This window comes from Lampetra fluviatilis, chromosome 53 (assembly GCF_964198595.1).
Source record: "Lampetra fluviatilis chromosome 53, kcLamFluv1.1, whole genome shotgun sequence".
NCBI lineage: Eukaryota > Metazoa > Chordata > Hyperoartia > Petromyzontiformes > Petromyzontidae > Lampetra > Lampetra fluviatilis.
Genome location: NC_136327.1, coordinates 3,505,862 through 3,650,040, shown reverse-complemented (window position 1 = coordinate 3,650,040; position 144,179 = coordinate 3,505,862). Strand labels below are relative to the sequence as shown.

Below are 144,179 nucleotides of genomic sequence, written 5' to 3'. Positions count from 1 at the left end.
GATGAGGACCACCCTATGGCGTGCAGGTCGTGGGGGTAATGTTACCATACTTTACCACGCTGGTCTGTTCGGGTTTGTGAAGGCGGGGAGAATATACGTTGCGTAGCAGTACAGTACAACAATTAATTTTCTTCTGCCCTGCCCTCTGCTAACAACTTAGCCGCAGTGTTAGACAATGAAGACAAATCTTGCACATGAGTGAAATCTGCAACATTTTCCAAATTCACGATCTGTAATGTTACCAGGAATTGAAACATGCATTTAGATTTTTGCAGATGATTTTGCTGCTGTAAATTTCCACATGATAAGCCACATTTTTTGAGCTATTATTTGTGGCGAGGTCGCTTCTGAAAAACAAGTTAACACCTCAGTGGGCTTTACCTGGTAAGATAAAGTGTTTGTTTACTTTTCCTATACTTTGCACTCCTATCGTGTTTTTGTATCGTTTGTTGCTGTTACATTTTACCCACCCATACTGGAGCATCTGTGGGAAAGAGCTTGATAGCTCATCGGATTCCTCCAGCATAAAATACAGATTCTGATTACGAATTGGCATGTGTTCGGGGTGACAGGAATTGACTTGTACAGAGATCTGTGGGTTTCATGTTGAACTTTATTGCTGTATACCGCACGGGTTTGATAGAGCTAGGGCTAATTGAGAGATATTGTCCGTAGTTGTTCTAAAATAAAAAAGTGGCAGCACGACTTACTCACCAAATAATGAATAACGTTAACGATGGAATTAACACATTCCTGCGGAGGGAGCTGGTAGGAACGTTGGGTTGCTCGGTCAATGGCCAGGGTCAACGGCGGCGTGGTGTATTCCGCAAACATGGCCGACTGTGAGGGCGGGCACAAGCCGGCGTGAGTAGGTTAAACGTTGAGTTTTATAAGGGCACCACGGGGTGACCAGCCCCTCCCCACCCAGCCCCACCCCTCCCTCCTTCCCACCCCCCACCCAACCCCACCCTCCCTACCCAGCCCCTCCCCACCCTCCCCTCTCCACCCAGCCCCACCCCTCCCATTTTTAATGCACGACGGACGGACACAATAATCCCTTATGGGCTGGTGTAACCAGGAGGTTCCTACCATTATGACTTCATGTAAACGTAATGCAATCACTTACTCCGGAAAATGTTTTACAAATCACTAATTTCGTGGGTGACAGCTATTAAAAAAAAATAGATTACCTTTCAATATTATCGTGAACTATTTCATGAATGTTATTTGAGCATGAAACTAAATATTTGACAAATATAAAGACGAGCAACGATAACTACGATACGATTAAATGTCAATGGGGAAAAAATGGATGATACGATTATGGTGGATATTATATCGTACGCAATATCGTCATATCGCCATATCGCGATAACTTTCGGAGTAAATACAGTGGAACCTCGGTATACAACCGCTTTGGAATACGTCGAATTTGGTATACGTCGTGTTTTTTTTTGTCTTGGGATACGACGTCTTATTCTTAGGTTTTTTCGGTAAAGTCACGTAGGTAAAAAAATTAAAGTAATAAAAGCCTCCGAAACGTCGTGATTTTTATTTTACTTTTATTAATTTTTATTTTTTACCTACGTGACTTTATCGAATAAACCTAAGAATATGAATCCTTGCAGTCACGAAAGCTTCAAATCTAGAAATACGACGTCTTGCTTGGGATACGACGTCTTGCTTGGGATACGACGCATTTTCTGGAACTTGTGTGCCCCGTTCACGATTGAGGTGACGTGGGGGAGAGGGGCGGGGCACGTGGGAGGGAGGGGCGGGGGGCGTGGGTGGGAGGGGCGGGGCACGTGGGGGGCTGCCCCTATGGAGGGTGGAGCCCCGGGTCGAGGCGCGCGCGACGTGCGGGATTGAGGCACGCCACGTGACCAGCGCAGGTGGCAGCAGTGCGGTCACGTGGCTTCTGTAGGCATTTTAGTATTTAGTGTATAAATTCTAGATTTGAAGCTTTCGTGACTGCAAGGATTCATACTCTTAGGTTTTTTGGGGTAAAGTCACGTAGGTAAAAACAATTCTAATAATAAAATAAGAATAAATTAAAATAACTAAATTTAGTTAGTTATTTTCATTTATTATTATTGTATTATTATTATTTTAGTTATTGTCATGTTTTGTTAAATAACTAAATTTAGTTATTTCCATTTATTATGTTTTTACCTACGTGACTTTACCGAAAAAAACCTAAGCGTATAGTGTCTAAATTATTTTATACAACCCCATTAATGTATAATATGCCATATAAAATCTAATTTATTTTCCTCTGGAATAGATTATTTCCTTTATTTCTTATGGGAAAATTTCGTTTGGTATACGAAATTTTCAGTACGAATTAACGACGTATACCGAAGTTACACTGTAACTTTTAAAATATTAATTTTTTTTAAAAAATATTTTACAATTCTGGAAGAGTGTTGCCAACTTTGGAAGCATCTTCCGGAAGACTCTGGTCGCGTTTGCATTGTGTGGACGTCATCATTTGGAACGAGCCAACTTACCGCTTTGAATAGGGGGGTCACAGACGTGACATTTACATCTTAAACAGCAATACAATAACAGAGCGACCGTGAATATCAGATATATTTGATAGTAGATGTATAAACATATATTATTTGAGTAAATATGATTGCAATTATGTTATCGAAGTCAAAGTATAAAATTGATAGTTTTACCATCACCCCTTCGCTGGGAGTGGTAGCTCCCAAGTGCAAATGGCTGACGTCTCAAGCCCGGCTAAAGGACACGTAGAGACTTTTCGGAACATAACGGCTCCCACCCTAAACTTCCATGAACAATTCCCGCTCCCCCTTTAAACTCTGAGTTAGGATTTAACTCGCGAGAACCGGTAAGTGGGTGTTTTGGTTTAACATTTAAAAAAAAAAAATCCGGTGTTTTGTGACCCCGTGTGGTGACACCGCAGGTTGTCGTTGATCCCCGCCGGGGAAGGCGCTTACTTCTCGGTATGCAATCCAGGCCACTCAGGCCCTCCCCGGCGTCTCGGGCCTAGTCTGTTATAAGAAACAAACAATTAAACACGCTTTGTGGAACTGTTTAGACAGTAATACACAGGCACCAGTCGTAAGAAAAAGGCCGAAATACATTCGTCAGTAACAGAGGTGTTATGAAAAAGGGCCATTGCCCGAACCGTCGCCTATTATGCACTACAGTATTTACTTTTAAGGGCAGTGTTATTGGTAAATATGTCGCGTTTTTTTCTCTCGTAATATTACCCGTCTTTGTGTTTGTCCTCATGCTTTGTGTTTCGGGCTGTTCCACGCGAGTTGAAGCCTTTGGTTAAACAAGGTAACAAAACTACGGGTAAAGTTACTTTTGATGCATCTTTAGCTGTCAACCCACACGGTTTACCCCGTATTCTTGTACAGATAAATTGAGTTTTCGCGTCCATACGGCGTACAGCCGTTTCAATACGGGCAACAACATGTTTTAGTGACGTAATTTTGTCTATTTGTTTGTGTTTCTCCCTTGTGATGGGACTTTGTAGGATGAACGTTGAGATTTATAAGGACACGGCGTGGCCAATAAGATCTGAATTGATTGATCTGATAAGGGGTTGACAGGTTTGTAGTGGTGAGTGTACTAGTGGTGAGTGTGGTGGTGAGTGTAGTGGTGGTGAGTGTACTAGTGGTGACTAGTGGTGAGTGGTGGTGAGTGTAGTGGTGGTGAGTGTAGTGGTGAGTGTAATAGTGGTGAGTGTACTGGTGGCGAGTGTAGTGGTGAGTGTACTGGTCGTGAGTGTAGTGGTGAGTGTACTAGTGGTGAGTACTAGTGGTGAGTGTACTGGTCAGTGTGGTGGTGAGTGTAGTGGTGAGTGTACTGGTGGTCAGTGTACTAGTGGTGAGTGTAGTGGTGAGTGTACTAGTGGTGAGTGTAGTGGTGAGTGTACTGGTCGTGAGTGTAGTGGTGAGTGTACTGGTGGTGAGTGTAGTAGTGGTGAGTGTACTGGTGGTGAGTGTAGTGGTGGTGAGTAGTGGTGAGTGTACTGGTGGTCAGTGTACTAGTGATGAGTGTAGTGGTGAGTGTACTAGTGAGTGTACTGGTGAGTGTACTAGTGGTGCTTGTCTATTTGTGTGTTTCTCCCTTGTGATGGGACTTCGTAGGATAAACGTTGAGATTTATAAGGACACGGGGTGACCAATACGTTCAGAATTGGCCTGCAATAAGGTGGCCAACCAATAATGGGTTGACAGGGACTAGTTAAGAGTGCTGCATTGGGGCAACCGTATCCGACATACGGCACGGGTTGGTTTTTATCATCAAAAGTAACTCCAATTTAGAAAACTCTGTCTTGACGATGGCGTTAAAATAATCAAATTTACGTGTAAATTCACCGAGCCTGGCGCTCGACAAAATTGGTTAAGTGTGCGTGCATTCACGGGTGTGCCGTCGTTCACAAAGCATTGTCGTGTGGACATACAGGTACCGTGTGACCGGGGGGGTGACACGTTGACCCCATGAGTCTCGCCAGATGTGGGGGGGGGGGGGGGGAAGCCAAGCGGGGTTGGACCTGGCGAGTGCTTGGATAGGTGACCACCTCGCGTGCCAGATTTGTGGTCGGCGGATTTGTGACTGTGCAACGTTTAAATTTCGATTTAAAGCTTTCGTGACTGCAGGGATTCATCTTCTTGGTTCTTTCGGTAAAGTCACGTATTACTTCCCTTCTACGTGACTTTACCGAAAGAACCAAGAAGATGTGCAACGTGTGTTGGGTGGCAGAGAGCAGTGGGGCAAAATCCATTGTGGAGTACTGTACAATGTTGCTATGCTCCCACGTCTACGTTATCCTCCTTCAACCAAGCCACACAGACGAGTGTGGTGAAGTATGGTCAAATCACGACCCAGCAATGGATGAACACAATGGCTCTTTACTGTTTATATTTTAAAAAAAATACATAGACTCTTTGGTTCTTTAGGTGAAGTCATGTAGTTAAAAATAAAATGAAACAAATCACGACGTTTCGATCGCAACACAAGCGGTTGTCATCAGGCAAAAATGCTGTAGTTAGAATTTGGTGAGACTAAATGGCGCAGACATGTTTTAAGGTGTGTGACAGCTTCACATGATGCCACATCCACACATTCTGTCAGTAAAGTCACTTAGAAGGGAAATAATAAAATAATACAAAGAAACCAATAAAATACAATTCTCACAATACAATTCTCTGTATTTTATTATGTTTTATTTTTATTATTTTATTATTTCCCTTCTACGTGACTTTACCGAAAGAACCAAGAAGATGAATCCCTGCAGTCACGAAAGCTTTAAATCGAAACATTCTGTCAGCTGTAGGAGACACGTGTATTGGAATATTACAGTCCACTCCCACCGCATTGGAGTAGTTTCTTCTTTTTCTTGGTTATTTTGGTAAAGTCACGTAGAAGGGAAATAATAAAATAATAAAAATACAACAAAATAGGATACAATTCTCACGACGTTTCGGCCACAATGCAAGCAGCCGTCCTCAGGTGAAGAACAGGGCTGTCGGAAAGACAGCGTCCTAATGAACGCTGCTAAGCTTGGCAGCGTATTTTTAAGCTGTCTCAAAGGCGTAGGGGATTATGGCCTTCCTCTTTAGCGCTGTCCACGATATTTACATCACGATTGTTGCATTAGATACTCCTTAGTTGTATCCATTTGTTAAAATTGCTTACGTAGTTTAATTCACTGCCTTGCCTGGCTTCATGTACCTCTTTTTCACAGTCAAAACATTCAATTGTATTAGTATAGACGCGTGGGAGCACAGAAGTATGGTACAACAGTGGATTTAGCTGAACTGCCCTCTGCTACCCACCACGAGGCCCTACAACCTATAACACCTGACATGCGTGGTGGTCACCCATCCGAGCAATGTCCAGGCCCATACCTGATGAGCTTATGAGATCTGATGATATATGGCACATTCTGGGTGGTTTGGTCATAATCCGGAAATCGTGCATTTGCATTACTCTAGTACTGTACCCACTATAATCACCCAGGAATGTCTGTCCTTAATGCTCGTGACGTCGCTCCACATCGAACAGCTCCCCTCATTAATAATCATGAGCAGGTGACGTCACTCCACATCGATCAGCTCCCCTCATTAATAATCATGAGCAGGTTACGTCCTCCACACGGACCTCCCTCCGCCCTCATTAATAATCATGAGCAGGTGACGTCACTCCACATCGAACAGCCCCCCTCATTACTCGTTGGTTCTTTCGGTAAAGTCACGTAGGAGGGAAATAATAAAATAATAAAAAATAAACATAATAAAATACAATTCTCACGACGTTTCGGCCACAACGCAAGCAGCCGTATAAAATAAAATAAATCACGACGTTTTGGGCGCAACACAAGCGTCCTAAATCAGGTGGGAAAGCATGGTCTGCTGCTGAGGCAGACTGTTTAAAAAGGTTTGAAATGGGTGTAGCCCAAGGGTCATTTAAAAGTGGCCAGGGCTAGTGATGTTAATGTGAGAAATTAGCATGTAACTGTATTAGCCCCCTCATTAATATTAATTAGCGGGTGACGTCCTCCACATGGGGGGCCGAGGTGCCTCCTCCCCCCCTCCTCGGCGTCAACTTACAACCCTCACTACAAAGGCAGAAATCGCAACGCTGTTGAGACGTCAAAGTAAAAAGGACGTCATGATGAACAAGGGCTTATAACATTAAAATGAAATAGGTCTGTTTCACCGCGCCCTTACAAATTGCGCACGCATTAATGCAATGAATATCACGTCGCGATCTGCGTTTCGATTGCAAGTTTCAGATTTACTGCAATACACCCGTCCTTGGATGGGCAAAAGGCTAGTATTGTTATACATGTCAAAAGTTATATCATCTGCCTTAACAGATGAATGTGGGGTGCCGCTCATCTCCATGAATGGGCCTTAACCATTGGTGGAGATCTATATGGCGGGCGCGATTCCCTATTCTTAAGGCAACTGTCGTTGACTTCCCAGAGTGATACTTCCTATTTTATTTTCTACCTATTTTGTCAACTCCAGAGGAATTGTGGTGAATATCACGTGTCTATTAATAACAAAAATTGGGGTGGTGCTTTCATCTGATCTTGGGTAGAAATTCACACTTCTCTGGCAGGGGGGACAGTCTAGATTTGAAACTTTCGTGACTGCAAGGATTCATACTCTTAGGTTTTTTCGGTAAAGTCACGTAGGTAAAAAAATAAAAAAATAAAAGTAATAAAAGTAATAATTATTTTATTTCTATTTTATTTCTACTATTACTTTTATTAATTTAAATTTAAATGTTTTACCTACGTGACTTTACCGAAAAACCTAAGAGTAGGGGACAGCCTATCTATCGAACCAGCGGTAAATATTTTATGCACCTTGGCAGGATGATGGGCTAAGTAGAGTCCAACTAGGATTTGACCTCATGACCTGATTTGCAAGTGCAGCTCTCTATCCGCTGTGCTACTGGTGTGCATGTGTGGGAGAGTGGCCGTGTCGTGGTTTGCCTCCTACTGGCAGACTCGTGCCAATTTGCAGGCTGTTGCACCGCACAGGGACAGCTGCCTTGTCACTGGGGGTTCCCTTCGATAGATTGCAGCAAGGCATCGTAATTGTTGAGATGTGATATCTGTCTGCTTATATGTCTGTCTATGTTTCTGGTTCTGTGTTTAATCTCTCTCTCAAATTTAGCATTCTCAGGGAGAACGTAATCAACCAGATAGGGTGTTGACTGTTATGTTATCCGACTCTCTGTTGTATTACATTACATTTCTAAGTATACTAGATTTGTGTTCCTATTTAATTTATACCTGACGATGATTGCTTGTGTTGCAATCGAAACGTCGTATGCTAGTATTAATTTAATTTATTATTTTATCTTTATACGTGACTTTACCGAAAGAACCAAAGAATAATTCCTGCAGTCACGAAAGCTCCAAATTAAGTTTGATCTAAGAAGCTTTGAGATGTGGAGGCATTTAAGCAAGCAACCCTATAAATGCAAACTGATGAGTGATACCTGAACTGGTTAATGGGACCCAGTTATTAAGCTCTCTGTGCGGCAATCTGTGGGCAGATAATACAGTAATGAATTGCATTGTACAGTGTTCCTAGCAAGCGGTCTTAAAAGAATACACACGTTTTTAAGTTTTACGGAGAACACCCTTCGGGTCATTGAGTCACTTTGGTGGGGTGACTCGTTACATGTCTCATGCCTTCTGCCGGGGTGGGGAATCTTTTCCGTCGCCGAGGGCTGAATAGAATTTTCAAACATATTTTGCGGGCCGTACATTATACAGTGACAGACGTCACGCAGTGCACTGAATGTTTCCAAGTCAAACATTCGCCTTCTCGTACCCTTTTAGTGTTGCTGAGATGCTGGTAGTGATGGATCAAGATTGCTTGTGGGCTGTTTCAAACCTCTAGGCCAAATGTGATCACTTGTCATATCAGGCTCAATGGGCCGTAACTTTCCCAGCCTTGCCTACTGCGTCATCTCGCCTGTGTTCTCTTCCCTGCCCACCCGTGCTGTCGCCAGGGCTTCTGTGCGATCGCTCGCGATGCCCGGCCGCCTCTACGGTGCCGTCGCTCCGTTCCCCAACCCCGTCGACGACCCCAGCAACTCGTACATCTTCTCCGGCAGCCGCGGCGCTGGCAAAGGCGACAGACGCGACGTCACTTCCTCCTCCTCCTCCTCGCCACCGCTCGGCACGCTCTCGTCGGACGAAGACGACGAGTCCACGGCCCTCATCGCCGCCACCGCCGATGCCGGCGTCACCGCCGCCATCGCCGCGGAAACCTCCGGCGCCGCTGTCGCCACGGAAACCGGCGCCACCGACGCCATCGAGCTGCGGGTGCGAGCCACTCGCGACGGCGCGAGGATGACGGGCGAGCGGCCGCCGCTTGCGGACGTCGTTTTCCTGGAGCGCGAAGTGCGGGAAGGCGACTCGCTTGTCACGTTTGCCCTGCAGTATGGATGCTCGGTGAGTCCCGCTCGACCCGTACGGAGGACGTGTCCCGGACTCGAGCGCAGCCGTGCAGTGGACGGGCCAGTGGTTGCAAGTGCTAATGGACGTAATTGGCTGTGATGGAGTGGCGGCGCAGTGGTTAAAGCACTGCGCTTACAAACCTAGCGTCAGGAGTTTGATTAACGGGCACGTCGAACATTGGTGGTGACTTTTTCTTTTCAGGAGTGTCCCGCATTGGCATATTTGGCCAATTCCATTAATTAACATTGATGCACATCGGGGGAAATATGGGGGGAGGTATGGGGGGGGGGATATGGGGAGGGAGGAAACCCCCCACACACACACACACCACATGTGGCGATAACACTCAAAGCTCCGAGGCTGTGACCCGGCCTGTCAGACACAAGTTTTGAAGATTCTGTACTTCTCTCTCTTTCTTTGGCCAGGCCACAATGACCAGCATGGTAGAGTACGGTCAAACATCATTCCCCATGACTGACACGGTGTAGGAAAGCCTAAACCCGCCTGTGAGTTGATTAAACGGCGGTAAATAATTCTTTATGATTACACACATCTGTATGGACTGCGCTGAATATTTTCCGTGAGGTTGTTTGCCGTAGTTAAGCATTATGCATGTAGGTCTTATAGAAACATGACGAGGAAGGCACAGTGGGCATTGACTTTATTGAATTGATCAAAGTTCAGGGTTTCACCTTGGGGGCTGCCATGTGAAATTATTTTCTGGGCACGGTACAGACGAGTCGGTCGCAAATGTCCCATAAGCAAGTGCATCAATTTCGTGGAATTTATAAACGCTGACTTGTGACCTTTACTTTGACCTCAAGGACATCGCAAGTTATGCTTCTCGTAATAGGACACACGGTGTCTTGGCTGCCTCTCACGAGTCTGCTAAATGCCGCCTTGTGGTGTGATCACACATTGATAAGCCGAGCTCTTCGTTAATTTTCGCAAGACAAAAAACGTGAGAAATTTGTCAAAATTTTAATTGGGTTGCCCATGTGTCAATATTTCCAAAGTTGGACATTTGTTTGCAAAGGAGGTTTAATCATTAACCCTCTGTAGTCGTACACATTAAGTTGTCAGCTCAAGGTAAATAATTGTCAGGGTTAGAATCAAACTGTGCTCTTTGATATCATTTACAACCGCTAAATGTTGATGAAAAGTGATGCCTGCAAAGTTCATTTGAGCTGAGTGTAATTGTGCCTTCCGCCCCTCCCAAATCCCCCTTAATGTCGCCTTTAACACAGATGTTGCTATGTGCACTGTTAGTCTGTCGTACGGATGTGCTCATCTCTCAACTTCATGAACCACGCGTACCACACAGGAGGTGTCTTCTCAACGCCTTGTGGTGGAACGCTGTGAAATGGGATAGGCGTAGCTTTGTTAAAATCAAGCCTTCACTGGTAGAAAGTGCAGCAACTTAAGGGTGCAACTGCGGTACAGTGGTTAGTTCACTGTTTTGTGAAACTGGCGACCCAACGTTTGATTCGGTGACAAGTTGTGTCCAACCCAGGGGTTCGGCATTTTTTCGAATTCGGTACAAAACTCGATATTTCAAGAGCCGCAATGCACGTGAAATACGTACGACACACACCACACGTCACGAAGCAGTTCGTAAAGAGTCGCACGCGGCTCCGGAGAAGCAGATTGCCGACCCCCTGGTCTAACCGGTCTTGGTCCTCCCCTGAAAAAAACCCGTGCCGTCCAATGTGGTTAACTGTGGTCAGACAACACCCATTACTGGAAGCGTTGCCTTCACCCAGCAGTGGATTGACAAAAAGGGCTGGACATATTATCGTTATTTTTACTGGTAGGAACCCACTGGTTCCACCAGCCCACAGGGGATTATTGTGTCCGTCCGTCGTGCAGGGAGGGGATGGGTGGGGAGGGAGGGGCTGGGTGGGGAGGGGAGGTTGGGGAGGGGCTGGGTGGGGAGGGTGGGGAGGGGCTGGGTTGGAAGGGTGGGGAGGGGCTGGGTGGGGAGTGTGGGGCTGGGTGGGGGGGGGCTGCGTGGGGGGTGGGGAGGGGCTGGGTGGGGAGGGTGGGGAGGGGCTGGGTGGTGAGGGTGGGGGTGGGTGGGGCTGGGTGGGGAGGGGCTGGTCACCCCGTGGTGCCCTTATAAAACTCAACGTTTAACCTACTCACGCCAGCTTGTGCCCGCCCTCACAATCGGGTATATTTGCGGAATACACCACGCCGCCTGACCGAGCAACCCAACGTTCCTACCAGCTCCCTCCGCAGGAATGTGTTATTTTCACAATTACCCAAAGCCATTGTCTCCTGCTCGGTTAGAGCCCTGAGTCCTCAGTCAACATTCCACATTCCATCGGTAATTGTCATTCTCTTCATAGAACAGTGATTGTTGACTCGACACAATATTGTTCTCATTTGATTGCACTCCTGCTAGGCATAATGTGCTGAGTCAACTCTTGACTGAGATTTGAACTTGTCACCTTGCCAAGCACAGCACCAATAACAGTAATTCGCCCTTTATTTATCCAGGAAAATGTGGAAGGGAACCGGAGTGACCAGAGAAAACTCCGCGTATGACGGGATAACACTCAACGCTTTGCACATGTTAGATTTCACTCGCCGAGGATGGTAACCTTGGCCGGGAATCGAACTCTAGCTGCCTTGACAAAATAATTTGCATATCAATATGAATTTAGCATATTTATGGGAAATGCAGGTATGTATGAATATGCTCAATTCATCTTGATATGCAAATTATTGTGTCAAGGCGCCCTTTCCCCCCCTTCCAACCCAGCTTATATATATGCTCCAAGCACGTGTGCTGTATCATTCAGACGCTGTCGCCTCGACAGACATGGATTTCACCTGCGGACGGCTGCTTGCGTTGTGGCCGAAACGTCGTGAGAATTATTTTATGTTTTATTTTTATTATTTTATTACTTCCCTTCTACGTGACTTTACCAAAAGAACCAAGAAGATGAATCCCTGCAGTCACGAAAGCTTTACATCGAAATCTAGCTGCCTTCTTCATAGCGCAGTGGGCTCACCACTGTGCCACCGCTCCACTTTTACAGGATGACACACTTATGAAAGTTTATCATATGAGCGTGCCGCGAAAGTGAGATGTTAACTACCTCGTCTGGTATACAGGAGGTTGTCGCTTCGATCCTGACCCCTGACACCTGTATATTTGGAGTTTGTATTTTCTCCCGGTGGTCACGTGGATTTTCCTCCCCATCGTCTGGTTTAGAGTATTTGTCTGCTTTAAATGTCCACGTGATAAGCTATAATTTACGATAGCAAGGTCACTTCTGAAAAAGAGCTGCATAGCATGTTGTGCCTTACCTGGTGAAGTAACAAAACAAATACTCACGGGCACCTCTCGCCCTCTTGTGTCCCCCCTGCTCCCTCCCCGTGTGGTCTTCTTGCTCCCCTCCACCCTCCGCCGTGGAGGTGTCTGACATCAAGCGCGCCAACAACCTGATGAGCGAGCAGGGCATGTATGCGTTGCGCTCCGTGCGCATCCCTGTGCGACGCCACGGGCTGCTCACCGACGCTGTCGAGGAGGCGAGGAGGAGACCGCTACCACCACCCTCATCATCATCAACCACCTCATCCTTGCCCACCACCGCCGGCGCCTCCGTAGCCACCGGCGGTTCCAGCTTGCCGACAGCGCGGCTTGCGGGCGCAGCGGCGCCGCCGCCGTCGCCGATGGCGTCACCGGCAGAGGTGGCGGCGACGGCGGCGGCGGTGGCGTTCCTGCGCGTCATGGACCGCGACATCGCGAACATCGCGCGACGAACCGACGTGTCGAAGGCCTCGCTCGAAGAGGTGACGCAAGCGCTCACCGAGAAGCGCTTTCACCCGCTGGGTCCTCGGCAGCACTTGCACCAGCTCGAGTTTCGTCAGGATAGTCATCAGCAGCAGCAGCAGCAGCTCGAAGGTTCCTCGCATCACCGCCGACGGAAGGATTTGTGTGACGGCGCCGACTGTGGCATCCGCTGGTGGAGCGCGGTGGCCGTGATGCTGCTCGTGGGGGTGGCCATGCCGCTGGTCTACTACGCTTTCCACGCCGTGCGTGCACGACTCGACAGCCCGGCCCCGCTCGCCGGAGAGGACGATCCAGCTGCGGCCGCTGCAGCGGCGGCGGCAGCTGCGGCAGAGGCGGGTGGGATTCCAGGGAAGGGTGGACGGCAACTGCAGCGACAGCAACACGAAGGACAGCAACATCAGGTGCGAAGGTTGGTGTCCAGGTTTCATCGGGCGCCCATCGAACTGAGGTCGACGCCGGACGGGACATTGCCGACGGTGGCATCGAAGCAGATTCCTGCGGCGAGTGGGTGAGGGGTGAGGAGGGAAATCGGAAGTTTGTGACAATTAGCGGAGTGCAAGGGACAGATGTACCATGCACACGTGCGTGCACAACATACCCGTATGGACACAGAGGCACCCACCCGCTCACGTGCACACTCACGTACACACACAAGCATATAAATGCACATGAATGCACATACATAATACAGTACACAAATATGCACACAGATGAACCCAGGCAAACAAAAGACGATGACACAGATCCCTGTGCCGTTATTGAGCACCTATTAAAGCTGACACGGAGCATAATGGGATGGCCAGCGCCACGCCAGGCCGCATTTATCTCTGCAGTGCTGATGTTTACAGATTGGGTCAACTGAGTGGAGGCCAAGACAAGTTGAGTTGCCACAAAAGTTGTGCATGACCGGGAATTGGATCCAGGTCACTAGGATTATCGCGCGTTAACAAACAAATGCAAACACACTCATGCACTGCCAGGTTCAGACGCACGACGATTGCTTATCTCTGAAAACCTCACCAAGTCTCAAGGTGCTTTGTCAGCGCCGGGTAGCGCTGTGGTTGGAGCACTCGATTCACAATCAGAAGGTCACGCGTTAAAATTCTGGTTGTGGGGTCAATGAAACATCTGTGGGAAGTCAATAATGGCCATCCTATGGCTAGACCGGCCCTCGCAATGTGACCCACACGCGAGTTAACTTTGACCTTTGAGTGTAAGGAGAGCTGGTTTACCACACTGGGTGTTTGCATTTACATACGCCCACGTACACATGTACACAAACACAAGCTTGATTGTTTTTTATATAAAAGGAGACATAGCAACACTTGAACGCCTCTAGTTACATATTTAGCTTACTACGGGAACATGTAGATGAATGGACATGATGTACGCTTAGTAATGTTCCTGTTAGCGAAGGCGTACGTGACATTTGAGATATCTCAAGGAGGAAAACAAAAAAACAATTGCATCTTTCAGCTGCCGTGCAGCCAAAAAATATATACAAATGGTCTGGTGTAGCTTTATTTTTGTCTCGCGGGGGATAAAATAAATACTATTTTTCAGCGGAACTATCTCTTTTTAGACGAGTAATTCTGGTCAGAGAATGTTTTGGATAATATATGCAGAGATCAGATGGGCAATGAGTCGTGGGTAATGTTGCTTGGCATTTGTCCTTTCAGCCTATGATTTGTTGAAAGCAAGGCAGGTTTTTTTTCTTCGTCGAGAATGTTTTGATTTTGAACCATTTGATTTTAACTCATCTTTGTCACAGATTGCCAACTGTTTACAAGACATTTAACATTTCCAACATACATGAAGCATGCTCTTCGAGTCACAGCTTTCTTGTAGTTTAATTTTAACACGTTTTAAGGCTCCAGTTCAGTAGTCCAGTGTTATTTATAAAATTCAACGTTTAACCTACTCACGCTGGCTTGTGCCCGCCCTCACAGTCGGGCATATTTGCGGAATACACCACGCCGCCGTTGACCCTGCAGGCCATTGACCGAGCAACCCAACGTTCCTACCAGCTCCCTCCGCAGGAACGTGTTTTAACGTTTTCAAATCTGGCTTCATCTTAAAGTACTTAAAGCCTAAATGGATGATCCAAAGCTCGACTCTGGGACCCGGGGAACACTTTGTGTCAACCGAACAACGGCTGGCAGGGTCTGTGGCATTAGTGGCGATGGCGCCGATGACATCTCGACCTTGAATGCAGCCGAGTGGTTGAAGCGTTTATCGTTGACTCCATAGCACCCGAGTATCTGGTTCGTATTCCTACTGCTGCAGCCAGCCGGGAATACTGAGGGTAACTACCAAAGCATTCAAAGTTTCATGGTGAAGTGGACATGAAAGACCCCTTAGGTGTCACTCTCACGAGCAGGGAATTGAAAGGTTGCAAATCCGAAGCGTCGCCCGCAAAAGTGAAACGTAAGACCGAATAACTCTTGCTGAAATGACGATGGGAACCCAGGTTTCTTTCTCGAGAGGAAGTGGATCTCTGTATGCCCTCTTGTGGTTAAATGTATACAACTGCTTTTCCTTTTTCATAGAGAACAACTCTTTTTTTTCTCATTTTAAAAAGACTACATTTATTGGTAGTAGAGGCTTCGATCATCATCTCAAACGATTAAAATTTTGATCAAGGACATTGTTTTCAAAGTTTCGTAACTTTATTTTAGGTTGTTTCATAACACTTCGATTTCGATCGACTTAAATAACATTGCCAGTGCTGCCTCTTTTTTAAAAAATATATTGTGCGACGGTCACAAGCACAGCTTGCCTGTAGCCTTAGGTTCATGTTACCTTAGCTGTCAGTTCCGAACCAACGTAGTGACTGAAAAAGTCAGACGCCCGTAAACAAAATGGTACGTCCGGATACCAACAGCATGCACAGGTGAATGCTGGTCGAACGTTAGACTGTACCATTATCCTTCAGAGGCGTTTCATCTTTGAACCATACCATCCTCAGGTCCTCTGCGTGAATATAACACGTAACACAATTTAAACGTTGACGTCATCGAAGCAGCGGATGTCATTCTGGAGAAGGTTGCAAGCTCAAGTTCTGGTAGAGGGGTCGATCGAGCTCATTGTCCCTCTGCGGTCGATACAGTGTCATTTAAGGTAAAATATAAGCGACTGCGTCAGTGGTGCTTGCATATGAGCGTCAGTCATAAAAAGGGAAGGGATGGGGTGGTGATTATTTGTGATTTGTGCTTTGCCCTATGCCGAAACTGGCTCTTGCCACGGGAGTGTGGAAATTTCCAGCACCGGCTTGGTGCAGCCAATCAAGACGAGCACTGCTACGTGCCCGATTGGAGCAGGGCGGCACCGACTTACCTTGAGCTAATTCGCCAAACAACTTGCGGCTTAACAACAGGCTTAACGTTGTGAGTTATGGCCTCCTCTTGGCCTGGTCTTAACCCTACGATCAATCGATCTGAGGCGAGGCCACAGTATGTTTTAGCGTTTTTTCTATCCCGAGCGATGGGCTTAACCCCGTTGTAAAGTAACACCAGCTGATCAGCCAAGTATTTCTTCCACGCGGCATTTGAAATTCAATGGTCTGAGTTTATGACTGTGTTGAGTTTAGAAAGCCGTTCAATGGCGTCGGGGGGGCGGGGTCACCAGATGGATTCATCCTGCAAAAGTGGTGTGAGTCATGGATTGCACTTCAACACAGTCAAGATTGATAATTGGTTTTTTACCCTTCTATCTGGCAACAAAACTGACACCTTTTTACAAGGAGTCATGTTTGCATAGACCGCAATACCTGCAGTCATAATACAAACAAAAGACATAACTCTGATAATGTGTACTGTCCTTGAAGTTGATTGGTCCACACCCGAGACAGCTTTCCTTTGTCTCGGGTGTGGACCAATCAACTTCAAGGACAGTGCACATTATCATAGTTATGTCTTTTGTTTGTATTATGACTGCAGGTATTGCGGTCTATGCAAACATGACTCCTTGTAAAAAGGTGTCAGTTTTGTTGCCAGATAGAAGGGTAAAAAACCAATTATCATATTTTTACTGGCAAATGAGGTTCCTATAGTGTACAGTCAAGATTAGTCAGCACCTTGCACACTTATGGAGGAGGTTGTCGCACCTCCCGAGTGTCATTCTAATGGCTTCTTCTTCTTCCGTACAGCTGATGTAGATGCAGAGAAACAACTTCAACTTCACATTCAGGTGCTCAAGCCAGATAACCGCGTCAAGAGCTGCGAAAGTGTATTGCTGTGATGCCTCAATATTTGTCGATCCGGCATCGCGTCGTTATAGGTTCTGGAAGACCACAGTCTGCTCTGGTTGACCACAGTCGCACATTGGAGAGTTTAACATTTTCTATTTGGGCATCAGGTATCCGCGTCTGCCATTTGTTTGTGCGGTGGATGCGGCTTGGGGGGTGGACCATGAGCTGAACACAGCCCAGTGTGTTTGCAATCTCCGATTGCCAAGGTTGGCTCTGTAGGGTGCGAAAGAAGTTCAACATTCATACATCTTCTTGGTTCTTTCGGTAAAGTCACGTAGAATGGAAATAATAAAAATAAAACATTAAATAATTCTCACGACGTTTCGGCCACAACGCAAGCAGCCGTCCTCAGGTGGAGAACAGGTCTGTCGAGGAGACAGAGTCTTGCGTTGTGGCCGAAACGTCGTGAGAATTATTTTATTATGTTTTATTTTTATTATTTTATTATTTCCATTCTACGTGACTTTACCGAAAGAACCAAGAAGATGAATCCATGCAGTCACGAAAGCTTTAAATCGAAACATTCATACAGATGAGGAGAATCCAGCCTACTGCAATAAGTGACTTGTTAATGGACATCGCAAGCTGACCATCTTATTTCGCCACCAGCTATCCAAGCCGACACGAGCATGGAGGCATTTGTCGAGAAAGGCAGTTTTCAAAAACCTCCCCCCTACCTACGCCTGAGCCATCGGTGATGAGACTGTGACGAAAATGATGATGTCTCTTGGAGTGTCACGCATTTTCAGGTTGTACCGACCCCTGTGCCTTTCTGGCGGGCAGCAGTCTTAGCTGTGCGTCACGGTCAGATTTACGCCCCCCCGTCCACACACCACCACCCACCGTGACGCTAGGCAGCGCAACTTTCTGTTCCGTTCTCACAAACGTGTCATGACTCGGGCCCGTTTTAGCCTCAACGAGCACGTGACCTTGGAAAGAACAGCTGGCCCAATTGCTTGAGCGTGTCACGGTAACCAAATAGCTAAAAGCGAGGTCTGCTAATCCCTTATTATCACTCTGCTCTCGGTGTGTAATCAGGTTACGGTCACAAAGCATGTCCTGCTCGATAACGTTTTTATTTTACTATTATGGTTACTGTTCCTTTTAAAGATGTTTTTTAAATATTCCAAAATGTTTCGATGGGGTGAAATGATTGTATCAGCAACATGGGGGTGTGTGCGGAACACACAGCATGGCAGATCACGATCCACGGCCTGTAACAATGCTAGTGCTGGTATGGCGCATGTACAGCCCTTTGGCAATCCACTGCTGGATGGAGGCTTCATCGCGGATCGTGAGCGTGACTTGATGAGACTTTACACTGTTGATTGCGGGTTGTTTACTGTGTGGAGCACAGAAGTACGGTACTGCACTGTCGTCTTGTGCTCACCACCACAGCCTACGACGACGACGACCTGCTGTGCATGGTAGCTGCTGAGCTTCCGAGAGTGCGACGAGATCAGGCGCACCGAGTGATTTGGTCATTGGCAATATTTGGTCAGCTGAGGTTAATGCTAAACTAATACACGAATGTACAGATGCTGTGGTGGTGAAGAAAAATAATCAAGTAATCGGATCACGTAATTCATAATTCCAAATACGGGACTACGTTCTAAAACTTAAAGTATTCCGTAATCACACCGATTTCTTTAAGAGAAAAGCAACGCTCAAAACGGCCAACACCAGTGACGATTATCTGAACCGGTACTGGACCTCTCCTAGGTCGACTCGACCTCAAATGAGTACCTGGTGCGGTGTGTCAAATCTTCGCCACTGGGGAGACAAAAGACGTGGTGCTGGCCACCTACACCACCCATGTCCCGTGCCGGCCTTGATAGGTGCTCGCTAACAGCTCTTCTAAGAGTTTTGTCAAAGCTATATGGGAGACCTTTGTCTTTGTGTTATAACAAGTATGGAGTGGTGTTCATCTCTGTTTGCGGCCCCTTAAGCCAGAGGTGTAAATTCCACATTCCTGTTGGCTTCTCCCAATACAGCTTGTGAGATAATGACGTTTGTGTGTCAGTATCATGGGTTCCGATGTCTCGGTTCGAACCTCTAGTACCAGTTCACGAATTAACGAGCACTAGATTAGCACGCAAGCCAGCGGATCCGAAATGCAAGTCGTCATAATTTATGGCTCCAAGTGTGGTTTACGAGGATGCGAGCTGTAGGTTTAGTCCGACCGAAAAAAAAACCCCGATTAGCACGGTTGGCTTCCGTACGGTGAAAAATAAGTTCAACCTACACACGTACATACAAAGCAAACTCATTTTCAGAAAACGACTTTGCCCAAATCTCCCTTCAGAGTTTCTCAACGAGAACGTTTTTTTAAAAAATGTGTCTGTACACGGTTGGTGCACGGCGTCTTCTTGTGTACGGTTTTGCGTTGCGCGTTTATACGATTCATGTTTATTGTTTATCGGCTTCTTTTTTTCCTCTCTGATGAATCAGGTACTCTAAACCTCGTGCGTACTTATTATTTCAGGCTTGTCGCATTAGGCTTTTTTTTTTCGCGAATAACGTGCGTATTTACGTGTCTCACCAACGTCGTATTTATTTATAAGGGAATAAAACACGGAAGACAAAAATTCAGCTGACGTCTTTTGGCCGAGACTGCAATACAAACCTCAAATCTGTACAGTGCTGCTCTTGTTCTTTACCGCTTCTCCGCCAATATTCTTAGAATGCTGCTTCCCACGGGGTTTTTGAACTATGGAGAATATTTCTTATTCTTCTTGGTTCTTTCGGTAAAGTCACGTAGAAGGGAAATAATAAAATAAAAAAAATAAAACATAATAATATAATTCTCACCACGTTTCGGCCACAACGCAAGCAGCCGTCCTCAGGTGAAGACGGCTGCTTGCGTTGTGGCCGAAACGTGAGAATTATTTTATTATGTTTTATTTTTATTATTGTATTACTTCCTTTCCACGTGACTTTACCGAAAGAACCAAGAAGATGAATCCCTGCAGTCACGAAAGCTTTAAATCGGAATTTAATATTTCTTATTGCTCTTTTTTTTAAGCATCTAACTTATCCCCCACCTCCTCCCACCACCAGAGAAACTCTCGATAACCTTTGTCTCTGTTGGTTGAACTTAGTTTTGTCCTGCCGTGCTCTTAGGAGCATCACGTTCCTTTACTTGGGCGGTTTGTAGCACAAGGATGATGGGGGCATCTGTGGCGCGCCTCCACGTGTCTTTGAAAATCACTGAGCGGGTACAGTAGCAGGCAGATGAGAAAAAACATTTTTTAACCGTGCAGGAAGAATGATTTTACTCTCCTTTGCATGTATTTCAGTTGCTTTATAAATTATTTCAGGTTTGAAATGTTTCACACGGACGCGATTACAAACACGCACACTTGAAATAAAATCTTTGGAGACCAGCGATGTACCAGCATATACCAAAAAAAAAAATCGCCACCATTGACACACTTTGTTTGGACCCTGCCATAGGAATGTGGAATTTACACTATTGACACACGACCTCCGATGGAGTAGAGTGCCACTTATTGCTCACGTGAGCAGGGGAACTGGTAATGTACACACATATTAGGCAAGCGTTTGCCCAACCCCAGCCCTAGCAACCCCCTGTGACACACCAGTCCACTTTTCGTGATTCCCAATCTCTGCCGCTGTGCACCCTGGGTGCACATGATGGTTGGTGATCTTTGAAAGTGGTGGTGCGGCGACTCTCCGCATCTGGAGCCGGGAATCGCTGACCTGTTCCGTAACTATTCTCTTCCCTCGCCGTTTCAGGAAATGCCAGAATTTGGGTTTGCGAATAATATCAAGGATATCAAGAATAACATTGAAAGATTAACTTTGAGGTTCATCGTTGGCTGTGGTCTATTCACTGCTGCATGAAGGCCTCGGTCCTGCGGTCAATCTTATCTGTGTACGAATCCAAATAATTGATCCTTAGACAATTCAGATACGTGTGTTGAGAGTGTAATACATATAATGTTTGAATTGATGCGTCCTTACACCCATAGCAGGATACCATTCTAGCACTGTCCGTTCTCTGGACACTATTTGTGGACTTAAAATAGATTTACCATGAATAGGACTTTTATCGGAGTTCTTAAGTGCTGTTGCACAATTCGGTTAGCTAACTACATTGAATCTAAATTTCGATTTAAAGCTTTCGTGACTGCAGGGATTCATCTTCTTGGTTCTTTTGGTAAAGTCACGTAGAATGGAAATAATAAAATAATAAAAATAAAACATAATAAAATAATTCTCACGACGTTTCGGCCACAAGAAGAATCAGACTCTGTCTTCTCGACAGACCTGTTCTCCACCTGAGGACGGCTGCTTGCGTTGTGGCCGAAACGTCGTGAGAATTGTTTTATTATGTTAAATTGTTATTTTATTATTTCCATTATACGTGACTTTACCGAAAGAACCAAGAAGATACATTGAATCTAATAATGTTATAAGGTGCTCCTTTGGCATGAAACAATGCAACAATTAATCAAATACAATTGATTATTCCGTTCATGAGACATGGCATCGATTGGGAGGTCGTGTGAGATCCCCATTATGAGCGACTTTTGCAAATGACAATGAAATGTTCACGCCCGTTTTACACTTCGGCCCTGATGGAGCAAAGGAAGCTGCTGTAACAAACGAGACGGGCAAAATCACGAGATGAAAAATTAACCCGTAAAAACAAAGTTTTTCACTATAAATCCTTTATATGCGTGTTCAATGGGCCACAACCCAGCCCCCACATTGGTCTTTGAAACGGGCGGCTAGAGTCCTCTCGTCCTCTGGCTTGAGATGGCTGCCACCTATGGGTTAGATGATTGCCTGCCACCATTAAGCAATTGGTAATTAAATAGATTTTGTTTTTACCTAAAAAATGTAAAATGTAGGAATTTTTTTTTCACGAAAATAAATTGTCACGCACAACGAGTCTGTGTGCAAAATGTCAGCTCGATTGGATCACGGGAAGTGGGTTAAAAAACGACCGAAAGATTTGCACGGTCGTAAGCGTGCAAGCAAGCAAGCAAGTGAACTTAATATAAAGGATTTAAAAAGAATCGATTCTTGAATCAATTCGTGACTCAGAATTGTGATAATTCATCATCACTTGTGAAGGGGGGGGGGGGTTAAATTATTCCTTGCCAAGTGTTGATGATAAAGGTTGGTCATATTTATGCTTGTTCTTTAACCTTATTTTAATGTAAACGCCACTACTCTGCTGGCTTTTATTCACCCTTGAAAACATTGCTTATGGAACACGTGTACTATCGGCCTGCCAATCTCATTAGTTTTTGTTTTAAAACTGCAGTCTTGTTGTACAGTGTTCCTTCTCGCAAACAGCAGTGCCTGCAACGTTTGTCACATTTGTCAGGGCAGCCGGCTGTTTCATTCTATTGGTCAGTACACGGTTGCCACACATTTCCGTTGTGAACGGTTTTGAGATAAAAGGGAGACCTTGAAACCCGTGACTCCGTGCTCCAGTGACCGGTTCCATAAAGCAGAGCTCTGCAACGATATTATTATCTGGCAGGCCGCATGGGAAAATTCGCTCGCGCGAGCATCTGTATGCATTTTCCACGTTCGCAGACGTTTTGATGTCCAGTGACTGATGCAGTAGCTCTGTAGGCCACTTCCTAAGAGTTTCTGTGGGGTCCACCTGGCCTGCGAGGTCACCAGTTGAACCCTGACATCGAAAAAGCATGACAACTTCTTGGTTCTTTCGGTAAAGCCACGTAGAAGGAAAATAATAAAATAATAAAAAGAAAACATAATAAAATTATTCTCACGACGTTTTGGCCACAACGCAAGCAGCCGTCTTCAGACTCTGCCTTCTCGACAGACCTGTTCTCCACCTGAAGACGGCTGCTTGCGTTGTGGCCGAAACGTCGTGAGAATTATTTTATTATGTTTATTTTATTTTATTATTTTCCTTCTACGTGACTTTACCGAAAGAACCAAGACGATGAATCCCTGCAGTCACGAAAGCTTTAAATCGAAATAAAGCATGACAAGTTAAAGGAAATGTTCACAGGCACCTAGCCAACGGCTAAATATATTCCTGCTTTCCATTCCAGTTCTCGCTTCTCGATTCGTATCTATTGTGTGGGTTCGTTTTTTGTGTTGTGCAAACATGCACGTGACAGTACTTAAAGCCAACCAAGTGGCAGCGTGGAATTTGGGACCCGATCTGATGTGGATGTGTGTGGAGCCTGCTAATCGTGGACTGCCCTTTGTAAAATGTGTTTTATGAATTGCAGCGAATCGGTGATGAACATTTTTACGTTGAACAGACACCCACAAATATTCTTAAGCACCAGCAGCACATGACAAAGCGTTAACATCTGTAGTAAATACAAAAAAAAATTTGCAGTACGATTGGTGTAATCCAGTGGTTCTTAACCTTTACTGCAGGCATGCAGTCCTTTGGTTCTAAATCGTAACAAAAATTTATGTTAATAAATACATAGGTTTGGTGAAACAAGGTAGTTGTACTTATGTTGCCCATGCTTAATTTGTGTTTCGATGAGTCACCTAAACACATTCCTGCGGAGGGAGCTGGTAGGAACGTTGGGTTGCTCGGTCAATGGCCAGGGTCAACGGCGGCGTGGTGTTTTCCGCAAATATGCCCGACTGTGAGGGCGGGCACAAGCCGGCGTGAGTAGGTTAAACGTTGGGTTTTATAAGGGCACCACGGGGTGACCAGCCCCTCCCCACCCAGCCCCGCCCCTCCCACCGCCCACCCCTCCCCACCCAGCCCCTCCCCTCACTCCCCTCCCCACCCAGCCTCTCCCTCCCCACCGAGCCCCTCCCTGCACGACGGACACATTAATCCCCTGTGGGCTGGTGTAACCAGGAGGTTCCTACCAGTATCAGGCATGTCTCGCACCCCTGGGGATGTGTGCACCCCAGGTGAAGAACCACTGGCGTCAATTATCCATACATTCTATGAGAGCCCTACACTTTATACAGCTGAGTTGGTAAATATCGTGATCATGAAACATTTCCTCACCTTAATAAGTGTATTTTATTGCCCCTCTGAGTGATGTTACTCCCCTAGGAATGTTCAATTTCCAACACTGTTTAGGGCAACCAATGATTGAGCAATGGCAAACACTTTGGAATATGGAGACTTGTACTTTTTAAGTATTTTAAAGGGCCATATTAATAACGTAACAATCCACCGTTTTCTCAAGACCTCCCCACTCTGTGTTGACCATGGGAGTTGTTTAGTTGTACTTTAATACTGATCAATGTGGGTTGGTGGGAATCAAACTCATGTGGTCAGATCCCATAGCACAGTGCTCTAACCACTGCGCTGCTACTGGAAAAGGTTGCAATGTTCGCAATTCTCATTGTGTGGACAAAAATGTCGTAATTTAAGCTAGCGGCTGAGTTCTTGCAGAAACCGAAATTACATAAAACGCCTGAATGTGATTGCTGGTGCTTCTGAAATTCTGCTGTGGCCTACTCACATCTATTTTAAGTGGTTGTATGGAGAAAAGTCGTGACATTCTTCAGCCCACTCTTTTACAACGTTTTTATTTGGAGTCAGTATTTGAATTGTGCAATGTATTTTATTCCTAGATTTAAGAATGTAAAAAAGTGTAAAAGAAAATAAACATTTTTGTTTGTTGGAGTAGCCCAATAAATTTTGGTAACCAAAGACGTGTTTGTTAATGCTGGGTATGTGTGAGTTTTAGCATCATCTGGTTTGCCTTGTGATACCAAAGACGTGTTTGTTAATGCTGGGTACGTGTGAGTTGTAACATCATCTGGTTTGCCTTGTGATACCAAAGACGTGTTTGTTAATGCTGGGTACGTGTGAGTTGTAACATCATCTGGTTTGCCTTGTGATAACAAAGACGTGTTTGTTAATGCTGGGTACGTGTGAGTTGTAACATCATCTGGTTTGCCTTGTGATAACAAAGACGTGTTTGTTAATGCTGGGTACGTGTGAGTTGTAACATCATCTGGTTTGCCTTGTGATAACAAAGACGTGTTTGTTAATGCTGGGTACGTGTGAGTTGTAACATCATCTGGTTTGCCTTGTGATAACAAAGACGTGTTTGTTAATGCTGGGTACGTGTGAGTTGTAACATCATCTGGTTTGCCTTGTGATAACAAAGACGTGTTTGTTTTTGCTGGGTACGTGTGAGTTGTAACATCATCTGGTTTGCCTTGTGATAACAAAGACGTGTTTGTTAATGCTGGGTATGTGAGTTTTAGCATCATCTGGTTTGCCTTGTGGTAATGTTTCGCTGCGTGGCTCAGTGGGGCTCATAATGGCCATGCCAGAACACTGAGTCGGTACTGCTCACCCAGATGGATTTTAATCTGGTTTTCATGCACTTGAATTTCAGCCAGGTTCCCCCGAGTACTGTATAGTGATTAGCGCCCGTACCTCCAATTACGTACGGTGCGAAAGAAGTTCAACATACATCGGGCATGAAAAACGAAATTAAACATTCAAATGTTTTTCCACTTCCATAATACTTAGTGTCTTCATTTGAAGAGTTATGTCGATGAGGACAAAGTGAACCACGAACGAGATCATTTGAGGTTATGTAACCTAATCTGTGATGATTTTTGCATTCCCATTGAACATTTTGCATACTGATGTAAGTTAACAGCTCTGAATTCAAATTGTTTAACTCTGCAGCCCTTTGTCAAGCAACTGCTGGAAGCAGGCCCCTCCTCGCACCATGTTGCTGAGGCAGACAGTCTGACTCAGCAGCAGACCACGCTTTCCCACCTGATGACGGACGCTTGTGTTGTGCCCGAAACGTCGTGATTTATTTTATTTTATACCCACGTGACTTTACCGAAAGAACCAACGAGTAATGAGGGGGGGGGCTGTTCAATGTGGAGGATGCAACCTGCTCATGATTATTAATGAGGGGAGCTGATCGATGTGGAGTGACGTCACCTGCTCATGATTATTAATGAGGGGAGCTGATCGATGTGGAGTGACGTCACGAGCATTAAGGACAGACATTCCTGGGTAATTATAGTGGGTACAGTACTAGAGTAATGCAAATGCACGATTTCCGGATTATGACCAAACCACCCAGAATGTGCCATATATCATCAGATCTCATAAGCTCATCAGGTATGGGCCTGGACATTGCTCGGATGGGTGACCACCACGAATGTCAGGTGTTATAGGTTGTAGGGCCTCGTGGTGGGTAGCAGAGGGCAGTTCAGCTGAATCCACTGTTGTACCATACTTCTGTGCTCCCGCGCGTCTATACTAATACAATTGAGTGTTTTGACTGTGAAAATGAGGATTCCTTCAGTCACAAAAGCTTCAAATCAAGATACATTTTTTAAAGGAGTTTATCAGGATTATAAGATGCACTCCCTCCCTCCGCCCTGTAATTTAATGCAAAGGTTAGGGCTGCATCTTATAATCCCGGGGATACAGGAGTTGAAACATTGGTGATTGGCCAGGTTGCCCTGTGACTGTGTGCGCGACTTGCAATTGGAGGGTTGTGAAGTCAGATTTTTTATATTTCAATTCCTGTGGGGTCAATAAAATAGATATCACTTTATGATAATTCATATTGGCTGTTCGATGGAGATTGATCCATACTGTGGAAATGTGTCCCGGCTCAAATCCGCCAATGCTTATATTATCAGGGAAAACAGCTTTATTTGCCCTTGAACAATACATTGGAATCGTCAGCCATTATCAATCCACTGCTGTATGAAGGCCTCCCAAAAGCTGTCTTAATTCTGCTCAAAGGGTCAAGCAATATTAGGTCTGTCTAATTCCTGCCAGGTTCAACCTGGATATGTGGTGAGCTGTCAGTCCCTCCCTTTGCAAGCTCCGCCTACTTCTACATAACCACGCCCACTCCACCACTAGCCCCCACTCACTGTCCATATATTCCTGCCCCTTGCAAATAACAGTTGATCCGTCGATTAACCGGCGCGCAATTATCCGGCTTCCAACATTATACGGCGGTCCCGGACCGATCCGGCGAAACCGGCAAAAAAACTGCCCCATATGCTGTACCAGTCCAGCGATCGGCACAATGTGCATGACAAAAAAGTAGCTCCGCTTGATTTCAGTTATTAAATATATAGAGTAAATTATACACTACATCAATGGTGCTTAACATGGGGCATGATGCCCTTTCTGAAAACTAAAGGTGTGCAAGTTGCAGTAAAGTTGAAGAACCCACTGCACTACATACACTTTAATGAAAATACTGTACGCGTAAGGTATACATCACTGCCTACGGAGCCTGCAAGATTGGAGTGGTAAGTACGGTACAGTAAATACAGCAACTTTTTACAGGATATTGTTTCGTCTGTTTATGCCAATACTCTTATATAAGCGCACATCTTTTTCTGTGAACGCTGCACTTTCTGTCGTTTTCATGTAGGGGGCGCTGCAAACCTACGCGCCCCCTGTATGAACGACGGAGGCGCAGGGACAGACGTTCGATCACGTTGGAATCGATCTGCAGATGGCTGTCTTCTCGCACGGCCAGCTCTGTCGCTTTATCGATCCCGCAATCCCAAACAGGTGAAAGTCCGCATCGAACCGAACCCCCAGCAAGGCCATCTACTTGAGAGAAAATTCACACGAAATGTCGTTTTCAATTAAGTCTTCCAGATGGAAAATTAGAAAAGCTTTTAATGAAGAAATACAATTATCTGATTTAAAACATGATACAATTCAAAGATGTTTAATTTTAAAACTTCAAAACGGAGGTTCGGGTGCAATTTTTTGTGACTTTCCTCGCCAAAGGCCGTACGTAAATGGTTGTGAGGTGCACCGCAGGCACCCCCGAACAACCCCTAGTTTTATATAGTTGAGCAAGAATCCAGAACATTTTAAACCGGGTCAAATCCTGATTATCTTCGGGATACCTGGATAGACTTTCTAATCCAGGACTGGAGTTTCGGCTGCTTTTCATAGTATGAATTTTTCCATTCTATTATTTTTTCAAGTGACATTTTACGAGCGCAGATGACCGTTTTTCGTGGAAAAACCTTGGAACCCTTGATTTATTTTTACCGGCATGCCGTAAACACAAAGGCTACGGGGCAGCAAATTGTCGCAGTGTTGTAAAAATCCGAATATAGTCCAGTACAGCATCGTTACATGGAAGCTGGTTCGTAAGTGCTGGTGGTGTTCGTAAGTGCGGGAGTTGTTCGTAAGTGCGGGGGGTGTTCGTAAGTGCGGGGGGTGTTCGTTCGTAAGTGCGGGGAGTGTTCGTAAGTGCGGGGGGTGTTCGTAAGTAGAGGACTACATCAGCATCGTCCCTGGAATGACGCGTTTCCGGCCTATGTCGATTTCCGATCATTCGACCTCACGGCAGCCATCTTACTAGGGGAAGGGGGGAGAGTTACGTTTCGAGTGCTGCCCACTTTCTTACGTTAAGATCGAAGCGGGAGGATTTCTCCACAACTCTGGCTGTCCGCCTGATGATGATGTCAGTTGTAATTACTAGCCAAACGTCGTACTCCAATAATTGTAAATGTCGTGGGGTGTTTACTCTCCAACACACCGGGTATGTGTGCTAAAAAACTAGCAGCGAATCGGCACGTTTTGTGTACGCGTCAAACCTTACTAATTGCCCGTGTGGTCGGGTGGTGGCGGGTTTAACGACACATTCATATTTAGCGATATCCAAACTCAACTTCCGTGTTACGGACACGTTAACCACCCCCTGCGTAAGATGGCCGACAATCTCATCGCCGGGTTACGTCATCACCGCGTGACGTCTTCTCGCCGACACGACGTGAGTGACGTCACCGCGTAAACAAACAATGGCGGCCGCCGATGGTGTCGAGGCTGTGTGAGTGTCAGTGCCGGCAAAACTTTTCACTTCCCGGTGAATTTCACCTCAAGGAGAGGAATTTGTTTTGTTTTTATCTTCTTCCCCTTCGTTGATCGCCTTCGTCCGTCTTGATGATTTTTTTGTCGTTTTTTTGAGCGGTCTGACGGCACTCAACGCGCTCTTATTTGAAGGTAACTACCACCACGGCAGCTTTGGGCCTTAAGATTGGACTTAATATGTATTCATATAAGATTGGACTTAATATGTATTCATATAAGATTGGACTTAATATGTATTCATAATATATTGGGGTTTTTTTGGGGGGGAGTTTGATCGCGTAAATATATAAATGTGTCGTTCAACCCGCCACCACCCGACACAGCCGATTAGTGAGGGTTGTCACGTTAACAGAACGTTGCCAATTCGTTATTAGTACAGCAACACCGGTTGTGTGTTGGAGAGCCAAGCCACAACATTTACAATCTTGAGTACGACGTTTCGACAGTAATTACGACGAGCTTTATCAGGCAAACAGCCAGATTTGGTCATCAAATGGTCCTTCATATTGATCATTATAAATGTTTTATATTGTAGTTATTCTCACGTGCAGAGAAAGTACGTGTTTATTGTCAGTAGTATATGATTTTGTTGTTAATATGGCTATTTCAGTTTGATATGCTTTTGCCATATGTACAATAGCGTCAATCGCATTGTAGCCTGAAAACAAAGTGCTTGTATGTAATGGGCGACGTTTCGGGCAATGGTCCTTCAGTGGTGTCTGGTGGTCAACGGAGGTGAGCGCATGATGATTGAGTGTAGGGAGTGTGTAAATGTTATTTTTGTGTGTTAAGTGGTTTATACAGAGGGGTTTCTAATTGGAATCTGCCCGTGACCAACTCAACCCTGCATGCTAAGCGGGGTCGTGCCTGGTTAGGAGAACACCGCTCATAACAGGTGGCAGAGGCGGCTGCGGGGCTACTCGGTGATTAAACTCTTGTACTGGTAGGAACCTCCTGGTTACACCGGCCCACAGGGGATTAGTGTGTCCGTCCGTCGTGCAGGAAGGGGCTGGGTGGGGAGGGATGGGAGGGGCTGGTGAGGATGGGCGGGGATGGTGGGGAGGGGCTGGGTGGGGAGGGAGGGGCTGGGTGGGGAGGGTGGGGAGGGGCTGGGTGGGGAGGGGCTGGGTGGGGAGGGGCTGGGTGGGGAAGGGAGGGGGGGGGAGGGGCGGAGGGTTGGGGAGGGAAGGGCTGGGTGGGGAGGGTGGGGCTGGGTGGGGAAGGGAAGGTGGGGAGGGGCTGGGTGGGAGGGTGGGGAGGGGGTGGGGCTGGGTGGGGGGGCTGGGTGGGGAGGGTGGGGAGGGGCTGGTCACCCCGTGGTGCCCTTATAAAACTCAACGTTTAACCTACTCACGCCGGCTTGTGCCCGCCCTCACAGTCGGGCACATTTGCGGAATACACCACGCTGCCGTTGACCCTGGCCATTGACCGAGCAACCCAACGTTCCTACCAGCTCCCTCCGCAGGAATGTGTTTTTATGTGTTTTTATTTGACGAGGTAAGCTGTGTAGTTCTTTTTCAGAAGCGACCTGGCCATTACAAATGATAGCTCAACGAAGTGGGCTCATCACGTGGACATTGATGGCAGCAGCCAAATACTCCAAATGCGTGGTGATGTTGATTCTAAATGTGGAGGGATAAACCGAAGGACCCGGAGAAAAATCCACTTGGCCACGGGGAGCGGGACACGCAAACTCCAAATATACAGCAGTCGTCAGGATCGAACCCACGAGCTCCTTGTTGTATAATAGGCGAGGTATATTCTTGGTTCTTTCGGTAAAGTCACGTAGAAGGGAAATAATAAAATATTAAAAGTATTAAACAATACAAATTCTCACGACGTTTCAACTGCAACACAAGCAATCATCATCAGATGTGAAATCCACAGCAAAAACATTTTCTTGCTGTGGATTTCTCTTTTACGTGACTTTACCGAAAGAACCAAGAATATGAATCCCTGCAGTCACGAAAGCTTTAAATCAAAATAGGCGAGGTCGTTAACATCTCGCCAGCAGAGGGCAGCTTGGGGAAGTATGGTCAAATTACCTCACCCACCAGTGGTCTTAAAAAAGGCTGTGCGCATGGATCGTGAGGTGCTTTTGTTTGAATAAATACATGTTTTTTTTTATCAGTTACTGTCGATATGTGTAACTGCCTACTATAACACAAGTTCGGAAGCGTTTGCGTGTTTGTTACGGCTGTTGTTTTACAATTAATCCCAGGAGAATGGTCCAAGAAACTGACAGCACTGTCATCATCAATGTTACATTCTTTACCATGATCACCTCGTTATCTTTACCATAATCCTATACCTCATCATCATCGTCATCATCACAGCCTTACCATTATGATCAAATAATTCTTAACACAGTCACAATATTAATTTGCACAGTATACTCAAAATAACCACATTCGTTGTCACGTCATCATCATCATCATTGGCATCACTGTTATCGTTAATTTTTTATTAATTACTATATTAATAATTACCACATGGTCAGCAACGTGACGATCGCTATTATCACTATCGCAATATCCTTGATCACATTTGTGACGACCAGCATCATCATCGGCTGTTCCAACTTTGTTTTCCCAGTTGTAGGTAATGACTGACACTGGGGAATATCATCATCATTGTCATCACAACAATAATTAGTAACATCATCAGCACCTACTAACAGCATAAAAAAATCATTTCCACCTTCATGCTCATGACTGTCAACCATCATCATCATCCCCTATTCAAGAATTCATTACCAAAGTTTACTATTCACATGGTCATCACCACCACTGTCGCATCACACTTATGCTGTTTGCAAATCGTCACCACCGTCGTCTTCATCCCCACAATTACCACCACCACCACCACCATTATTCATCAGCGTTATCATCTGTATAATTACCATCATCAACATCATAACCATCTCCTCCCATCACAATCACCATTATATTCATCATCGGGCTTTGCGTTTGTTTCCCCAGTTCTCGGAGGTGACTGACACAGCGAGGAATGCCTTGTGCGCTGCAAAGATCTGGGCGACCCCTGCGCTATGCTTGGGGTCTCGGGGCCACCGCGGTGAACACTGGTAAATTAATCCAATAAAATTATCCACCCAACCTGTCCACCAATTAAAATAATTTTCTCCAATTTTTTGCGGATTGTGATTTATATGTAGATGAATTGACATGGGATATGTTTTTATCACCAAAATAATACAGTATATAATTTAGGTGCGTAACACAGTGGGATTTCTGGACGGGTGCTTTCCAGTTTCTGTAATCAAGGCAAACGTGTATCTTATCTGAATCTCATCGCCAGGGTGTGGGCTCCACTGAAGGATTTTGAACATTCTTGCAGTAATTGCTGAACATATTTTTATGGGGCCCCAAGCCTGTTTATAAGACTCAGATGAGATAGACTGGTCCACAGTTTGCCTTTATTTAAACAAATTATTTGCAAACCCAGTGTTTGTGAAGGTCAATTGGTCAACAGGAAAAAACATTATTCTGTGTCGGCATTGAAAGTCATTCCTTTCCTGTCGACGATTTGTCCAGTCAGTCAAAGAGTCCTCACAAATGTGAGACACCCACCTAAAGCGTAGTGATGTGCCTGTAGTAGGCAGTACAGCAAGTGTGTTTCTAGCAGGACATCTGTGTAGTGGAGTTTTGAGTGTTTTAATGTGTGGGTTTGCTCCTGGTATTTTTGGTTTCCTCCTATACACACCATATAGCTATATAACCCAAGCAGGGCCCTCCTGAATATAGATCTATGTTATTTAAAAAGTAATTATTTTATTGTCAATTAAAATAAGCTTTATTTTTGCACAATAACATTTGCAGAGGATGATTGTACTCCTTTGTAGCTAGGCGATGTAAAAGTTTACGAGATTTGAACGCCAATTTAATTGTTCACCCGAGCTTATATGAGGAAATGAACAAACTATTGGGCCATTTAATCTGTTATGTAATAGAATTACAAACGCAAGGCAGACACATGGGACATGTCATCGAAACGGGCCCTTTTGTTTATTGAGTCAATTTGCCACGAGAGCACATTTACACTCCGTTGAACATCAAACGCAAATCATACAGACATCAACTAGCAGTCGGCTGTGTTGAATTAGCTGAGGTCTTCATGTGTTGCCACTATTACGTTTTTTTAATATATATAAATAAGATCTGGAATCACTGCAGAAGGTACGGAAAAAGCGGTGAAAGCAATGCAGTACAGGTAGTCCCTGACTTACGATGGAGATGATTTACGACGACCGCATCGTAAGTCGAAAATATCGTAAGTCGAAAATGGCCTAGCCTACCCAGGAGTCTTAAAGAATGGTGATAATTTAGCAAAACAGAGCAATTTACAGTACCGTACTGTATAAACTATATGCGTACAGTACATCCCGGCAGCGTCCCAACGTACAGTATCGTACCTCGTACGCTGCTGCGTTTGCCTGCCGCGCGAAACGAAAAATATTTTACAATTTTGTCATATCGCTATCGCCATCGTAAGATCGAAATATTGTAAGTCGGACCATCAAAAGTCGGGGACTACCTGTACTAAATAAATCAAAACGTCAAAGAGGAGAGCCTCCATTGTTAAAAAGAGCATTGGGCTGTGTGAAGATTTTTCTTGGCTCCCCCGGGCCAGTGGTGGAAACTCCACATTGCTGTGTCAGGGTCCTAGAGGACCATCACGGGTGACATCCGACAGAGTGGTGCTGTAAAATGTTATTGCCCCTATGAGAATACTGATGATGGGACCAACCCCGACTGGGATTCGAACGTGAGAGCTCCGGCTGCGAGTTGAGCTGAAAAGAACTAAACACTGTTGTTAATATGGTCGTTAAAGTATGAAACATAATTGGGTTTAACCCTTTCTGGCAATGAAATAGGCGTTACGGTGTTCAAACACCAACTAGAAACCTTTTTCAAGGAATCAAGTTTGCGGTGAACATGCAATCAAACATGCTCTGATAAATTTGCATTGTCTTTAAAACTGATTGGCCTACACCAAAGACCGCCTTCTTTAGAGGCTAGTCTCACCAGTGTCGGAGCAGAGAACGCCAAAAGGCGAACACTGTTAGAGACTAGACCCTGAATCAAGCTGTCCCTGTTCAACACACGTCCGTGTGGTTAATATGAATTTGATTCCTTGCAAAACGTTTTTGGTTGGTGTTTGAACATGTCAACACCCGTGTTATTGCCAGAAAGGTACAGCCTATTCTTTATTTTTTCATGCTTTGAGACTGGCGAAAAGGTCCCGTATTGTCATTAAAGAAAGAAAACCAATATGCTTGTTACATCATTTTTTCCGGTCAATAATTCCGATTACCATCGAACCTACGAAGTAGACTTTGTTGAGAAACCTTTTGTCGAATATGTAAATGTTCTTGCATTCAATTAGTATTTTATCTCTACACTAGAATAGAAACCCGGTGAGCCGGACACGAGCTATCTGGATTTCACATTTGGCTGAACAAGATCGTCTAATGAATAAACAAAAAATCCATGCATTTTAAATGCAAGAATCAATTGTACATGTTATAAAGTAATGCACATACTGAATACTTTAGAGTACACTCTGTAATACATCATATGAAATAAAATGCATTTAAATGTATTAGATCGTGTAAAATTTGTTTAATATTTAGCTAAAGTGTATACAATGCATTAATGCACTCGTGGTGGGGGAGGGGCGATAAGGGAGGGGCGATGTATGCCCTCCAGAATATCAACACGGAACTCGGTCATGTTTCATTGTGTGGTTGTATTGTTGCTGGTGGTAAAATGAGTGATGAAACACAGTGAGCGCAGTGAGTTTCATCATCTTTGCTGGTCACCAATGCACAAAACAACTGTAATATTGTATTTGGTTCTGCACTTAAATTGGGGAACAATTATTTTTAGCTGTCATGTGACAAACATCACCGTCATATGGCTGGGCAGGTGGCAAAGTGCTGTCCTTTGCTCTCTGAACCAGGTTATTTGGAGGGTTATCAGACACAGCGCTGTAATATCCACTTACATGGGCCGTTTTCTAACAGAGGATTGGATTGCTCTGCAAGACATCCAAAGGGATACGTATATCATGACACCGATGGCAATTCCTTTGGGGAGGCTGTGGGAAGTAACAAACAATCAAAGAAATAAGTAAAAATGTTGATCATCAAGTTTTTTCCAGGATAACAACACTGCAGTTGTCACATCCGGTGTATCCCCCCTCTCCCTTTAACAGGAGGCCGTGCGCGTGTCGCGTTCGCTGGCTGCTCCCCGTGGCCTTGCCCTGCCCCCAAGCAGCTATGGCCGCTCCTGCGGCTTCCGGCAAGGACCCTTTCCTTCTCCCCCTCCGTCTCCAGGGCCAGGGAGCCTCCCTCTCACACACCTCGTTCACCGCCGCCGCCCTCCAAGCAACAGGGAGGGCCCACGGGCGGCAAGGTGGGCACGGGGAGAGCCCCCTCGCATCATCACCCTCTCCAACGTTTTCACAGCACCCAACGATCGTTTAAAAAAAAACACACACTTTTCCCTTAATTTGTATCCTGAGAGCGCTTTCGCCGTCGTGCCACCAGACGGAGAATCCATTTGGATTTCTCACAGAGCACTGCAGCCCTCTTCTCGGTTCTTTCGGTAAAGTCACGTAGAATGGAAATAATAAAATAATAAAAATAAAACATAATTAAATAATTCTCACGACGTTTCGGCCACAACGCAAGTAGCCGTCCTCAGAGACTCTGTCTCTTCGACAGACCTGTTCTTCACCTGAGGACGGCTACTTGCATTGTGGCCGAAACGTCGTGAGAATTGTATTTTATTATGTTTTATTTTTATTATTTTATTTTTTCCCTTCTACGTGACTTTACCGAAAGAACCAAGAAGATGAATCCCTGCAGTCACGAAAGCTTTAAATCGAAATTTACACTGCAGCCCTGTGTGTTCAAGAATGGCTCGTGGAAGAGGATACCACAGAGCTACTCTCTGATAGCCCTCTGCTCAGCAGAGCTCTAATTCAATCAAAGATGCAGTGTTTATAGTTGGAAATATTATTAAGTGCTTATGTCAGTTTTTGTGAAATAAAAAAAATACTAGTACTGCCCACGTATTTGCACGGGATACACTGCCCAGAGTGGTGGGTGGTGGGTGGCTGGTGGGGAGGGGAGGCGCGATGCAAGAACCCGGCTCAACGCTGTGGGATGCGGGTGACGTCATCGCCCTGCACTTGCCTGCCCGCACGACAACCAGCCAGTAAAACTAAAAAACAATCAAACATCGGCACAGGCAATCCTCGGTTTGTGCACTTTTGTGGTACACCATTTAGGAATAACGCGCACTTTGCATTTAGACCTTTTATTGACACACGAGAGGCAATTTTCGGCATAACGTCATCTCGCAATGCGACGTACGCAACCCTACCCTGGCACCGCGACCCAATGGTGTTGCCAGCAGGCAGTGCAGTACGATAACAAGTGTACTGCACCGTACAGCATCGTGTACACCGGCCCTCTTCCCTTTGTCTCCACATCGCTACTCCGGCGTAGTTACAAGTCATTAACACTAGATTTGAAGCTTTCGTGACTGCAATGATTCATACTCTTAGGTTATTTCGGTAAAGTCACGTAGGTAAAAATAAAGAATAAAAATAAAATAATAGAATTTTTTTTATTTAAATAAAAATAATAGAAATAATACTAAAAATACATTTATTTGTATATTTCAATTATTTTCTTTTTATTATTTATTTTTACCTACGTGACTTTACCGAAAAAACCTAAGAGTATAAGTCATTAATAACGTATTTATTTATTTTCATCGGAAGTATATTCGACTTCAAATGATTTTCTTTTTAATTTTAAAGTATTCTATCGCGTGTACATTTATTGTATTGATATAGCCTAGGATTATATAGGCGGCTATGTGTGCGATAGTGAGTGAATTCACCGAACCTCTTATGGGAAAATTGCTTTTGACATCCGCGATTTTCCGGGAACGCATCGATCGCGTATGTGAAGGGGAGCCTGTATGATAGAATGACAATGTCAAAATGTTCAAACGTTGTTGTGTACAGTCAAAATATAATTCTGCACGTGTAATTGAGAGCATATATTAAGATTGTTACCTTGTTTGCAAGTGTACGATGGAGTGCAGTCCGTGAATGCGAGGTGTTATTTGGAACTTGTTGGTTGGTGTATGTTTGTTGCTAAGGTTACGAGGTGTGACTTTCTTTCAAATGGGTATAGTAGGTCGTTTGAAAAGCAAGCTTTGATTTCTGTGCAATTTACATTTCTTCTTGTTCGTGTCAATCTGTGAATTTGTAGTTCATTTCTTTAACATTGGCGGTCACTATGGCTAAAAGGAAATCAATCACAAAAGCTACCCTTGCCTAAAATTTAATTTCCCCTTTTATCCATGTGAACAACCCAAGTTTGGGTGCGAGTTGGATTTTTGAGGTCCAATTTTGAAAATGTGACTTTGCTTTTCATCCAAGTAAAAAAAAAACATATTGTACTTTTTGTGACATGGTATTAGAACACGGGGATTCTTGAAGCACTATGAACCCGGTAACCTCGGTTTGATTTCCGTTTTACAGCCAACCAACGTCAGTGGCATATTATATCTGAACTGTGTCTTGGCACTCCACTTCCGCACGGATCAGCGTGGTGAAGTATGGTCAAACATCCCCCATGACCAACACGGCTTATGGAGACAAAGGGCTGAATATTCTTACGAACAATAATACAACGTTTTACTGGCAAATTTCAATGGCTTTTTAATGTAAGTGGCATCGTAAAGGCTCATGTTAGAAATGTGTACAGTCTTGTTTAATCAAGCATTTGACTTCTTAGCAAAATGCAATTAAGCTGAGCCCTTAATGAAATGTAACCGACTTGTAATGGGTGTGCATAGTGGAGTGCCGAGATTAAATCTGGTAAACATCTCGCTGATGTGTTTGCACAGCTCATATTAAGCATCTGTTGGCCTCAGTACAAATTGATCATTAAAGACAGCTTTTTTTCCCATTCCTTTGGCAGCCTTAGCAACCTACACAAAATGTGGTTTCTGTTTTCATTAACATGACTATTGTGCCGTAATACTTGCAAAGTATGCACAGTTGCATTTCCGTTCAACTCTTAATACCACAAGTCTAGTTCACGCATCTTCTTGATCAAGCGAGCCATCGGAGGTGCTCGCATGACTCTGGCCCCAGTAGGAGTCATGTCGAATGCCCATCGCCGGCTCGTGGCCGTCAACCGAGATGCCCAGTGCCCTTTTTGAGCGTGGAGATGCTCTGATGAGTGGATGTAAAATGACAAGGCTGTGCGCCTTTTGGCGTCATCTGGTCCAACCCATGTGAGACTAAGGAAAGCTGTCTCAGGTGTGGACCAATCAACTTCAAGGACAGTGCATATATTATCAGAGTTATGTTGTTTGTTTGCATTATGGCTGCAGGTATTGTGGTCTATGCAAACATGACTCCTTGTAAAAAAGGTGTCAGTTTTGTTTCCAGATAGAAGGGTAAAAAAACAATTATCATATTTTTTACTGGCAAATGAGGTGACAAGGCTGTTCTTTTTCCGTCCGTTTTGTGCAGAAATCTTCATCGGAGGGAGGAGGCAAAAAAGGCCCAGCCTCAGGATCAAAGGCAGGGGCAGGGCTCGGTGCAGGGCTGGGGGCAGGGCTGGGGGCAGGGCAAGGCTCCGGCTCCGGCTCGGGAAAGGGTGATGGGGAGCAACCTCGCTGTCCTAAATGCGGAGATCCCTGCACCCTCGTGGAAACTTTTGTGTGTGAGTTTTGTTCTACGCCTTGCTTGCACTCTACTAGATCATCCGTCCTTTGTTATATTCGATCGTCATGTAGACTTACACAAGCACGTGCATGCACAGAGATGAGCTCTATGGCCCCATTTGTTAGAGCAACAAGACTTGCAGTTATAAGATTATGGGTGTAGGCCAAATGAGGTCAAATGAGCCCAATTATAATTAGTTGGCAGCATCATACAGCAAAATTATTACGACCACAAGCACCATTTCAATCACCATAATCACCACCACCATTATCATCACCAGCTCATTTGGTTGAGCGGCAGAGCTGTATATGAAATGTGTGCGTGTCACCATTTTATAAAAATAAAATGTGTAAAATGACTGAGCGGACTGCAGTATTAACTTGCGTAATGATGTGCCTATCATGATTTATATTTAAAAAATGCTATTCCCGTAAAACATATCCCTGTTTCATTCACTGCTGGTGTAATGCCATGACGACACATGTCCACCCATGTGATCACTTTAAGCCACCGTAAAAACAACCACCCAATTCTAAATGTTGGTGTACAAACGTACATGCATTTTGCCAGTCATCTCAGTCAGTTAACCCCTGGCACCTGGGTTTGTTCCGTGACCTCTTGCCAGCGGGTCTTCGACACTTCACGTGGCCTCAAAGTGCACCGAGCATGGCACAATTTCCGTCGTGACGTCACCGCCACTTAGTGGCGAACGGCGGTTGTTGTTTATGCATTTTGCTGACTGCAAAACAATACTTTTTCCCATATGTTTCCCATGCCGGTGGTAAATGGACCAACTTGCGCGTTAAAAGTTGTTGCGAGCGACATTATTGATCAAGGGCCGCCTCGGTTTACTCCGCCTTTTCGTTCCCGTCTCCCGCGCGTCGCTTTCGCCCGCCGGCGTGCGTGTGAAAAGCAGCGTCGGCACGCTTCGTCAAGTGCGAGAAGTGCCAGCACTTCTATTTGGTGCTCACCGATCCCGATTGGAGACGAGGCCTAAAGGCCTCCGACGAGGAGGAGGAGGCTCCACGTTTCTCCTACCCGCAGCGCCCACCACCCCCGCCCAAGAAGGTGAACCTTCTGAACGTTTTTGTTGTTGTTGTCCAGTGTAGTGCTTCTAGATTTGAAGCTTTCGTGACTGCAAGGATTCATATTCTTAGGTTTTTTCGGTAAAGTCACGTAGGTAAAAAATTGAAATTAATAAAAGTAGAATAAAAATAAAATAAAAATCACGACGTTTCGGAGGCAACACAAGCTTCCGTCTTCAGGTGGAACCGTCACAGCACGATAGCTGTATCAAGTGAGAAAAATACCAAGAAAACTGTATTTGTATATATACTGGTTGACGGTGGGAGGAGCCAAGGTAGGCCCTGAATATAATTTGTGTGAGGTTCGGTGCGGCTGAAGCACGCTGTTAGGAATGAGCCTTTGTTGTGCAAACCAGGTGCGGATGATGTACAGGTGCGTGTAAAAGGGACTGAGCCTTTTTATTATGTAGAGATGATGCGGCTGAAATCGCTGCCAGGAAATGTGTCTTTGTTGTGTAGAATGGTTGACTGAGCCTATTATTATGTAGAGGTGGTGCGGCTTAAATCGCTCCAGTGTAGTGCTATTGGATGGCGATGACTCGGATGGGGCTTCATCCAGCAGTGGATGTGTCATGGCTCATTATGATGATGATGACCAATTGAACAAGACCAAGAGGTTGTTCATTATCACTTTGAGTGAGGTGGCATGGTGGCTTGGGGGGGGGGATAATATATTGGTAGAGGACTGAGCTCGTGCCATTGAGATGCTCATAATTAAGCCACAGATTGGTTACTGATAACGACACACACAAATACCCAGGATATTTTACGAGTTAGCTTATGTTGGCTTTTTTATAGTTCTGAAATATTTGGTTCTGTTGACATGTGCTGAACAATATTTGCTGAGCAATATGTAATCAAGAGGTCCTTGATGAAAAGTAACAGCATTAACATTAAGTCAAAAAATAAAAATACCCACAAAACACGTGACCAAACATACCACGTAAATTAATAGTTCCCATCGCATGATCAAAATCTAGACTAATCACTATATTCAAGACACAGCGCTTCTTAAAATCAAGTCACTTATACAATCCTGTTCCTTGTTGAAATAAACAGGATCACAAAGGCCATCCCAATCGAATGTAAAGAAAACCCAAAGAATATACACAAAAGGGGAGGAGATTCAAAATGTAAAGAAAATTATATGGCATTAAGCAATTTTGTTGCTGCTCGTAATCTCTGTCATCGCGCTTGAAAATGAAATGTTCCAGCCAGGAGAAAAACGTGGTCTTCTTTAAGGGCCTTGATAATTAATTCAACTTCCAGAGCAAACTTTCTGAAAAAAATATCGGATGTCCCACCTGAAGACGGAGACTTGTGTTGCCTCCGAAACGTCGTGATTTAATTTAGTTATTTTCATTTATTATTATTATTTTATTTTACTATTTTTTTTTACCTACGTGACTTTACCGAAAAAAACCTAAGAGTATGAATCCTTGCAGTCACGAAAGCTTCAAATCTAGAATTATCGGATGTATGTATGCTGAACTTCTTTAGCACCATACGTAGTCAACCGCGCTCATCCGAGGTGCGATGGAAGGACAACAAACTAAACAAACACGAATATGTGTCTTGTCTTAAAGGGTGAAAAAATTAACCCGTAAAAACAAAGTTTTTCACTATAAATCCTTTATATGCATGGCATCGGTTTTATTTTATTATTCATTTCTGTTTTTCATGAGTAAGAGTTTCATTTTTATCACATTTGTATTTGAAATTAAATATGAAAAAAAAATGTTCCTAAAAAGTGGAAAATTTTGGAAAATTTTTTTCACGAAAATAAATTGTCACGCACAACGAGTCTGTGTGCAAAATGTCAGCTCGATTGGATCACGGGAAGTGGGTTAAAAAAACGACCGAAAGATTTGCACGGTCGTAAGCGCGCAAGCAAGCAAGCGAGTGAACTTAATATAAAGGATTTAAAATAAAAAAAGATCGCCGAATATCGCTGACACATTACCTCCCCGCATCTCGTCACAGATCAGCGAGTTTCTGGACCTACACGTCGTTGGTCAGCAGCACGCGAAGAAGGTGCTGTCGGTGGCTGTGTACAACCACTACAAGCGCGTGCACAGCAACCTGTGCTCAGTTTCGCAGCAGCAGCAGCAGCAGAAGCAGGATGAGGGTAGCCCAGCTGAGATACAGCCGGTGCTAGCCCCACGTGGTGAGACCTTTTTGCTGATTTTTGACATCCCATGGTGGATTAAGGCGGGCTGACAGGGCGTGATGTACTTCGGGGACGTTACTTTGTTTGTGTCTTATATTATGTAGCTCGCGGGTATTGGTTAGTTTGAAGGATGAGCCATGTTTGAGTTTTTTAATTGGTGTAGATTTGTATGGGCGCGTGTTGGTTGGCTCATCAAATAGTACTCGCTGCCCGAGTCATATGCTCCATAATTTGTTAGCCCATCTCTCGCTTACTCACTAAGTAACTGACCTACGCACTCATTTACCCAGATTCACTCACTCACCCACCAGCTTATCGTAACCACTCACGTCCACCACTGATTGAATGATTGACTCTATCACCCGCCCAACAACTTGTTCACTCGCCCAACGCCTCGCTCATTCACTTACTCGCTCATCAGCTCACACTTGGAGTCACTTGGTACACCTCCCGGTGGGAAGGTGAAGCACCCCTCGGAGTGTGGATGAGAGGCCCACTTGAAGAGACCTCAGAAGTGGGTACGTGTCATCTCCTTTCATGGGCCATTCTCTTAACATGAGGTGGTGATGCACTACTAGGATAGTTCTGAATAGGATGCTTCATTCATGGACATGATGATGATGATGATAGCACAATTGGAAAGTTTTGAAATATACAAAATAAAAAAACACGATAGTGATGGAAAATATTGTGAGCCAGAGTTAAATATAACTTACCCAGCATATTGCTGCTTGTGGAATAAGGCTTAAGAAGTGACGCTTATGCCTATGAACTTAAACATATTTGACTGGATAGGACTCGATGTTTCCCCAATTAAATTGTCTGTGATCGTGTTATTTCTCATCATTTAGGATTCCCTGCGGCACATGTTTTAGATGAAACAACGTTTTAGAATAATTTGTAATTCACTTAACACAACTGATTTGGATACCGCATCTCAGCCAGTGCAGTTTGATTTATGCCTTGGTCCAGTCATTAGTTGAAGATTGATGGGTCCATGTGGACCTCCTTGTTTATACCGGGGGTTGTTTTCTCCTGGATATTGATATTCTTGTTGTTGATGAACCCTGTGTTTATTTGCTGATGCTAGTTTTTATTTGTGGTTCTACATCCCCATGTCTTCCTGCTGACTTGACAGTCCCTTGCCTTTTTTTTTTTGCAGAAGTAGAAACGGGAAGGCGGGCAGATTTTTACAAGCTAACAAGTACGTTGACTTGATTTCAGCATTCACTCACCTTATATATCCTGGTACAAATTACACATGTGTAAAGTATCAGTGAGTGCCAGTCTGTTCATAAGAAAAGGACAAATTGGGGTTCATTTTATCGACATTGGCTGGATCGACTTCCGGCAGGCGATTCAAACTTGCCACTCTTGTTGAGTCAATTGGAATGCGTTCCAATCTCATCAGCTCTGGGAAGCTAAGCAGATTGAGACGTGTCAGTGCTTGGATGAAGGACCACCCTGCATAACAAAATAACAGGCTGCAGAGGTGTATTGTGGACAGCAGGAGATAGTGCAGAAACATTCCATTGAAATGTGCTTCTATGATTCCACGTCTATGCTGCCAGCCTTCACCAACCCACAATGACCAACATCGTGGATTGTGGTCAAATAACCCCCACGATCCGCACAGCATGGTGCTGCCCTCATCCAGCAGTTGATTGACAAAGCAGTCGTACATGACACACACACACGCCCCAAAGCATAACCGTCCGTCTTGGCTGCCTAATTAACGTCGGCGTCTCGTTTACCCGCCCTCCGCGTGGTAAATGCTCCGCTGCGGTACGCCGTGATGCGAACCAACCGGCCTTGCCTCCGCAGAGCTGCTGGAGATGACGGGTAGCCAGAAAGTTGCGTCCTCGCCACCGACGATGGGGGGAGCCGCAGGGACGGTGCGCCGGGCGAGCGAGGCCCTGGACCGAGCCAGCGCTGCCGGGATTCACCTCGACAAGAGCAACATCCTGCTGATTGGCCCTACGGGCTGTGGTAAGGGGGCACACGTGCGTATGTGTGTGTCTGTGGTGTATGTGGTGTGGTGGTGGTGGCCACCCACCCCCTCGTGTGCCGTGCCGGCATTCGTAGGTGCACGTTAACAGCACTTGCCCCAAAAAGTCTATGAAGGCTATACGGGAGATCTTTGTCTTTATTTGGATAAGTACACGGTAGTACACTCAAGAACCTGGCGACCCGAGTTGGATTCCCGCTCACGGCCAACAGTAGTGACGATTAATTTGAACCTGTCCTGGGCCACCCCTAGGTTAACTCAGCCTCAAATGAGTACCTGGTGCGGTGTGTAAACATCGCCACTTAGGGAGACAAAGGCGGGCGAGCGTGGTGCTGGCCACCCACCCCCTCGTGTGTGCCGTGCCTGCCTTCATAGGTGCTCGAGAACAGTACTTGCCCCAACAGTCTGTTACAGGCTGTGAAAAAGAGCTTTCTAGCTCATCAGATTCCTCGAGTATGAATACATATTTTGATACTGTTTGTGAAGGCTATACACAGGCAGGTTTTGTTTGGCCTCATAGAGTGGTCTAAATGGATGTGGCAAGGACTAGAGAGGAGATGGGCTGATATGATGCAGGAGGACCTGGAGATGTGTAAGGCTTGCCCTATCACTGCTGCCACCGGTGTCAAGGTCAGACTTTGTGGAGCAGGCTCTTGAAGGACGCTTCTGGGCAGTTGGAAGCAGTCGCTGTCCAGCAATAACGGAGTGCAGAGGAGCGACGCTCACAACGACGGGCAGAGCGCCAGGTAGTAGGGGGCACAGGTGGTGCATTTGTCAATCATCTCAGTAATTTCCATTTGGCGTCGTGTCCCCAAACAGAGATGATTGTCAGTCCAGTGCTCATTTCAGCAGGAATGCACCCTGACTGTTTGACATACTGAGAGAGATACACCCAGCTCCAGGGCTTTAACCCAGATTGCCGGCAGTGCCGTTGTGATCGCCTGAGACCCTAGCACCGGGGCTTGAGTTCAAGTCTGCAATAGTGTCAGCTCAGCGTCTTTCATATATCCATTACGAGCACTCGTAGGAATGTATACTCAGCTCGAGGTCATCTTAAATCCAGAGTATCTGTGACACAGCCTCGGTGCCTTTATAACACAGCCATGCACTCTTAACAGGCGAGCGTTTCTGTCGGCAGGCAAGACCCTGTTGGCTCAGACGCTGGCGCGCTGCCTGGACGTGCCGTTTGCCGTCTGCGACTGCACGGGGCTCACGCAGGCCGGCTACGTGGGCGAGGACGTGGAGTCCGTGGTGGCCAAGCTGCTGCAGGACGCGGAGTACAGCGTGGACCGCGCACAGCAGGGTGAGCGAGGCCTGGCCTGGAGCTTTCTGCTGATGGTTTTTATCTCTATATATATAAAAGGGAAATTTGTGATTATGTGTGTCCGAAATGTTTAGCATACTTCCCGACATGCAATCAACTTGAAATTTGGCATGTGGGTAGCTTCCAGACTGTACACAATGCAAAACGTATAAAAATAGACTTTTGTATTTTGGGGTGGGGTGGGCGCAATAATGTGTATATTTTGCACGGCAAGTGAGCGGTGACGTCACATCTGTGATGTCACCCGCATGCGGCAGCGTCACGCAGTGTGCCTGCTGACGTCACGCACCCCCCCCCCCACCTTCCGCGTAGGCCGTGTGTTAATCTAAGACAAGAATCCAAGTCTCCGGCGAAGCCGGGTAGTAAAGCTCGTTTATATAACAAAATGAAAGATTCAAAGAGGAAGAATAAAAACAGCCCCGCTAATGATAACAAGTCCCATGGCTTGTTTTGAAGAGGGTCCTCCATGAGATGTTTGGCCAATATCCTTTAAAAAAATCAAGCCCACGGTAGCCGAGATGTTAACTACCTCGCCTGGTATAAAGGAGGTCGTGTTCTCCCCATGGTCGTGTGGATTTTGCTCCGGGTCCTCCGGTTTTTCCCTCCACAATTATAATCAACGCGTGTTTAGAGCATTTGGCTGCTTGAAATGTTCATGTGATGAGCCACTTTGTTGAGCTATCATTTGTGGGCAGGTCGCTACTGAAAAAGAGCTATTACAGCTCAGTGGCCTTACCTGGTAAAATTTTAAATAGTTTTTAGTTTAGTTTACATAATGTTTTCCAACTAAGTTTTAAAGTATTTTTTATCAGCATTCGGTCTGTTTGTTTGTGTGTCTGTAATGGGTGTCATGGTGCGATAACTCAAGCGAAGATGAACCAATATAAATAATATCTTAGTGCAATGTTACGTTGCTTATCTCAGAAAAAAGACTGCCAAATTGATCAAAGGGTTGCTCAAAGTTTGGCGATTAAACCATTTGTTTTAGGATTTGACTTGTTGGCCAAGGTGGTGATGTCATATGTCATGCACGCCCCTCATGTATGGCAGCAATACAAGTGGTAATACTTCGTCCTTAAGAAAGTGAATTAAATAAATACCTTTCTAAGTCGTGTTGTTAAGAAAATCATTTTCCCTGTTTTCTCTTAACAGCATCTTAAAATGTGATCACATTTTTAAAACTGCATTCAAATTGTATTATAAGGGGAGGGTGAGGTCAGGAGCTGTTTTTTTTTTAATCACAAGTCACTGATGATATCCGTGCCCAGGAATTGTACTCGGATGTCTGGGTTCATAGCTCACTACTTAAAAAAAACAACTTTTCTGGTAGGAACCTTCCTGGTTACACCAGCCCACAGGGGATTATTGTGTCCGTCTGTCGTGCAGGGAGGGGCTGGGTGGGGAGGGGCTGGGTGGGGAGGGTGTGGAGGGGCTGGGTGGGGAGGGTGGGGAGGGTGGGGAGGGGCTTGGTGGGGAGGGTGGGGCTGGGTGAGATAGGTGAGGCTGGGTGGGGAGAGGCTGGTCACCCCGTGGTGCCCTCATAAAACTCAACGTTTAACCTACTCACGCCGGCTTGTGCCCGCCCTCACAGTCGGGCATATTTGCGGAATACACCATGCCGCTGTTGACCCTGGCCATTGACCGAGCAACCCAACGTTCCTACCAGTTCCCTCCGCATGAATGTGTTCCCAGCTTTGTATCCACGTTCGAATCTGCACGTGATTCTGCAGTTCCACCAGATGGCAGTCATGCTCAGTGTAAGGGAGTCTCGTTATTGAATGAGCAGTTGGGCATTGCTCATCTCTGCTGTGGCCTTTAGCTGGTTGGCAGAAAAAAATCCACATTGTGGGAGTCAGTAGGAATTATTTTTTCATAGGAGAAAGGTTAAATAATGATTCTGTTATGTTGGCAGCAGAGGTCGGTGTAGATATTTTCTTTTCTTACGTTACTAAGTTCCCGCGACTGCTTCTCGCCTCCACTGCACTAAACCGGCGTGAAGTATGATCAAATAATGACCCGCAACCCGCACGGCATGGGGCGGCCCTCATCCAGCAGTGGATCAATTAAAAGGTTGTACGTGTACAATGTGCTGCGGTACTGTAGTGTGTTTAATCCCGTGATGTGTAACGTGTTATGCACTGCAGCAATGTCGTGTCCCTATTGGTGTGATTTTGAACTTGTGGGCTGGAGAGCCTGGTGTTTATTGCTATGGTTACAAGCTGGAGTGCGGTCTTCATTTCTAAGGCAAAATGCTGCCACTGCTTGGTGCAATTGTGTTGGCTTACGTCAATGCCCTGTGTTAATGGCTGTATTTCTGGAAGTTTGACTGTCTGGCTTACGTGATTACAAAGGGTCCAGTCTGAGCGGTCTGTGGGCGTTCCCACTTCCCCCGTGCGAACACCCCGATATGAAGTGTGAGACATTTTTAAGTTGGACTTAAAAATCTGCAGCCTCTCCACGGGATGATTGCTGTGGACTTCCCGTAAAGTGGTAGTGGTGCTCCACTGTGTTAATCTGCTGAATTTGTTGAACTAAAACACTTAATTTCCTAAGAACAGGGCTGCGTTTCACACCGAGATAAGTGCGTGATAATTATATGCCGTGATCTTGCAAATGTGCCCTTTAAATTTGACACGTTCACGATGTGTGAAATGCACGGAATTTTACCTTGGAATAACAATTTAAGTTGTATTGTATTATATTTATTATCGCCGCAACTGGTTTAACTTGTGTCGCATCTAAACACAAGACATGCGCAGTAAGAAATGTTGTGAAAATTTAAAATTTACACGTAAAACAGCAATTACAACCATGATAACCAGGCAAGCCCTTGCCCAACCATATAAACTTTGGAACAGGGGCGGTTTCTTCATTAGGGCGATTGGGCGACGCACCACCAATCTCAGCTGTTACTGTGCCTCTGGATATAGTCCAATCAGCGTCATGTCACGTTCTGTGGAGTACCGCCTCTTTTTGGGCGATTTCACTCTGGCTGAGAATCGCCCCGTGTGGTCCCATAGACTTACATTCAAAGATGTTTTTTTTCGAAAGGCGGGCGCTGCAATGCATTCTCTATGGCTTCCGGGAGGGCTCGCACTAACGTGCTTACGTCATCATACGTAAGCACGTTTCAGTCAACAATGTTATTTGTCGCCACCTAGTGGAATCTTTAATAAAAGAAACTAAGTGGATTGTAATAATAGTGAGATAGAAACAAACAAGATGCATTGTAAGAGTCACTTTATTTTTCATTAATATTAAAGAAGTGAAGTTGCCTTTACATGCTTAAGCTGTTAATTTATCCATTGCATGGGTGGACCTTATCCTTATCAATCATCCAGACATTTGCCCCCCCTGAGAGATTTTGCAGGAGCCGCCACTGCTTTGAAACATATATTCATTAAAATGAATATATGTTTAAAATGTTTAGTGTCTTAGCTACTAGCGCTTATATTTATGCACTGCTTTAGCTCTGTAATTCCCACACTGAGCTATTTTCACAGGCTTTATTTGTTTATGATCCACAGGGATACGTGGATATTGATATGACACATGGATAATAATCATGGACACAGTTAAAAGCGAAATGTCGTAAAGTGAATAAAGAAGTATGGGGGCGGGGGGCGCATGCTTGGAACACATTTATTGGAGATGGTACATGAGTTTTTCACTGTTAAGAAGAAATATTTCAAGACACATTATGAGCAAGGATAATCTAAACTAAACTTTTTATTTTATAAGTTAAGGCCCACCGAGATTTTTTTGCTCTTTTTCAGAAGCGACCTGGCCACAAGTGATCGCTCAATGAAGTGGCTTATCATGTATATACTCTAAACGCATGTTGTTTCTAAATATGGAGGGAAAAACCAGAGGTCGTAGAGAAAAATCCACGCGACCACGGGGAGAAAGAGACAGGCAAACTCCAAATGTACAGGCGTCAGGGTCGGGATTGAACCCACTACGTCCTGTATACCAGGCAAGGTAGTTAACATCTCGCCACCGTGGCGCTGATAGATTACTGAAGCATGTGTGAAACCTTAAATACGATGGTCGCCCTCCTTGCTAAGGGAGGGGGCAAGGTCAATGGAGGTGGGGGAGGGGGGTCCTAGGTTCACAGAGTTGAAGTGTTGGGACCAGAAGTTACCTGTGTTCAGGTGTACCAGGAAACATCCCAGCACAGCGTGGGTCTGATATCTTTTAACTGTGGAAACACAGCAACAGGCCTGTGTATCGCGATCAATCAGGCTTATTGAGCCTGATATATTGCCAGGCGTTTATTTTAGTGCTAATGAATATTGATTTAATAACATAGAGACAGTATTTTAATCAAACAACTGGGTGGTTTATTGGGTTAGCAAGTGTGGCTGTGGGTTTAGGGTTTCACCTAAATTCAATTCCCTGATAATGTGATTGGCGTTCATTAGTAAATATTCCTGATGAATACTTATGAGTGTGGATCTATAAGTATACATGTGTAACAAAGATACAGATCCCCTGTGCAGCCTTCACATATTGCAGGAGCAAGTGCTGTTGTCGAGCAGCTATGATGGCCGGCATAACACACGCACATACGTACGTGTGGAGCGGTAACGTAGTGGTCAGTGATTCCCGATCACGACGAAACTTCAGCGGCAAATATCTAACGTGGTCCTGGGCCTCCCCTTGGATGGCTCAGCCTTATATGAGTATTTGGTACAGTGTGTAAACATCGTCACTGAGGAGCCAGGCTGCCGGTCGGGCGTGATGCTTACCGCACGGCGCCAATAGGTGTGTGTGTGTAGGATACACGGGGCGTATTTGTCTTTGTCTTTTTGGTAGGTAAATGGCATCCTTTTAAATGGAAGTGTCAGTGCAGTGAGACTCCTAATCTCCAGGGTTGTAAGGCAGACAGAAGAAGATGGTTGATGCTAGAAGAGAAATGAGGTTGCAAACTCATCTGTGTGCAGTCTTTGACCCTCCCCCCACCCATCCACCCCGGTATGTGTGGGGTGGGGTTTTTTTTGCATCCTCCAGACTTCTTCTCACAAAAATATATATTTATGGAATTGGACAAATATAGCCAGCAGGATCCTCCAGAATGATTGTCTTGAGACTCATTCAATGTTTTCTTGCTTCATGAAGAATTGTTATTATATTGATGAATATTCGGACATTATGGTGCATTAGTAGATGCATGATGCATATCCTGGTTGGTGGTAAACCCAGCCTGTTATATCTCTCGGATCAGTTAAGTTAGTGTCAATGTTGAGAAGTTAACATATATTCTGTTATATAGCAACTGCTTGAAAACGAATTTATTTTTTACTGATTTTTGTGTTTAGTTTGTTCTTCCCCCACACCTCCAATTAGCATGGTTGGCTGCGTACGGTGCGAAATAAGTTAAACGTAATACATATAACAAAGACAAAGATCCCCCGTATAGCCTTAACAGACTGTAGGGGAAAGTGCCGTTAGCGAGCACCTATGGAGGCTGGCACGGCACACGAGGGGGTGGGTGGCCAGCACCACGCCCGACCGCCTTTGTCTCCCCCAGTGACGATGTTTACACACCGCACCGGGTACTCATTTGAGGCTTAGTCGACCTAGGGGAGGCCCAGGACCGGTTTAGATAATCGTCACCAGTGTTGGCCGTGAGCGGGAATCGAACTCGGGTCGCCAGGTTCATAGCGCAGCGCGCTAACCGCTACACTACCGCTCCCCACAATACATATAACATACACACTATTATACACTACACTATACACTACACTTCTATACACTACACTATATATTCCACCACTATACTAAGTTGAAAACGAATTTCTATAGAACTGCTTTTTGTGTTAAGTTTGTTGTCCTTCTCCCGTACCTCCGATTAGCATGGTTGGCTCTATATGGTGCGAAAGAAGCTCAACGTACATACGCATGCATACAACTGGCTAACACCATAGCAATGTGGATTTTCTACCACGGGCTCAGAGGCACCAGTGGAGAGGAGCGTTGCCCACACTCACTGGAGCAGGGAGACACGTGGACTGGTGATCGTACAATAACCATGTGGCTGCGGTGATGTGTCTGTAATTGTCGTCAGGTATCGTCTTCTTGGATGAGGTTGACAAGATCGGGAGTGTGCCAGGCATTCACCAGCTGCGAGATGTCGGAGGAGAAGGTGTGCAACAGGTATGCTTGTATGTGTGTGTGCGCGCGTGTGAGAGAGTATGTAGGTCGACTCGGCCTCAACTGAGTACTTGGTATGGTGTGTAAACATTGCCACCCCACCTCAATGTGTGCCGTGCCGGCCTTCATGGGTGTTCGCTAACAGCACTTGCCCCAAAAAGTCAGTTATGACTATGCGAGGGGATATTTGTGAATGAGAGAGTCAGCCATTTGAGTGATTTTGACCCCTGACGCTTGGCCCTGTCCCTTGATCTCTTGCCAGCAAGCGTGTGACACCTCACATGGCCTCAAAGTACATTTAGCCAGGCACATTCGCCACCGTGACATCACCGCCACTTTGTCGTGAATTGGCGGCTTTTGTTATTTTTGCAGGACAGTGCTGAAATAATTCCTTGATTAAATAGATTAACCACTAACAGCATTTGCCCTGACAGTCTATGTAGGCTATATGGGCATTCTATGTCTTTTCTTCGCGTGACTGTGTGTGCATGCATAGGTGTGTGTGCACATTGGTATTTGTGTGCGTGCACATTTGTATTTGTAAGTGTGTGAATGCACGCTTGAATCTCCCCTCATCTTCACGTCTTATTTTTTCATCGCCAATAGCCAGGTGTGATGGTGGCTGTAATGGCCACAGTCTCGCATGTTGGGAGCCTGAACAGTATATCACAGTCTCTGCATGAGCCACCCACCTTGCTTCTAAAGTGCTGTGTTATTGGCGTGCAAAATCCCCCACACACCACTTGCATTTCCTCTGCTTCTGACAGCGGGAAAATCCTGACCTTCACACTGGCACGCTTCACAAGATAAAGTTCCCTTATGACAATATGCCCTTTGAGTGTGCCCTCAAACACTTAATTAACAAAGGCCAGTGGCATTACTTCTCCCACTAATTGCACACTGTTGTTTTCTTCACCTGAGTTAGGACGTACCAAACAAGGTGGCTTTCTTGAGGACGTGCGTAATTAGACACAATTGCAAAAGGTTAAATGAAAGAGTCCCTTTGTTAAAACTGGCATAGTCCTGCCAGTGATTTTCTGACCTATCTGGGTGGAGTTTCAGCATTTTCCCCTCTTGTGTGTGGGTATTCGCCAGGTATTCTGGCTTCATCTCACATGCAATTAACTAATTGAAAAAATAATGGTCAAACACACTCGAGCAAAACCCTGCTGAGAAAATGTTTCACGACTCGGTGAAGCTTGCGTGGATGAATAAAGGAGGTTGTTCATTCTAGATTTGAAGCTTTCGTGACTGCAAGGATTCATATTCAAAGGTTTTTTCGGTAAAGTCACGTAGGTAAAAAAATTTAAATTAATAAAAGTAAAATAAAACAAAATAAAAAATCACGACGTTTCGGAAGCAACACAAGCCTCCGTCTTCAGGTGGAACCGTCACAGCCACGACAGCTGTATCAAGTAAATGATACAGCTGGTCGTGGCTGTGACGGCAGCTGTATCAAGTAAATGATACAGCTGTCGTGGCTGTGACGGTTCCACCTGAAGACGGAGGCTTGTGTTGCTTCCGAAACGTCGTGATTTTTATTTAGTTTTATTTTACTTTTATTAATTTTAATTTTTTACCTACGTGACTTTACCGAAAAAACCTAAGAATATAGGTTGTTCATTATTTGCCACTGACCAAAGCATCCAGAATGCACCTGAGCTCATCGAATCTCCGAAGCTAAGCAGGACTGAGCCTGGCTAGTGCTCGGATGGGGGACCACCTTGAATAAACAGGGTGTTTTATGGCGGCAAGGCCATTTGGATAGCAGAGAGCAGTGCAACAAAATCAATTGCTACACTGTGCTTCTCACCGCCCATGTCTCCGCTGCCGGCTTTAGTATGGCGTGGGGAGGCCCTCATCCAGCAGTTTAGTCACAAAATAGCCATAGATTTACGTGGCCTTTATTAACACGCTACATTCTGGTGGTTCGTTGTCGTTTTTTTCTTTCTTCTCGGCAGGCTCTGCTCAAGATGCTGGAGGGTACGGTTGTTAATGTGCCCGAGAAAAATTCACGGAGACTCCGCGGAGAGACTGTGCAGGTACGAACGCATTCGCATGAACGCATGCGAATGCGTGCATTTGGGGAGCGGTAGTGCAGTGGTTAGTGCGCTGCGCTACGAACCCGGCGACCCGAGTTCGATTCCCGCTCACAACCAACACCAGTGACGATTATCTGAACTGGTCCTGGGCCCTCCCCGAGGTCGACTCAGCCTCAAATGGGGGTACCTGTTGTGTAAAAACATCGCCACTGGGGAGACAAAGGCGGTCGGGTATGGTCCATGCCACCTACCCCCTCGTGTTCCGTGCCAGCCTTCATAGGTGCTTGCTAACAGCACTTGCCCCAACAGCCCGTTACAGGCTATACGGGGTAGCTTTGTATTTGCGTGCCCGTGCATTCTATGTTCGTGCTTGTGTGAGCGCGCGAGTGTTTTGGCGGTAGGTAATCAATATCGTGTTTAACGGTGCAAAAATCTCATAAATGCAGTTCCTATTACCGACCATCCCTATCCAGATACAATCATGTTTCTTTACCTGTCATGGATATCCACTGTTTACTCAGCTGGAAATGTCCAACCAGTTCCGTAGTGTGGTGGTGGTGGTGGTGGTGAGAGCAGCTGCCTAGCAAGCAAAGTCGGCAAGGTGTGATTGGATGTCGTGGTTGAGGAACATTCGGAGTGTTTGCGAGGCTTGCGTTGATGTGTTATTGTGCACAGGTTGACACAACCAATATTCTTTTCATGGCGTCTGGAGCGTTCAATGGGCTTGAAAAGATTGTGAGTCTACGCAAAGACCAAAAGGTAATGTGATAACCGTAATGATGGTGTTGGGTAATGGGCGGGTGGCTCGGTGAAATCACAATGGCCTTTGGCATCATGCACCCGGCACCAGCACGAGTGACATAACGAGTCATGAATACATGAATCATCTAATAAGTGCAAGGCATTATTACTTACAATTCATGCGGAACAAAAGATTGAAAGTGAGCAAATAATCACGGAGTGACGCACGGTTATTATGACACTGAGAGACAGGAAGAGTCACGAGTGGACTGTAGAAAATACACAGGTGAGAAGCCTCATCTTAACTGTAAAGAAAGGTAAGTGGGGCTTGGGTAGGACACATCGCTAAAAGTGATGATGGATGGTAGTCGAGACTTGGTGTAGTGGCAGGCAAAGGAAGGAACACAACAAAGAGGACGTTCACCATGGAGATGGAGCGATGAAAATGAGCTCGCATGCAGTAGCTAGGTGGATTGTTCCTTCGCAAGTGCACGAAGAAGCCTTCACGATGGCTGCTTTGTGCGCATTTTAAAGTCTTTCTACCGTTTTCTTCACCAGTGCCAATGTTTCTGATGCGTGTGTCCGTCGCGTTTTGTCCCAATCAGTGCCTATTGTCATGTAACCCGTGTTTAAACCAGGCGAGAACCCACTGAGAGTAGACATCTAAAGGAAGATTGGAGGAAATGCAGGGAAAAGTACAGACGTTTTCCCCTTCCTAAATCTTTATTTTATATTTTAGAGTCAAGAGGGGCCCAGATTCGCTTCTCTATGAAAAAAGGTTGAATGCGTCGCCTGGCCAATTTTCCCCCTTTGTTGGTGATGGAGGCATCGGCGCATTTGCACAACAACAAAAAAAAAATCACATAGCGGGTCGGGAAGTGCATCTGGTCCAGAACGCGTCTCCCCCACTCTCAAACAAGCATGGGGCGAACACTCATCTTCTCTCGGTGGCTGTGAGCCAGTGCTGGAAATTTCACATTCTATGGCAGCGGCCCGTTGTCTCCATAGGATATTCGCTGTTGACTTGCCGTGAAGTGGCACTCTGCTACAGGCAGACACCAGATGGATGATGGTGATGATAACGGGCCGAATCAACTTCCACACGGGATTTGAGCTGGCCTCTTAAATTGCCAGTCGAACGCTTTCCGTCGCAGCATTGGCTTTGTCTCAATTAAAAATTCCCAACATTAAGAGTTGCGTTGCCGTGCTCACTTTAACAATAAAAACAACACAAATACTGCCTTCGTTGCATTCGACCTTTGCCCGCGCAATTTTGCGGCGACGGTTTGTGCTATTGTTTTTGGGCGATCGATTTTCGAGGCGCGAGTTCGTCTGCCGTTTAACGGTATTAAGTCTGGCGCCGGCGTGGAGCCTGTAACCCTCTCGCCGGTCTCTCCTCTGCTCGTGGGAATCCCCGTAAATTGCCCCTGCTTTGCTTGCACTACACATTTTGATCGTGCTAAGTCGTCCTGGCTGCGCTCGTCACGCGACGTCATCGAGCCGGCGCGCTGTTTCGCGAGTCATCAATTAATGAGTCGGCCGCCCCGATGTGATTGCCATCGGCAATCAATGCGGACCGCGGCTGGGAATTTTTACTGGTCTCTAGCAATAATAGGCTTATTCGCGACATTGATCGGCGGTACTGCCGCCAAGCAGTGTATGAATCAGCCGCGTGTTTGGAAAAGGCTGTGCACGGAATGGACAAACAATATGCATCGCGCTGTAGTTACTGGTACATGTGTTTATTTTTCGCATTGTGTCATAGCCGTGTAACAATTAATCAATTGAAAGCGATCCATATGTTCACAATGCATGCATCAAATCATATGCGAGTATTGATCGTTTACAAATCAAACGATAATTTACAGCCATTGCATGAAGGCCTTCCCCGGTTGTGCCAGTCACACAACCTGGGGGGGGTCCCACACTTTGTCGGCACCAGTGCAGATATCACTCGCCACTGGTGTTTGCTGGATTTGAACTCGGGCTACTGGTTTAATAGTGCAGTGTACTAATCATCTTATGAGTGCATGTCCTACGAAGTGCACGAACAGAGCTTTACAATAAATACAAATGGCAGGGTTACATTTTAGGGTTGCATGAAGGTGACCTTTTTTTTACTGAATGGTTGAAGGTTTACTCTAAGTAATGTTACAGAATGCATTTATTTTGTTTGCAGGCATATAGACTCGTCAAGGTTGTAACCGTTAAAAGCTCAACACAACGCAAACCATGCGTGTATTAAGTTCTTTCACAGCTTTTCATTTGCAAATACAATGAGACTGCTCACGGGTATTTTTTTTTACATCATCTCTATGGATAAAAAAACCCCAATGTTTTTCTTACTTTACTGGAAATAAATATATACGAAGAGTTTTCAAATCAGTGGTGTGCTAATAGATGATGCTTGGCCTCTACGTTGGAGACCTGATCTGGACGGTATTGCTGATAAACGCAATTGACATTACACCCTATGAAATGTAAGAGGCAACGCTACGCCGCATCAATCCATGTCGATAGCAATTCCACGTTCTTGCCGATTTGCCCTATTGTGAATACAATGAGTACAGAGCCTGGGATTCAATCTGCGCAGCGGGGATGATGGGGTCCACGCAACCCTCATGTCACCGCGACCACCGCCGTCGTCGGCATCGGCGGCGCTGCTCGGAGGAGTTGCGTCTGACGCTCTGTGGGAGCAGCACGAGAGGGATCGCTTGGTTCGGCAGGCGAGTGCTGCTTGTCCCCCTTGGCGGTGGTCATGGTGGGGATGGTGACATGTGTGTGGTCACGACGGTGGTGGTGGTGGTAATGGTGACATCTGTGTGGTCGCAACAGTGATGATGGTGACATCTGTGTGGTCGCATCGGTGGTGATGGTGACATCTGTGTGGTCGCGATGGTCGCGATGGTGGCGATGGTGGCGATGGTGGTGATGGTGACATCTGTGTGGTCGCGATGTGGTGATGGTGGTGATGGTGACATCTGTGTGGTCGCGATGGTGGTGATGGTGGTGATGGTGACATCTGTGTGGTCGTGATGGTGGTGATGGTGACGTCTGTGTGGTCGCGATGGTGGTGGTGGTGGTGGTGATGTGACCTTGATGGTGCTGATGAATTTGGTGTTGATGGTGGTCCTGGACTCGATGAAGATGATGTTGATGTGATCCTTGTTGCTGCTACTCTTGCTGCTGTTTGTTGAGTTTGGCAGGTGGGGTAGTGGGGATGGTAATCATAATTTATTCTACTTGGGATTATTTATTTCAATATTTTTTGTTCCGATTTATCCAGGAACACCTTAATGAGCCTCATGACTCTTTTTCAGGAGGGTCCTGCCCAATGTTTTTCAGTCGGGGTCGAATGTTCTATTTTTTTAAATATTTTTAGATATTTTTTTTAATGTTCCGGTTGATAATTTCTCAAATGTGGCAAATGTGGACCACGTCTCCGGCACACAATGGCCTACGCTTGACGTCGCGACATCTTGAACGTTCACTGTGAAGTAGATGGCGTGTCTCTCTATGCCTAATACACCCACAGTGTTAGTGGTGCTGCCAGTGCCACTTCCAATGTAGCTATTGAAGATGAAGCTGCTGGGACTGAGGATGCTCATGGGCGGTGGTGCGACAGTGGTGTGCTTCTGCTGCTTCTGATGATGGTCACGATGATTCTGATGCTGCTGCTTGCGATGATGATGGTGATAGTGTTTTCTATGTTGATGATGCCAATGGTGATGCTGGTTGCAATGATGATGATGCTGCTTGCTATGATGACGACGGTGATGCTGCTTGCTATGATGACAACAATGGTAATGTTGCTAGCTATGATGATGATGACGATGGTGCTCCTACTGCTGCTACTGCTGCCACTGCTGCTACTGCTGCCACTGCTGCTTCTCCCACCACTGATGGTGCCCCCGTGCCGTGGCCATCCTCAGGCGGAGGCTCGCGACCTCATCGAGTTTGGGATGATCCCCGAGTTTGTGGGCCGCTTCCCCGTGCTCGTTCCGCTGCACGGCCTCGACACGGCGACACTCGTGCGCATCCTCACGGAGCCACGCAACGCGCTCATCCCACAGTACCGCACCCTCTTCAGCATGGACAAGGTGGGGCACGGTGGGGGCGGTGGGTCAGGGGGTCAGGACCGGGGTGGAGCGCAGATGATTGGTCGATTAAAAGGTGAAGGTAAACCTACAGCCCAGCAAATTGTTCGCTCGCTCGTGTGAGCAGGCAATTCTTTGCGGAGAGTTCCCGCGCTACAGAGCTCCCTGATGGTATGGGGTTATCGCATAAACACTCAAAGGTGCAGATGCCTCACATGGGGTTATAGACTTTTGGGGCAAATTCTGTTCGTAAAAACCTTTTAAGGCCGAAACGGTGCGTGAGGGATTGGCGTGACCAGCACCACTCTGCCTCTGACTTCCAATGCTGATATTTACACTTCACAGTTGTACTCATTCAAGGCTGAGTTGACCTAGCCGGGTCCCAAAAGAAGTTCAGGTATCACTTTCCACTGATGTCAGCTGTGGCAGGCAATCGCAGTCGGTTCGACTGGATGGTAACGCAGTGCCGCGAACCAGTGCACCGCCAATTCAAATGTGAGAAAGACGCGGAAATCTATCACGACAGAAGCATTAATACAGGCTGGAAACAAACACGCATTGCACCCCTTGGTGTGTTGTTAAATCCATTGCTCCATCAATCACGCAACAACAGTCACCGTTTCTGAGTAATCCCCAGTGACATCACCACACCGCTCATGCCAGGCCAGGTGCATTTCGAGGAGTTGGCGATACAGCGCCGACAGGACCCGCAGGTGTTAGGGGTTTGCTCACAAATGCACAGACCAACACAAACACGCTCACTCGCTCTCCCACCATTTCATTAGCCACCTTTTTTCAAAACCTCTATTAATGTCATAAACTGGAACCCTCAAGACAGAGATTCAATTAATTTACAAGCTGCGATTCAGCCTCCCCTCCATTTGCCACGGCGATGTACCCTGCCATTAAACCACAGTGGTCCATTAACTCGGCGCGTAACACATTGCGCGCGAGTTTTGTTTTAATTGAATTGTCCAAAGGTTCTCCTTTTTTTGTCTTTCATAATGGGTGGCAGTAAAGCACCTAAAGTGGATGCTTGATGTCATTACCATTGCTCTGATTTATATAATTCCACACAGAGCCATTGTAATATAATTTTGTGTGCCTTTTAGTTGCTTATTTAATATACTAGCAATCATAAATCCTCTTAGGTATCGAGTTGTTAACTCGTGCGCTTGTTGGATCTGCATAATGGCAGAATTCCTCTCGTCTCTTAGATTTGTTTCCATTAAACTCTGAAACTAGTTGAAGCGCTGGTTTGCAAATCCAAAACAATGAGATGTTGTTATTTTTCTGCCAAAAGATAAACCCATATAACATTTCATGTTTCAAGTAATAATGAAAAAAAAACTTTTGCTTAACCTATGAATCCCCATTTAGACTGGTACCGAGAGAGAGAACGTAAATGATGGGTTTAGGATCACATTCAGTGTGTAACTGCAACGTTTACTTAATAAGATATGGTTATGGTGCTGATAATTGTGATGCTGGTAGAGATGATGACAGTAATGATGACTGCTCATCGCGATATTTATGATTATGACACTTGTGTCTGATGATGACATAGATTGATGACAATGATGCTGCTGGTGATTTTTATGATTATGATGATGCGAGCTATGGCAATATTAATAGTGCTAATTTTGTGACCATGATGACACAGTTGAAACTGCTGATGATCATAGCGGGACTTAGGTTGCTGCTATGAATATGCTGATGGTGCTGCTGAAGATGGTGGTGCTATTCGTTCTGCTACCACTGCGGCTGAAGATTATGCTCACTGCAGCGGCGATGATGACAACTTGTTATTTCGTGTTTCCGATGACGAACGGTGATGATGATGATGATAACGGCGGTGTTTTTCCGCGCCGCGCATTCACTCACTGTAACAGAAGCCCCTTTTTGTCGCCTTGTGCTCAGTGCGATCTGTTTGTGAATGAGGAGGCACTGACTGCGATCGCTCGCTTGGCCCTCGAGAGGAAGACGGGAGCACGTGGCCTGCGCTCCATCATGGTAACCCCCCTCCCCCCACCTGCCCCCTTTTGTGTCCTTTAGCTTGAGTACCTGAAGGCAGAGGTGGCAAACGGGTTTTGATTCCTTACCCGTACCCAGCCGCACCAGGGTCGCAAACGGGTACCCGTACCTGTACCTTACCCGATACCCGGCTACCCATACCCAGCCGGGTATCGGGTAGGGTACGGGTATCGGGTACCTGATTGCGACCTCTGGGATGAAGCCATGTTGCAGGCGCGGGTGGGTTGATTCTAGGAACTTGAATTGTGAGAAGAGACAAGACGTTGGGAAATGAGTGACAAACAGTTACTCACCAGTGACTCATGGTCTACCCGTACCCGGCCGCACCAGGGTCGCAAACGGCTACCCGTACCCGGCCGGGTATCGGGTAGGGTACGGGTATCGGGTCCCGGGTTGCGACCTCTGCCTGAAGCCAGTGATGAAATTAGTACCTCAGGTGGAAGTGTTTTTTTTTTTCCCATCTGGCTGGGCAGCTCTGTTTATAGGGCACTTGGCTTGTAGTTGGAACGTTGTGAGTTCAAATTCCATGTGGGGGTCAGAATCGAAATCTTTATTTATCCTGGAGGAATCGGATGAGCTATGAAGCTATTTTCACGGATGTCGAGACGTTAACTCCGTCCATCATCATCACCCATTGAACGTCGGTTAAAAATGAGCACCACTTTGTGAGGTGTCAACTGTTTTACTGTGAAGTTACTGATCCCTGCCAAAAGAGTATTGATTTACATCCCTGGCACAGCTGACGTCAGAATTGAGTGATAACTTAACCAATCAAGGGCTCTCCCTTGGCCAGCCTGCATTGGCAGCGTGGTGAAGTATGGTCCAACATGACACAGCATGGGGGGATCCTTTCCTCCAGCATTGGATTTAACAACGGACTATGAATTACACAAAAACACATTCCTGCGGAGGGAGCTGGTAGGAACGTCAGGTTGCTCGGTCAATGGCGGCGTGGTGTATTCCGCAAATATGCCCGAATGTGAGGGCGGGCACATGCCGGCGTGAGTAGGTTAAACGTTGAGTTTTTTTAGGGCACCACGGGGTGACCAGCCCCTCCCCACCCAGCCCCTCCCCACCCTCCCAGCCCCTCCCCACCCTCCCAACCCCTCCCCACCCTCCCCTCTCCACCCAGCCCCACCCCTCCCATTTTTGGATGCACGACGGACGGACGGACACAATAATCCCCTGTGGGCTGGTGTAACCAGGAGGTTCCTACCAGTAATATTGCGTGCACATATATAGAGCATTCTTTGGTGCTCATTGCATGCATTTCAGAATGATAGTGATTAATTATGGACTGAGAGTCTCCATGTCCACCTCTCTCTTCCCTGCCGTGCCTCTGCTTGTGGCACTGGTTTCCATGCATCCATGGTGTGTCACCATTCTCTTTGCGTCTCCACTGTCTTCATGTGTCACCTCTGTCTCCGTGGTGTGCTTACTGTTCCCTTGTCTCACCCGTGTCTCTGTGTCTTACCTGTGTCTGTATATCACCCACGTTTCCTTGGTGTCAAACATGACATAGCTCACCCGTGTCTCATCTGTGTCGTCACATCTCACCGTATCTGTGCCTCATCTGTGTCTCCGTGTCGCCCTCATTGTCTCTGTGTCTCACTGGGGTCTCACCCTATGTCTCACCTATGCCTCTTGTGTTGTCTTCAAGTTTCGTTGGTGTCTCGCCTATGCATCTGTGTTGTTTGTGTCTCACCCGATGTCTCATCTATGCCTCATGTGTTGTCTTCAAGTTTCGTTGGTGTCTCACCTATGTCTCTGTGTTGTCTCTGTGTCTGACTGGTGTCTCACCTATGCATCTGTGTTGTCCGTGTCTCACTGGATGTCTCACCCAGTGTCTCACCTACGCCTCTCTGTTGTCTCCGTGTTTCGCTGGTGTCTCACCTATGCATCTGTGTTGTCTGTGTCTCACCCGATGTCTCACCCAGTGTCTCACCTACGCCTCTCTGCTGTCTCCGTGTTTCGCTGGTGTCTCACCTATGCATCTGTGTTGTCTGTGTCTCACCCGATGTCTCGCCCAGTGTCTCACCTACGCCTCTCTGCTGTCTCCGTGTTTCGCTGGTGTCTCACCTATGCATCTGTGTTGTCTGTGTCTCACCCGATGTCTCGCCCAGTGTCTCACCTACGCCTCTCTGCTGTCTCCGTGTTTCGCTGGTGTCTCACCTATGCATCTGTGTTGTCTGTGTCTCACCCGATGTCTCGCCCAGTGTCTCACCTACGCCTCTCTGTTGTCTCCGTGTTTCGCTGGTGTCTCACCTATGCATCTGTGTTGTCTGTGTCTCACCGGATGTCTCTGTTGTCTCCGTGTCTCGCTGGTGTCTCACCTATGCATCTGTGTTGTCTGTGTCTCACCGGATGTCTCACCCAGTGTCTCACCTACGCCTCTCTGTTGTCTCCGTGTTTCGCTGGTGTCTCACCTATGCATCTGTGTTGTCCGTGTCTCACTGGATGTCTCACCCAGTGTCTCACCTACGCCTCTCTGTTGTCTCCGTGTTTCGCTGGTGTCTCACCTATGCATCTGTGTTGTCTGCGTCTCACCCGATGTCTCGCCCAGTGTCTCACCTACGCCTCTCTGCTGTCTCCGTGTTTCGCTGGTGTCTCACCTGTGCATCTGTGTTGTCCGCGTCTCACCCGATGTCTCGCCCAGTGTCTCACCTACGCCTCTCTGTTGTCTCCGTGTTTCGCTGGTGTCTCACCTATGCATCTGTGTTGTCCGTGTCTCACCCGATGTCTAACCCAGTGTCTCACCTACGCCTCTCTGCTGTCTCCGTGTTTCGCTGGTGTCTCACCTGTGCATCTGTGTTGTCTGCGTCTCACCCGATGTCTCGCCCAGTGTCTCACCTACGCCTCTCTGTTGTCTCGGTGTCTCGGCAGGAGAACCTGCTGCTGAACGCGATGTTTGAAGTTCCCAGCTCGGACATTGTGGCGGTGCGCGTGGACGAGGACGTGGTGCTGGGTGTGAAAGAGGCAGCCTATATCCGGTGGGGAATCATGATCTCATAGTTATCTTATTTTAATTTGATGCGTGGGGAGTGGTCGAGGAGATTAAAGATGATTAAGGCAGCGGCATTTTGGATTCACTCACTCATTCAGTCACTCCCTCATTCATTTACTTATTTATTCATTCACTCAACAGTCGACTTGTTTATGGAAGCTGTTGCAGGCCGACTGTTTGCTGTTCACTGGAGTGCAATGAGCATTATTTCCTCATACACGCGCAACTTCTCCGGGCACACTGGTATTTCTCCCACGTGCAAAATTACTTGATGAGATGCCGGCCAAATGTCTCTAGCAGGACCCCCCTAATAAAATAAGCCAATGGACTCAGTGGGTAAACAAATGACGCTATTATTGGGGGGGGGGGGTTTCTTCCTATTCTAACCATGAACTTTGTTAAGTGAACATTTTTCCTAGTTGTATTTTTGTTCGGGTAAGAGTGGCTCGTTAGCATTTCTTGTGAAATACCCGACTCTAAACAAGATTGATTTTATTGATATGAAGCAAGGGATATGTTACCTAATGGTGTATTCAATCCAAACATAAGCCCTCGATATGACATTTTGAATGATCCAAGGAAGAAACAAACATGTTTCAGATTCATTCGAAAAAAGTATGACGTGACGGGAAATAACGTCACTTGTATTCTGAAAGTTCCGTGCTTTTCCCGTCATGCAGAATCGGGTGATGCCACCCTTGCACGATGACGCGTTACATTATATCACGTAATGTGAATGACGCAAAATTTGGAACAGTATCTCGAACGAGCCTGTAAAATAAAATAAAATCAGATGTATACGTTTTTTAAAAATATAAAACACATGCATACATGCACACTTAAGCATTTTTTTGTTGCAATTGATGTAGAGCAACTACTGAAATTTTACATTGAGGTAACTTGAGCCAGATAATTGCGTCAGGAGTAGCCGAGTGTATAGTCGTGAACTATTTAATTTAAGTCTAAATTAGCATGAATCTTGACTTCAAATTAGCATTTTTAACTTAATGGAACAAACACAGCTTGGTGTGCAACACCTCTGTGGACACTTAATTGAAGTTAATTAGACGTGTTCCTACTGCAGTCACGTGTTTGATAAAATAGACAGAATGCAAAAAAAACATCTATACAAGTTACACAGAGGAGGAAAAAAACCCACCGTAAATTATTTATTGGGAGCACTTTTAAATAAGTAATAAAGTCACATTCAAACTGTTGTTATTGATTAGTGTAATTGGTGAGTTTTAGAATGGCCTTAGAGGCTCAAGAGAAAGTGAACATGTGACGCACGGCATCACACGAGGGAGTGGTGTGGCCAGCACCATATCCAGCCGCCTTTGTCTCTCCAATGCTAATGATTATATCCCACACCCTGTACTCATGTATGGATGAATTGGCCTACAGGAGGCTCAGGACAGGTTCAGGTATCATTTGCCACTGGTGTCATCTGGAGTGGGAATTGAACCCAGGTCACGAGGTTCTTAGCACAGTGTGCGAACCACAGCACCAACGGTCCCCACCACACAAATTCACCCATATATGTACCTACACGCATAGAAAAAGACAAAAATCGCCGTAGTGCTTTAACACTGTTCGGGCAAGCGCTGTTAGCTAGCACCTATGAAGGCTGGCACAGCATGCAACGGGGTGGGTCATCAGCACCATGTCTGGCCTCCTTTGTCTCCCGAGCGGCGATGTTTACACACTCATTTGAGGCTGAGTCGACCTAGGGGAGGCCCAGGACCGGTTCAGATAATTGTGTTGGCCGTGAGCGGGAATTGAACTCGGGACACCGGGTTTGTAGTGCAGTGCACTACCTTTGCACTGCTACTACACTACCGCTCCCCATACACATATGTACACACACGAATCAAAGAACCCATTCATAATATAGGTTTTTGGGTCAGATCGCGTTATTTATAAATGTGTCGTAACCCTCCACCACCCGACAAAACAGTAAAAAATGTGTCACGTTTTTCAAAGGACAAAATAATTCACTTCTTTAGCCCACCGGTGTGCTGTAGAGAGAATCAACAGCATTTTAAGATTTGAGTACGACGTTTCGCTGATAATTACAATCAGCTTCATCGGGCAAGAATGGTGAAGCTGTCCTGTTGCTTCCGGTCTTAAATAGAGCAGCATCAGGGTGACGTCATCATTTAATTCAATTCAATCTGGTGCAGTGATTCGAGGCAAAGAGGGGGAGGGTATTGTAATTATATAGATTGGTAATCATTCAATTGTTATTCATTGGTGTTTGTTTCCCTTATAAGGAATTGTAATTGTATTAATGGTCGCGAAAGTCTACGTGTCAAAGAACCCAATTTAGCCTGATAGACTTTTGGTGCAGGTATATATATGTGCATAGCAACCTGCTAATATTAATTAATATTGTTCGCGCTTGCCGACACACATGCATGTATTTGCCCATGTGCAAATATGCACATACACACAAAAACGCCTACACTCGTATATCTAAGTGTAAAACCAAATTCACTATCAACACTGCGGTGCGTGCGTGCATGCAAGCGAGCGTTCTATAACTTAGTTTAATGTTGCTTTTTTCTCCTGTCCGTCAACACCAGCACCAATTCCAAGGAAGGCAGCGCGGAGAAATTCCAGAGGGGAGCGCTTGAGGAAAGCTGGCATCGGCAGGTAGACGCTGCCAGCAGCTGACCTCCTCCCTGTGAGATTTGAGTCGGCACTGCTGCGGCTGGAAGCCACTTGGCGGGCGTGCACGTGGGCGTGCGTGCGGGTGGGTGAACGGGGTAAGGCGACAGATGTAGAGGTGGGGGGGGGAGGCGAGCCCCGATCGCCTGGGCTGTTTGTCCAATTGAAAAATGAACAACCTCAACGAGTAAAGTTCACAATTTAGTGAGTTTGTTTCTAGCGCTATGGCTCGGGGCACACTTTGGTGAGAGCAATAGGCATGTAATGATTCACCCGGCCAAGATTCAGTGGATGTGATTTGCGATCACGATTCAATGTTGTTGGGCTCAATGTAATCTACAGTTGCTGGAGGGTTTGTATGAACTAGTCAGACAACATTGGAAGTGATTCTTCACACACACTTCAATGCACGTATCATGAGCGTAATAATCTATTTGAATGAACAAATCATTACGTGCCTAGTAAGCACCAAAAGTAACAAGTACATTGTGTCCAATGCTGTGATTGCCACCACCTCACGATTGCTTCATTCCTTCTGTATGATCTCCCAGCAGTAGCAGTCAACACCTCACTTCCAAGGCATTTGTAGTCTCATCACCACCGTTTGGTATGCGGGCTTTCATTGTTAATTGAATCGTGGTCTCAAACTTATGGTGATGAGGACAGAAATGCTTGCCTCCCAAGATGGTTTTCATGACGTTAAGTGTTCTTTTCCTGCTTCAGCCACCCACTATCCCTAGGGGGAATTGCCAAAGTGCACTGGCTGCTATATACTGAGTGTTAAAGACTCTGTGACACCATTCACAATGGCAGTCTGTTATGTACTATGTCAGAACCCACATCTCAAATTCTGAAAAGTTAATTTAAAATCGCCAAATTGATATTCATTGTATTCACGAATTATCCATATCCAACTATTATTTCGCAGATCTACCTTTCAAATGAATCTAACTGGGCTATAATTTGGTTAAATAAATATAGGTTGTTGACCCTTGCAATCCGTTAGGCAAGTAAAATAATGTAGGATAATTGGTCAGCACACCCTGCTTTTGCATCCACCAAAGTCTGCAATAGCTGTGGCGTGTTGTATTTTGTAAAACATTTATTTTCATTTCAGTGACTTTATAATCTAGTTTTCATCCGAGGTGTACACTAAGTGAGAATTGAGCAGAAATGGGTGCTACATTTACACCGTAACGATAAAGTCACTGGTGTGAGAGACCGCGTTTGAATTTCAACCTCAGACTTCCTGAACAACATTTCCGGAGCTTGGGTCTGTTTTATGAAGGTGGCAGGAAATGGCTTTGTGGCTGTGCGCGTTCCTCACAACCTTCAGCAACGCCGTGGATGCAAAACTAACGTACGCGGTTTCCTCCAGATAAAGACGAAACACAATGCACGCCACGCATGCAAGGGTACAACATTTTTACATTCGTGTCGAGGTTATTTCGAATAAAAAGTTTGCCGATTCTTGGTCGTGAAGTTGGCTTTGCAGCCATCCATGACGTTTTAATTCGACAAGTTTTCATGGCACAGCTGCTTTTAGAGCCTGATAATGTTTATTTGGTTATTTGGAGTAATTAATCGGGTTTTTAAAAGAGTGAGAGAAAAACACTGATGATATCATCTCATAAACTTGAAGACTGGTTATTTTACTGAGTTTTACGTTGTGTTTTTCAAGTGTTTATTTTGTCATTTTGCCAGACGTTACAAGGTCCTCCACTGTCAAGAGTTTAATTACAAATAGGGCAACGTTTTGTGAATGTTATTCGCCACATCTGCATTTACCTGGGCTAAAACTTCACTGCTGACACTCGGTGCTTTGCATTTTGAAGCATGAACCCACATTGTTGATTTGTTTTATTTAAAAATTATCGGGATGGAGGAAACATCAAAAATATTAATGAACCCTGACAGCACGAGAACTACATTGGTGAAACATGTGCAAGCACCCTGTGTGTTGAGCTATGTATGGTTTTTTTGTCATAGTATTAAAAAATGTTTGCATTATCCGCACAATGTAATAGTTGCCTCCTTGTACAAGCAATGTTGCAGGACTGATTTTTAGATGGGAATAAAATTTTGTTTGAAAAATGTGTTTGTGATGCTGCCAAGGTGTGCATTCTTTGTTATGTTGAGGCTCAGTTGGGCACAAGTGGTAGATGTTACTTTGTTTTAAAAGCCAAAATAAGAACCACGGTCTGAAAATTAGGTTCTGAAGTTAAACCATTACATACTGTTTGATCTTGTGAATCTATAAGAGAGCAGATACATGTATTTGTTTCATTTTTTAAAATAAACCACAGGATACTTTTTAGAAGAAATAAAGTTTCATTTGACATCAGCCATAGGTCCATAAATTAAATTCCTACGTATTTTGTCTCACTTAAACTTTATGGAGCGATTTTGCCCATGAAGTTTCCCCACATGAGCCAGTAGTGCAACTCATCGTTGTTGCTGCAATGATGCTTCTATTGGCTGTAGTAGTGTGCTGGGTAGGTAGTTTTTCTGCCAGTAAGCTAAAACAAGATACAAAGAAATTGGTGGCCAAAAACTTATTGTAAAAAAATGTCAGTGATCATCACAGCATTTGAAAAACGGAATTCCATTATACAATATACGGCCACTTCAGTTTTGTAAAGTGTAGCGTGTTGAAGGTAATGCTTCTCATTGAGTGTGGAGCGGTGGTAGAGTGGTTGACGCTACTCTACGTTCTCAGCGATCTGTGTTCGATTCCCGGCCATGGCTCAGAGTGAATATTTGAACTGGTCCTGGGCCTTCGCTAGGTTGACTCAGCCTTAAATGAGTACTGTACCTGATATGGTGTGTAAATGTAAGAACTGGGGAGACAAAGGTGGCAGGGCGTGGCGCAATCTTATTGTGTTTACATTTGCGTGTACTTTGTGTGTTTTAAAGTCCACTTTTTAAATTTGTTATGGTTCTCAAGCAATAAACCGACCTCATTGTAAAAACAACAAAAAAGCAGCCGAGAAATTGTCACAGTAATCCAGAATCGCTGGAAGGATAACATTGAAGGAAACGGGAGCCTTGACTTTAATTTTGCCTCCACACAATGGGAGTTATTTACTCTGACCTTAGGAGACCCATACAGAACAAATATCGTGCCTGACTGCCGCCCGTTTTACACACGCTCTGGACTTGTCATTTTCCCACGGGAAGCCACAAAAGGTGCCGACTCCATGCCCCTTTTACTCAGCGTCGGGCGGTTTACATTTTTTTTTAATGTTTAGCGCGAGGCGCTTCAAAACACACGGATGCTGAAAGCAAAGCACATCCGTGACGTGAGCTGTAATGGGTTATTTAAAATAGCCCAAACCGCTCCGGAACCAGTTTATTTATTTATTTTGCTCCCTATCTGGCCGCTATTAACGGGACTCAATGTTGTCAACAAACAGGCGGAATTGTTGATGCGTCGGGGTGTAGTGGATGCAGCATTGTCACACTTTCACACCAGCGCATTCAGGAACGAACTACTGGTTCCACTATTCCCAGATATGTTGGCGGAACCAGTTGAGGACTCCGATGAGGTTGACACACGTGTGGCTGACGTGAGCTGAAAACAGACTGGGCGAGTGAGAGATGGAGCGATGGGAATTAAACAGGGACTAGTGTGATTGACAGAAAATTAAGCATTGCAGCTGCCATGGTTCATTGGTGTAGGTGTTAGCAATACCAGCATATATCAGTAAATAGAGAATGGCTAACAGAGATTAGTATCTGTTGTGATCATTGTGCGGTGGAGTTTGCATGGTCTTTGTTCAGCAGTAGATAGCTTTGGAATCCATAGGTGTGCCAGTGTCTGGGCCGGTGAGTCACATGTTGCTGGGTTTTGTTTAAAAGTCTGAAGAACGAACCGGCTGCCTGCAGTTTTATAAACAGCAGGCTGTCAGCTTTTCCACACTTTATCAATCTAATGAAATAACGTGAAGTGCTTTTTTATTATTTCACATAGTGTCTTTATTGTAATTCAGTTTTTTTTTGCCAAACAACTTTGCAGAATAAATAATTATTGTAATAAAAATTCAAATGCCAGAAACGATTTCTGTGAACTCTTCTAACAGGTAGTAACGATGCTAGCGTTTAAATATTGACAAACAAAAATGTCATGCGTTGCACTGTTTGCAAAAAAGTGGTCTCTATTTTTCATATACGAATACATAACTCACGTATTAGAGACAATTTAAACATTTTTTTGTTTACCAACTTCGAAGCTTTGCTATAGAATAATGTTTTGCAAATAAATTAGGATGTTAAGACTGTTATCCTTACAATGTGTTACGTTAATTAAACGAAGATGTTCTCGTATATATTTATCTCGGCTGTGCGTTCTGAATGGCCTCACATGAGTTTGAAGCTTTGGTCAAGAAGAAAAATAGACAAACATTTTTCAAATGTGCCACTGAGGCAATTGCTTACTCAAATGCACGGCTGCACTATTTTAATTGTACTGGGAAGTCGGCAGTAGTTATTTTTTGAGACTGATCCATTCCATAGGATTGTGGAATCTCCACTTCTGGTTCAGCATCGCCAGTGGAGATGCGCCCCACCTAAAGCTTGTTAGAGCTCAAAGATGTTTTTTTTTATTTGTTTAGTCTGTAGAGTATACAGTATATACAATTTGTGTAGTCACAAGTAATATTAATTGGGCGTTGGTGCTTATAGCGGTTTTGATGTGCCTCTATGTTTTTTTATGCTGTGTTGACAGCATTTATATAATGTGCACTCTAATGATATCCTTTTTAAAAGAATAACATAATTCAGAGTATATTATAAAAACGTAAACTCGGGATTTTTGCGTGCAGAATGCGTTGTAATCAAAATTGTAATAAATCCCCGAAGGGAAATAAGATTTGTTGGTGAACTTTTTTTCTGGAAAAAAAAAACCCATAAAAAAGTTAAAATGAAATGCAATACAGGGAATTTGCCTCTGATAGCGTTGGGGGTTTCAGGTTCGCCTTGAAATTGTGTAAATGTTAATGCATTTATAGAATCTTATTAATGTTTCATTGGCTCAGGCAGGCAGGTGCTTCTCGTCTCATGTGGATCTACTAATAAGTGGTCTCAGAGGAGCATTATTAGCCTGAATTTCATTAATAATTCACATTTAATCCATGACATCTGTTTCGATTTTTTTAACGAGCACAACAAGGTGGGGTGGATGGGGGTGGAAATCATGCATTTGAAATAAATATTGGTCCTATAACCCACTTAATATAACTCCCATGTATGTTATTGCTTAAAGGGAAAAGATTAAATGTGAAATCTATATGGGGAGCAAACGAAAATGGGAATTAAAGCAATGGTGAGAAGGAGAAATACAAGATGTTTAACATTTAATGTCCACGCTGCGTGTGGAGCATTTTGTTAAATCCCAGGGGCGAGATATTGAGCGGGTATCATGGTACATTGAAGCGACCTGAGGTGCCACGAAAAAAAGAGATCCATCCGGGTGGCGCTGTTCTTAGAATGCTTGTCTCAAAATTTGAAAGTTACGAGTTCAAATCCTGGCCAGGGGTTTATTAAACCCATCATCCTGCAATGGCCATTAAAATATTTAGTGCCTTACCACTTTGTGGAATATAAAACGGTGGGTTTTATATACTCATTCCCCACCATGTGAAAGTATAATATCCACTGCTTGTGCAGAGCTGCTGATGTAGATGATTACTACCTAATTTTTCATTTGAACATGGAGACATGTTAATCAACTCTGAAGCTCAATTCATTTTTTGTTGTTGTTGTACTCTTTCCACTCAAATGGTTAACTGAGTCGCTTTCCCATATTGGGCACACAAAGCAATGTAGTCAGCAATGCCTTTTGGTGAAGTCACCATTCCCATTTAGCCTGGTCCACGTATTGTGATTTTTACAGAGACAGAAAAATGATTATTCATGTGGTATTGTTGCTCTATCACGTGTTGCATCAAGTATTAATATTTCATGTGACGACAATACCATAAAATCATGTTCTTAGGTTTTTTCGATAGCTATCGTGCTGTGACGGTTCCACCTGAAGACGGAAGCTTGTGTTGCCTCCGAAACGTCGTGATTTTTATTTCATTTTTATTTTACTTTTATTAATTTAAAATTTTTACCTACGTGACTTTACCGAAAAAACCTAAGAATATGAATCCTTGCAGTCACGAAAGCTTCAAATCCAGCATAAAATCATGGTTTTGTTGATTGTCCAGACGCCTATGGTACCATGTTAAGCTCAATGCCTAACCACGGGGTATGCGCTTCTCCCATAGGATGTGATATCGCAGGAAGAGCTGCCACATCACGTGATGTCACGTAGCTCTATCGCTAACCAGTTTTGCCTGAAGCTGAAGGTGGCAAACGCAGTAAGTTTTGCGCTTTAAATTGTCTCCAATCGTGCTGACTTTCTGTTACCACTGAAAAAAGTATTATGCATGTAGATTGACTTTAAGATGCTTTGGTAGATGATCATTTTTCGATTTAAAGCCTTTGTGACTGCAGGGATTCATCTTCTTGGTTCTTTCGGTAAAGTCACGTAGAATGGAAATAAAATAATGAAAATAAAACATAATAAAATAATTCTCACGACGTTTCGGCCACAACGCAAGCAGCCGTCCTCAGGTGTAGAACAGGTCTGTCTTTTTATTATTTCCATTCTACGTGACTTTACCGAAAGAACCAAGAAGATAGATGATCATTGTGAATTTGCTTCAAGCCGCAATCAGCACCACTCTATAAGATTCTCTACCTGTGGACCAAGCTTTACATAAAAACATCTTCCTCCTCGATGTCATAATGCCATGAACCTCCACTACCACCATCACGCAACGTGGAATCCGTCAGTGTCGGTCGCAATCGCTTCGATGGTGGCGGTGCCAACTTGGCCGCTGCTGCTGTAGAGGATGTGGAGAACTGCAGCCTCGGAAGGGGCTTCTGCAGGGGCGACACGGTGGCCGTGAGTGTCATTGGCTTGCGCCCCGTGGGCCTTGCCCGCGTGCCGGATGGGGCCCTGTTGCCACCGCTGCCTTGGGCCAATGGCCGCATGTGGTGGCGGCTCAGGCCACTGTGCACGTTTAGGGGGTTGTATGTGTGCAGCACCTCCATGCCAGATAGGGCGGTCTGCAACGAGATACAGGGGACAGGAAGGATATTGGGGTATTAATGAGGGTGTGGCTTGCTGACAAGAAGTTGTCAAATCAAAACTGGATCAAGGAGGGTATTTGTAGTGTGGTGATTTGGTGGCTTCAGGGTTCTTCTGATACTGGGCTGCCACTACTAACGCGTTAATGGCCTCAGCCAGATCACCCATCACTGCGTATAAAGCTCATCACACCCTTAATTTGGCAAATTGCAGCTCTGGGAAATATTTCTGTTTGACAACTCATAACTGCCTCTCCAGGAGGCCATGTAACCAAATACGATGCTCCTATTGTGGTTGAAGCAATTGAAGGGATCTCAGAAGTAGTTATGTGATATCACCTTCCGGAGATTGGGGTATTGCAAACGGAAATTTATTTTTCTCATGACATGACACCAATAACACTGGTCAACAAAAAAAACGTTTTTCTGGTCTGGACTTTTGCAGCTGTTTTAGACTAATTTCAGGGTGCTGATTCCAAATCTGATCTCAGATTTGCTCTATCACATCTCATTTTTATGCTATCGGCATACCCCATTTTCATTGATTTTACCCGAAATTAACTCTGTCACTTATGATTGCAAGTTGTTGCGAGTCAGTGACTGCTTTAGTGGTAAAATATGGTGCTGTATTTTTAGGATAGTGTGTTTATAATATAATTTTATGTAGATATCCACATTTATTTAATATTTTTCTTCTACAGTTTTTATTGAAAATTCAAAACTGATGCCAGATTTGGAATCAGCACCCCAAAATTACCTTAAAACCGTCTGAAAAAGTGTATTGACCAGTGTAATCATTATTGCAAATCGAAAAAAAAACATTCCTATATGGCATGCCGTAAAATCATCCATCATTATCTTGTAAGTTTTACTAATTTTTCATTGAGACAGCCTGCCTATATTACATGACAGTCCCAGTACAGAACCAGTTGGCTGATCCTGTGTTTAGAGAATCCGATTTACAATATGTTTAAATCTCAGTCAGAAATCATTTAAGCCCTGTATTTTATGTGTGTTGATAAAATTAGTACCACTTTGTGGATACTCACAGGAGTCATTTTCACAACTGGCTTGAGATTGTAAATGCTTATTTGAATTGGGAAACAATTTGGCTTTTTATAAATACCGACCAAGTAAAGAAAAAAAATCATTATTTACTCGGCATTAACTGGTGTGCCCTCGGTGTGGGTAGGGAGTTCTATTGAAGTGACTTCTCAAGTACTGTGATGTCATCTTCCAGAGCCACTCTTATACAGAGTAATGTGCTACTTACCGCGGCAGCTCTGAATGAAAATAACTTTGTCTCATGGCACGAAACCGAGAGCACAATTTGGAAAACAAATCTAAAGCATAAAAAAACTAAACAATGGAGTTGATTGACATCCAACCAACACTCTTGGCAGGGCATATAGAAGGTGCGCCACCTAGTGTAGATAAAGGGACGTCATTATTTCAGCCCTGCGACGTCATCTTTGCAGGTCATTCCCTAACATCTTCTTGACCTCTAGAATTGACACCCATTGCAGTTGAAAAAGTTGAAGTTGAAAGAGGACCTCAGCAAGGTGTCCCCTAGTTATGGGTAAATAGGTAAAGCCATGCTGATAAAACTCACAGCCTGATTCATGGTTTCAGGCCATAACAGCACGTCCACTTGCTATGGTTTTCGAGGTTATGCCTTGCTGATGAGATTCTTTGAACTCAAAGTGGGTCCAACATTCCTGACCGAAGAGAGTTGAAACCAAAACTGTTTCAAGGATTGTGCTCTAAACATCAGACTACATGAACCTTACATATGATACGTTACTTTGTAGAGAGCAATCATGAGACTAATCAAGTAATAATGTTATGTTCCTTTGAGAATAATGAATGTAGGATTGATACATATAAAACCTCAAGTAGTCAGTGGCAACTGACTTTTCAAATGTCACTCTCCCAACATGGACAATGGGATGATTGAGCCTGTGTGGTTTTAAAAAGCTTGTTCATACCACAAAGGGCAGCATTTCTAAGGTAACGTTTAAATGTAATTGTTCTGAGGCAATTTCATATTTTAAGGGCTGAATCTGGCACATACACTAGGATAAAACTTATAATGTGCTAGCACGACCTATTAGCTGAAGCTTTATATTGGCATGTTTCATTTTGTTAGATGCCTCATCCACTGCTTTGCATTTGGCAATAGCATCGGCATTGAAGGCGCCAATCTCGTTTCCTTTAACGTCTGAGCAGGAAACGCCAGCATGCATGACAGGAGTCTTGTTTAGCATAGATATTGTGCATTCTACAACTTAATTTCACCATTTCAAAACTTCTGCACTTGCCTCATTCCATCTGCAGCAACCACAAATACCCAAATTGTCACATCCATGTCTTTTTATTGTTTTGAAGGGTAATATCGTGCGAGCCTGTATTCTCTATCATTTTGAGCTGTTGCTGTGTGAAAAGTATCACGAGAAGCTGCTTTTTTTTATCCATCCTGCGATTTTCAGCAGCGTGACGTTAAGTGGCTCCCACCGAGTAATTCAAACCTACCCACCAGGTTCCCTTTTGTTTCCACTCGCACCGCGTTTCTGAGGTGGCAGGTTTTGTGAGCACTCTGTGATCGTTCCTCGGCCAACCCACCCCACTCAGGGTTACAATTTAAAGGCAGGTGGTGTGAAGTGGCGCTGTTCTACTTTTAACACGGAATTTTTTGGTTACGGGGAAGTTGAACATTTTACCAAAGGAATCACTTCTGGCTGCCACTTTTGCTGACGCAAATCAGCGGCGATTCGTGTCAGCAGCTCATGCCTGGCATTAAAAGGGAAACTAAATGAAATGGGTTTTTGGAGCGCCGAGCCCCCACTTGCTGTAACACATCACCCTTAGTAATAAGGACACATCTGCTCAACTGCACGTGGACAACCCATATCACGTGGGGATTTCTTTGGCTGCTTCCTTCAACTCTGGTACCTTAATTGGACCGTATAAATGAAACACCCAGTGGAGATGGGTTATCATCTCTAAATCGGGCTCGCTTGGAAGTGTTCGGTTTTGGGAGAAGGGCTCAGAGATGCAAGGGAATTCTTCAGACTTCATTTGGCCAGTAGATGGCAGTAAAGCAAGTAGGTTGCTGACTTGTATGTGCTAATATCGAAGTATTTGCCCCCCTCAAACTGCATGGGTTTCCTCGGTGCACGAATTTTCCTACTCACAAGAATACTTGAATGAAAACATCGTTTTGAAAAGGCATCTTAAACGCTCAGCGATTCCTTCCTGGGTAAGTGAAGGATTTGTAAGAGTCTGGACTTTGGGTCAAGTCAGGCTATCATTCCTCTGGGGTTGATATAATTGATACCTCCTCGTTGTGGGAAGTTGAAAGTGGTTTGTCCTATGATATGATTGGCCCTTGCTTCTAGGAATTAGGAATTTCCAAAACTCGTTTAGGAACACTGAGCGATGTCTCACGCTCAAGTAGCAATACCATATTTAATGTAAACTTTGCAATTGAAGTTGGAAATGCAAAGGAAGGATTGTATCTACCGAACCCTTACAGTCAGCCTCCTTAGTAACATGTGCTGTTATAGATTTGACTATTCAGACATCTGTTACAGCAAGTAGGGTTCTCTTGTCCTGAGTGTAGGCAGCAAGAATATTGTAATAAAATATAATTGTTCAGGAATATAAAAACTTTTAAAGGGGCTCCTGCATTGGAATGCTATATTCTATGCATGTGAAAGTAGACTGAGGTATGCAGATAAAATTAATGCATACCACTCTTACAGTAAGGTTTGAATGCATGCTTTGTGAACCCATTTCTTATACCGACATCCTCTGGGTAGATTGCAGCCCAGCCAGTTTTGTAAGTGTTACAAATATGGACATCTGTGACAAAGAGCTTTATAGCTCATGGGATTCTGTCAGTATGAATACATATTTTAATTCGGATATATGTTATCCACCAACCCTTGCCTTCAGAGCACTGGCATACAGGGGTACATCTCCATACCTGGTTTTAGACGAGTATGCTAACATCCTGGAGCAAAATATATGTTGGCAGTGTCACACACACGTGGCCAAGTTTCCATGATTATGTTTCTGAATCATACTCAGGGAAAAAGACCGTAACACTGCAGAATTTAAGTCAATGTCAAAAGCAATGTGCCTACTCTCATGTGATGGCTGTGCGCTTGCTAGGAATGTTAAAGTTTCGCACAAAACTTATAAATGACATTGTGCAAGAGTGTGTCGATTTCTTTGCAAGGTGACTTGGTGTATTTCCATTGTGATTTTTGGCTGGCAGAAACCAGATTTTCTTTCTGTGGTGGAAATATATTTTGCATGATACAACCCAGAATATTAGATGGGACTTGTGTGTGTTAGATGAGTAGAGGCAATGTCAATGGGCAAACAACCTTCGTGTCACATTTACATAATACATAGGCATACATGAGCATTGTTGATCAGAAATTCTCCCCTCACTCATCTGCTGCGTCTTATTTGGCTGAAGTCTTCAAGTATGTCACGTTAATGATGTTAGCCTGTTCACCAGTGATTGAAAAATAAAAAAGATTATATTTAATTTTAAACTGAATTCAACATATTTCAGCTCTGAGAATTGACATTTTCATTGATGAGCAATGATCAATGCTGGGCGTAAAAAATCTGTGCCTCTCGTGTGTATAAAGAGGCCAATTAAAATTATTTCAGAAGTAGTTCATGAACGTATGCCATCGGAACGGGAAAGGGTTAACAGGGTTAAGTTCAATCTTAATTTTGGAGCTTTCGTGACTGCAGGAATTACTCTTGGTTCTTTCGGTACAGTCACGTATAAAGATAAAATAGTAAATTAAATAATAGCATACGACGTTTCGATTGCAACACAAGCAATCATCATCAGCTATAAATGAAATAGCAACAAAAATTCTAACCAGAAAACTATAGACAGACATATAAGCAGACAGATATCACCAAGATACATCGAGAGAGAGTAACACAGGTACAGAGAGGGAGATCGTCTCTGTGGAGTGGCCTTAAATAGGCAGAGGGGGCGGGGCCAGAGAGATGGAGGGGTTAGATACAAAATTAACATGTCAATGAGTACGGAAAACGCGTAGTAAAGTAAGCAAGTTTGAACATTAGGGTTAAGTTCCCGTACTCACCTCTATGTCGAGCAGGGCTCCTGGTTCCGGAGTCTCGTGCAGAAGGGGCTGGTTACACGGTAGCAGCAGCTCGGCCACCGCAATGGACTTTATCAGCAGGCTCAAGCCTCCTGAGGGCAGCAGGAGGTAGTAGGCCCGCACTGGGCCCATGCGCAGGGGGCCCGAACTGTCACTTTCACATGACGCAAGAAGCTGCTGACCTCGAACCTACAAATGGCAGCACAGCATTGTTCACTCGCTCGCTCACTCACTCACCTACCTACCCACTCACTCACTCAATGACTCACTCACTTGTCCACCCACTCACTTTGTGTGGATGGTTTTCTCTGGGTACTTAGTTTTTTTCTTCCACATGTTAAAATACTAAATACAGAATTAGTATTCTTAGGTTTACTTGATACAGCTGTCGTGGCTGTGACGGTTCCACCTGAAGACGGAAGCTTGTGTTGCCTCCGAAACGTCGTGATTTTTATTTTATTTTACTTTTATTAATTTAAATTTTTTACCTACGTGACTTTACCGAAAAAATCTAAGAATATGAATCCTTGCAGTCACGAAAGCTTCAAATATAGAATTACAGAATTAGTGTTACATCCTAAGCCAGACCCAAATGCAAACAGCATAGGTAAAAAAATGAATGATATATGAATCTACTTTACCGTGACTAAAAATTTTAAAATGTAATAGGCATTATGAAATACATATTTAATTTTAAACTATTTGTGATTCTACAAAATGATAATGATCAACTCATGTTTTAAATGTTAGTCCACACTCAGAATATCTTCTTCGGTGACTTAAAAAATTACAACATGCCACACAAATAAAGATTAATCTGTCTTCAGATTAAAAGAAAAATTCTGATGGTGAAAAAAGCGCCACTGACAAAGCATCACGGTGCACTATAAAGTTTGAGGTCTTCAATGGAAATACCATCTGTCTGATATAATGGCCAGCTAAATATACGCATTCACAAGGCTGGCCCTTGGTCACGACCTGTGACAGTGTTGGCAGCGTTAAAATTATAACGTGAAAGGATTTTATATAAAACCTGTGAGAGACCAAGGATGCTGGGATATAATGTCAGGCTGGCTGTATTGGTTATTGACTGCAGAGGTCAAAGTCTCCGCTTTTGTATAAAGGCAGTAGCGACGACTCATCCAGTGCCATACGTCTCGGGGAAATGCGACAGTGTCCTTAGAGCAACCGAACTCTCCTTAAAAATGTAAAGGACGCGTCGCTGCCAACAAATAATGCCTTGGCCGAGTGTGTACAGGCGTTGGGGCAGGTCCAATGCCCAGCTCCGGCGTGTTCTCACTTGACCTCAGTGGCGGCTCCCTGGGTGCGCGTGGCTATGCAGCACCGGTGTCAGAACATATTAGTGTTTTCTAAATATGAAGCAAAAAAAAAACCTCCTGCCACTGCCGGTATAATGTTTCGCTTAATAAATGCGCGTGGGCTGCTGGTGTGTGCGAGGTCAACACTCATACGGCTCCAGCGAAGCTGACATTTTGAACGCAAATTCTATTGCCTGCAAGGTGACACAGACCTATAATCCAGCTGCTTGGAGGTTGTGGGTCATGTGGCATTGTATTAACTGGCGAAATTGTTGCATGAAAAGCCATGAACTACCATACTCCTCAAAAGACACGAGGACTTGTAAATGTCGTTACCACTAACCCTGACGTTGACTCTGAATCAACATGGCTTACAGGTAAGCGGGATCTTTATCGTGAGTCGTAGTGGCTTAGGATTACAGGTAAAGTAAGTGGTACCGACGTGGATTCTTTGTGTACGTGTCAGGGTTTGCAGCTGATGGATCGGACGTGTGGCAAACTGCTTGAAAGTCTTAGGATTGTAATGCATTGCTTTGTGTCGGGAGATGAGCTGTGTAAAAAATATGATGCTCTCCAAGCTTTGGATATTTCCCCAGTCTATATTGGCCGTGACATGCATTCTGGCTAAATTGTTCTGATGGAAATAGCATTTCTGCTGTAGCGGTGATGAAAGCACGTGTGCAGAAACACTGACCGTGTTGTATTTTACTTTGTCAGCGACATTATCATTTTCATGACCGCTCTTCCACCTAAAGATGCATTGTTTATTGCTGCAGCAGCATTTCTCTTTTTAAAGCAGAGGCTTAGCTGGAGGGACCAGTGGCTGAACTGGATTTGTTGTAAACAAATACAAAAAACCCTCTCTTTAATAAATGTTAAATAATAAATGATCACAATGATACATTGTACATGAGTCCAGGCCTTTTAGGATCCTGTGATGCAAAACATTGTTGAATACGATCTCATTTTACATAATAGGAACATGTGCACACAATTAGTGGGTTGATCGATCGGAAGGTAGGTCAATTATTAATAGTGACAAGATACTGCACGCATATGTAAATTAATAGGTAGGCAGGCCAGTAGGTAATATTAGCCATAATGTAAGTAAGCAGGCAAGTAGATATGTAGGAAGGAGCATTAAATGAAGGTTGCACATTGTTAGCATTTATCAGAAACAGAATTTGTATGTGAAAAAATAAAAAGCCACTATAGTTGAAAATGACTCTCATACGGTATGAAGCTCTGCAGTGATATGATCAACAGCAAATCATGAGGTTGCACCCCGACATAAAATACGTGTGCATTTCGTTGGTAAGGAACGATGCAATTTGTACTGATAATCGCTAATCATGGTAAAACTGGTATACAATTGCTGAGTAGTCTTAACCCTTAGATTACGGCATGGGAGCACACACATAATTTTGAATGTGCATGCTAGTGTAATAACAGCCATAGAGGGTTCACGTGGGGATTGGCTTGCCGGTCCTGCTTGTAGCCAATAAGGGTTGAGATAGGGACCATGGCCCAGGCGTGATCACGGCATGTCATCAGGAGTGATTGGCCTAGCCATTCGGGGCCCCAGCTAATGGGGAGCCGGATGAGGGGCGTGGTCCCGGGATTGACAGGGAACCATCGAGAATGGTCGAAGCTGTCCATGAACGATTGGCTGGGGGGACCACGTGACGAAGGGATTAAGAGAGAGTGAGAGAGAATGATCGAGAGCAGACTGGAAACTGACAAGAGCAAGGTCACGCGCGGACGGGGGCTCTGGGTGCCACGTGCGCGGTGGGGACTTAGTGCAAAGTCTGTCCTCTCTCCGTTGTCTGCCAGCAACGGAGAGTGAGTGAGTAAAGTGTATTGTGGAGTGGAAATAAAAAGGACTGATTCCGAAGCCGTCTCAAGAAGGATTATTACACTAGGAACGGAGCAGACTGTGCGCATCTTGGTGCTGTGCGTGTTTGCGTGCAGCGTGCGGCTCACCTTCAGCGAGTGAGAGAGGGCGTGGAAGTACCGCCTGTTTGCCTCCAGCTCCTCCCAGTCAAGCTTCCAGCAGTTGGTGGGCTTGAGTATCAAGGGCAGGCCGAATAGGACTGATTCGCACACTCCTTCTTCACTCACCGTGCTGCAAACCTCAGCAAGCATAGCCATATTCTTAGGTTTTTTTCGGTAAAGTCACGTAGGTAAAAAATTTAAGTTAATAAAAGTAAAATAAAAATAAAATAAAAATCACGACGTTTCGGAGGCAACACAAGCTCCCGTCTTCAGGTGGAACCGTCACAGCACGATAGCTGTATAGCCAGTTTGCACAACCGCAACCACTGAGCCAGTCAGCATGGGTCTGATGGCTCAAATCCAGCCACTGCCCTGCAAGACTATGTTAAAATTACGTATTATGTATGTTGAACTTATTTCGCACCATATATAGCCAACCATGCTAATCGGTTACCAAAGCATGCCAGATGTGTGCAGGTGCATAATTTTAACTTGGCAACTTGTATTCATGACGTAATTTATTTATGTATATAGGAAGTTAGTGTTGTTGAATGTTTGACCAGTTCACTTTTTAACACGTATTTCGTCTGTGGGAGAAAATGGGAATATTAGGAGAAAGCCCATGCACATGGGGGGGGGGGGGTGGGGGAGGATAACACTCATAGATCCACAGAGATGGGTTCACTAACCAGCTTGTCCACATCATATCCAAATGAATTTTGGAGTTAGACAAATCCTGGATTAATGCTGTACACCACCATTTATAATAACTTGAAAGTGGGGTCGGTGGATCATGAAGAGATCAAGTGGCCATCCATGTACAAAGCACATAAAGAGTAATGACTTGCTTGTAGGAGATGTAACAACAAATAAGTTGTTTATAGTTTGAGTGTTATTCACATTTGATTTTTAATCATGGTACCAAATCACCCGGAATGCACTCAATTTCAACAGAGCCCAGAAGCTAAGCTGATTTTATCCTGAATATTTATTTTAATGAGTAACCACCTTGCATAACAGGGGTTAGAGACTCTGGGGGTATATGGTGCCCACCAGAGGCTAACACAGCAAAGTTCATTATTGCACTGTACTTCTTTGCCCCCCATGATCAATGCTCCTTGTGTTCACAAAACCTGCATGGATCAATGTGGTAGAGCAACATCCAACAATCCACATGATCTGCACGGCATGTATCCAGCAGTAGATTGACAAAGAGCTATTTACGTGCACCAATTTCCTCCCACATTTGAAACATTACCCAGGAAATCTTCATAAATCTCAATGCAGGACCCTCCTGAAAAAGATTCTTTAGAGTCAGTGAGGCTTTCCTGTATCAATAAAGCATTATAATAATAGTTATTTAAATGGAGGAATGTTTAAATCTGATTACCTGTACCTCATTTACCCATATCCTCTGTCGTTGCTGGTGAAATTGACACAGATCGAGTGGTTAAATTGGCGGCAAGGCCAGAACATAACACCCAGCATCCCTTAACGCTGTCACATTATATTAAGAGTGTGTTCCATTACGCTAACCGGCTCGAGTGACTGATGGTTTTTCCCACACAAGGGTAAACCCAAAAATATAACGTGGTTACAGGCCACCGTTTGGAAATGCATTGTCTGTTAGTAAAACACATAAGTGGCCGACTTTCACTTTTAGCAAATCATTCTGTTTGTTTTTGTAATGTTTTCTTCCAATTATATTCAAATTGCACTCTTGGAGCCCTGTCATGGGACATATGGAGCTCCCACAATGAGCAATGCATCACTAAGTGTCTGGGAATGATACCAGAAGGTGACATTACAGACATCGGTGCCCTCAATAGGCTTCTCTATCAACGTTTGGAGCGCACCTTTTATAAGCCATGAAAATAACATTTGTTGGAGAGCCATACAACCAAAATGGTGTAATTCTCAGAACTGGAATAAGCTGCATTAGGTAAAAAAACCATGTTAATGTGATAGGGTTTTTTTTGCACAGATTGAGTTTGATTTAATTACAGGTGGTTCAAACCTGGATTCGAACTCTTGAGCTCAGTTGTCTGCTGATTGCTCGAACAAAGCAAAAGACCCTCGAGCCAAACACATTCCTGCGGAGGGAGCTGGTAGGAACGTTGGGTTGCTCGGTCAATGGCCAGGATCAACGGCGGCGTGGTGTATTCCGCAAATATGGCCGACTGTGAGGGCGGGCACAAGCCGGCGTGAGTAGGTTAAACGTTGAGTTTTATAAGGGCACCACGGGGTGACCAGCCCCTCCTCACCCAGCCCCACCCCCACACTTCCCACCCAGCCCCTCCCCACCCTCCCCACCCCACCCAGCCCCTCTCCACCCAGCCCCACCCCTCCCATTTTTGGATGCACGACGGACGGACAGAATAATCCCCTGTGGGCTGGTGTAACCAGGAGGTTCCTACCAGTATAAGCCAACCACTATTTTACATCTTACTCTGTGGGAGAGTTTGACCACTATCACTGACCAAATGAATCTCTAGCTTGTAACTTTGAAGCGTAGTTCATAGCACACAAGTGGATTATTTTCCTTTATGTTTTGCAATCTCGATATAATTTATGAATTTTAAAGTGATTTAAATTTCGATTGAACGATTTCGTGACTGCAGGGATTCATATTCTTGGTTCTTTCGGTAAAGTCACGTAGAAGGGAAATAATATAATAATAAAAATCAAACACAATAAAATAAAATTCTCACGTTTTGAGGATGGCTGCTTGTGTTGTGGCCGAAACGTCGTGAGAATTGTATTTAATTGTTTTATTTTATTTTATTATTTCCCTTCTACGTGACTTTATTTAAAGTGATTTGTTTACCTTTCCTATAATTGCACTCCTATCGTGTTTTGTATTGTTTGTTGTTGTTGCATTCTGACCCGTCCCTATTGGACCTCTGTGAAAAAGAGCTTTATAGCTCATCGGATTCCTCCAGTATAAATATTCTGATTCTGGATGGAACATAAGCACTTTATTGGTCTTTAATGGTGCTTTCACGTGTAGCTTTGACATGACTACAAAGTCATTATTTTTCCATGGCTACCTTTTTAAATGCTATAGCAGAGTACAATATTATACGATCCAATTTTAATATATAGATCTTTAAATGCAATGTCATCTCAAGACTGCTTAATTAAAGTCCAAGCGGAAACTTCGACTGAGCGTAATGAGGAATTCATGACAGATGAGGCATTTTCATATTTGAGAACATCATCCTAATTAACCCCCATTCACCAGATTATGTAAACCTGACACCTGGATATTGGATTTTTGAGAACATTTTCATTAGTGAATGCTGAGCACGTTTGCAATGTTTTTAATATATATTTTATGTCGAGACTAATGGTAGCATTGCTTCTTTAGCTACTAAACTGGATTGTTTTTTTTTCTCTCCCAAATACCTTTGGTCTCTGGTCAAATTGCCTGTCCGAATAGAATGCAGAATTGTGATCGTACTTGTGAACCTATCTTGCTCAGAATGAGAAAGACAGAAGTGGTCAGTTATGTTGGTGGCTTTGAGACAACGGTAACATTTCTCATTTCCACAGTGGGACCAATCTCATCGTAGAACCACTGTTGATTTTCCACAAGGTGATTGTTGAGTGAACCCAAATCACGATTTGAACCCACAACCTTGCAATCACGAGCAGAGCGATCTAACTGCAGCGCCACCTGGACAGATAACTCGGTGGTTTCTCACAAATATGAGCATGGGAGGTCGTCCTTTTCGATCTACTGTTATGAGCCTTTGAAATTCCACATTCCTATAGCAGGGGTATGCATTCCCATAGAAAAAGCGTTGTAGATTGCTTACCTCAATGAGTACACCATATTTCAAAACAATGACATTGTGTAAATTTGCATGTAGATGGGTAAACATTTTCAAAAAAAGTCAAGTTATTTGTTGTTATTATACACCTGCATGCATATCCCTAAAACAAAGCCCATCAAATGTTATAGATTGAAGGCATATATGTAACTATTGCATATAAACCATGAATAGGAAAGGCCTGTGCACACTGAAATATTTAGCAGAGGCAATTTTATAACCTAAAGTGAAATGGCATTTTGCTGCTGTTGACGTTCCTGCTCTCTTAAGAAGACCACAATGCGAGCGAAATGTGTGTGCATCCTGTAGAAACATTTTAAATAAATAACAGTGCATTTTTCTGGTCTGGCTTGAAGTTCAAAGTGAAACTGTACACTGAGTTTTATTTTTGTATTGCACTTTGAAAAAAAAAAGATTCGTGCATCTGGCTAAGAAATGGCTTGTGTTTGGTTTTGAATCTTTGCATTCATTTTTTTTTGCATTCATCCATGCTCACTTTGAGTCATGATCACAGGCAGTCACAATCAACGCGGTACAATTACGACAGACTAAATGGGAGCAGGGTGAAGTCAGTTCGTGAATGTCACTTAGACGCCCATATTATTTTTGGCTAAGAAAACAACCATTCAGCAGAAGCGCAGAAAAAAAGTATGATGTTCCTAGTGTTTGCGAAATAATTAAACCAAAGTTACTCTTGGCACTTATACCAAAGTTTAATTGAAAAAAATATAGTTTATTTAATTATTAAAAGCTCACCATGTAAGTGCAGAACACTAACTGTACTGTCAGATGCGATCACAGCAATCCAGCTGATTAGTCAAATGAAGTTCATGTCTGCAGATCTTGAAAAAATAAATGAAAGACTGAATACATATGCACCAGGTGTGTTCCCAAACATCTAACATTAAACGATGACATTCTTGTAATAACGGACAATTGTGAATTGTGGCAGGGCTCAAAATTTGAATATAAACCACCACTTGTACAACGTCCCATGTATAATTGGCACATGCAGCTGCAGTGTCTATTTTTTGACGTTAATATTGATTTATTTCCCCAGCAAATCTTTCCTGAGCTTTTAAGACTTTTAATAGAGGGTTCTGCCTTGGGATATTTGGCTTGCTTATAATTTTTTTCTGAATGTGGAATTAATGTAGAGTGCCCAGAGAAGATCCATGCTTATGAGATTGCACTCAAAACTCCACTAAGAAACCCGTCAGAAACTTATTTGCTGGATTGCCTCCAATAGGCATCACCTCCATTTCCTGCTCGTTGGTGTCTCTCACACACAACTCTGTTCCATCTCTGTGCAATCCACCAACTCCATCTTCAAGATGCTGATTTATAGGTTGAAATGTAACAATTGATGAATTGCACATCAGTGTTTCCATGTTATTTTATTCAGTCATCGATTATTATAATATCTGTTTTGTGATTGCTGTGTGTGTAGATTCTGAAGTGCTATTAATATAGATTTAATATTGCTGTAATTGCATAGAGTACGATTCAGAAAAAAAATGAAAATAACAAGTATTCCTAAATTACATGTGTGCACCACCCACACCAGGCAATAAAGCAGTTTCAGTTGGCCACTGACACGCGACATTTTTGTAGAGAGGGGCAATTGTGAATTTCTAGTCTGCGTAGTCTACTCATATTAAGCTTTGCCAAAATTCCAATCTTTTCTTTTCACATTCATAATTCCCAGCTTTAAAGTACATGGGCTCACAAAGCAGAATGCACTGTCTCTAATGTCACATTTAGGTTAAAATGTACACCTTCTTTCCACCATGACCCACCCTGGTTATGGCGGCATGCAGATAAGCACATTTAATGTGAATGGAATGGTCCACAGTTAAAACTGACGCTTGTAAACATTGTAATTAATGTGCTGCTTTGGTTATCAGGCTACCACCATTTGCCATTGTCTACCTTTATGATTGTGCATATTACTCATATAAAATGCCCTCCTGAATGTTTTGTTTGAATCTGGTTGAATGTAATGTTTTAGTAGATATGTAAATGCACCAATTTAGAAGATGGATCTGTCTAAAATTATACAGACTGCTGTTTTCACATGTACTTCATCCAAATTATATGCATGCTGGTAATTATTTTTAAGGGGAGGCTTGTTATTGTGAGTGAGTATAACGCAGTTTAGTGATTAGTGATTTAAGCTAAATGGAATGTTCGTGAAAATCATAGTGTTTTATGCTTATATTCAAACATACTTAACAAGTGTGCATGCTATAAATATAATATGAAATACGCCACATAGCTATACAGTATGCATAGTGAAATAACATTTCATACAAGCAAAAGAGGACCCTGGAGCCGGCCCAGGACCCGGTGGCAGGACTATGTCACTCGGCTGGCCTGGGAACATCTGGGAATTCCCCAGGAAGAGCTGGAGTTTATCGTCAGTGAAAGGGAGGTCTGACCCGCCCTACTCAACACGCTGCCGCCGCGACCCTCATCAGGACAAGCGGATTGAGAAACGAACGAACGAACAAGCAAAAAACTCAATTCATTTCCAATATAAAAATTATTGATGCACCAGTGGTTGTAGAAACGGTTTTACTTTGAAACTATTGCAACCGATGTGAAAATATATTACTTTTGATGCCTCGATTTTACAATGCCTCTCGGAAATTGTAAAATAAATTCAGCATTAAATTGCGGTGATGGCTGATTATGAAATGGGCAAAGATTATGAAAGCCACAACATTTTATTTGATAGAATGTCTCGCGAGGCTGCACTGATCGAGCCAGGCGGTACGATTAGCACTCCAATGCAGAAGGTTGCGAGTTCAAATCCGAATAAGGGGTCAACTCAGCCCTACACCCCTCTGGGATTGATAAAATGAGTACATAAGCACCACCCTATTGTAAGTGTACAGTGATTGTCCGATGAATGGACGTGCCTATGCCATAGAAATCTGGCATTTCCTCCACTTGCTGAGGGTCCTGGAGGTGACCACTGACTCCGCTCGTTTGCACAAGAAGACACTTTGACAACAGTCCAGTGAAAGCAATGTAGATTTTACAAATGTTTTAGTAATGTGTTACATTTAGACATATTGTTTTAAAAGGCACAGCTCTAAAATGCATGACAGCTCTGCATAAACTGTACATCATTGGAACCTAATTTGCGTCATCTGGCAACACCATGTGAGACTAGGCTCTAAGGAAAGCTGTCTCGGGTGTGAACCAATCAACTTCAAGGACAGTGAAAACATTATCAGAGTTGTGTTTTTTGTTTGCATTACGACTGCAGGTATTGTGGTCTATGCAAACATGACTCCTTGTAAAAAAGGTGTCAGTTTTGTTGCCAGATAAAAGGGTAAAAACCAATGATCAAACTGTGCATCCTTAACAAATATGGCACAGAATCATGCATAATTAGCCCTGATTAGACATACACCTGAATGACAATGAGTTGCCTACATGAAGTAGATCAGCAAGTAGGTTTCTGACAGGATGTCTGGATATCAGAGATGCAGTGTTCACCCCTAGTATGCTTGGGCTTTTCTCTGAGTACTTTCTTTTCCTTCCACCAGTGACACAATTTAACTTTTGATTCCATCTGGGAGAATAATTGGTCAACTCAGCCCATAATCTCTCAAGGATTGATAAAAGTAAGATGATATAACAACTACTTCTGAAGTCACTTCGATAGACAGGAATATGCCAACTTAAGTTAAAAGACAATATGAATGTGATGGGTTATTTTGTTAAGCTTATGGAAACCATCACCTGATTATTGTTGATAACCCAGCTTAAACGTGGGTGGCTGTAACCTACATTTGAACGCAGCAAACTGAGCAGTCCTCAGATATTAGCCCCCTAAACCATCTAGTTACAACATGGCTTTTTACTGCAGAATATAGAGTGCAGAGTGCATTCTCATATGGGGTCCCACTGTGGCGAGATCTTAACTACCTCACTTGGTATACAAGAGTTTATTGGGTTCGATCCCAACCCTGATGCCTGTATATTTGGAGTTTGAACAGGTCTCTCCATTGTCGTGTAGATTTTTCCCCGGGCCCAGTTTTCCCTTCACATTTAGAAACATGCGTTGAGAGTATTTGGTGGCTATCCATTTTTTTAAATTTAGTTTATATTGTATGTCATTGTACAGTACCTGACAGCCTTGAGGTGGTGAATGGGCACCAAGGCAGCACTAGACGATTTTCCAGTCATGGGAGGGATGCGTTTCAAAGCTGAGCCCTCGATGTTCAGCATGAAGTTGGTGGTACCCGGCAGTAGAGGTGGGTTCAGAATGGTCTCCTGAATATCACACTTCAGTGTGACTGTGTGCGTGCGTGCAAGTGTGTTTGAGAGTGTGGGTGTGGAGAGCAGTAGCGCAGTGGTTAGCATGCTACGCTATAAATCCGGCGACCCAAGTTTGATTCTCGCTCATAGCCAACACCAGTGATGGTTATCTCAACCAATCCTGTGTCTCCCATAGGTTGATTCAGCCTCAAATAAGTACCTGGTGTGATGTGTAAACATTGCCACTAGGGAGACAAAGGTAGCCGGGTGTGGTGCTGGCCACCCACCCCCTTGTGTGTCATGCTGGCTGTTATAGATGCTTGCAAACGGCACTTTGATAAGAAGCCTGTAAAGGTTATATGGGGGATATTTGTCTTTGTCTTTTATCATCATTATCACACTGCACAGAAATCCCAGTGGCCCTGGTTCAATTCCTAACAACATCCTTGGCAAGTGATTTATTGACCTCTTGACCTTTTCTGGGCCTCTCTGAGGTCAACACAAACATTTTTTGTGGTGGGCAAGCATCAGCACTGGGAAGACAAAGGTGGCCAGATGTGGTGTTGACTACACTACTGCCTCATGAGCTGTATCGGCCTTAATAGTTGTTCGCTGGCTTCAATGGGGAATCTTTGTCTTGCAATGTGAAGAAGAGTGCTTGAGAGAATGAATACTGCAATCACGATGGTCTTTTGTTGAGTGAAGCTAATGCTAATTTGAGGAACATAAACGGATTTCGTAATGTGTACTCTTTATCCATCAAATAGGAAGACATGAGCCCCTGGTTCTTTCTACTTTATTGTTTTCGGGAATAAATAGTTTATACTTTAGTTTTTTACGTGGTTGTTTAGTAACTGCAGCTACATACTATTAACATTCCTTCCCTTTGTTAATGCCACCCCCATCCCCTCCCTTTGATGCTGCTAATCCTGCATAATGCACGGGCATAATGACTTTGAAACCCCCCGCCCACCTCCTACGCATTTTCCATAAATATGCTAAATTCCTCTTGATATGCAAATTATTTTGTCAAGGCGCTCTTCTTCCCCCCTCGAACCCAGCTTAAATATACGCTCCAAGCTTGGTGGTGTTTCATTCTTCACCTGAGGACGGCTGCTTGCGTTGTGGCCGAAACGTCGTGAGAATTATTTTATTATGTTTTATCTTTATTATTTTATTACTTCCCTTCTACGTGACTTTACCGAAAGAACCAAGAAGATGAATCCCTGCAGTCACGAAAGCTTTAAATCGAAATTTAACATAACTTTCATTACCCTTTCATAAATGGTTGGCCATATACATTGAATTAATGACACATTGACAAGGATATTTCTTATTTTTGCACAAGTTAAAGGTTCTGAGAAATGCATCGGTAAATGCAGAGACTAGCGGTCAGCACCAACTCCTACCACTGGCTCAACGGTGCTAGCAGCAATTATTACCAGCCCATGTTCATTTTAGCAGGAAGAGACTTTTGACTTTGAAATTGCAAAAGAAAACTATCGTAAAAGTAAAATTCTCTTCCTATCGTTTTGTTTTCTGTCTACATTGTTAGAACATAGTGCTGATGTTATTTTACTATGGTTAAAAGATTTAAATTGTTGCATTCCACTCAACCATGGACCTTTACCGGACCAGGGCGAATAAATAAAACATCGCCGACCGACCTTAACAGATTGTAACATGAAATGTTGATGAGGGCGTTAAAGTGCACATCTAGGAGACAGTTTAAAAAAATCATAAACTGGCATCAACAGACAGTAAAAAAACCCAAAAGTGAAGTGTTACCACTTGCCTACAATACACAGAAGCGCTTGACATTCCCCAGACGCCTGCCTTCTCTTTTCAAAACTTAAACTTGTCATATACGTGCGGCCTAACGGCTTGCTAACTGAAAGGAGGCAGCAGCCGAGAGTTGCGAGTAAAAGCTAGGTCGGCCGTGAGCTAAACTACATGGACAAAGTCAGCACTGCACGCAGGGCCACTGAAGGCTTATCCAATACGATTTGGATCTGTAAAGCATCTAAATGCAGCCGCATTATCAAGAAGTTGCACAAAATAGTTCGGATGGTTTATTTTTACGGAAAGATGAAGACTTTATGATTGAAGACACATTTCAAAGAACTGACAGTCACACGAGAGGCCAGGCAGGTGCCTCCCTATAAATGTGTTGAGTCGGTATGCTGCTTCCCCACTGAAAACTCTGCCCCCTATAAAAAGATTATCAGGCAATCTGTCGTTTAGCTACCCATTAAAACATCCTTGGCACTAAGTCAATAAAATACATGTCCTTACTGTGCGGGCATTACAGCTTTTATTATTCAGCAGCCAGCCTATACAGCACGTTGGCATTAGGTTTGTAGCATGATACCACCTGATGCGGTCTCCTGCTGCCACTAGGCAATCACATGTCATGCACAGGTGGGATAGTGCCGCAATGTGGACTGCATACTGATAGACTGTGTGTTTTTAGCGTAGTTTAGATACTGGCTATACCTTTTACACAAGCCTCCCTAAAGTAATTATCCTTCTATCATGCTAACTGCACGTGATCAAATTTCATTAATCAGAGTAAATTACTTAATCGCAATCTTGAGAGTAAATGTTTTGGAAACTAACTGCAGGCAACTGCAGCAGTTATACCTCTGAACAAATCACACGGAATGTGCCCAATCTCATCAGATCTCAGACGCTAACCAGGGTTGAGTGTGGATAGAGCTTGGATGAGTGACCATCACGTACAAACAGGTTGTCATGGGGCCTGCAAGGCTAACTGGTAGAGGGAAATACTGCTGTGTAGGTATTCGCAACTGTCTCGATATATTTTGGGTATTACTGCATGTCCAGTGTTGTGCTGTAGTTGCAAATACATGCTCTTTGTCTTCTCTAACCTGCACTGACTGCTGTGGTTAAGTATGGTCAAATAACTTCCATGGCCCATGCAGTATGGGAAGGTCCAGATTGACCAAACATATATTTACCATAATCAAGGTATTCTCCAGATTATAAAATGCATATTTTCCCATATACTTAAAAATAAAATATTTCATCTGGTATTACATTTTGGACCATATTTGGAAAACTGTATTAACTCCTGGCACAAGTTTGCGGTGTGTCTTACCTTCCGGAATGTCTTATAATCCAGAGAATATTGTAAACAGTACATAAGCTATGTTTATCGACTGTAAATAACAAGCATTATGAAACAAGTCGTTGTGCAAAAATAAAAAATGAGATTGTATGTTGAACTTCTTTCTCACCGTACGTAGCCAACCGTGTTAATCGGAGGTATTGGAGTGCTGAATAACTGTGGTAAGCATATAGGCCAATGAAAATGGATGATTAAATTCCAAGAACTAAGCAGGCATTTTTATGGAACTGCATGTTTAAAGTTAACAACTTTAAAGATTACAACAAAGCCCTTTGCACCACCTAGCAAATCCCAAGCAAAGTGAATTAATATTTTTTCCTCAATGAAAACCATATCTGGTTTCTATTAGCGTTCAGTTTTCTCTGTACAGTACTTATTTAAAACATGTTACTTCGTTTATTCGAGGTCTCTCTAGCATGATTATATATTGCCTTTTCAGTAGCCTTTCGCCTTGTTTTAAATAAAAGCTACTCGGTTCATTTTGGCAGTCATTCACCGACGTTCTAATTAGAAAGAGCAGAAATTACTCCAAAAAATGCCTTTCTTTCCATTCACTGCAACTTAAATCCATAAAAAAAACTTTCAGCAGTATATCTTCTTGGTTATTTCGGTAAAGTCACGTAGAATGGACAGACCTGTTCTCCACCTGAGGACGGCTGCTTGCGTTGTGGCCGAAACGTCGTGAGAATTATTTTATTGTTTTATTTTTATTATTTTACTATTTCCATTCTACGTGACTTTACCGAAATAACCAAGAAGATGAATCCCTGCAGTCACGAAAGCTTTAAATCGAAATTTCAGCAGTATATTTAACCCAGTTTTGAGTAAGATATATAGAAAACATTTGCATCCATGTTATCAATGTTTAAATCCCTTCTTACTCAAATAAACATTGCTCATTTGAGAAAACAAAATACACTGGCCACATAGGTGTGGGTTGTGAGTGTGGAATTTTCCAGCGACCCTGCATTAGACTCTGGAGTTATATAAACCAGAGTTCTCTATTCAGTCATTTCCTTTTTCTCACTTCCTTTTCCTCACACTTTATACCCTAGCTGGAGACTCGGTGACATTAATTGTGTTTAAATGTTTCCATTTTTAGGTGGCCTGACAGCTGGCGTAGTAGTTAGTGAGCTCGTAGCTAAGTTAATTTTCTCAGTCGACAGTTCTATTCCAGCTAATGCGCAGTAATTTTGCAATGGAAATATAAGCGGCAGGCAATGTGCAGTAACGTGTCTCGTCCCCTGCTTGTGGCCCAGTGCCAGTAGTGGCACTTCCACATTCCCATGCAATAGCAAATTAAACTCATTATAGATAAAAAAAAATACTGATATGCTTTGATTTAATATAGCATATACATTTAATTTATACACACGAAACTCAGTCCATTATCGATCCAAAGTGTTTATTCTGGAACAAAATCCTAAAAATCTTAGATGTTCAACAGCTCTAAGCTGCACTGTACCAAGAACAAAAACATTCCCATGGTTTTCACTTATCCTCTGTTCATGCCCCAAACACCTGCAATTCCATCACTTCAAAATGTCCTTGGTTACTCTTCAAACTAAACCACCATTTAATGCTGAGCTGTCGATTATTTATAACTTTACTTGCAATTGCAGTTCACATATATCCTGGTTTGTTTTCATATGAGGACTATAGTTACACTATTTTTGCTTAACGTTTCTGCAACTTTATTGAAATTATATTATGATCAGCCTAAAATAATCTTCCTGTGCCGACTGACGTTCCAGGGAATATATTATTTAACGTTAATGGTTGTGCAATATTTTAAATTTCTAACACGACAGTGGTTTTTACTCTGATTTATATTTTCTTCAGCACTGCACTTTATTTTCATTGTTTTGCCTTTTTTATTTTGGTGATCCAGGTCACTCTTGCAAATGAGACAATCGTCATCTATTTAGTTCTCATCTGGTTAAAGAAATAAAGTTGAACTTAAACGTGACTGCATCTCAAGATGCTTTAAAGACACAGTAGACATGTATAATTATTAATAAAGAGACCGAATCGTAATATTTATTTACGTATACTGGAGGAATCCGATGAGCTATGAAGCTCTTTTTCACAGATGTCCAGTAGTCATATAGGCAGAGGGAAACAAAGGTCTTGAGCCTGGACATGAAAGAGTAAAAGGGAGATGGCAGCATGGATGAATGGGGCAAAGAGAGTTCGACTATAGAGGCAGCAGAGCAGAATGAGTGACCTCTCAATGAACGAAGGTTGACTGGGGGCTTCAACAGAAAGCCTTGGTTGCTGGAGTTGAAAATGTGTACAGAGGAGTAGAGTGAAATTAATATAGTGGTGGAGTGCTTATTGTATAGTCCTGGACGAGTTGTAGAAATTCCACATTCATATGACAGAGGAAAGTCACCCCATGGGTCAGAACTGCTTTTTTGTGTTTAGTTTGTTGTCCTTCCCCCCACACTTACGATAAGCACGGTTGGCTACGTACGTTACATACATACTTTACGTGGTATGTTGCGAGTGTTTAGTGTTTACAAGTGCACATACTGCGTTTCTGGCCCATGCCACCGCCGCTGAGAGCAGATGGGAAGATGAGATGCAGATGCTCCCAGTCGGTCTCGCAGTCATGTAGCCAGCTCCTGAAGAAGCCCTCCAGGACCACAGTGCTGCCCTCCAGAGTTTGTACGTCAATTAAGCTTGACAGAGAACCGTCTGTGAGGCACATTACATTTGAATAGCAGAAGAGATGGAAATGTAGTTTAATAAATTAATACATCGGTCTGTTAAGCTCTTAAATTATCTCTTGATTTGTCTATTCAAAGATCTATCAATATATGTATCTGTGTCTATCGATCTCAGTATTTGTCTGTCTACGTATTTATCATCTAGCTGGGTGGTGTTGTGGTTCATAATTGTAATGTTGATAGTTGCAAGTTTAAATCGTATTAAGAGGTCAATTTATGCTGTCTTCCCTCTAGGGTAAAAAATAATAATACCACTTTGTGGGAAATCACCTGTATTCATTGAATGGAGACTCACCCTAGACATCGAATATGGAATTAAAATCCTTGGCTCAGGGTTGCCATATGACGAATTGGAATAGGGAGACATTTAAAAACTTTAAAAACTAAGAAGCAGGTGGAAGCCCAAGGTCGGTGTGGTAAAATAAAATGAGGAAAAAAGTTCACGTCATTAAATTGTCGTGTGTAAAATTAGTTGTAATAAAAGCGAGCATGCTTAAACAAGTCAAAGTGACTCCATGCTCAAATGACTGTTGAGCAATTCCCATTTCCTTTGGCAGTTCAATGGTGGAAAGTCCACATCTATTTGGAGTTGATTCCCAACTAAGATTTCAACTCAAGACAACCCTCTGATTTGTGAGTTTGGTGCCCTGCCCGTGTCACCTGTCGAGATGGTCACCGACGACTGCTATCAAAAAGCATAGGTGTAAAAAAGTTTTTGCTCACTTCAATTCAGTTGTGCTTAGCACTGAGGTTCTTCATCGGAAAATGGACAGACGGGTGCAAACATTTGTATGGGACAAGTGAAGTAGTACAGTCTAGTGGTTGCTGGTAAAACAGGCCGTATTGAAGAGATATTCGGAGGGTGGGGGGGTTGTTCTTTGATCCAAGCCCAATCAGCAAGGTGATGTTGGTGTTGAAGTGTGAAATCTGCTCGGCAATATGCCGTCAAGTAACATTGTTCACTTTTCAGACATTCCTGTTATGTCTTAACAGAAATGTAAGCCTTCCTCGATTATTAAAGCAACAACTTAAAGGCATTCAATAACCTATTTGCTGCGCTGGTTTGCATGGAGTGAACAGTACAATGCCAGATATAATTACCCAGTAATTCCTCCAGGGAATAACCAAAAAGTGGATGGTAACGACCCTGCAACATAATTGGCATTGTTATAATCAAAACTTGCTGGAGACTTAAAATGTATTTATTAAAAGTAAAAAAATAACCTCAATCCATTTACAGCTACAAAAACGCAGATCTCTCTTGCAAAAGGGAGAATGCATAACGAGCTGTTACCTTGTTTAATAGAGACGATGATTAATTCGTTGTAATAAGTTTTTTTGCATTGTAATTTTTGTTTGGGAATCTTTTGCCTTGACAGCAGCATACTGTACTGTGGTGCACCACATATATTCAAATTGACATCGCTTGGTAGTTTGGACAGAATGTACATCTGCCTCCCAGATTTCAACAGAGAGTATTGGCTACACATAGGTTCCAATATTTCATCCAATTTTCCTGAACAATAATATGCTCCAGGTAATCCGAGCTGAGAAATTATGCTACTTTCTTATGAACCAGTGTGAGTCCTGAGTAATGCACACATAGGGGAGGCAGATTTTACAATTTTATCAGGACAGTGGTATGTTAAACAATGCACAGAACATTATAGGTGAAGCATATGAATGTCTCTGATAAAGTCATGAAGTCTGTTCACCTTATGCACAGCACACATCTTTTTCATTATTATTGTTATCATTTTGTTTCCATCATCGCTGTTTTATGATGGTACTCATTTTTCGTTGCGGTAAACCTTGTGATGAAAATACGTTAAAGAAAATACATTATAGCATATCAGGGACATCATCATAACCATTATCATACGCATGAATAGTATGCAGTGTGCCATCAGGCCAAGATTTTTCTCAGAGCATTTCAGCAGCATAACACAAGGACTTGTATTCACATCATATAAAAGACACTCATTTTGATGTAATTCCAAAAACCATTACTGCAGGACAAATCATATATGGCCTATGTTAAGAGTAGGCCAAATCACCAAATGCTTCATGCTGGGTAATTCCAAAAGTTGTACCTCTTTTCCTTCCAAGTAGAAGTGAGGTAGCATTGTTGATCATAATGGTCTGTTTGTTCGTGCAGGTGCAGCATTTGTATATGGGACATGCTGTGAATTCTAGAAATGTCTTCAGACCATAACACAGGTGTGGCCACACTCATTCAGCCTTTTGTCAATCCACTGCTGGATAAAGACCCCCCAAGCTATGTCGCTCATGCATACTGTTTGACCATACTTCACCATGCTGGTTTGGTGAAGGGACAGGGGTTGGGTGGGACAAAACCATTTCAGATTTTACATGCAACTGATGCTATCCATGGTTGGGAATCGGATGTAGGTAGCTGGGTTCATAGCGCAGCATGCTAGCCACTGCATCGCCATCATAGTTTACCTAATAAACCCGCAATGAGAAGTATTGATGGGATGTAAGTCATCTTCTTGGTTCTTTCGGTAAAGTCACGTAGAATGGAAATAATAAAATAAAAATAAAACATAATAAAATAATTCTCACGACGTTTCGGCCACAATGCAAGTATCCGTCCTCAGGTGGAGAACAGGTCTGTCGAGGAGACAGAGTCTGAATGACAAGCCCCAGGCTTGTGGGAAATGCATATCTGCATTTCCCATAAATATGCTAAATTCCTCTTGATATGCAAATTATTTTGTCAAGGCGCTCTTCGCCCCTCCATCCCAGCTTAAATAGTCGCTCCAAGCCTGGGGCTTGTCATTCAGACTCTGTCTCCTCGACAGACCTGTTCTCCACCTGAGGACGGCTACTTGCGTTGTGGCCGAAACGTCGTGAGAATAATTTTATTATGTTTTATTTTTATTATTTTATTATTTCCATTCTACGTGACTTTACCGAAAGAACCAAGAAGATGAATCCCTGCAGTCACGAAAGCTTTAAATCGGGATGTAAGTCGCTAACGTGTCTTAGTGCAGTACTGTAAGTGACTGCTATGCAGTGCAGACCATTGGTGGCAATGAATGCTGATGGCGAGGGCATCATCTCTGGGCTGCTGAGGCTGTCTTTGCTGGTGTCTTCTCTCAGCGCCAAGCCCTGCTCCCCCAGGTCCGTGTGTACCAGGTCCACGCAAACCACCTGCACCCTCTTGAGGTAGTCGAGCTCTGCACTGGGCAGGAAGCTGTGAAGCAATCTTATGATGTTCGCTCTGTCCGACCACGTCACCACGGTCACCTGAAGTAAGTGTAAGGGGGAAGGGGGGGTAGGCGTTGATGTGGTAGGTTGTTGGGCAGTATAGATAAGTAGATATTGGTATAGCTATATCTACAGGTAGTCCCCGACTTACGATGGTCCGACTTACGATATTTCGATCTTACGATGGCAATAGCGATATGACAAAATTGTTAAATATTTTAAATTTCGCGCGGCAGGCAAACGCAGCAGCGTACGAGGTATGATACTGTACGTTGGGACGCTGCCGGGATGTACTGTACGCATATAGTTTCTACAGTACGGTACTGTAAATTGCTCTGTTTTGCTAAATTATCACCATTCTTTAAGACTCCTGGGTAGGCTAGGCCATTTTCGACTTATGATATTTTCGACTTACGATGGGGTCGTCGTAACGTATCTCCATCGTAAGTCGGGGACTACCTGTATATGGATAGTATGGATTGGTAGATACATATATATATAGTAATAGAGGTATGGAAAGTTGGGAAAAAATTTAATTGGATGGACAAATGGGCAGACTATGGATAGATATTAATCAAAAGTATCTCCTTACTCCAATGAGTAATGGTACAGTGTTCATCTGCTTTGGAGGCAATGACCTGTTTGTGTAAATTCGAAATTTCTATGGCAAAGGCTAGTCTCTCTATAGATGAGCACTATTAACTTCCCACAAAGTGGTACTTGTTTTATTAACTCTTATGTAGACTCCCCGATGGGGTTTTAACTTGCGACCCACAGATGTGAGTTGAGTGCTCTAACCCACAGTGCCAACCAGGAGGATGACACAGAGGCAGAGAGGAATAGATACACTTCAAATGGATGAGAGCCCATTGATAAATGCACCTCTATTGCTGGATTATGAATATGGGCATCACACTTGGCTGAGTTATGAATGCTACACATAATCATCACCATGAATCAGTGTATTTTTTTTAATGCAAAGCCATTTACAATCACACATTTTTTAAATAAAAGGCCTTAAGCAATCAATTTCAAATCACTTCAGGATAAATGATTTGAGCTTAGCATACTTAGTCCAAATATGGATACTTTAAAATGTGCTCATGGTACCAGCACAAACAAAGAAAAATATCCTCTGTATATCCTTAACAGACTGTTCGAGCAAGTGCTATTAGCGAGGACCTATTAAGGCCAGCACGGCACACGAGGGGGTGGGTAGCCAACACCACTCTGGGCTGCCTTTGTCTCCCGAGTGCTGATGTTTACACATCAAACTCAGGTCGCTGGGTTCGTAGCGCAGCGCGCTAACCCGCAGACAAGCACACACATAGTGTGTCTACTCTGAATAATTTCCCAAGTTTGTTCCATCTGGTGGATTTTACTCATTGGTAATTCCATGCAGTAATTACAGGGCTACTGTGGGAATCAAAGACCTGACCCCATAAACATTTAACTGGCTCAGTGGGGAGCATGCTGACCACGAGACTAACCCAGCAACACTCTGCTCTTAGTTTGGACACAGCATGAGTATATTGTGTTTTATATTTTATTTAACCTCCCTGTGGTTCATATCGAGTGAGTGAAGCATAGCAACAGTTCACAATATTTGAAGTGACTTTACATATTTTGTAACAGTTTAACTTATTTCCTGCTTAAATGTCGGGAGGTCCTAATCTTCTGTTTACCTTCCTGAGCCAGTGACAGCAAACATTCCCTTGTTAAGGGTGCCTCGTTGACATAACCACAATTGGCTTCCCACAAAGGTGGTACTCGTTTTAGTGACCCAAAAAGATGGCTATTCAATCCCCGAATGGGTTCTGAACTCACAACTTTTTGCTCTAACCAGTGTCACCCGAATACATTTTGCAATTATATAAGCGATGAAATAAAAACACTGTGATATGGTATATAACAACATGCCTTGCTTTCTCTCTACACACTATTACCTGTGATGGCACTTGTAATACGTTGACACTGATGGGGTTTGTATCGCTTTCCTGATGATAATAGCGAGCTCACTAAAGCTAAGTGCTTCGCAATTTCGTCAAGAAATCAGCCTCGTATCATGCTGGGGGTTGAAATGCTAGTCGAAGCCAAAGTAAAGTCAACACTCCCTCAGGGGCTGCATGTTTATTTATTTCTAAAAATGCCACTGACACAGAGCCGTCAGGGTTATACAATCTAGGGCCGGGGCAAGATAAATTTAAAGCTGTTGAAAGCCAAAGAACATAGGGAAGGAGCACAGATTGAGAGGTGTGTGGTCAACAGAGTAATTTCTTGCATTATGGACTAACTGGGCTAATATTTAGCACTTCAACTTGTTTGCCGACATGTATGCATTTAGTGGGTCCATGAGGGATCAGAGAGTCTGTGAGTAATTTCCTGTTTGGTCTGTGGATCAGATCTACCACTCAAACCATAGCTGTGTTACATCACTGTCAAAATAACACAGTATGGACCATAGACGTGTCACCAGTACCAACCCAAATGTGCTGCAGATTACGGTTAGTGGTGACAATTTGGTTGTGTGCAGATACGCATTAGTGATGAACCTTTTGCATATTGCGTACGTAGAGTTTTGACACCACTGCCTACCAAACACTAAAACCATGCAAACATGCTGTCGAAATGAAAAAAAAGAGCCTCTTGACATTATGCCAAAAATGTAAACAGAACTTAAGTATGGCTTTTAAAGCATTTGCTCTCAGTTGTTTGAGTCAGAGCTCTTCAAATGATGATTTTTTTTTTGCTGCCTGGCACTCTACTGCAGTGGTGCCGAATAAATCAGGCAGCTTAGCGACCGCGTGACATAACAGCATAGAGGGTGTAATTTGCTTCTCAATAGATAATGATGTTGACTGTTATAGCTCACCTTGAGCAGAGGGTTCAGAGATCCGAGCATAAAGAGAGTGGTGCTCGCAGCGCCGATTATGTAAATCGGCAAACGGCACTAAAAATAAGTGAGCGAGGTAGCTGGATGGCTTAGGGGGTCTGATACCACGTCAGAGCATGCAGCAAAGCACTGTTGAGACCCTGGTTTTGAATTTACGTTTCAGTCACCCGCGATTGAACTAGGCAATCCAGTATAGCAAGTAGATGGTTTCATATTCTTAGGTTTTTTCGGTAAAGTCACGTAGGTAAAACATTAAAATTAATAAAAGTAAAATAAAATAAAAATCACGACGTTTCGGAGGCAACACAAGCCTCCGTCCTCAGGTGGAACCGTCACAGCCACGACAGCTGTATCAAGTAAATGAGAGATTGCAGGAGCTACCACTCCGTTTATATAATGGTTGGAGAGGGGGGAAGGGCCAAGTACAGCACACTTTTTATTCGTCGTGATTTTTATTTTATTTTACTTTTATTAATTTTAATGTTTTACCTATGTGACTTTACCGAAAAAACCTAAGAATATGAATCCTTGCAGTCACGAAAGCTTCAAATCTAGATGGTTTCAGCCCAATCACCAATGACTGAACCAAAACAACCACATTATATTTGCTTTTCCAATTATTTTAGCAGAATCAACTCTGTAGAATAATTATGTTTGATGTAATTGTCACGTGAGCAGGGCATGTGTACATGTGCACCGCCTAGTGTCAATAAGAGGCAATTTAAAGGGACCTCATCATGGCCGGCATGAGGGTTGTTGCTACCCGTGTGACCAGACAGAGCAATATTTTGTACCTTGCAATTTGCTTAATACCTTCCATAAGACCACACTAAATCACGGTCGTGGCGGTGGAGTTTACACAGGGTGCCATTTCACATAAGGCCGGCCCTGGACTTCATCATATTCCAGGGGATTTTGTCTGACAAAAAGTGATATACCTTTGACTGTGAGATTAGATTGTGTTCCTTTTGTTATCGTACTGCATGACTTTGATAGCAACAGCAGCGCTCACCTCAAGCATAAACCTCTTCAGGCTGCCGTTCTGTCGCAGCTGAAGCAGGTGGTGTTGGAAGTTAGCCAGAGCATCTTGCAGGGCACCTTGGAGACCGTCCACACGGCGATCCACAGGCGCCACCCTTGCCAGTGATCGCAACTCACGCAGGCACTCTTGTATGCGTGCGTGGCCGCCCTTCACCTGCTGCGTGAGGCAAAGTCATGCAAAGCACACGTCGACAGGCCCATGCGTTGATCCTTGCACTACCTCATACTAAGTCAGTCTCCATTGAAATTATGCATTGCAGCAATAATAGTAATAAATCTTGGCTTAAAGCCTTTCGTGACTGCAGGAATTCATATTCTTTGGGTCTTTCGGGAAAAGTCACGGAAATAGGTTCAAATTAATAATCAGGAGGAAAACAAAGAATATAATAATAGTAATGTTATATTCTTGGTTCTTTCGGTAAAGTCAGGTAGAAGGGAAATAATACAATAATATAAATATAAAACAATGAAAATTCTCACGACGTTTCGACTGCAACACAAGCAATCATCATCAGGTGTGAAATCCACAGCAATAAAATTTGGAAAAAAAAATTGGCAATTTTTTTTCTTACTGTGGATTTCACACCTGATGATGATTACTTGTGTTGCAGTCGAAACGTCGTGAGCATTTTATTGTTTCATATTTTTATTATTTTATTATTTCCCTTCTACGTGACTTTACCGAAAGAACCAAGAATATGAATCCCTGCAGTCACGAAAGCTTTAAATAAAAATAGCAATGTTATTTATTTATTAATGAAAGCCTTACTGAGTTGCATTACTTTTTTTCAGAATGTATCTGCATTAGGATGTTGATACAATTAATTTTTAAGGAGTGTTTTCACGTGAAAAAACCAGAGCATTTGAAAAAACTCTAAATGTATGAGAGGATGATACTAAAAAAATCCACACATATCTTCATGACCCCACTTTCTGCACTGCCATCTCCTGGCCAACGTATACCCCAGTGGATTTGGGAGTTTCAGAAATCTGTGTACCACGACGTATGACAATAAAATAATCATGATCATGGGCCATGGTCTATTCACTGCTGGATAAATGCCTCCTCACACTATCAGCATCCCTCATGGCCCTGATCCATCTCATTCTGGCACATGAATTGACCTCATTGCGCCATCTCTGTGCTGCATATCCACTCGGGTACATTCTTTCCTTCGCCTACCACTGTGTCACTTGTTTTGCTGAAAGACCATCATTCCTTCTAGCAATGAGTCATGTCCAAGCTCATTGACTTAAATGTCAATGTGATGTTTGGCAAAAAACCTGGAAATGTCAAGAGTGTAAGTGCCCTTGTGTACAGATGAGGTCGAGGTGCCTTTTATCTCCACTGGCGATAGTGGCTGGTTGTGAGCTTACATTTCAGCTGGGGTGAGATTCAGCCCATTGTCTCCCTGAGGTTAAATACATAATTACTGCTTTACAGAAAGTCAAAAGTGGTTGTCCTATGGATATAACGGGCCTCACGATATACAGTCAAGCTCCATTTATCTGGGGTAAACGGCAGGGCGACAGGTACCCCAGTTCCAAATATCCGGGGTCCCAATTGGGGATTCACTCATTTATCTCGGGAGCGTGACCACAGATAACCCGGACGATAGGTGTCAAAATGTTAACTACCTCACCTGGTATACAGGAGGTCGTGGGTTCGATCTAGACCCTCATTCCCGTATATTTGGAGTCTGCATGTTCTCCCCATGGTCAACGTGGATTTTTCTCTGCGTCCTCCAGTTTTTCTCTCCAAATTTACAATCAATATACGTTTAGAGTATGTGGATGCTATACATTTCCACCTGATGAGCCACTTCATTGAGCTATCAATTGTGGCCAGGTTGCACCCGAAAAAGAACTATATAGCTCAAGTGGGCCTTACTTGGTAAAATAAAAAAAATGTGTTTAATTAATATTCTTGGTTCTTTCGGTAAAGTCAAGTAGAAGGGAAATAATAAAATAAAAAAAATATTAAACAATAAAATTATCACGACGTTTCGACTGCAACACAAGCGATCATCATCAGGTGTGAAATTCACAGCAAGAATTTTTTTCTCCAAATTTTCTTGCTGTGGATTTCACACCTGGTGATGATTGCTTGTGTTACAGTCCAAACGTCGTGAGAATTTTATTGTTTTATATATTTTTTATTTTATTATTTCCCTTCTACGTGACTTTACCGAAATATCCAAGAATATGAATCCCTGCATTCACTAAAGTTTTAAATAAAAAAATGTGTTTAGTTCAGTATAGGATATTTGTAAGAATCTCGCCCACCTGTGACACGTGGCTAAACCGTCACCAAATGGGGCGTGGCCAGCAAGCACGGGTGAGGGGACTCTCGAGGGCATTCTTTGATGAAGTTTAATCACACGTCACGGAACAATGTCGAAGGTCAGGTGTTTGCCCCTCAGGCACCAGTCCTGTGGGGTCTCTCCTAACAAGATTGCAAGAAAGCTCTCTTCCCATAGCCATCGCTTTGAAAGCAACTGCTCACCTGCCCAAAAATAAAAGTAGTCATTATGAATAGACATGGAATTTGCACCACTGACTTAGAACTATTAAAGCGCTCATTTTACCAGTAGGACACTACCGTACTTCTTGACATTACATTTATATACCTGTTGAATATCTTCTCATACTCAACCAAGCATTTATTGTTGCTCCTATCCATTGGCCGACCAGGACCAGTGGCAGAAATTCCATATTCCTTTGATGGGAACCAATCTCACCATAGGAGAGCCACTGTTGACTTCTCATTGAGTGGAGTAACCTCACTAGGAGGTGCTCTTTTTACAGACCCCAAAGGGATCACAGGCTGAGATTGACCTTGGCCGGGTTTAACTTTCAATCTCACAACTGGGATCCCTGTTGCTCTGTCAAATGTGCTATATCACAGCCCACTCTACTACGCGTATGCAGCACTTTATTATTTTTGTTTATTGTCTCCTTTCAGAATTGTGTTTTATCCAAACACCCTTACATCCCCTGTTGTATAAAAACATCATTGTAAAACAACTGTGCTTCGACAATTCTCTTTCAAATTATTTCACCTTATCTTCCCTCCATTGCACAGTATCTTCTAATGAGATATGTTCAAATGCCTTATGAACCCACATTGTAATATTGTTTAATTGTGTTTGTAAATGTTTCCTTATAATATACAACTTTTACTCATACATCATTCGGCCACGTGGTTCCATTGTTAGAGCTCACAGCTCACATTCGGAAGGTTGCAAATACAAATTCATCCCACCTATCATCTCTCCATAGCTGTTAAAATGAATACCATGTTGTGGAAAACCAGTACACTATTTTACCTATGGATAGACTAATCTCCACCATAGGAATATGTAATTAATCACTGGCTCATGGCTGTAAATGTGAAATGAGCACTACCCTACACATGTTTTGAGATAGAAATCACTCTTTGTTTTTTTCGGTAAAGTCACGTAGCTGAAAACAAAATAAAATAAAACTAAATTAAATCACGACGTTTCGGAAGCAACACAAGCATCCGTCATCAGGTGTGACAGCTCCAGCAAAATTACTGTAGCGTATAGTTTTGCTGGAGCTGTCATGATTTAATTTAGTTGTTTTATTTTTATTTTATTTTGTTTTCACCTACGTGACTTTACCGAAAAAAACAAAGAGTATGGATCATTGCAGTCACGAAAAGTTCAAATCTAGGATAGAAATCCTATTGACATTTTATCACCACCAACATAATAACCTGCTTGCAGTGCTCTAACCTGCACAGTGATGTTCAAATTGGCTTGCCACGGTGAATCTAGGTAGGTTTGTCAAAACCACACACACTCGAGGTGGCTAGAAATTCTGTTTCCCAATCATTGGTCTCCCCTCTCAAAATGAGCTCTGCAAAAGCTATTTGTTGAAAACCATAACGAAAAAAACAATTGTCTTCAAGTGGTGCTGATGGAGCCTGCCGCTCTTTGCTGTTGAGATTGAAATACAGCTAATACAGTACTGCCTTCCATTCAGTACCACTGTCATCCTTCTTTTGATGCCCTTGTAGAATTTTTGTTGTCAGTAAAATGTGGCTAAATGCCACAGCTCTGAACACCAAAGAAGCAACTGTTGCTTGGCTTGGCATTAAGTAAACATCACCTAACTTGCACTATTATCTTGATCTCATGTTTAAATTAAAAAGGACAGTTATGAGAGCCAGTTTTGGTGGCTCAGAGTATTAATGTACATGTCATAGCAATGAGCTCATGTTGCAGAGAACAATGGTTAAAGTCTATGCCAGTCCAGAGATCAAATCAGGTACTTAAGTTTAATGTGTTGATGGACCTGTTTGTCCAAGCTTGGCCCATGCCAATTACTGCATGGGTAATTTAGCCTACCTCAGATCTGAGGGTTTACATTCACTGACGTCAATTATTGACATTCTGTGGAGCACTCTTTAAAAAAACATTAATGAGACGTTAAAAGTAATGGCAATAATTGGTATTTCCTCCCACGATCATTTTCTGAAGGGACATCATCCTCTGTTGACTGTAGGTATTCCAGAATTATAAATGTCTCATGCCTTGATTTGGCTATCACAATTTAGGTATATAAATGTTAAAATACTATCAATGTGTATCAAAACTGTATTATCAACATAAATTATTCAAATAAAATATGAGAGAGGATGACAGGTCTGAAAACTATTTCAAACAAAAACATATTTTTTGCAATTTTATTCCTGCTGTGCTGTGGGACTCATGTCTTGTGACATGTAATTTTACATTTGGTACACTTAAAGAAAGCAGTCCATCATCCCACATTAGTGATTGGCCTCTGGAAGATGACATCACAGAACTACTCCAGAGGTCCGTCCAATTGCCCCTTAGCCATAGTTATCAGTGAAAAAGCTTTTCACATGACCTATTATAAGAGGAATCCATCGCCAGGCGATCAAACCACAATTTTATTTCTTCCAATCCTGGAAAAAACTTAATGAGTTGAAAAAGTAAAAAAAAATTTCCCTGTGCAGTCATTGGTGACCATACAGAGGCCATCAAATTGCTATATTGGAGAATCCAGTTTAATCATGGGTCTTTGCCCAGCTCATTACTCTGACACAGAATTAGTTCTATGAGCCAACCAAGCACCTCCCATCCTAAAGCAATTTGTGTTTCCTCTTCTAGGCACACACCTTCCTATCCTTACCAACTTCATGAGAGCACAGCATGGGACGAGAAAACAATAATCGAGAAACAGAGCTTATATTCCATAATCCTGTTGCAGACAATTGTGGATAACATATAAACAATTAAGTGTATGTCTAACTGCATAATTTATCTTTTCATCTCATCAGCCTTTCGAGACAAATATTTTATAGCAGCATTTGTTGAAATAGTTTTTGCCTTCTGGGTCTTATCAGCGAGTCAGGACTTTTAAACCAATGCTGCTGTATTGCCAGATGTTATTGGTAAGAGCCATTTACTTAAGTTACATGAGACCATTCAGGCAAGACATCACAACTGTAAAAACAATAATTATGCGCTGTTGCAGAAGATAATGGGTAGCCTATGAATAAATAGTCATAAGTCAATTTGTCTGCATATTTTTTTTCAGGCCATGAGTCAAGTCACACAAAAAGTGTATTACTGTGAAGTAATGTTAGGCTTACTTGCAACAGGGTTGGCTACGTACGGTGCGAAAGAAGTTCAACATATAAACATTAATGTTCAGTGTCTCTCTCAAAAAGTGTTTGCATGCTCAAATCAGAAATGTGATGGCCCTCATCTCCATTTGCGGTCTTGAGCCAGTGGTTTGAAGTCCACATTCCCATGATGGGGGTCAGTCTCTCCATGAAACAACTGTTGACTGTGAACAATGGTGCTTATATTATTGACCCTAAAAGAATGAAGAACCAGTATATCAACTTGTGCCCTTCATATTGTAAGCTGAGCACTCTAAGTGCCACCCAAGCAGATAATTCTTATGAGCAATGCCTACATTGGAAGCGTAAGAATAGTATGACAATAAGTCTGAGTTTATGCATAATATTCAAATGCAATTCTTAAAGTGTCTTGCCTGCTCCTATGCACCTATTTAGCATGCATGTAGATGCATTACAACAATGAGAAAGGAAATGTACAATATTTATTAGTGGCAGAAACAATATTTAAAACAATGACAGCTCTGTCAATAGGTAATTTTCCTAACAGATGTTATTTTACATGCTATTCAATTATTACTTAATGAATTTTAAATAAATACTGGATCTGCTGGATAGCTGTAATGATATGTGACCTTAAGCCCCAACCTACAATATCATATAAGGTCAGCTTGCCTGATATTAAATTGCAAATTAGCATTTTGACTGTGCTATCATGTAAACAAATGTGTGAACTTAAACAACAATTTTGTGGTTACATGAAAATGGAATTCAGAAACAAATTAATGGCAAAAATATAAATCAACAAATATGGAATGATAAAAATTCCTATTAAATTGTGCAGACATAATTGGACAGTCAGCTATAGGAACACGAAAATGCTGACACCAGCCAGAGCTTATTTGCCAAATAAGACCCTTACACTGCCTCTATAAGTACTTTGAAATATATTTAATGACTGATAACAACTACATTTGTGATGTTTGGGATAGTAATGATAAATTGGTATGCTTGATGAAATATAAATGGTTTTCTATTAAAACAAATATACAGTGGTACTTCTTTCATGCTTACAGCATTGAACCATTGATGGAATTCTACATTCATATGGTGGTGTGGCATCACTCCTTAGGACTTCTCACGAAGTGGTACTCGCTTTATGATCGCTCTAAATTAATAAATCGCCGACCCCAGAAGAACCTGATTTCAATTTACGCACCAAATAATGGTCTGCACTGAATCACATCAGAATATCGCGCAGCAGATGCGATTATCTCCCACACACCAAAAGGAGATTTAAGAACAGCCTGTAGTGTGGCTGCATTCACCAATCTCAAGCGTAGATTATAATTGCGTGGCACTGCTGGATTTTAAACATTCACTCACAGCATTTCAGATGTTCACCAGGCTACTCCTGAAGCCGGCCACTGCTTCACCAACATTGACATGAACGTATAAATGTTGCTGATAAACTCCCCACAATAAAAAAAGATCACCCCGAACCCGAAAGGGATGAGCTGACTCAACACCTGACCAAGATTTGACCGTGAAATGTGCATTCTAATCAAATGTGCCACTGAGCTATCTTTAATTCTAAAGTGTCCGACTAGCATGAGTAGCATGGGGAAAAGTGCATTTTACTGCCACAATAAACGATGTTCATGCATATTCTTTATTTGAGACCTGACATGTTGAAAGCACTGTATATCCTCCAGCTGAACAGTGGTTTTGGAAATAATATGCTTTTATAGATGTTTGTGTTTGTGCCAGGAAAATCTGTATTTTTGAGCATGGGTAAAGGCAAAGCAAGTTGAAGATGCTGCTATTCCCTCAGATATGTTTTTTTGGTTTATGCAACCACGACAGCCAAATAAGATGTATGATCTCGTTTGTGAATTATGGAAATGTGTACAGTATAAGAAGCAACAGTTTATATTTAAAGTATGATGAATAATAATATTGATGTATTTACCCAGGTGAGCTTCAAAAAAACACTTATTCAGGTTCCCGCTTGGATGTCAGGCCAATCCTTTATTAAATACCAGCAGGAATCCCATTGAGATGCAATGGTAATAAATTACTTTGATGGAGTATTCAGGCAGTAAAGCTACAGGTCAGTAATTTAATGTTATCTGCGAATTGTTTGCATCATTATAATTCAAAGATCTATTCAACTTGAACCCTATTTTGTACTCATTTGTTTTTGTTAAAACATGATTTTATATATTTCCTTGTTTCCCAAATGATATTACAATTGTGCTGGCATGAAGACAATTACGTTTGGCACTGTTGCAGTAATCCGTGTACGACCCTGTATTCCTTCCATAGGCTTATTTTACCATATCTGGAGCACTCTTTAATATGCCCTGTAAACAGTGTTTGTTGCTTGTCAATAAAAAAAATACTTAATTGTCAGAGCAGGGTGATACTAATTTAAGTGAAAAAACAACTTTTTATATGATAGGATGTTTTTTTAACGAACTATTTGGTGACCTGGTTGAGACCAACCATTTGCGGTTTGAGTACCCGGTTCAATCACAGGTGGCTGAGTGGATTTAAACCCAGGGTCTCAGTGGTGCTGACTCAGGTGCTCTGGACACATTATTCCAAGCATACACACACACAAACCTTTTAATAAACGTTTTCAAACCTATTGGTTTATATTTAAAGTTTATTCACAGCTTGAGTGTTGTACAAAAATGCGACTGTGCGTTTCATTTGAAAACCTATTTCTTTATGTAATGAAGAAAATATTTAACAATTGATGAGTTTGAATATAAGTACTGTATCAAATTGCCATTCACCGGACACGGAGCCCTGGGAGTCATCTCTTGAGCGCAGTGTTATCCAAGGTTGCCTGTAGGGTGAGTTATTGTTTTTTTACATTCATTTTTTCTGTTTCATTTGTTTTCTTTCCTTTAGTTCCTCTTATACGTCAGGTCAGTTAAGTTCACCGTCAAACACAGAGCTGTGCCTGAACTAAGATGAATACAGCTTTACTGTAGAGCTGAGCTTCTTACCCTTCACATCATTATTTACATGGAGAGGAATGTTCAATATGAAAACCGTTAGTTATTGTACACAAGATATACACGCTGCCATGCAACAATGCAGTATGAGCTGCTCCATGTAATTTTTTAATGTTCATAATACCACACAATCTCCTACTCATGGGCATTAAGCCACGGGATCTTTATAACATGAAATTAAAAGCAAATCGTACGATTTGTAAAAATACACAGAAGTAAAGAATTTCCAGAACTGTTATCTGGAAGTAGATGTTGGATGCGAGGTGGTTTGTAGCGAGAGATGGTTTATTCCATTTTGCATGCTTTTACATCAAACCATTAAAACATTATGCAAACTCCAGTCATCCTGACAGAGAATTTTGACTAGCAATCGGACAAAGACGGCCACTGCATAGCACGCTTTCAAATGCGCTTCTGCGGCCGTCTGGAACGCTCTTCCTTCCGATATTAGGAAGCCTCTGGAGCTATGCACTTTTAAATCTAGATTAAAAACGCATTTCTTTAGAACGGATTTTTGTGTTTAGTTTGTTCTTCCCCTGCACCTCAGATTAACACGGTTGGTTACGTACGATGTTAAATAAGTCCAACATACATAATAACCACATTCCTGCCAAAACATGAATCATGGCCATTTTCTCAGTGCATGATCTCCTGGTTTAAACAAAAATGTTTATTGATTGCTCATTGACTGATGGAATGTGCAAATGTTCTGAGGCAAGCAGGCTAACCACTAATGTAAGCCAATTATATTGGAGCATGGCTGTGATGCTATGGAAGGAAGAGTTGGCAGATCAAGTAGATGTGCCAAACTAGACTGTAATTTGGCCAGGTAGTGGCATTCTGAGGACCTTTAATTGCTGCTCCCCTATATGCACAGATACTCAAGTTTCCGCCACACTAAAATAAAATACTGCTTAAAAAAATAATGGGCTAAATATCCCATTGTGGGACGTGCCTGAAAAAAAGTGTTGAGTCCCATAAAATACTTTATTCTGAATATAACAATCCATGTGACGGCATTACTTTACAGGTCTCAGTCAATCCACTGCAGGACCTATCATACTTGGGTCATGGGCGTTCTTTGAGAATATTTCACCATGCTGGTGTGTGTTGAAGGGGGGCCAGGGACTAGTTCAGATATCACTCACGGACGATGTTAGCCATGGATGGGAATATAATTAAGGACACTGGGTTCATCATGCAGTCTGCTGACAAAAAAATTTACGTAAAAATTACTCGAGTCTCAGTGCAATCACAAGCTCACTCACCACGAAGGGAAGCAGGCACTCAAACGTATCGTGCACGATGTAGAGGCTGAAGAGGGGGATGCGGCAGGGCCCACCAAGGTGGCACGCGACAGAAAAGAGGCTGTCCAGCGAGTGGCACAGCAGCTCGCAAGAGTCGGTGCCGAAGGGCGGCGCGCAGTCTACGATGATGCAGCGGCACGGCTGCCGTGAGAACGCAGTGCGGTGCGTGACCTCGGCCGCTGAGCTCATGACACCTGCACGCACAGTGGAAATGGTCGTGTATGTTTGTTAAACTTCTTTCGCACCGTATCAATGCCAACCGCGCGAATCGGAGGTGCAGCCTCGGTGACTAATAAGGGTCCTCCGAAGTGTTTTCGGATTGCGTCGCATGTTACTTGGCACGATGTCTGGAGTTTCGCTCCACGTGCTGAGAGCTTCTTTTCGGAAATTATTGCGGAACAGTTGCTGAACAAGTTCTCAGCACACTGAGTGAAATGTCGGCCTGAGCTGGGAATGGTTCTTTAAGAAGCTTCCAACACGTGGACTAAAACGTTAGACATCGTGCCCGACAGACACGCGGCACAACTTGAAAGCACATCAGACAGCTCGACAGCTCATCCGCGAAAACCCACAACATAGTAATAAGTGGGAATTAAAATAATGAGGCGGACGTGCTATTTAAAAGCTGAATACCGCATTATAATGAAAATCCACATAAATCTATGCATAAAGAAGTCCGTGGATATTATCTGCTGTGACATGGGTCAAAAACACGGGCATGACAAATAAAATTGAACGAAAGCTGAAGATTGTGCAAGGAAGCATATATATGCATGCTTCTCTTTAGAGATAGTGCAATTCTCTAATGTACATATTCCTCTTCATATTTGGAAACTCTACCTTATATGGGTTCACATGACTCTCATTGCCACGAGAACTTGTTACATTTGTAGTGACATGGAATGGGTCACTACGTAGCATAGCGCGGGTTGCTGGCAGAGGTGATCTGCAGTTGCAGCAGCCCTGTCTGTCAGCAGGTCACGTGATAAGTCAGAGAGACGGATGTAGGGAGGGGGCACGTGAGGTAAGCCCGGGAACCTCCTAGTAGGTCCTAGAAGGGGGGCGTGGCTGGGGTGGAGCGAGGCCACGCTCGGAGGATAAAAGGGGACCCCGAGCGAAGGCTCGGGGCTGTCGCTTGGAGTGGGATCCTGTCGTGCTGCCGGAGTCTTTGTCGTCTACGTCTTCACCTTCTCGACGTCGACAGTTAGGCAGTCTGCCAGCTGTCCTGACTGAGAGTTGTAGTTACCTCTTGTGACCTGTGAAGGCTGATAAAAATAGTGCCTCCTACTCATAGTGTCTCTGAGTGCATCACTGCACATTCACATTTGAAAGAAATACGGATTTGTTTTAATCAAATCACGATGCCTAATTGAGAGAATGTATTTAATTACAAGTGGGGGAGAAACGTTATCGACTTGAGACATGTCTCACCATGTCTGGTAAGCTTAAATGTTGCAATTAGTGACTTTCCACGTGGAACAATATTATTATTCTGAGCCTTTTCTTGTTTATAAAATATATTGGATAATTTTAATCAGCAATTACATCGCAACTTTGCAAGTGGAGTTATTAGATCATGAGACGGAGACACTCCCAGGAAATTCTTACAGTTGGCACGGCAGTATTAATCTCGAACAGAAGCTGGTAAAGGGTAGTGGATAATGAGTTCAGAGAGTTAAGTAGGGGCAGAGCCACGGAGGCTCTTGAAGATGATGAGCGACTTTGTTTCTGAAGTGAAGGTGAATGGAAAGTCATTGTTAGCGAGCACCTTCATACGCTAACAGCACTTGCCCTAAGAGTCTGCTAGAGGCAATATGGAGAATCGTTGTCTTTGCCTATGTGCAAAAGTGATATTATTTATATAGATTTAAGTTATTCAAAACATGATAAAAAAGTATATGGAATTATAATGGCATACAGTACTTATCATTAGGGTAATATTTTTGTATCATATCCCAGACATCATAGTCATTTTACAGTTTAACATAAAATGTAAAAAAATAAATGCCTTACCACTTAAAACATTTCATTTATATCTGATGAATGTGTTGAATGACATTTTATTTCAGAATAAGGTAATAAATTAAACCATTTTTTTTACAAGAATGGAATTTCTAAGTCAAATTAAACGGCAAGAACATTAAACAAGAGAAAAGTACAATGCACCCAAAACTAGATCTGTAATTATCATACATATAATATGTACACTGCACATGCTGTTCTTTCGTTTTATTATTAAACACACTATCATATTTTCGTGGTTGTAAAAGTGATAAAATAATTTATAAACATGAGCAAAGCGGTGCTTAATTAATTTGAAACATTTTCATCTTGTGAGAAACATTGCCGTGGCTTGCTTATTTTACGTAACACGTGATATTGGCAATTTAAAACAAAGCAGGATCCTTTCGCTTACAATGAATTCCCCAGACAACTGACGTTGTTATTGATGCAGACCTGGGAAGTGATATACTCAAAGTCTTTCCTTCAAAGCATCCCCTTGTGTGAAGAAATTAGTGCTTTGGCTCATTTACTACTCGTCCAATTGGCTGTACTGTATAATATTTTACAGCTTGGAAAGGTTTAGTGATGTGTTTTGCGTGTGTCCCTATTGTAAACTTTTAATCACATTTGTTTGGAAAACTGTTACGTTGTTTATATAGCATTGTTTTAGGGGCTTGGTTTGGCCCGATTTTTTTTTTAGTATAGATTCATACTTAAATGTTATATCTGTATTGTATTGATTGTTATTGGGATCAAACATCGAAATGGAATTTTTTTGCACTTTCTGTACGCAGCATGAATGGGTTGTGATTTTTCTGTAGGATTGTATTGTTTGCGTATGTGATGTTCAGATTGGTCTACAATTAATTTTAAGTATTTCTTGTAATTTTATAGTTTGTTGCGGTTGAACCCAAATCAAACGCCGAATGGCTCACAGGGTAAATCCTAATAAATTAAACTGAAATGAAATGTTACACAAAATGACATTGTTTTTGTACTGTATTACAGTTATAATACTTTTATGTCGTCATTGGTGGCCTCAGGTAACTTTCTACATTTAAGACACTTAATTTATCCTTTGAGTGACTGCCTATAATCGAACTTATTAGTTTATTGTGCATGGGCTGAGAGTTCTGATCCACAGAAATAAAAAAACTGAAAACGCCAGTTACTTAACGCTGAAAAGAGGTTATGTACGGGCGGTTCTTATCTCCTGTTCATAAACCACAGCCAGTAATATATGATTTTAGATTTGAAGCTTTCGTGACTGCAAGGATTCATACTCTTAGGTTTTTTCGGTAAAGTCACGTGGGTAAAAATAAAATAATTAATTTTTTTTATTTTCATTTATGAAAATGTATTTATTTTCATGTATTAATATTGTATGTGTTTTATGCAGCCTGTTACTAGTTTGTTTATTACATCGCAGATCATGGCTGAAGATGATTACTAGTAACAATTTTTTTCTGTGAATACAGCATTATTGGCTAGTGTTTGTTTTATAAACAAAAATAAAGATTTAACAATATATTATTATTCATGACTAATACATGGCGAGACTTTGATCCAGCAGTTAATTAAGGGACTCGTTTCTTTTCACATTTACTTACTTTTTATACAATTAATGACCGATTATAATAATTATCAACATTGCACCAACTATAAACAAGACTCAATTTCATATTCCGTACGTCAGAAATTGTTTATATATACTGTATTGTATTTGCTAGTAATCATCTTCAGCCAAGATAAATACACTGTGATGTAATAAACAAACTAGTAACAGGCTGCATAAAACACAAACAATATTAATTCGTGTCAACATTTATTACAAGTTATGGGGATAGTCCCCTTTAAACATTTTCTGCACTAACCAGACCCTGAGGTAAATTTGTAACTATAGATAATATACATCACATTTTAGCCTTTCATATCACCTTCTTAAGGTAGTTATGAATACAACAATCTAAATCGCACTCATGTACCTTGAGGTTAAGACAAAAGAAAGCAGCAAAAATGATTCGCCGTAATTTTTGTTAAGGTTCGGAGATAAAAAAAATTGGCGGCAAACCAAACGCGCTGCGCGCTGATTGGTCAGCTGGCTATGACATCACGCAAGGTAAGTCGATTGGACGTGAGACAATGACGTATACAACGCAACAAAACGATGACGTAGTTTTACACTTTTGATTATGACGTCAGCGCAGCAATGCAACGTGGGGCACGTCACGACGTATTTCTCATGGTCGCGTGCACAATTAACTCATTTTAAAAAAAGTACTGCCATGAGAATGTGGGAATTTCCGTCTTTGTCTCAGTACGGTACTGCAGAAGGAATATGAACACTGACTCGTGCTTAAATGTTGACTTAAAACTTTCGTGACTGTAGGAATTTATATTCTTGGTTATTTCGGTAAAGTCACGTAGATAGAAAATCGAAATAAAAATAATAAAATAAAGTAAAATAAAAATTTATTAATTGAAAAAAATAAAAGCAAAAAACCCACGACGTTTCGATCGCAAAACAAGTGGTCTTCATCAGGCGGAGAGAGAAGAGGGGGCAAAAGCCTCCAAATGCAACTGCTTCTAAGGGTTTCCAAAATGAGTGGGCATGGGGACGAGAGCTGGGAGGAGAGCTGCGTGGCGAAAACAGCATGGGCGGGGCAGCCAGTCAGCCAGTGCAGGAGTAGACAATGGGGGGAGGAAGGGGGTAGAGATAAGGGGGAGAGAGGGGGGTAGGGGGAGAGAGGGGTGGGGGGTAGAGATGGTCGGGGGGGGGGCATTGCACCTCGCTACAGACATCCACACTGCTGACGGTAGAGGTTGACAAGAAAACACAAATCAAATCATGACCCAAAGTGGTTGATGACATCTTTCCAATGATTGCTGAGTTCAAAACCGTCGTCTCGGTTAAAATTGTGTCTGTGTCTGCATATATGGATGGCTTCGTGAACAAATCTTTGTTGATAGCCAGTCGGCTTGCAAAGTACCATGATCTTAGAGAAATACATTTCATGTGAGCCAGCCGCATTAAAGTAATGATCAGTCACGATAGAAGTATTGGTCCTGCCGTGTTTTAGATCTGCCTTGTGTTCACGAATACGGTCCGAGACATGTCGTTTGGTTTCCTCAATGTAACTGCTGCCGCAGATACAGCTTAGTTTGTAGACGCCGGGGTATTGCATGTCTGGAATCTTGTCCTTCACAGATGGGATCAGATCACGAATTTTATGCACTGTGTTAAATAGGACCTGGATATTGTGTTTGTTCAAGATTTTGGAAATATTATTGGTTATCCCTGCAAGATAAGGCAAGGTGATGGTTTTGACTGGATCTTCAGATGGCTCCTTCCTCACGGTTGGGATGATGGCTTTGCGGATTGTGTAGTCAGAATATCCATTCGCCTTGAGAGCCTGGTGTACGTGTTCGAGTTCACTGTTCAGGTGTTCATGGTCGATTGAGCTCTATGGTGTAGCGTTTTGATGAGGGAATTCTTCTGGGATGGATGGTGATGGGAATCAGGTTTTAGGTAGGCGTCAGTATGGGTTACTTTCCTGTAGACAGAGTGGCTCAATGAGTAATCTGGTCTCTTTTTGATTAAGACATCCCAGAAAGGTAGCATTCCATCCTTTTCTACCTCCATGGTGAATTTGATTGCTGGGTGTATGGAATTGATGTGGTTGAGGAATTGTTTCAGAGCCGGTCCTCCATGTGGCCAGATGACAAACGTGTCATCCACGTATCTCTTCCACAAGAACGGGCGTAGAGTGGATGCTTGGATGGCGTCCGTCTCAAAATTTTCCATGAAAATGTTGGCCACAACCGGAGATAAGGCAGAACCCATTGGGGTTGCCTTCAGTTTGTTTGTAGAATGTTCCATTCCAGGTTAAGTATGTATTGGTGAGGCAGTGTCTCACCAGGGCTGGTACATCAGCATTCAATCCTTGTTGGACCAAATCTTCAATTATTTCATTGGTATCGGGTACAGGAACTTTGGTGAACAAAGAAACTACATCGAAACTGACGAGCAAATCACCTGGGGACAGTGAGATGTCTTTAATTGACGATACCAGGTGAGCTGAGTTAAGAACAGAAGAGGTGGTCTTACCAGTGAATGGCTGCGAGGTCTCAGACAGATATCGGGCCAGTTTGTAGGTGGGTGAGCCAATGGTGGAGACGATGGGACGAAGGGATGGTACCTTTTTTTATGGATGTTTGGTAAGCCATATAGTCTAGGTGGTCAAGCAGCAGAAGGTTTTAAGAAAACCCGTTTGGTCTGTTCAATTAATGAAGCTGAATCGGTGATGATCCTGTTCGTTTTTGTAACGAGGCAGTTGGTGGGATCTCTTTTAATTTTTGTGTCGCTACCATCATTAAGTAGGTCCTGAATTTTGTTATGGGGGGGGGGGGGGGGGGTGAAGCCTTGATAATAATTTGTCTACATTGGCCTTCACATGAGTTAGATAGTCCGGCGGTGGACTATCTGTTTGCTTAAACACGTTAATATTACTAATCCTTGATCGTTTCTGCGTAGATTAAATATCGGCCATTCTATAGAATTGGGGGGTGGGTGCGTCAAGTGAGGGAGGGGGGGACAAGTTTTGACAGATTTTTGCGTACCTACTAAACGGATGGCCCCTAACTGCACGTGCAGTATTAACACCGTGTAACAATTTGGGTTTCGTCATTTTTTCGAGGGCGTCACAATGTGGAGCATGCGGTAATTAAATTGCTCTATTGTATGTAATGTTAGGCCGTACTAGGTACCTATTAATATTAACTCTGTTACGGCTGCATATTTCCTTCATGCACTCTATGCCGTGTATTCAAGCACTTTTCTGCGTTACTTTGCTGCGTTGTGATCATAATAATCGTCATAATTCATAATTCAGTGCTGTATATCATTATTGATGATGATTGCTTGTGTTGCAGTCGAAACGTCGTGAGCATTTTTTATTGTTTTATATTTATATTATTTTATTATTTCCCTTCTACGTGACTTTACCGAAAGAACCAAGAATATGAATCCCTGCAGTCACGAAAGCTTTAAATAGAAAATCATTATTGTTGCGCGTCGAACATCGGCCCATGTCTATCAGAGAGGGACGGCACCTTGCCGATTAACAGTCCTTGCTTATGAACAGCTGGCAGTTCAATTTTCGATTGAAAGCTTTCGTGACTGCAGGGATTCATCTTCTTGGTTCTTTCGGTAAAGTCACGTAGAATGGAAGTAATAAAATAAGAAAAAGAAAACATTATAAAATAATTATTTTATTATGTTTTCATTTTTATTATTTTATTATAAAATAATTGTTTAAAAATGTTGAATTTGTATTATTTTATTATTAAATTATTATTTTATAATGTTTTTATTATTATTAAATTATTATTTTATTATGTTTTATTTTTTTATTTTATTATTTCCATTCTACGTGACTTCACTGAAAGAACCAAGAAGCTGGCAGTTCACCATTATTCGTACAAGCAAGCCTGACTGCTGATGAGAGAAACACTGAAAGGGCTGGACATAGTCTGTAAATAGATACAGTACCGTATTATTACATTGTCATGCTACGGACCCCAGGTGCGTCTATACATTAGCTGTGGCTGCAAAAACCTAATCAATTTTCTCCACTTGTTCAGATTGGATGGGCTGGCTATGAAGGTCATTCCAAAACAAATAAACCATTTTTTTTTATAAATCACTATACCCTTTTATATAAATAAATAAAACTAGCTCTTGAAGTTTAAGCAAGGACAAGCAACCACACAGCTAGCTGGAAAATAATAGGGCACATGACCAGGGGGCATTCCCGTTATTAAATTACGGGTTTTAGAAGAGATTACTTGACAGATTTTTTAGGATTATCGTACGCGGATGTCAAATATGTGCGTTTTAGGTATGCCAAAAAACGCCGACCTTTTAGAAATGGGAATTGTTTTGGTTTTCGCATGATGATTGTTGAAGCCGAGGCGATGTGCAACCTCGACTGTGGCACGGTACATAATGGGTAGATTTGGTTTAACACGTAGTAGACTTTCGCGGCCAATATGCATAATGCAGGTTTTTTTTTAGGTTAGATCGTGTAAATATACAAATGTGTCGTTAAACCCACCACCACCCGACGCAAACAAAAAAAACACGTATTATGGATGGGTAAAATTGCTATGAGGAATTGTCAGAAGGAGGAGATTTTTTTCTGCGTGTACAGGACACACGCCAGATGGAAGACTCGTTTAATGGGAGTGCCCTCATTGCACTCGACATGAATTATTACGTTTAAGCAGTTTGTTATTGCTACAATGCAATAGTATAACAAGCTGAGCTGAATGATTGTCGGTTTGCTGTTTCGTACTAGAGAATACTTATTCCATGTCTGATTATCTCTCTGGTTTGAATAAAATTTTGTTATTTGTTAAAATTAATATTGTGCTCTTTCAGTTTATTTAAATCGTATCCCCATGTCTCCCCAACAAGACACGTTAATCTCAGTGGGCTCTCATCGTCATCAGCTCTGGTCTCATTCACTGTTGTATGAAGGCTTCCCCATAATGTTGTCATTCCTCATGGCCCTGCAATACCAAGATCCATCGAATTCCCAGCAGATGGCTGAAGTTATTGCTCCATCTATAACATTTTATTTTTACTATTTTACCAGGTAAGGCCCACCGAGCTATACAGCTCTTCTTCTTCTTGGTTCTTTCGGTAAAGTCACGTAGAGTGGAAATAATAAAAATAAAACATAATAAAATAATTCTCACGACGTTTCGGCCACAACGCAAGCAGCCGTCCTCAGGTGAAGAACAGGTATGTCAGAAAGACAGCGTCTGAATGAACACCACCAGGCTTGGCAGCGTATATTTAAGCTGGGTTGGAGGGGGAAGAGCGCCTTGACAAAGGAATTTGCATATCAAGAGGAATTTAGCATATTTATGGGAAATGCAGGTATGTGATTAGTACTACTTATGCCCGTGCATTATTCAGGATTAGCAGCATCAAAGGGAGGGGATATGGGAAATGCAGGTATGTGATTAGTACTACTTATGCACGTGCATTATGCAGGATTAGCAGCATCAAAGGGAGGGGATATGGGAAATGCACAAATGGTAGCTCAACAAAGTGGCTTATCGTGTGGACATTTAGAGCAGTAAAATACTCTAAACGCATGTTTCTAAATGAGAAAAACAAGAGGACCAGGAGAAACTTCACGCGACCACAGGGATAGAGACATACAGACTCCAAATATACAGCAGGGGTGAGGATTGGGATCGAACCCATGACCTCCTGCATACCAGGCGAAGCAGTTAACATCTCGCCACTGCGCCGAGGTTGAGGATGTCTTCACGGGTGCCTTCTCTTCTCTGGCTGCCATTCCTTCACCGGTGTGGTGCATTCTCTTGTCATCCTTTTCTCGTGACGTGAACTGCCCAAACAAGGCCCATTGACACTTCGTTAACATTCATAATCAACGTTTTTGGGTCAGATCGCGTTATTTATAAATGTGTCGTAACCCTCCACCACCCGACACGGCCAATCAGCAAAAAAGTGTCACGTTGACAAAAGGCAAATAGTTCACTACTTTAGCCCACCGGTGTGTTGAAGTGTGAAACCACAACATTTACAATTTTTGAGTAGTACAACGTTTCGTTGGTAATTGCATCCAGCATCATCGGGCAATTCGCCAGAATGGTGAGGGGCTCTGCTCTTGCTCCAGGTCTTAAATAGAGCAGCAGCAGGGTGACGTCATCATTTAACTCATCAGGTGCAACGATTTGAGGCGGAGGGGGGGTATTGTAATTATATACTAGATTAGTAATCAGGCAATTGTTATGATGTGAGTTGTAGATTAGTAATCAGTTGTAATGTGTGTTATTGTAATTATATGCTACGTTAGTAAGCAGTTAATTAGTATTTGTTTCCCCTATAAGGAATTGTAATATGTATTATTTAATAATACGCTTCCAGGCCGCACTAATGGAGGTTGTTTTAGGTTAGATCGCGTAAATATATAAATGTGTCGCTAAAACCGGCCACCAGCCGACACAGCCAACTAGTAAGGGTTGTCACGTAAACAGAACGTGGCCAATTCGTCACTAGTACAGCACTAACCGGTGTGTTGGAGAGCCAAGCCACAACATTTACAATCTGAGTACGACGTTTTGCCAGTAATTACAACTAGCTTCATCAGGCGACAGCTACATTTTTGGAGAAGTCCACCCGTTTCGTTCCTTACATAAAGGCGTAGATGTGATGACCATGTTTAACACGTAGGCTTTCGCGACCAGCGTTATTCATAATAAAGGTTCAGTTCACCATGGAAATGGAGGTGAACAACACACTCCCATTCCTGGATATTTTGTTTTGAATCGGTCAAAATGGAAAAATAACACGCAGCGTCTACCGAAAGGGAACACACACAGATGCCTATCTGAATGCAGATTCGCATCATCACCCAGCACAGAAATCCTCTCTCATCAAGACGCTTATACATCGGGTAAAGACAGTGTCATATGGTGAAAGTTTAGGGAAAGAGATTAAACATGTGAAAGATGCACTAAGACTGAATGGCTACAATAATGCTCAAATTAACAGAGCATTGAATCCCCAATCAAGATCGAACATCAACACTGCTGAAAGTGATCAGATTATCAAAACAATTCAAATATCATATATCTCGGGAGTTACTGACAAATTGGCCCGTGTTTTGCAAAAGCAAAAACATTAAAGTGAGATTTGGTACGGTACACAAAATTCAAAAACTAGTGTCTTGTACTAAACATTAATTACCGAAGTTATCAACAGAAGGTGCATATCGGATCAATTGCTTATGCGGTAAGTGTTATATTGGACAGACGGGACATAACATTAGCGTAAAACTAAAGAACATCAAAGGAACATTACATTCTCCCAAACACAGCTGTCAGCAGTGGCAGAGCATGCTTGCCAACAAGGACATTCAATTTATTTTGATAACGTTGAAGTGTTATGCAGAACGAATTAGTACTTGCCAAGATCAGTTAGAGAATCAATTAAAATTGAGAAGAATTAAAATAATTTTAATCGCTGTGATAGCTATAGACTCAGCGCAGCCTGGAAGCATATGATTAAGTAATACATAACACATATTGCAATTCCTTACAGGTGAGTCACATGCTAAGTGGCTCATTACTGATCTATTACGTCACCCCCACCTCCGCCTCTGATCTCGAAACCTGATGGGGTTCAACGATGATGACGTCATCATCCTGCACTATTTAAAACCGGAAGCAGGTGGATGGCTTCATGATTCTGGTAAATCGCCCGAAGATGCTGGTTGTAATTTCCAGCGAAACGTCGTACTACTCAAATTGTAAATGTTGTGGATCCACTCTTCAACAAACCCAGTGGGCTAAAGTAGTGAACTCTTTGTCTTTTCATCTTCTTGGTTCTTTCGGTAAAGTCACGTAGAATGGAAATAATAAAATAATAAAAATTAAACAATAAAATAATTTTTTATTATAAAAAAAAATAATTTTTTATTCTTTTATTATGAATCCCTGCAGTCACGAAAGCTTTAAATCGATATTTGTCTTTTGTCAACGTGACACATTTTTTTACTGATTGGCCATGTCGGGTGGTGGAGGGTTACGACACATTTATAAATAACGCGATCTCACCCAAAAAATAAACCTATATTATGGATGATATTGGTCGCGAAAGCCTACGTGTTGAATTTCCTTAACAGTCAGTGTGATTACTCTTTAGTCAGTGTGATGTCTCCGATTTGTTTGTTCCCAAATGTATTCATTGTAATTCTACGCATGCAGCTAATCCACACAGCTTTTTTTGCATACATTTCAACTCCGTTTCAATTTTCTTTGCCGGTCTTAATAATGATCATTCGTTCATTCATTATGACATTTATAACGCTCGCAAATTGAACTAAAAAAAGGACGTTCAGAGGCGTGGATTCTAATCTGCGGTATATGTCATAGTGTGTAACATGCATTGATTGAAAACCCTTTTCTGCATTGGGCTGTCAACTGATTCTAAATGAAGGTCATTCAGTGTCTCCGGTGTAGCATTTACTTATGGCAAGCATCGTGTAAAAGTCTCGTGCTGAATTGTCAAAAAGTTTACCAAAAACGTTCTAGTAAATACCTTTCTTCATATTTAAATTGCAAACATTACCAATGCAAACAGTGAACGCTGGCTTGTGTGGCCGTTTATATACACGAGATGGGTTCAAGGCACGGTCCACCCGAATAAAAAGAAGTATAACTCTCGTGACCTCACGAAGCGTTGCCAAGAAAAATCTGAACATTTCGCGAGAGTTTGGCCCAACGTGTTTTTATTTCTGACATCAAGACGATCGTAGAATTACTCTGTAATCCATCTTATTTTAATAAACGTCCCTTTAAGTTTTCCACGCCTTGCACCCTCGGGAGTTATGCTACAATTCTCAGTCGAGAGGTCAAGGCGCCTTTGGCACGAATACAGGCCCCCGCAAGGCTTTTCCACCTGTTGTATTTTTGTTCCAGAATGTTCTCATTATTTTTAGATGTGAAAAGCTTGCCCACTGAGCGCCACTCTATATAGAATATAATAGCAATTTTTTTTTTACATCGGCATGGCAGGCTGACCGGCAGTTAAAAAAAAACATACAGACGTGCTTTTGAATGAAGGTAAATGTTGTGTTGACTTAACAAGAATATAAAATACAATAATAATTCACAGCTCTCTGTCAATCCACTGCAGGATGAAGGCTTGCTCATGACGTAATTGTTATTGGAGTTGTTTGACCATACTTCACCACGCTGGTCAGTGCTGTTTTGAGAAGAATTGGCTTAGAACTGACTGTCATCTCATTCACCACCGATGTTAGCGATGAATGGAACTCGGGTTTGCTGGGCTCACAATATGGGCCTCCAATAATACAATAATAATAATACTAATAATTCTAGATTTGAAGCTTTCGTGACTGCAAGGATTCATATTCTTAGGTTTTTTCGGTAAAGTCACGTAGGTAAAAAGTTAAAATTAATAAAAGTGAAATAGAAAATTAAATAAATAAAAAATCACGACGTTTCGGAGGCAACACAAGCTTCCGTCTTCAGGTGGAACCGTCAGCACGATAGCTGTATCAAGTGAGAGAAATTCCAAGAAAACAGTCCTTGTATATATACTGGTTGAGGGTGGGAGGAGCCATTGTGTGCCAATAATAATAATATCTTGATCTTTATCCATGATATCAAGGATTGTTTTTAAGACAGATTCGCTTCAATATTTTGACCAGAGGAATCCCATACAAGGGAAGAACGCTCACACATCCATACAGACAGGTCAGAAACATACAAACTTTACTGCCCTTAATTTTAATTTCGATTTAAAACTTTCGTGACTGCAGGGATTCATATTCTTGGTTCTGTCCGAAGAACCAGGAATATGCCGTCATTTTGGCCCTGCATGTGAATATCTCTTCCACATCATAGTTTTTGCGTGATCCACTCACCCCCCACAAGCAAAATGACTGGCAGTGCCCGGGGAAATATATGTTTTTGTTATTGCAAATGCTGTGATAAAACATAATCAATCATCGCTAATCTTTGTCAGCAAATATGATAAGCCAACCAAATACCATTAATCCTTGTAAAAAAAAACATTTGGACAATTTTATCACTTGAAATTTCCTTTCGTCGATTGTCACGCTATTAACACATTTAACGAAATACGTTCTGTTTTAGTTTCAAATTTCCTGTTATTGTAAGCAGATAATGAGTTCGGGGAACTACATTTTTTACGCATTTTTGTGTTAGTGTTGTACATATTTCTTTGTCATGTTGTTCACCACGTTTAAAAGCATCAACAGTTTGTACGGTTGAGTTGGCTCGCTGGATAATGAGTGGAGGATTAATGATTCTATCCCCACTCTCGTCCCCACCCCCCCCCCCCATGCAATGAATCATCATGATTCTGTGCCCCGATCCGATTCAAGTATCAACTCAATTTTTTTTTTAATGTCAACAGACGTCACCTAAATCCTTACGTATACTGCAAGAAGGCTGGGTGGGAGTCTCGAGGAACACGATACTCTCTTTATGATCCACCAGCCCTCCATCCAACGCGCAAGGAGCAGGGCTTAATTTCATCTTGGTGTCGCCCGGGTCAGTGACTCGGGCGATATTATCCGCACCCAGCACACCACATCCAGTCTATACTTCTCGCTTTAAAGCTTTCGTGACTGCAGGGATTCATATTCTTGGTTCTTTCGGTAAAGTCACGTAGAAGGGAAATAATAAAATAATACAAGTAAAACGGAATAAAATTCTCACGACGTTTCAGCCACAACGCAAGCAGCCGTCCTCAGGTGCTAGGATGATGTCTTCCCGGCAGCTCTGTTCTTCACCTGAGGACGGCTGCTTGCGTTGTGGCTGAAACGTCGTGAGAATTTTATTCCGTTTTATTTTTATTATTTTATTATTTCCCTTCTACGTGACTTTACCGAAAGCACCAACCTTACCATAATAATAAAAATTCCTATCCAGGGGCCTGCCCTGGCTCCTCCCCCTCTCATTTACTTGATACAGCAAGCGTGCTGTGACGGTTCCACCTGAAGACGGAGGCTTGTGTTGCCTCCGAAACGTCGTGATTTTTATTTATTTTTTTATTTAATTTTAATTTTTTTACCTACGTGACTTTACCGAAAAAACCCAAGAATATGAATAAGAATATACTTCTCGCTGTTATGACCATGGCTACTGCAGTAGTCACGTGCCTAACCCGGTCTTCGAGCGGAAGGGGTAAATATATTCAGTGTGAAATGAAGCGCCGCACACGACGATACTGTCCTGTATAATGTGCACGCCTCCAGTGCAGAAGGGCTTTGCAGTGCCTCTTCCACTGCCACAGACACAAATTGTATCCGGCCAAGAATGAGACGTCAAGAGCTCATCCCCCGATTAACATGAAGATGGAAAAACAGGGGCTCTCTCTGCGTGTACTTTTTTGGGCACTCAAATGTCTTAGAGAGGTGAGCAATTTCCTTGCCTCGTTTGAGTAAAAAAAAAAATGAGCAACTCTGTTCAAACTTTTTATTTTTTAAAATGAACTGTCGAGGCTGTTTGGATGAATACATTGTCAGGGTTTTTGGGGAGTGAAATGGGTCGTAAACTCTCTGATTGAACAGAAATTGCTTTTACTATATCATCCGCATTGCTATTTGCGTATTTTTATTTTCTTACTTTGGCGTTGCACGCCGCACGGCATTGACAGCCACGAAAGCCTCCACTTGGATGCGATTCAACATGTAGGGATTACTTCTACATTATGGCGATGCTTTCGAATTAATTGAGCTTTAATTACATTATCGCGCGTGGCAATACGTTCAGGGGCTAAATGTCCCAATGTCGAGGTCTGCTCGTCACGAGAGGGCTTTGTGAGAGAGAGTTCGTGTAGGTACTGCGATTCCTCCTCCGCAGAAGAAGCGCAGACTATGGTGGTTTCCTCTATGGCCCGTAGTTTGGGTTGCATGGCCACGATCACACATCTGAAAGTGGCACCATGCGGTAACCGTGGGACAAGGACCGTCAACCGCATCGCGTGCTTTCTAGGCGTGCTTTTGCGGCCGTCTGGAACGCTCTTCCTTCCGATATTAACAAGCCACTGGAGCTGTACACTTTAAAATCATCTAGGTTGAAAACTCATTTCTTGGGAACTGCTTTTTTGTGTTTAGTTTGTTGTCCTTCCCCAGCACCTCCAATTAGCACGGTTGGCAACGTATAGCGTGAAAGAAGTTCAACATACATACAGAGATAATCAATCAATCAATCTTTATATTACGTGCCAATATCGCTCTCAATAAAGTAGGCATCGGAGCGCATTACAGCAGAGCGGCAACGCAACGGGGGGCATGGAGGAAACGGGAATGAAAACAGAAACCCATCACGCCCTCAGCGGCTAACACCGACTGAGCAAAGAAAATTGCAACTGCGCGCAACGAATCGCATAAGAAGGCGAAGTAGTAAATAAAAATAGATAAAATGTCTCAAGTAAAGGGGCAGATTTTTGTTTTTATTTTACGGGACTGGTCTTAAATTTTATATTCATGATGCAGGAGATGTGCGCATCGGGCCTGTTGATGATTCCAACGGGGTTGATGGTTAGTTTAACACGTAGCAGGCATTCGCGACCAATATTATTCATAATCAACATTTTTGGGTCAGATCGCGTTATTTATAAATGTGTCGTAACCCTCCACCACCCGACACGGCCAATCAGCAAAAAAGTGTCACGTTGACAAAAAGACAAATAGTTCACTGCTTTAGCCCACCGGTGTGTTGAAGCGTGAAACCACAACATTTACAATTTTTGAGTAGTACGACGTTTCGCTGGTAATTGCATCCAGCATCATCGGGCAATTCGCCAGAATGGTGAGGGGCTCTGCTCTTGCTCTCGGTCTTAAATAGAGCAGCAGCAGGGTGACGTCATCATTTGATGGTTACAGCAGTATCTTCGAGGAAGAGTGTCAAGGCCAGTCGGTGAGCTGATGTTTGAGTCTCGATTCGAGGCGGTCTTTATTTTGGGCATCTGCATCGCTCAGCTCCGTTCGCCAGCAGCGTTCTTCCGGATCTGGGTGAGCTTCTAGGATGGTGACGGAACGATCCCAGAAAGGGGGGAATCGGAACTTGCGACGATGGCCAGGCACGTTTATGAGGTCGGATTGCTGAGGTCAGAGCAATGAGCTTGGCAACTCCTGAGAACCTGGGTTCAAATCCAGGCAGCGACCTGATTAAAATCGGGTTCCCAAGTGAAGCCAGTTGATGGTCTCGAATAGCTGAACAAACAACCATCGTGTAAAACAAATATTGTACCGCAATTAATTTGGATAATATCGAGCTCTGAGAATGTTAAAATATTATTTTGACGGGGCATGCGATTAACATTACCCGTGGTGGCAGAGCCGACGGGAAAGTGTCACCAAAGGTTACTTGAAGACATTTCTGAGGTAGCAATGCGATATCTGCTCACGTGGGTCGTGCTAAAACACGATCATTGCACTGATCTATGAGTGAGATTATTTTGAGCAGTGAGACAATTGTTTATTTTAATAAAATCATTATTATTACTGGTGCTAAGTATTATCTTGTGGCCGTTGCTTTCAATGCAGCTATGAACACTGGATATCTGGGGCTCGCTCACTGTTTTCGAGATTGATAACTAATTTCTTTAGAGCTGCTTTTTTGTTTGTTCAGTTTGTTGGCCTTCCGCCGCACAACCGAGTAGCACGGTTGGCTACGTACGGTGCGAAAGAAGTTCAACATGCATACAGCTTCACATGGCTATCCGGTGGAATCAGCTCCGATATGGCCATTATGAGCCTTCAAAGATACTCGGTTACAACCTTCAGCTCCTGCAGGCTGTTAAACCAAACACATTGAAAATGCATTTCATACAAATTAATCTTATCTTCTCACTCGGCGCCATTGTTTATACACAGATATTACACTCTTAAAAACTTTACAGGAAAAAAAAGTTGCAGCGAGAATGATTATTAATCTCAAAAGTTTAAGAATAATATATCAACGCAGCATGGTGCTAACGTTTCGTTTTGACTCATTATTCCTGCAGACTTTGTGTGTGTGTGTACTTTACCAATATAGCTGGAATAGAATTACAGAACTTTAACTGCCTGTCATTTATCAGAACTTGCTCTTTATATTAAAAAAGTCAGTTTCCTTGCTAAAACTGTCATAGGGTAGTGCTCACCTCCATACACGCTGGTGGTGGAAATTCCACATTCCCATGGCAGATGCCAGACATTCCATTGAATAAGACGACCCCCTGTGTGTTCACGCAAAGTGGCATTGATTTTTTTCGACCCCGAGAATAATAATACGTGGCTTAAATGATATCGGGCCTGGATTTGAACGTATGATTTCTGATTGTGAGTCATATGCTCCATAAGCACAGGACCACCTGGCTGGTTTCTTACATGGGAATATAATTTAATCAAAGCAGACTGTCTCAGTGAAATATTGGACAATCTCAGTAGATCGTGATGAATGATTTGAAGGTGTGAAATATATTAATATATTAGTCTTTTTTTGCCATTTGCAATTGAGATTTTCAGGCTCGTACCACGAGACAAGAGATATATCTGGCCAACATCAGGGGCGATTATCTGAAAGGGTCCTGGGCCTATCCTAGGTCGACTCGGCCTTAAATGGGTACCTGGTGCATCAATATCTGAGAGACAAAGATGGCCGGGCGAGGTGCTGGACCCACAACTCCCTCGTGTGGCGCCCGTGCTGCCCTTAATAGGTGCTCGCTAACGACACTTGCACGCCAACGCTGTACGACTGCGCTTGGTGTGAAATCTTTGTTGCTTTGCAGGACGTTTCTGCGCGGCGGGAGGCATTTGATGACAGAGCGTTGGGTCATTCGGCAAACACACGTGGATAGATCTGGACCACAGAGCAATGCAAGCCGAGCGTGTCAACAAACGGTCTAAACATGTAACGTCAATAACACCCAACATCAATGTGAACAATGAACTGCTGCCATTAATCGAAAACGATAAACAACGAACAATGTAATACAAAAAACCACACACACACAATGAAACAATAATATTGCATCTTCTTGGTTCTTCCGATAAAGTCACGTAGAATGGAAATAATAAAATAATAAAAATAAAACATAATAAAATTATTCTCACGACGTTTCGGCCACAGCGCAAGCAGCCGTCCTCAGGTGAAGAAACAGGTCTGTCGAGAAGACAGAGTCTTGCGTTGTGGCCGAAACGTCGTGAGAATAATTTTATTATGTTTATTTTTATTATTTTATTATTTCCATTCTACGTGACTTTACCGAAAGAACCAAGAAGATGTATCCCTGCAGTCACGAAAGCTTTAAATCGAAATAATATTGCAGTATACATTTAAAAAAAAACTTCACTTTATTTCCAGCAAAAAATATTTAGCGCTTGAATGGGGTGACCTCTGTGCATAACGGGCGTTATCGGCTGCTGCACGACCAAGGTGTGGGAATCATCGCCGTGCGACAGGTCATTGAACCGTTATTTGCTCGAACCAATTGTAAACATGCGCCGTGGCTACTCCGGGTAATAAAAACACGCAAATAAACGGTGTCTCTCTGCATCTCAACACTAGGCCTCCCCTCGGGCGCTTGGCTTATCAGTTCGTGTTAGCCCAGCAGCGTATTGTGCAGAAGAGATTTTTCACAGGTGCTCTCAAAAATCCTTCTCTCTCTCTCTCTTTATCCTTCACACAGCATGTGGGCACACTTCTCTCGCACGCTGTGCTCTCAGATACAAATACGAAAACAAGGTTTATGCGACGATCCGTGTTGGTGCGGTAACCATCCACAGAACATCAACTCACCGCGGTTTCAGAGAAGCTATGTCGCCTGATTTCGAACCCAGGATCGTAGCGCTCTCTAACCTGTGAGTCACATTTTTTTTTTCATATTTTTGTTATAACGTATTGTATGGTCACGCCCCAAGGGCTTGATGAATCACGCGAAATAATTATGTGATTCTAATTGATTCGCACGCGCACAATTCGGTGAATGTATTGTGAGTGCAGTCATCGATTTCAATTGACGAATCAATGCATCATCGTTAAAACCGCTAACCCAGAACTCCGAGAATCCAGCCACCCGCTTGCCAACCGTGCCGCATTCGCCACGTTTTCCCGTTCATTTTCGCACGCACGTAATCAGATGACTGTTCCATGGTACGCGCGGAAAAAAATGGTTGATTACTTTTTATGATTACGTGCATTTTCATTAACGTTTTGTAAATGGTCCCAAAAAAAAAACCAAATGGAAATTGATCGTGTTAACAACTCGTTCTAATGGGAGGAACAGCGGCAGGCGTGAATGTAGATGATGATGATGATACAAACCCCAGAGTCGTGCTCGTCTTATAGACCCCTGACCCCACGATGTGGGTCACAGTGGTTTTTTGTTGGGTGGAGGGGGATACAGCCCCAGTTGCCAAACCTTGGATATGCCACTCGGGGTGGCGTATGTGAAATTTATTTTAAACGACTATATGTACTGTACTGTATGCTGTACTTCTTTCACACCGTACGTAGCCAAACGTGCTAATTAGAGGTGCGGGGGAAGGACAACTAAATTTAAAAAATTCAAAAGAAATTCGTTTTCAATCTAGATTAAAAAATGCGTAACTCGCAGTAGCGTCCATATATAGGAAGGAAGAGCGTTCCAGACGGCCGCAGAAGAGCATTTGAAAGCGTGCGATGCAGTGAGCGCCTTTGTTCGATGGCTATCCAAAAAGTTCGATGGATAGCCAAAAACAAAAAGATAACTATGTCACTGGCGAATCATACCTGTCATTGTATCTGCACGGTGAATAAAATATGTACCACTTTTCTTTTTTATGACATTGACATCAGTTGTCCGATGGGTTATAAATATCCCTGACATAGGAATGTGGACTTTTTATCCACTGGCTGTTGGCTGCCGGCAGAGTTGTGAACTGCCCAACGCACGTTTCGCGCAGGGAGACTTTGACTTTTGGCTCAATATTTCAGTAGGGGAGGAAAAAGTAATGAAATTCATAAAATAAGAAAAAAAAAGTTGCTTAAAATATCTCCCGTATTAAAATTATGAGCGAGAAAGAGAGAGAGAGAGAGATAGGTAATGTCGTTCATTAATACATTGCCATCTCATAACCGTGCAGACATTTCAAGCGCCATCGGGAGGTAATTAGGCACCCGTTCCGTCTGCGAGTGATAAATAACGCTCATCAACAGCGCGCTAATGAGTCGAGGGGAGCCACTTAACTCCGTGGCTGTGACGTGGCCCGTTGACCCCGGCAGAGAGCATTATCATTGGGGTTCCATTCGTTACGCGTAACGAGTGAGGGGTCATTTTACACGGCGCGATATCGCGTGGCAACTGCGGTAATGAACTCTCTTGCTCGGCTTCTCCTGGCAGGAAGGCGTCGTCGTCATCATCATCATTAGCCGTGGTCACTCCACTGCTGGATGAAGGCCTCGCCAAGCCTGCCGCCCACTTCTCACCGTCTTGCGATGGAAATCATCCAACGAGCGACCGAGCAGGAACCTGTGTTCCGTTGCTCCGTCGACTCAGTCGATGTCTTCTCAGTCGCCGTGCCGTCCCTTGGATCACTGTTTCATTGCTTTTATGGCTTTATTTTGGTGATTTTTGAAAAGTTTTTCGGTTTGGCCATGTTTGTTTGTTGTAGTACAGAGTTAGACTGATGGCCATAATCTAAGTTGTCTTATAGTAGTAGGGTTTTACCCTTTTAAACTGGTACTATATTTTGCCACTGGTAAAAGAGATCTCATAGTCTAAGTTGTCTTGTGGTTGTTGTTGTTTGACTTGCATCCCACTGGGATTTTTGCACACAGCGTTGGTGTACGGTGCTTTTTATGCAATATTTTGCTGTCTTTTCTTGGATTTTCTGTTTGCACATAGTCACTTTAAGATGTTTTCTTGTTCATGTTTTTGTTTTTTTCTTTGTTGCGGTTGCACCCGATTCAAGAGCCGAATGGCTCACAGGGCTATACCAAATAAATGAAACTTGAAATTTGACTGCCCACTCCATTGTCGTTCGTGAAGAACCATCGGCCGTCGTCTCTTCTCGCCGCGACGGGGCCTGTCCAAACCCACTCACGTTTTTTTTCAGTTTGGATTACGCCGTTAACCCGCGCGTGTTCTCAAATCCACGTGTTCCTATTTCTGTTTCTCGTTTGCCCCCCCCCAACACCACCACCACCACCAACAAGTCTGCCAAGTGTGTGTGTGTGTGTGGGGGGGGGGGGCATTGCCATCCCTGCCTCCTCTGGAATCGACTTTCCGTACAGCACCGATTATAATCAAAGCAATCGAACAAAGACGGACCACTGCATCGCACGCGTTCAGATGTGCTTCTGCGGCAGACGTCTGGAACGATATTCGGAAGCCACTGGAGCTATGCACCGTTACATCATCGAGACTGAAAACTAATTTCTTAAGAACTGATTTTTTTTCTGTTTGGTTTGTTGTCCTTCCCCCGCACTTCCGATTAGTGCAGTCGGCTTGCGAAAGAAGTTCAAAAGCAATTTCACATACGCCACTCCGAGAGGCATATCCAAGGTTGGGCAACTGGGGATGTAAGCCCCCCCCCCAACCCTCGGCCACCCCCTTCTCCCTTGAGACCTCGAAAATTTGTATCTTATTGATATTTTTCCTGAACGCGTTTTCCTTTTAAATGTAGGGCCCTATCTAATGTTGATGTAGGGCCCTACGTACGGTGCGAAAGAAGTTGAACATACAAATAAAGTGCTGTTATTGTGCTGTTATTGTCACTTGATACAGTAAATCTGGCTGTGACGGTCCCACCTGATGACGGAGACTTGTGTTGCCTCCGAAACGTCGTGATTTATTATTTTATTTATATTATTACTTTTATTAATTTTATTTTTATTTTTTACCTACGTGACTTTACCGAAAAAAATCTAAGAGTATGGTATTAAATTTCGATTTAAAGCTTTCGTGACTGCAGGGATTCATCTTCTTGGTTCTTTCGGTAAAGTCACGTAGAAGGGAAATAATAACATTGAGAAGCTGTCTCCCCGACAGACCTGGTCTTCACCTGAGGACGGCTGCTTGCGTTGTGGCCGAAACGTCGTGAGAATTGTATTTTATTATGTTTTATTTTTATTATTTTATTATTTCCCTTCTACGTGACTTTACCGAAAGAACCAAGAAGATGAGTATGTTATTGTCACGTTAAGTCATCCTTCATTTGTTTTACTTGACAGCCCTTTGTCAATGCACCGCTTGATGAAGCCCTCCCCCTCCGCTTACCCCATCTCCCCGGTCCATAGAAGTCTCGCGACGCTTTCAACCCGATTTGAGTACAATTCGCGAAGAAACCCCCAAAAAAAACACTCAAATGAAAATCAAAAGCCCAGCGATGGAAACGCTCGCGCCGAGGGCGCAGATCCCGTCCTGACGCTTCAGCGGCTTCCGCAGATTTCTCACTCACGAGTGTCTTGGGGGGGGGGGGGAGGCGGGGGTCACGTAGAGGTCATTAGATTTTTGCCCACTTGAGTTCAAATCGAGGCCACTCTGATAATTTGCCCAAAAGCGCATAATAAAAAAAAGGATGTAAAAAGAAAGTCTACACATGCCAAAGGGCATTAGGAATCATATTAAGCTCTTTGCTGGTGTGGGCCCGTTGTGAGGCTAGTTTAAAATTACCAAATTAACCTTGTGCTATAAGTAGTATAAATTTCTCCTGAAAATGCATTAAAATGAAGTTATTAATGTTTGATCACCACTGCGCTTCCGGAATGGTTGATTTGACCTTGTCGAAGAAGTCCAATTTGTAACAATCCAGAAAGGCAGTGATCTATGCGCGCGTGCCGGAGGGACTGCAAATGTGATACATAGGCGCTGGCGAACAGCTCTTGCCCCAACATTACGTCAAGCCTATACGGGGGGAACCTTTGTATTTGCCTTTGTAAAATGCATACTAGCCTGGTACCATTCGCAGTGCTCGCCACGGTACGATTGACTCCTACCTGGGGTCATTTGCCAGCTTTCTATCGGCCATAGTGTGACACTGAATGATAGGCGAACTACTTGGTTCAATGATGATTGCAGGACCGTGTGTAGTTTTATTACACTTCGTAATTTCTTCGTCCGCATGTATTTTGTACGATGGGACTTTAAGCAATGTATCACTTGAGGCTGAGCTACATTGAGTTAAACCAATCCACCTCAGCCGCTATAATTGGGGAACTATATTTAAAATGTTTTTACTGGTAGGAACCTCCTGGTTACACCAGCCCACAGGGGATTATTGTGTCCGTCGTGCAGGGAGGGGCTGGGTGGGGAGGGTGGGGAGGGCCTGGGTGGGGAGGGTGGGGCTGGGTGGGGGGGTGGGAGGGGTGGGGCTAGGTGGGGAGGGGCTGGTCACCCCGTGGTGCCCTTATAAAACTCAACGTTTAACCTACTCACGCCGGCTTGTGCCCGCCCTCACAGTCGGGCATATTTGCGGAATACACCACGCCGCCGTTGACCCTGGCCATTGACCGAGCAACCCAACGTTCCTACCAGCTCCCTCCGCAGGACAATGTGTTTTTGTTGTTTTTTCGACTAGAATCATCCCTGATAATATATATTTAAGCTTTCGAGTCCTCCAGAATAAAAAATCAGTCACTCACGATTGACTGCACGTATTTGGAATGAGATTCGGATCAAACAAATATATTGTTTCCGTTTACTTCGTGAAATAATGAAATCGTGTAAACGTGACGTCACCCGACGCCTCGTGACACCGCTTTCGGCAGGGAAAACACGGCAGTGACGCAATAGCATTGTCCTCCTGTGACGTCATATTTTCGGATCATTCTAAGTTTCGTATCTAGGCCTGATTGATGTAATTTGGGATGAGCAAAACAAAAATCCTGGAACACATACCGTGTCTGTATCATTTAACAATGTCATACATGTCCCACTGATAATGGTTATGTAGATATGTTGAACTTCTTTCGCACCGTACGTAGCTAACCGTGCCGATCTGAGGTGCGGGTGAAGGACACCAGTGTATCACGAGATAAATACTTGTTTCAACTTCTGTAGTAATAATAATAAAACTATAAACTAGTTTTTTATTTTATTTTACCAGGTAAGGCCTACTGAGCTTTGTAGATCTTTTTCAGAAGCGACCTGGCCACAAATGATAGCTCAACGAATTGGGCTTATCGCGTGGAAATGTATAGTAGCAGCCAAATACTCTAAACGCGTGATGTTGATTCTAAATGTGGAGGGACAAACTGGTGGTCCCGGAGAAAAATCCACGCGACCACGGGGAGAGAGACACACGCAAACTCCAAATGTACAGCTTGCGTCAGGGTCGGGATCAAACCCACGACCTCCTGTATACCAGGCGAGGTAGTTAACATCTCGCCACCGTGGCACTCCTAATAATAATGTCCAGCCTGTCAATCCACTCCTGTATGAATGCTTCCCCATGCCGCCGTGCCTGCCACGATGATTGTTTGACTTGACTTTTTCAAGTCAATGATTTCGCCACGAGTTGGGGATCACGATTTGATTAAATATTTTTTGTCAGTAATATTTATTATCTTGCTCCATACATTCGTGTTGTTCTTGTTGTTGTTGTTGTCTCGTCACATAAAGGGGACGTGTTTACCAATCGTCGGGAGCGTGCATCGTGCAACAAACTCATTTTCATAATAGGGGTTAGATCTCGTAAATATAAACGTGTCGTATTGAATTGTGAATATTGTGGGTTTACTCTCCAACACACCGGTGTGCTGAACTCTAACGAATGGCAATGTTTTGTTCACGTGACAAACCTTAATAATTGGCTTTGTCGGATGGTGATGGGTTTAACGACGCATTTATATTCATGCGATCTCACCCAAATAAACCTCTATTATGGATAATATCGGTCGCGAAAGCGTATGTGTTAAACTAACCAACCAATTCGTTCTTTAATAGGAAGCAGTTAGTTGGCAAAGAGGAAATACATCGCGTGATGTATGTGTGTGTTTGTGCACAGTAGGGGGGCACAGGGAGGGCATCAGCCACTCGTCTCAGTCAGTCGACCCGTGGCACCTGGGTTTGCCCCGTGACCTCCTGCCAGCGGGCGTTCGTCATCTTCACGTGGCCTCAACGTGCACACAGCCTGGCACAAGCGCCGTGTTGATGCCACCGCCACTTAGTGGGGAATGGCGGTTGTTATGTATGTCGGACGTCTTTCGCATCGTACGCAGGTGCGACTGTGGTGGTGGATCGTGGAGTTTGGGAAACGGAACGACGTCTTCTTTGGTGTGTTGGCCACTGTGCACTTCACGACGATCTTCATTGCTAATGCGGTCCCTGCTGAACGCCGCTGATAAAAACAGCTGCCACGCACGTGGTCTCTCCGTTGCTTCATCTCCTGAAACGTCGAAAGCGTCGAGGAGGCTCCGCGCGCCGCGCACCCACCCACGTGATATTGAAGAGCGATAAACCCACAGCTGGTCACAGTGAAAGCGACTCGTCACATAGCGCTTGAGTTTTGGGAGGACGGATTTTATTTTCGCGTGGCGGGCCAAGGTTGGGGATCTGAGCTCAGGTTTTTCAACTGGGCTGGATCCTCGTTCCATGCTCGGCCATTATGAGCCCCCCCCACCCCCCCAAAGATGGCTTGGGTCATCGCTGAGGAAGATGATCTTTAGGTCAAAGGTCAAAGAGGGTCTGTTGCGTGTGTTGGCGCAGTGACGTAGTGCGTGTGTATGTTTCGCACCGTACGCAGCTAGCGGTGCAATTCAGAGGTGCGTAGCTATCGAGTGCGCAGGCGATGCAACTGCACTGGGCCTCATGGGCCCGAGGGGGGCCCACACTCCGGCCTACGAAGAGGGAGGGGGGAAGGCGGAGAGTGACTCGCCACTGATATCAGCCGTGGCCTGGAATTGAACTCAGGTCGCCGAGTTCACAGTGCAGTCCATGAGCCACAGTGCCACCACTCTACAATAATGACATTTACAGTGAAACTCCCCCTAATCTCGATTTAAAGCTTTCGTGACTGCAGCGATTCATCTTCTTGGTTCTTTCGGTAAAGTCACGTAGAAGGGAAGTAATACAATAATAAAAATAAAACATAATAAAATAATTCTCACGACGTTTCGGCCACAACGCAAGCAGCCGTCCTCAGGTGGAGAACAAGGTCTGTCGGGAAGACAGCGTCTGAAACGTCGTGAGAATAATTTTATTATGTTTTATTTTTATTATTTTATTATTTCCCTTCTACGTGACTTTACCGAAAGAACCAAGAAGATGACTCCTCTATTCGTCGCTTCTCTGATCCACGACACCCCCCGCAGTCGATGATAACGCCGATATTTTGCGGGGCAATAACTCTTAATACACTTGTCTCTGTGTGGTTTGGTAAATATTTTGTTTTTATATCCAGGAAAGCATCACCGAGTCTGTAAGACTCCTTCAAGATGGCCTTGCACCGTGTGTGTGTGTTTGGAGTGCTTGACTCGCAATCAGAAGGTTAAAAGTTCAAATCTCAGCTCAGGGTCAACTCCTTTAATACACCGAACAGCACATTGTGGGACTACACCAGTGTCCACGCTAAGGACAGATTGATCTTTTCCCCCATGGGAACGTGGAATTTCCACCTCTGCTTCGGGGCTGCTACAGGTATACATTTTGGCGCACATCAGTGAACAACGCTGAAATTTCGCCCGCCGCGCGAATATCTCCGGGACCTACTTTCTCCACTCACCCGCGTTGCCATCGCCTCAATTGCCTTGCGAGTGGATGTCTCGTGGGACGGCGGTGCCTCCATCTCTATGCGATCCACCAACGCCCTCGTTGCCTTGCCAAATCACCGGATTGCAAGCGTGACCAGTCATGCCAGAGGTTTATTTTTCCCCTCCCCCTACCCCACCCTTAATGACGAGATGCGATGCGCTGAAATCATTTTTATGTATGCGCACGTGAAAGACAAATTTAATGGACTTGCCCACCCAGCGTGTTCCTAATGCCTAATTATGCTTGTGCAGGACGTATTAGGACTGACAAGTAATAAGGTTCCAGCCGGGCCTTTGTGTGCGCACTACAAAGTGTACGTCCGTTATTGTTTTACAAACGAACGCGCTCGTAAAATAGGGAGCTGGAGTTGACTGCCGTCCGTCGGAACGCAAACTGAATTATTATTTTGATTATTTTGCAAAATTTCGATTTAAAGTTTTCGTGACTGCAGGGATTCATCTTCTTGGTTCTTTCGGTAAAGTCATGTAGAAGGGAAGTAATAAAATAATAGAAATAAAACATAATAAAACAATTCTCACGACGTTTTGGCCACAACGCAAGCAGCCGTCATCAGGTGATAATGCCTCGACAGACCTGGTTTTCACCTGAGGACGGCTGCTTGCGTTGTGACCGAAACGTCGTGAGAATTGTTTTATTATGTTTTATTTTTATTATTTTATTTTGCAAAAGTTCACTCGAAGGGTGTGTTGCGCGCACGTTGAATGCAGTGGAGCGGTGGCGCTGCGCTTAGCGCACTGCCTTTACGGACCCGGTCACCTGAGTTCGATTCCCGGTCAGTGGTGATTTTTTTGAACCGGTCATGGGCCTCCCCTAGGTTGACTCAGCATTAAACGAGTACTTGGGGGGCAGTGATGTGTAAACATGATTGCTGGGGGGGGGGGGGGGTAGGGGGGGACAACGATGGCTGGGTTGTGGTTTTGGCCACACCAAACACTTGTGCTCCATGCCGGCCATCAATAGGTGCTCGCTAACACGGCTCTTGCCCCAATAGTCTGCAGAGTATGCGGGACATCTGTCTCTGTAATTTGAGTTGTGGTACTGCTGCGGTTCTTGAACTCTGCACTAGAAGCTTGGCCACCTGGGTTCAATTCCCGGAATGCGCAACACCAGTGGCAGGTGGCATCTGCAATCGTTCCTGGGCCTCCCCTTAGGTAGACCTCGTCTTAAATGAGCATGTGGTGCAAATTGTAAATAGCAGCACTGGGGAGACAAATGTGGCGAGGCATGCACATTAAAGGACCCACCATCTCATCTTGTTCTCTGCCAGCCGTGAATAGGTGCTCGCCAACAAGACGTACTCAATATTCTACAGGGCTAAATATGGAATGCGTTGCATTTGCATTTGTGCATTGTAGCAGTGATCAGGGTGTATCACAGTCTACGATGCACACTACACCCGTTTCTACTGGCTTCTGGTCCTGTTCTGGGCATCCGTCAAGTGAACTCAGCCCAAATATTAATTTCAAATGCATGGCAGTGTGGACACAACACCGCTGGGTTTGAGATGAAGGTGACCGTGCCTTGCCACGGTACTGGCCACATCATTCCTCCTCGCCACCCCCCCACCCCATCTGTCGTCTTGCGCCGTACCGGCCAGCCTCAATAGGTGCTCGCCAACAGCTCTTGCCCCAAAGGCACACGCAAAGAGGCACGGAGAGTCGATCTTTGTGTGTTTTTGTGTTGTAAGCGTGCGTGCATGTACGCTTCAGTGGACGCGCAATGCATTGTGTTGGCGCGCGTGCGTACGGGCGAGTTTGTGTGCGCCCGTGCCCGCTTGCGTGCCCGCTCGCTAAGTGGGCTCAAGGCCCTAATCGTGAATCGCGTGGCTGTTAGTGCCAATGCGTGGGCCATTGTCAGAAGAATAAAGACTCCCTACTGAGCTGACCAAACATAGTTTCCGAGAGACACAAAGAGAGATGAGAGAGAGGGTGGGAGGGAGGGGGAGAGAGAAAGACTGAGAGATGCATTTTTTTTTTTCTGTTGAGTGCATTAAATGAAGACTTTCACATACACACACGTGTGTGGGCGAGCAGCTACCCTGGTGAGATTCGGAGATTAATAATGAAAAAGAAAACTTCCAAGGATGGTTATTCATCCCACTTGTGATTTGACAAATTTTATTTGATGTTGATTCTTTCGTTTTAATTACTGTACACTGAAAAAACAATTATAATTGCTGTGTTTATATAACGAGAGCACAACAATAACTGTACGGTATGCAGCGTAATAATATTAAAAGTATAGGTTCGTGTGGCAAATGTAAGAGTCGCGAAGACGACAATGACAGTGTTTTATCTTCTTGGTTCTTTCGGTAAAGTCACGTAGAATAGAAATAATAAAATAATAAAAATAAAACATAATAAAACAATTCTCACGACGTTTCGGCCACAACGCAAGCAACCGTCCTCAGCGTCTGAATTCAGACGCTGTCGCCTCGACAGACCTGGTTTTCACCTGAGGACGGCTGCTTGCGTTGTGGCCGAAACGTCGTGAGAATTATTTTATTATGTTTTATTTTTATTATTTTATTATTTCCAATCTACGTGACTTTACCGAAAGAACCAAGAAGATGAATCCCTGCAGTCACGAAAGCTTTAAATCGAAATTTAATGACAGTGTTTCTTCACTAATTTACAAAGGGGGGGTGGGGGGGCACAGGTTCTGTGGGAGGGCCGCCACAAACCATTGTTGGGTTTGACAGCAGCACGATGATGACGATGATGGGGGTGTGTGTTCACACGTGGTGTATTGTGTCGGGGGGGGGGGGGGCGCACGTCAGGGGCCGCACTAAAGGCCACCAGGGGGCCGCAGGTGGCTCGTGGGGCCTTGCGATGAAGAGCGCTGCGATATGAAAAGGGCCTTGGCGGATGTGACCGTGCAAAGTCCAAAAGCCAGAGAGTGGTGATGAGACGCGCAGAGCAGATCTTCTTGGAAATCGTGAAAAGACTGCCAAAAAAATGTGTACCACGCCTTGTCAATGTTGTGTGTGTACGTATGTTGAACTTCTTTTGCACCGTACGTAGCCAACCGCGCTAATTGGAGGTGCGGGGGGAAGGACAACAAGCTAAACACAAAAAGCAGTTTTAACGAAATCAGTTTTAAATCCAGTTTTAAAAGTGCATAGCTCCAGTGGCTTCCTAACATCGGAATAAAGAGCATTCCAGACGGCCGCAGGAGCGTATCCGTAAGCGCGCGATGCAGTGCCCTCATTGCAGCAGGGAGGCACTTTGGCTTTATGACAATCGTTAGTGGAAATGTTATTTTAGTGCGTTGGCATTCATAATTATTGCTGGGAGTTGGATTTTACAGTTTTGAGTAATCACTGTAAGTTAAAGGCGTAGCCCTGCAATTGCGTCCTCGCAGCATTGCTGGCAGAAGGACCTCCGCAATAGAAAATTCTAGTGGAGCATCTCTAGACGGTGTTTTTGGCCTGATCTTTCACGGCCGGCCTGACGTTTTTTGATCGGTGCGAGCACCCACACTTTACCCCACCACACGCGACCTGGCGCTCAACTTAACCGCGGTGCAACCCATTTATACTGCGCGCTGGGCAGGCGGAGTCGGCCGGGGCGTAGTTCCGGAAAACCTGCAGCGTTGCTTCCATGGCCTGCGCGGGGAGACCCAACGAGCGTCCAGCGAGCCGACGACTCCCTAGTCCCCCGGTGAGCCCTAAAGGGTGAGTTTACCCTGTCCACCCCCCTCCTCCACTGCCCCCCTCTCCCTCCCCCGACCCCCATCCCACGCTGCTCCTTGAGCAAAATCCGCTTTCGTCCAAAGAAATGAATTCCCGAGCGCCAAAGCCAATTCCATAGATTTCCGAAGTCACCCTTAGGTCAGAGACTTTTACGTTTGGAGGGTGAAGCCAAATTGGCTCACGACTGCCATATCTGTGAGTGCCGTTCTGCCTTTCTGCTGCCAAGTTCACAATTTACTTCTAAGTTATTTTAAATTGAAGATCATTGATTCGTGCAGTTGGCTGTGGCCATTAGAATTCCTCTACGATGAATTCGTCCCTTCAAGGTCTCAGACATCTTGGATTGTTTTTATTTAATATTTCTGATCTTACCGTCCTGTGGTTTTCCACGTTTGTGGCCTGCAAT

General features: G+C 43.5%; 3 protein-coding genes across 6 annotated transcripts; 2 read left to right on the top strand and 1 right to left on the bottom strand.

Annotated features, from left to right (window-relative positions):
- Nucleotides 1–2,715: 2,715 nt before the first annotated feature.
- LYSMD3 (LysM domain containing 3) lies at nucleotides 2,716–16,545 on the top strand. 2 transcript variants are annotated; one of them, XM_078879244.1, is made up of 3 exons: nucleotides 2,716–2,857; nucleotides 8,524–8,968; nucleotides 12,416–16,545. In XM_078879244.1, exons 2-3 carry the CDS (start codon nucleotides 8,546–8,548, stop codon nucleotides 13,289–13,291), a joined length of 1,299 nt encoding a protein of 432 aa, XP_078735370.1. In that variant the 5' UTR covers nucleotides 2,716–2,857; nucleotides 8,524–8,545; the 3' UTR covers nucleotides 13,292–16,545. The 2 variants fall into 2 exon arrangements, with proteins under 2 accessions (XP_078735370.1, XP_078735369.1); XM_078879243.1 differs by having other exon boundaries at nucleotides 12,401–16,545.
- A 12,239-nt stretch (nucleotides 16,546–28,784) lies between these two features.
- Nucleotides 28,785–68,085, top strand: LOC144949295 (ATP-dependent clpX-like chaperone, mitochondrial). Of its 3 annotated transcripts, none has more exons than XM_078879241.1 (17): nucleotides 28,785–29,005; nucleotides 31,855–31,958; nucleotides 35,111–35,310; nucleotides 38,462–38,654; nucleotides 39,573–39,724; nucleotides 41,725–41,908; nucleotides 43,074–43,115; nucleotides 43,736–43,900; nucleotides 45,058–45,222; nucleotides 51,314–51,402; nucleotides 53,361–53,441; nucleotides 54,117–54,200; nucleotides 56,753–56,908; nucleotides 58,115–58,282; nucleotides 60,200–60,292; nucleotides 63,197–63,303; nucleotides 65,903–68,085. In XM_078879241.1, the coding sequence occupies exons 2-17, from the start codon at nucleotides 31,883–31,885 to the stop codon at nucleotides 65,991–65,993; spliced, it is 2,046 nt and encodes a 681-aa protein (XP_078735367.1). In that variant the 5' UTR covers nucleotides 28,785–29,005; nucleotides 31,855–31,882; the 3' UTR covers nucleotides 65,994–68,085. The 3 variants fall into 3 exon arrangements, with proteins under 3 accessions (XP_078735367.1, XP_078735366.1, XP_078735368.1); XM_078879240.1 differs by having other exon boundaries at nucleotides 39,570–39,724; XM_078879242.1 differs by lacking the exon at nucleotides 54,117–54,200 and having other exon boundaries at nucleotides 39,570–39,724.
- A 4,664-nt stretch (nucleotides 68,086–72,749) lies between these two features.
- M1AP (meiosis 1 associated protein) lies at nucleotides 72,750–143,683 on the bottom strand. The gene is made up of 9 exons (XM_078879383.1): nucleotides 143,620–143,683; nucleotides 112,701–112,933; nucleotides 102,734–102,919; nucleotides 98,642–98,867; nucleotides 95,398–95,562; nucleotides 89,581–89,749; nucleotides 81,589–81,730; nucleotides 78,269–78,475; nucleotides 72,750–73,106 (listed from the first exon to the last, which is right to left on the bottom strand). Exons 1-9 carry the CDS (start codon nucleotides 143,681–143,683, stop codon nucleotides 72,750–72,752), a joined length of 1,749 nt encoding a protein of 582 aa, XP_078735509.1.
- Nucleotides 143,684–144,179: the final 496 nt, after the last annotated feature.

Coding starts and splice junctions, on each gene's coding strand:
- LOC144949295 (XM_078879240.1), top strand. CDS start 31,883: ATGCCTTGTGCGCTGCAAAGATCTGGGCGACCCCTGCGCTATGCTTGG. Junction 54,201..56,752: donor GTCTACGCAAAGACCAAAAG/GTAATGTGATAA, acceptor CAATGAGTACAG/AGCCTGGGATTCAATCTGCG. Junction 63,304..65,902: donor AAAGAGGCAGCCTATATCCG/GTGGGGAATCAT, acceptor CGTCAACACCAG/CACCAATTCCAAGGAAGGCA.
- LYSMD3 (XM_078879243.1), top strand. CDS start 8,546: ATGCCCGGCCGCCTCTACGGTGCCGTCGCTCCGTTCCCCAACCCCGTC. Junction 8,969..12,400: donor CCCTGCAGTATGGATGCTCG/GTGAGTCCCGCT, acceptor TCCGCCGTGGAG/GTGTCTGACATCAAGCGCGC.
- M1AP (XM_078879383.1), bottom strand. CDS start 143,683: ATGGAAGCAACGCTGCAGGTTTTCCGGAACTACGCCCCGGCCGACTCC. Junction 112,934..143,619: donor CTCCGCCTGCCCAGCGCGCA/GTATAAATGGGT, acceptor CTGTGCGTGCAG/GTGTCATGAGCTCAGCGGCC. Junction 89,750..95,397: donor TGGCATGGGCCAGAAACGCA/GTATGTGCACTT, acceptor GCACGCACACAG/TCACACTGAAGTGTGATATT.